The sequence below is a fragment of the Larimichthys crocea genome, chromosome XVII, assembly GCF_000972845.2.
Source record: "Larimichthys crocea isolate SSNF chromosome XVII, L_crocea_2.0, whole genome shotgun sequence".
Classification (NCBI taxonomy): Eukaryota; Metazoa; Chordata; class Actinopteri; family Sciaenidae; genus Larimichthys; species Larimichthys crocea.
In genome coordinates this window covers 18,187,977-18,329,184 of record NC_040027.1, presented here as the reverse complement: position 1 = coordinate 18,329,184, position 141,208 = coordinate 18,187,977, and the positions used below count along the sequence as shown (strand labels likewise).

The following is a 141,208-nucleotide window of genomic DNA, read 5'->3' as shown; positions in this document are numbered from 1 at the left end:
GCCAAATAGGTGAGACTGCACTCCCTGTAGTCAGCATACATGTTGCACAGAGGAATCATGTTGCAACATAGTACTATACTACATTTACTACTTATGTATACTTTGAAGTAAACAACTGAAACAATCTGAAAGATGAAAAATGAATTGTGACCAGTTTTGATAATCAGTAAATCATTAATAAATAAATCTATGTGAAGATTTTGCTATTTTCTTCTTGTCTTATACTGTAAGTGTAATTTTCTGGCATACACGTGCCTCCATCGTGTGTGTGTGTGCGCCTGTTTTGCAGCCCTGTGCACTCCTGCCTGTCAGATGAAATATCATTTAATTTATTATTGCTGTCTGAATAAAATAAGCATTTTGAAGAAGTCATATTTGGTTCCAAGAACTTGTGACCGACATTTTAAAACAAACGTTTGACATTTTATAGACAAAACAATTAATCGATAAGTTGAGTTTCATTTACTATTTTTGCCTCTTACATTGTTTGGGAACAAATTCAGCACTTCAAAGTAAACAAGTAAGTCTTACTATCTTGCAGAAATTTAGCAGAAGTAGGGAACAATTCTAGAAACTTTTAATTTGGAGATGATTTATTATTGAGAATCATATTGCTGCTGAAGTGTATGCAGTTCTCCAGGCAGCCAGTCAGTGGAGCTGTGTACGAATTCTGGAGCAGCACCAGTGCTGCAATGTTTGTTGATCTTCCTCAAAGCTGGTGGATTTACTGCCTACTTTGTACTTTTATACAAAGGTTCAAAATCAGAGATCAGCAGTATTGAGTTACATTCCTGACCTCTCTTTTCTGTCTCCCTCAGAGCCTGTTCAGTGTCAGAAACCTTGTAAGAACGGAGGAGTGTGCGTGGGCCTCAACAGGTGCCGTTGTGCAAAAGGATTTACTGGAAATATCTGTGAAACAGGTTGGTCTGTGTGCGCTCATGTGTGTGTGTGTGTGCGTGGGTGTAAAAGCATTCTTTGCCTTCACTTTGCATTAAGACTCTTGATGTGTCTTGTGTCTACAGCGGTTACCACCCCTTGTGTGCCACCATGTCAACACGGGGCCACCTGCAGTCCTCACAACACCTGTACCTGTCCAGAGGGGACTGCGGGCCTGCGTTGTGAGAGACTGTAAGTATGAAGATCAACAAGTACAGACTCAGCCTGCTCATTACTACACATTATAATGCATTAAATAAATAGTGTACATTTAAAGACGAATTAAAATTATTCTCATGGTTTCCCTGTTTGTGTTTTTGTGTGTCTTAGGACGTGCCCTGTGGTCACCACGGTGGTCAGCATGGCTCGAGCTGTAAGAAAGGCATTCAGGGAGAGTTATATGGACCGTTGTGGACCCTTGGGAGTTCAGCTTTGCACTAAATACAGGTTACATGTTTTCTTATTGCATCCTCTACATCTGGATTGTATGAATGAGGCATCTAGCTGTGTACTTGCTGCATTGTAACCTCTTCGCCTCAACCTCTCCTTCAGTGAGCATGAAGCAGAAAATACAATGCCTGCAAAACATGTGAAAATGCAAAAGGCCCCATCTAGAGCCAGTGTTTAGTTTGTCTGTTCTGGGCTACTGTAGGAGCATTTTGGTTCAACATGGCAGACTCTGTGAAAGAGGACCGCGTCTTTTAAGTAGCTTATCTGCTTATCTGTTTATCACAGCAACTATGTGTGATTGTTTATCAATCTGTACTAACTTACTTAGATTAAACATGCCATAAAAGTATAAATAGTTATTCAGTTTCATAATAAAACACTATGGCATAAACAAATTACATGTGTGTTGGAGTAGCATTTGTGGAATGTAATTTTAATAATTAAAATAATTATAATAAGCTGTGTATGCGTGCTTTGTGCTTGTGTTTCCAGAATAAACCAGGCACGCGTGTACCTGCAGGCCTACAGGGTGGGCTACAAAATCCAGTGTCCGGAGAGGAAGGGAAGATGAATGGTGTTTGTCATGAGGAAAAATCACCCAACAGACAGCATTACAAGGAAACATACAATAACTGAAATGAGATGAGATGTAAGATGTAAAATTATATTGTAAGTGAGTTAGTAAGGTGTTGTTGTTTCACCCATCAAAGAAGCCTCTCTGTTGAAATATAAAAGAGGACATGACTGTATCATAAAGGCTGTTTATTTGATCTGTGACATAATGTATGACAATTATCTTCGAATAGAAACAATTGCTTCATGTTTGTCGTGATTATGTATGGCAGTTGAGTTATTAAATGTTACATTTTTTTGTCTTTTTGTACAGTACAGTTTTGTCACAGTCTGTTAACTGTTCTCAATGATTGTCTAATAATATAATAACTGTCAGTGTAAGGTACTACTGTAAGAGTCCACTTCAAAGTTTCCGAAAAAGAGACACAAACGTTTGATATCTTGGATTTTAAATTGAAATTACCATGTTAAAGACAGGACAAAGCTTATATCATCGTCTCACTACACAATCGTCTTTCTTTATCTACTTGTATTACTTGCAGCTTGTATTGACATAACAGAATTGCAGGGTGTAACTGTGTATCATATTCTTACTGTTTTACAGTCCGGATATTGCCGTCTTTTCCTGCACACAGATGTCCATGACCTTGTTATCTATCAATGGATGTTTGTATGTCAGCATGATTCTGCAAAAATGCAATTATACGACCTTGGTTTTCATGAAATAGATCATGTACTGTTGCAAAAACTTGTTGGACTAGTGAGTAACATAATCTGGCTGTTATGTCTTGAGTCTTGTCTTTCGATCACAAGTTATCATACAAACTGTAACTGTTCGTATTTACAACACAGGTATTACACGCTAAAGCTGAATTGCAAAAATACAAATTTCTACACAATGTTGCTTTAAGGTAAGCAGGAGGCAAAGAATGATTTACAAAAATATCATAACCTAATCATGATTTGGGGCCTGCTTGGAACACAAAACCAATCAAAACAAAAAACTGCAAAGAAACTTTTTCAACAGTTTTAAAGCCTGAAAAGAGATGGGGTGGGGTCTTCAGTGGGGCCAAGCAAAATATTAGTTTGATTCCTTAACCCCAGAAACAACAGAAAAAGTGGGGACAACAGGAAAAGGGGTATTAGCGTGAAGTTGCACACAATTCATATGGCTCTGGTGCCAGAGTGACACCAAAGCGGTAGTCCATCACAGGTTTCACCCCAGGAGGCATTGAGAAGGTGAACTGCTGCATAAAGGACGTGAAGAAGAGGAAGAGCTCCATTTTGGCCAGGCTTTCCCCAAGACAGACCCGCTTACCTGAGACAAAAAAACAAACTGAAACAAACTGAACATTTCTTTAACAAATCATATTGGCTCATAGCTTTATTTAAGACAACAGTAGTATCCATTAGAAATCTTGTCTTGTAATTTAGGACTAGACAAAAGGTCTGCGGTTCACTATAATCATTAGTCAGACCATTCATAAAAGTATTCTCTGGGTCAATGTGCAATCCCCCTCCCAGTGTATTCTGGGACACGCTCCAGGGCTGTATAAACAGGTGAAAACAGTAATCAAACAAGACATTGTGTTGCTCCTCACCAGCAGAGAAAGGGATGAAAGCATTTGGCTTCACAAAGTTTCCATCCTTGTCAAGAAAGTGTCCTGGGTTGAAGATGTGGGGTGTCTCCCATTCGTCCTTGTCAAACAGCACTGAGGTCAAATTGGGAACTACTGCAACTCCCTGGTGATTGGAATCATAATTGTAATTTAGTGAGATGTAACATAGTGACATAAAAATTGCACATACAAGAACTGACCTTTGGGATTGTATAGCCTCTCAGCTCGATTTCCTTGTTGGTAATATGAGGTAGGCTAAGAGGAACTATGTTGCCTATCCTCTGGATTTCGTGGATGACAGCGTCAGTGTAGGGAAGGATTGCACGATCTTCCATGGACGGCTGTCTGGACTGTCCAATCACTCTGTCTATCTCAGCCTGTACCTTTTCTGTGCAACAGGAGGGGAACAAAAAAATGGGAAGAATATTTCATCAACAGTGCAAGGGCTAGTAAAAAGCTCCCTGTGTATATCTTAAGGAGAAGAGATGAAGAACAATCTAACACTGCCACATTAGTGAATAGATAGATCTGTTGACTTGCAATCCAGATGATATAGAGCATTTTTACAGGAAGATAGTTAGTTAGTTACTTAGGAATTGGATGATAATCATCCTTAGTAGTTAGTAGTAGTAGTTACATTGTGTATCTGGGTCAATGAAAATGGGAATTGGTGTTGATTTTTGCACCTACAAAATGAACACACATTGTTGGGTATGAGAATATGAACAAGGAGCTTCACTGGCTTGATCAGTTATCTTACCCTGGATCTCAGGGTACTTTGCCATATAGAGGAAAGCCCAGCGCAGGGTGGTGGATGTTGTCTCAGAGCCGGCCACAAACAGATCCAAGACACTCATAATCAGGCCTTCCTCATCAAAAGTGCTGCTTTCCTGCCCCTTAGTCTGAGAATACATACAAATACATAAGTTAGAATCTGTTAAGTTAAAATGACTCAAATAAGTAGGTCAGTATTATTACTGCCAAGAATATAATCTTTCATTGTGTTAATTTTAAATATAGGTTTCATTGGACCTTGTACATTCAAATCATTACAATGAACATAGGACTATGCTGTTGGAGATTAGGCCTTAAAAGATAGCACTGTAAGGCAGAGGCCATGGCAAAAGTGCATGTGAGGGCAGATAATGTCATGTCATGTCAGTATAGCAGCTAATAGTTCTAAAGGTGCAGAACAAGCAGATAATGGTGTTCAAAGGAACTGAACATAATAATATTCTGGTGCAACACAGCAAAAGCAGTACAAAGCTATATCTAGTACCACTCACATTCTGAATCTCATTTAGGTAGCAGTCGATGTAGTCTCTTGGGTCTGAGGAATCCCAGTTTTGTTTGTGTTGCTTTAGCTCTTCTTTAATGAAGTCCTTAACATATGTCCAGATATTCACTACTGTTTGATGTGGTCCTGGCAAACGTCTCATCAGCACAGGGAATGAGTTGTACAACTGCAGAGTAGAGCAGGTTGGAACAATAATGTATTACTTAAGGCATTTCAGCAAAAGAGTTTCTATTTGTCATGACCAATAACAAGTTTATATTGAAATCCCATTTACAAATGAGCTTTTGTGCATGTTACGCATTTTTCATTGAGAATAACTCTATAAATGATTAACTCTTTCATAATGAGTGATGTATTCCACAACAGTGACACAGCAATAAGATTTCAACAGTAGTTTTAAAATACCGTACTTGAACCCAAATGGAGCCTTCAATCTCAAGACTTTTGCCAAACAACTCCACCAGTCTCTTGAACTTCTCATCGCTGTATTCAAAGCGATGACCAAAAACCAGGAAGCAGATGATGTTAGAGACAACGTTGTTCATGATGAGGTGTGGACCGAATGGCTTACCTTCACAATTAAACAGAAAATTAGGTGTCGACTGTATATCTGTGATTTTTGTATCATTCTAAATGTGTCACTGTGCATTCACTATTCACCTTTAAAGCTCCTGAAGATGTTTGCACAGTGTGTAACTTCCTCCAAGATAACAGGTTCAAGTGACTTCTTTCCAAATCCAAAATATCTGAGGGTTGAAAGTGCAAAACGTCTCTGTTGCTTCCATATGTGCCCATTACTGAAAATTATACCTGATGGGAAAGACATCAAAAGTAGATAAAAAATGAAGTAGCTAGAAAACAGAAAACTGAATGAATAATATTTTACACATCAAGAGACAGTCTGTGTGCAAAATGTTTTTTTTATTGAATGTATATTTTGATACAATGTTTCTTTTCTTTACATTTTTTTCTCAAAAGCGGAAACGTTGCTGTTATTTTATTATGAATTATTAAAATATTTAATTTCGTAACGGCTAAGAAATTAATATATAAAAATAGATGTATTATAATGTGTGAAATATACAGGAATGCTAATATTACTTTTTAATTTCCCTTATTAATTCTATAATTGTATAAGTTAGTAAGATGTGGATCAAAAGAAGCAAACAGTGCAGATGAGAAACAACTCAGTAGAAAAAACATTATTTATATATTTTTCTATTTTTAAGGTATAGTAGTTCATAAGTAGGTCATAGAATCTCACTTATATGTTTTATTATATATTTATAGCAAAAGGTAAAATGTGATAAACTTAACAATATGGCATTGTGTAAAACATCATTCAACAATGCTTTCCTGTAAGAGCATCATAGGAGACACAGGACTGCGACAAGACAGGCTTTGTGTCTGTATGTGTGTTACATCCTCTCACCTAGTCCATAGGTTGTATCCTGCGTTATAGGGAGGTCTGGGCGGTCTGACAGGCCGTCTCCATGATTTACTAGACCTTCTTTAATAACCTTGAACTTGTTCAACACCACTATCCGCTTCTGGCCCAGTCGCAGACTGAAGACATCTCCGTATCTCCCTGCTAACTGTGAAAGTATTCGACAGAGGAGGCAGAGCATGATGTTTCATATAAAAAATTACAGAAAAGTAAATGCTATAAATTGACCTAATGCACTTTAATGGGACTTTTTTTTAAAATCTGTTGATCTACCTGTGTGAAAATTTCATGAGTCCTGTTGTGATCCAGAGTGAATATGCTGCCCACAATAGGGAATGACCAGGGTCCTGGAGGGAAGTTGGCCGGCCGACGGTTCTTAATATAATCTGCAGTGAGGATGAAAATGACCAGAAAAAGCAGCAGACCTTTGACATCCCAATCCATAAAGGATCCAAACACAGAAAAGACTGAATCCATTATGAAGGCAGAGACTTTGTCTAACTGAAGTCTGATTTCCTTGTTCCTCCTTTGAGGCAAAAGCAGAAATAACACACTCTCTCTCTCTGTGAGGGAGAGGCTTGGTGTTATCAGTTAACAGTTGCATACTGATAATACTTGAACCCTGAACCCTTACTAAATTCAGTCCAACACACATTAACTCGGACCAGCGTGAGATCAAGAAGTCCAATAGATGTCGAATCACAGCGTGACTTTATTTCATTTGTCGACATGAGAACATAATCTTAATGGTGATTTGGAGGGAAAATGTATTTGACTGTGATGTGTAACCGAATAAACAAACATAATAATCATATTACTTTGTAACATGAGTGTGAACAATAGCGTTTGAATTGTGTTTTTGAATCGTGTTATAAATGCAAAAACACAATAGGCTTTCATGTATGTGGCCTAGATTTGAGCTAAGATAGATGTTTTGTTTCTGTTAGAAAACACAAAACAACGTTCAAAAACAACAATAACAACAATAATAATAATAATAAAATCTTGTTGTCACTCTAACTCTAACTAATTGTAAATATATGCTTGTTATTGGTTTTGTGGCTGTGTAAATGTCAACTGTATATAGGCTGCAGTGGAGGCAGAAGGCATACTTAATGTTTGCTGGAAAATTACAGAAAATAGTTACAGCAAGGTAAAATTATTCACCATTTGTATTAATCTCTTAATAACTTTAGACAATAAAAATGGAGAGACTTTAGGATAGTACATACATGATAATACAGCCGCACAACAAGAGACAAAACTAAGAACTAAGAAACTAAGCTGATAGACGTGTTCCTTAAAGTTTTATAAAAAATAAACTACAAATAGTGACAAAAGATAAACAAGCAATATTCATAAAAGGCATTAGACCCGAATAATAAAGAAAACAGTGCACCTCCTCTTATACAGGCAGTGCATTTGGAACATATTGTGATATCATGTGTTTATCATTTCAATGCCAGCTGTGTGCGACATGATGGCAGCACAGAGTTTCTTCATGTGTGCCGACAGGAAGTAGACCAACCACCAGACGATTCGAACTTCAAAATAAAAGTACACCAACGTCGGGTGATTTTCACCCACACAATTCTTGTCATGTGATTTTCATTGTGTTGCTTATGTCATTAATGGTATGTTTGTTTCCCTCCTCCCATCTATGTTTTTTTTCAAGAGGCATGCATTCGGGTGATTTTAACCCGAGGTTAGTGATAGAGACACAGGCGCCGCCAGGAATTTTGGGCCCCATGACAAAAAAATCAAATTGGGCCCCCTCTGCACAGCTGTTGTCACCACATCTCTAGGACCCAACTATCCCATCAAAAGCTTTACATAACTCCAATAAAAGGCTTGCAACTGTTGTGCGTCTTGTAGTTCAATAGTAGTACTAGCACAATATTTACTGCTTGTGATTTGTACATGCATGCAAGTCTGCATACATGCAGTGCAGTTCACTATTTGATGCAAGATTAAAAGCCACCATAAAAATGTGCTAAAGGCCATTTTTATTTGACTTTTACTGCCCAAAACATGTAAAAATAAAGAGATAATTAATTTCATTATTATATTTGAAATATATATACTCAATGATGATGGTTTAATAATTTTATATTGGTGTTTACCTATTTTTTGGGGCCCCTGTCAGCCCCTTTTCCCCCCTATATGGCGCCCCTGGATAGAGAGTGCCTTTTTTTGTGCCATCTCCCACAATTGTCTTCACCAGACAAGGCTCACATGTCCCAGGAATGGGTGGACCAAAGAACAAGTCCCCAGCTCCATTTTTTTTGTTAGGAAATTTTTTGTTAAGGATTACCTGATTTTTTTCAATAATTTTGCTGACTTTTTAAAGGGCCCCCTATGGTACCTTTTTAAAAATATATATTTTATGTGATATTGTATATTGGGAAATTAAAGAAGAGTACTTCAATTTGGCATACAGTGTTGTACTTTTACATAAATTGATGAAAACTGTATTTTATCTAGGATATATCAGGTAAACTATACCAGGGGTTTAAAAAGGGTTTTAAAAAAAGCAACTTTTCGTGTGAAAACACTTAGTTGGTGAGTAGAGATCACGTGTTTGGGTATTTCAGGGTCAAAAAACAAATCTGACAGAAGTGAATTGTTTAATATTTACGTTGGCGAACGTGAGATTTATTGTGAAAGTCTTGACGGACCGGAAGCTGTTAGCTGAGCGCTGTGACCTGCTCGTGTCCTCCAGCGGGCGTTTAAGGACAACCAGGAGCGCCAGAAATAAAACCCAAACATGGTTTTCGAGGAGAAGATGATCACGAACGGAGAGCCCGAGGATGTTAGTATCTCTCACAGGTTTAACGCAGCTCTGCCAGGACGGCGACGTTTGTTTGTTTTAGCTCGGAGGCTAGCACAACACGGCTAACTGAAGCTAAATCATCACTTAGCTTAGCATCAGCTAACGGTTAAATTGTTGATTTATTATAATTATTGTTGTTTTTGTTTGTTACAGGAGGAGGAAGAAGAGGAGGAAGAGGAAGACATGGTGGTATGTTCATTGAAGATTCATGGCAGCATCCAAATGTGTTACAGTGAGATTACTTTTGATTACAAAGGACTTTTTATTGAATTATTAGTTGTTACTGAACTGACAAATATGAGAAACATAAAGAGTGTTAAGGTGAAAAGTGTGGACAAGCTGTGGGCCAATATTTAGACCTGTCTGCGTTACCAATAACAAGCAGACATGAGGTCATTTTCAGGCTTTCTCCACTGCCGACCCCTCCCTCAAAGACATGTGATGTGTCTCCACAGAAAAGACACATTAAAGGTTGCCATTGTGTTTAGAGACTGATATATAACAGACATTGATGTATTAGATTAGATCAGATATACTTTATTAATCCCACCACGGGGAAATTTACTTGTTACAGCAGCAGAGGAAAGTGTAGCATACACTACATGATTAGAAAAACACAATAAACAGACAGAAATATCTATAACCTACACAACAAACCAGAAATATCTATAACCTACACAACAAACACAAAAAACAATCAACCTTCAAAACAGACAAGTAATGAGGATAAAAGTGGCATGATAAAAAAGAGTGTTGTAATGTAAAGTGACTATAGTGTGAGAAATATTGCAAAGAAAGTGACCATGATACAAAATAATATTATTGCAAGTGTAGTGACCATAATATAAATAATATTACAAAAGTAAGTGACCATGATATAAATAATAACTGCAAGATATAATTGAAATAAAATAGAAAAAATGCAATGAGACATTGGTATAAACACTGCACGGCCAAGGCTAAAAATGATATAACCACATTCATAAACACTGCACGGCCAAGGCTAAAAATGATATAACCACATTCATTTTCACCAATATTGAGATTACAACTATTATAACTACATTCCTATTCATGTAACAATCTTTGCATCACAGTCGGACTGCTCCACTATTTGTCCCAGCTGCCACTGACTTGCCACAGCAGAGGAGACATCGAAACTCCTGCAGCTACTGCTGGGAGTTTAAAACTGATGAATGTTGTATTAGTCTCAGCAAAAGTATCACGATTCCCTTGATTAATTCCTCATTGTTTTTGAAAGTGAACTATTCTAATCTCCATCAGCAATTTTTATTCTGTGGTGTTGTGCTGCTTCTTCAGTTGTCAATTAGCGGCTTCGCCCAGAGAATATCGGTAAAGCCGCTGACACTCTTCATCGAGAGTCTTCAGTGTTGCTCCTTCTTTCTTTTGCTGCTTCCAATCCCTCGCTGGCAAAAACAGAAACTGTCTCCAAACCGTAGTGAACACCTGCTCCAAAATCACTGGAGGATCGGTCTCCAGCCTCACTCTGTGAGCAGCAGGTTAATAAAAAAGGGCCATAACAGCATGGGGGGATAGTACTCATGATGTTCTGTCTCGGGCGCCTCCACAGGTGCTCTAGCAACCGCTGTAGAGTATTGTTCATTATGGAAGCAAACCGCCTGACAAAAAAATAACTCAAGAACGAGTTTGTGCTCCTTCTGCAGTCTGGCACATATAATAATAATAATAATAATAATAATAATAATAATAATAATAAATGCTTATCTGCCATGTTGGCTATTTCCTTAATTATTTTTAACTTCATGACTTTTTTTTTATGTAACAAGCTCAACATTTTGCTTGTAATTGACTGTGCATGTGTCAGTTTACAGTCTGTTTTTACTCATGTCCAAGATCAAATTCTGTGGATTTGATTTGTACTGTATTGAATAACTTTTATGATGAAACAGAGCTGTTATTGTACGTGTTACAAGACAACAAAGACAGACTGTGTTCCCAATTAACTGCAATTGGCAGTCATCCGTGACTGTAATATAACCTGCAGTTGCTTATAAACAATTTTCAGTTTTATTTGCAATCATAAAGTATACTTGGACTCAAGCGGTTTCCTTTTTACAGGATTTGCCTCATTGGCATTTTCCAACGGGTCTCAGTTAAAGCAAATTCTGACATTTTGAAGACAATGTAAAAAAAAAATAAAGGGGTGGTCGATAGCGTAGTGGTTTACGCGGCCGCCCCGTGTGTAGAGGCCACAGTCCTCGCTGCAGCTGGCCCGCATCGGACAGCCTTTGCTGCGTGTCATTCCCCCCCTTCCTGTCTATCTTCAGCTGTCTTATCGTTAAAGGCATAAAAAGGCTGAAAAAATATATAAAAAATAAAAATAAAAAATTACTCCTCTTTTGCTGAGATATGTTGGCATTAATTTTTGACAGTTCGACTCAAACAAATAATTCTGTCCTTGATAAATTACTTTTATGTTAATCAAGCTTCCTTCCTCAGTCCTTATTAACTCTGACCAAACATCTAAAAATCTTTAAAGGTATTACAGTGTTGAAGAGAAACCAGGTCACTGTGGTTTGGACAAAGTTTCTGGTTTTGACAGTGAGACATGGGAACCAGCAAGTGAGGAAGAAACAATGAATTCTCTCAATAAAGACACTGTAAATACTCAGTGCTGCCAGTCCTGGATGTATTTTTATCTCTTTCTGAGTAAAGCAAGTTATCCCCTCTGAATCGTCCTACACACTGGTACACTTGGTTACCAGTTTACAAATTATGGTAACTTTGGAGGCTGCAGTATTTAATTTATCCTGGTTGATACTAGTGGGACTGGTTGTAACACTGATCATTTGCTGAATGTGTGTCATTCATCATTTCTGCATTATCTGTTAAAGGATCCTCTCGATACGATGCGATCGATGTGTGAAGAGGCGGAGCACTGCGTTCACACTCGGGAGCGTCTGGAGGAGTGCGAGACCAGAGTTGGCTCACGGTCTTCGACGATGGAAGATTGTACTGAGGAGCTGTTTGACTTCCTGCATGCTCGTGACCACTGTGTAAGTGTGACATCTGTCAGCTGCACCAAGCAGAGAGTTTAGAAATATACCCCAAAGGAGCCTTGGTGCATGAATAGTTGACACTGAAAAGCTTTGGAGAACCGTGTGCCACAGGTGTCTGCCACCTGAATATGACATTACCTCGAGGCGTCAGTTTAAAGTAGGATTTGATTCCTATTCTTTTGTCAAGAGGAGATTATTTTATAAATGTAGCTTATAAATGATATAAAGTTGCATGTACTGTTGCATTACTGGAAAAACACTTTTCCACAGTAAGTGAACTGTGTTCAGCATCACTCCACAAGGCTGACAAAGGACCTTCACAGTACTGTACAGTAACTGGCAGCCACATGCAGCTCTGAGCACATTTTCTTCTAATTACAAAAGGTTTTATTTTATTGAAGTACAAATTACTTCGTCCATTTTTTTTTTCCATTTTTCAGACTACTGTGTTGTAAGATTGCCAGAGGTGTCATTCACATCCAGCAGTACAACAACATTAGCAGGGGCACATCGGTGAATTGTTTATGACCTAAACTGTAACTGCGCTATTTTTCTGTCTGAACCTTTTTTTCCCCCCATGTTTATGTGTGAAAGTGTCTAATGGGGATTTTTTTTATCCTGTATTGAGGGAGCGTGCTGCAGCCTTGAAACAGGCTACAAGGTAGTCAACTATCAAAATATGTCCATTGAAAGTGTTCAGATTATTTGCTGGACAACATTATGAAAAGAATGCCACAGAAAAATGAAACGTTTTCTGGTACTGATAATGCCAAGGTCATGGGTTGGATACCCGTACAGGCCAAACAGCCTTTTACAACCAGATTGTGCAGTACCTCGTCGAAACACAAGTTACTTTAACCTGTCTCCAGTTACTTTAACCTGTCTCTTTAACCTGTCTCTCTTTAACCTGTCTCTAGTATGTCATGTTCATTTATACAGCTCACTCCAATACCTCTGTACACGTAATAGAACATTTGCACATATTTTTGTATTTCTATATTCTTTTTTTTTAACTAAAATTTTATGGTATAGTATTTTGTTCTTTGCTTATTGTTTTTCACGTATGCAGTATTGTGAAATCTCCTCCGTGGGCGGAGAGAGTATGTGAAAAGCGTGGGCAGGAATGCCAGTCTTGGCAGGCTTGCTGCAGCCGATTCATCCTCCTCCTGTCTGTCGCCCGTCTCTCTCACTCCTCTTTAATCTGTGGACTTATCTGTTCACTTCGGCTTAGATAAAGACAGCCATTTAAAGTCCTCATCCACATTGTTGAAATGAGCTAAATATTCAGTCACGCCATTGAAAATCTTGTACATAGCACTAAGCTTTCTGTACTTCTACATACAGATTCAATGACAAAGTTGTCACAAAAACATGGTAAAATAAGGTCCAAGTGGAAAAGTGCAGAAGTTACCCTTTAAGTGATATTAATATTAATACTTGCAAATATTTGAGGCTCTTTGATTTGCCTTTACTTTATGCTGTGTTTGCATGAATAAATTTGCTCTTTTCTTCTTTATAGGTGGCGCACAAACTGTTCCATTCAGTCAAATGAAGTCCTCCCTGATGGTTGCACTACCGGCTGACGGCATTCTTCAAATATTGTACCTATGAAGCTAACATGGTTTTAAATACATCCATATGTGGATCTGCTGTATGTTGTAACTTAAAATAAATGTATGCTTTGCTGTATTTGCTCATGTGAGGGGGGGGAAGAAAAGAAAGTATTGAACAAGGTAGTCTGAGTCAACAGTTCATTAAAGTTGGTGGCTTCAAAACCTTAACTCGTGTCACAAGTTTATTTCACGAGTATAACTTTAAATAAAAAGTTTGTGAATGATTCTTGTGGAACTAAACCTGTGATCCCCGTAGATGTAAAAGTTAAATTGTAACTGCATTTTGCCACTGTGTGTGACATTTGCAAACTGTATCATGCACAGATTACAAATTCAACCCGGAAGGAGCCAAGGTTCATACTAACCTTGCCAAGTGTAAACATTTACAGAGGCTTTGGGGAGCTACATTAATATTCCTTTTTGATGTGATCCGTTGATAAATGTGGTATGAAGTGACGCACAGTTCACTTGTGATAGTAAAGAATTGCACATAAAATGTGCAACTGAAGCTTTGATGCTCCTATCTGGTTTTAAAGGCAGCATCTCTACACTTTAAAGGTCCAGTGTGTAAGATGTATGTTAGATATGGAATATAATATATATATATATTCACATTTTACAAACACAGCCATGATGCCACTAAATCCTAAATACTGCAAAAAAAAAAAAAAGGGGGACATATTAAGTTTTATATTTTGTAACCTGACCTGAAATGAGCTCCGGCAATATCTACTTATTGTAACAGCACTTTATTTACACAGTGATTTAATAACTGATTTATGAAAATGAGACACATCCTGTATAGACGTGGCTGTCGGGTGTTTTTGTCATATTTCTTATTCATCATTCAAGATGAGGTGACTCAGTTGAGGCATCACTGACGCCATCTCTCTTGTAGTCCCAAGAGGAGACGCTCTGCTGTCCGTCCCAGCTGGCTCTCATATGCAGCATGGACCATGCGTGTGCAGAAGTTATATTTGATTAAATATCTTAGTGTAGTGCGCAGCAGATATGAGATGCGATTTTTTTTTAAAGTAATATTTATATACTTTTTGAATCCGTGACGAATCTGGTGACCCTGTTTCGGACACAGCGGGTTGCATGCGTACAGGAACCAGTTTCTGTGCAAACCGGATGAGACATCCCCTGATAGATTGACTAAATGTCAAAGAGTTGTTGAGGTCGATTATGAATATCTTATAAGCGCCTTAACTCCGCCTACCTGTTGACTCAGGAACCTAAGACAAGTCTAACAACAGCCTGTTTGTCTCAGCCTGAGTTCGCAGGAGCACAAGAGGAGCCATGGAGCGCATTAAGCTGTTCCTCCAGGGAATGGAGCTCGACAACCGGACTGCCGCACTGTGGACGGGCGCTGCCTGCGCTGTGGGCACCTTTGTGATGCTGGTGCGGAAGATCAGCATCCATCAAAAGACGAAGAAAAAGATTCAAAGAGCCAGAAACCGGAGGACTGAGAGCCTGCAGCGGGCTGAGCAGGCTGTGCTGCAGTACAAGGAAACGGTAACAACACACACACACACACACACACACACACACACTTTCTCTTACCTGATTTTAATCCCGACCTATACACCAGTAATAGTTTGGAAGTTAATATGCACTAACAACATTCTGTCATTTTGCAGTCACTCTTTGACCTGCCACACCCAAAAAATCAACAAATGCAGTTTGGTACATTGCATTGCATTTTATTTTATCATCGAGTAAGCAAAATGAATTCTGCACAACACAGATTAGATCAGACTGACTTTATTGACTCTCACAAAGTACAGCAAAAGTTCAATGCATGTAACCGAGCACCCCATTTAAACACACAGAATGTATAATATAGTGCAAATGGGCAGGTAGCTGCAAATAATGTATATAAATAATACAAGACATGGTCATTTATGCAGCATTAGTAATGTTACTGTATTAGTTACAATGTATTTGACAAGTGACAGACTTCTTAAATCTGCAGAAGCACAGGTCTGGTCAAAGTTAGTAGGTATTTTTCAACGTAAGGTGAGAAACATTTAATATTTAAGAGATGTTTAAATCGATGTAAAGCATAGATTGTAAAATATATGCACCTTCATTAAGGATTGATTTATAGATCATTTGAAAGAGGCTGGAATGTTTAGTGGATGAATTCTGACAGCGTGACCGTAAGAAACAGGCAAGCATTGATGTAAATAATTAATTATAATGTAAACAAATCCAGTGGTGGATGAATTTCTTTTAGCTGCTTCAGTTTCAGCGTCCTAGTACTGTTAGATGCTGGCTTACTGTCACACTGTCACAGCTTACTGGGAACTTCAATAGAACAGAGCCACTGTTATAACGTGATTAGTAGACCTGCTTTTCCTACAATGTCAAGTCAGAGCATCTGCTGTGAGAAAATCCGAGCGATTGGTTGACTGATTTGACAGAAAAGTAATCTGCAACTATTTTGATCATCTTATGTGTTTGTGTGTGTGTGTCTTCTAGCATCCAATGACCAACTCTGCTCTCATTCTGACGCTGTCTCTGTCCGAGTTGACGAAGCAACTGCAGGAAGGTTTGCTGAGCCCTGAGGATGTGTACTACTCTTACATGGAAAAGGTTAAATACCTAACACGACAAAGCTCATATATCACATCCTAACACAGAATAACATCTAAGAGATAACTAATTTGAACCTTCACTGATTTATCTCTTTTGTCTGGGTGCGGAAATTTGCATGTACCCTTGTGTTTTAAACACAGTCAGTTGTTCAATTCATTTGGCTTTCTTGCAGTGTTACAAAATTAATATTTATCCACTTGCAAAGACATTTTTTTTCTTCTTCTTTTCTTACAGACTCTGGATGTAAACAAAAAGCTCAACTGCTGCACTGGGATCTTATTAGAGAGTTTTGACCAGCTAAAAACTGTTGCTTCCAACAAGAAAGGTCTCCTGTATGGTGTTCCAGTTAGCATCAAAGAAAACATCGCATACAAGGTATTTTGTAGTTATGCATTACCTGTATTCTAACAGGATGGCAATTACACTGACAGAATTCCAGGTATATACTGTATAAACTGATGAAACTATTATAGCTTGGTTACTCTATGCCTTAAGTGTGTTCTTGTCTAACACTTTCCTCTTTGTCTGTTTTCATTTTTCAACAAAAGAATCATGACTCTTCTTGCGGTGTGGTTGTGTATTTGGACCAACCTGCCCAGACAGATAGTGTGATTGTTGAAGTTCTGAAGAGACAAGGAGCTATTCCCTTTGTGAAAACTAACTTGCCCCAAGGCCTGTTAAAGTAAATGCTGACACACACAACATGTACAATACCAGTGAATTTATGCAATTACATTTACGAGTGCAAAGGCTGTGATTCTTGTTACTTATCTATTTTTCTTTTATTGTTCTTATCTCCAGTTATGACTGTGGTAACCATATTTATGGGCAGACCGTGAACCCCCACAACCTGCAGAAGACCCCCGGAGGTTCGTCTGGTGGGGAGGGGGCTCTCATTGGGGGAGGAGGCTCCCTGCTCGGTATAGGCAGTGATATAGGGGGAAGTATCCGTATTCCTGCGTCATTCTGTGGTATCTCTGGCTTTAAGCCAACAGCAGGTCGGCTAAGGTGAGTGTCCCTGCTCGTCAGTTTTATGGATGACCATTGTACGGTCATGACACTTTGAAATACATCTTTGCTTTGTTTACATCTTTTGATTTCTTTGTGCTGTGCTCAGTTCACAGGGTATCAGTCCTATTTATCGAGGGCAAAAATCAGGCAGGTTTTTATCATTATTGCCAACATACAGTACTACATGTGTCATCAGAAAAATTTGGTTACTTTTTTTTTATGTGTCTGTAAATCAGTGTTGTCAACTTCTGGACCCATGGCGAAGGATGTGGACAGTCTGGTGCTTTGCATGCAGGCTCTGCTCTGTGACCACATGTTCTCCTTGGACCCCACAGTTCCACCCATACCTTTCAATACACAGGTGTGTTTATTACAAAAGCTTACTGTTGCCTAGCAGCAAGAGAGCTTTAGGGCTGCTGATAGGTGTGTTTCTTTAACTATGTATAGAACAAACCTGACTGCTTCGAGTCTTTGTCCAAGCTAAACCAACTGGCTGCTGGCTATATCAGCTATATATTTTCCACATGTACACGCTTTGTAGGGTAATGTCACAGCAGACATGAATATACAGTCGTCCCTCACTATAACGCGGTTCACTTTTCGCAGACTCGCTGTTTCGTGGATTTTTTTTAGTGTAAATTTGCGTACTTTTTTTTTAGAGCGTACTGTACAGTATGAACGCGCATTGTGTTCTGTGTCCTGATTGGCTAAGGGAGTACTGTACAAAATGCGTGTAAAAAGGTGTATAAAAGTGTGTGGTTAGGGGTTTTACGGTCTTAAAAGATGTATAATAATTGTAAAACTTACTTTGCGGATTTCGTTTATTGCGGGTTATTTTTAGAACGTATCCACCGCGATAAACGAGGGACCACTGTATTTCAGTTGAATCTGAAAAATCTAAAAAGTCTTGTCACATATTCTAAACTGCATTTTCCTTAAGTGCTGCAGGAAATATTTTTTGTAATTGTGTTTCAAAATATTGTCTCCTGTTGTAAATAGCGAGGAAAGTTCAAGTTCAGGTCGGCTTTATTGTCAATACTGCAATATGTACAAGACATACAGAGAATTGAAATTACGTTTCTCTCTGTCCAAACAGTGTGAAGATGTAAAAAAATATATAAAATAAAATATGAAATAAAAATAAAATAAAAATAAAAATGAAAATGAAAATATGAAAAATATATATATATACAATATATACAAGCTAAAAGACATCCGGGAATAGAAAAGTCTGGAGATATAAATAGTATGAACCGTTGAAGCAGAATTATCAATATAAATAGTATGGCAGTATGATATAAATATAAATATAAATAAAGCAGTATGGTAGAATTATAAATTGACAGAATTTCAGTATGAACAGGTCTATAAAAATGAAATATGTAAACAGGTGTACATAGTGCAAATTTGGCCTGGTGCATGAAGCTGTCTCTCAGTCTGCTGGTTCTTGCCCGGATGCTCCTCATTCTCCTCCCGGAAGGCAGGAGGCTGAAGAAGTGGTGGCTGGGGTGGGTTGGGTCGCCCGCAATGCTGAGAGCTTTGCGGGCCAGGCGTGTAATATAAATGTCCTTGAGGGAGGGGAGGGGGCACCGATGATCTTCTCAGCTGATCTCACTATGCGCTGCAGGGTCTTCTTGCAGGCTGCAGTGCCGTACCACACAGTGATGCAGCTGGTCAGGATGCTCCCGGTGGTGCCGTGGTAGAAAGTCTGCAGGATGGGGACTGGAGCTCTGGCTCTTCTTAGTTTGCGGAGGAAGTAGAGGCGCTGCTGGGCTTTCCTGGTCAGTGATGCAGTGTTGCTGCTCCAAGAGAGGTCCTCAGTGATGAGCACACGCAGGAACCTGGTACTGCTCACTCTCTCCACTGCAGCACCATTGATGGTTAGTGGGTGGTGCTGGGTGGGGGCTCTCCGGAAGTCGACAACAATCTCCTTCGTCTTCTCCACGTTCAGAGAGAGATTGTTGTCTCTGCACCACTTGGCCAGTCGGCTCACCTCATCCCTGTAATTTGACTCATCGTTTTTGTTGATGAGCCCCACCACAGTCGTGTCGTCCGCAAACTTGACGAAGACATTGGTGTTGTGTGTCGGTGTGCAGTCGTGGGTCAGCAGGGTGAACAGTAAGGGGCTGAGCACGCATCCTTGGGGCGCCCCTGTGTTCAGCGTGATAGTGCTAGATGCGTTGCTGCCAACCTGAACTGCCTGTGGTCTTCCGGTCAGGAAGTCCAGCAACCAGTTGCGGAGTGAGATGTTTAGTCCTAAGCAGTCCAGTTTTTGTATCAGCTGCTGGGGGATGATGGTGTTGAAAGCTGAACTGAAGTCCAAGAACAGCATTCTCACATATGAGTCCTTGGTGTCCAGGTGAGTGAGAGCTGAGTGGAGAGCGGTGGCGATTGCATCATCAGTGGACTGGTTGGCCCGATATGCAAACTGGTAGGGGTCCAGGGACGGAGGGAGGGTGGATTTGATGTGCTGCATAACTAACCGCTCGAAGCACTTCATGATGATGGGGGTCAGTGCCACGGGGCGGTAGTTGTTGAAGCAGGAGGGAGAGGCCTTCTTTGGAACCGGGATGATGGTGGTGTACTTGAAGCAGGTGGGGACAACAGCTTGGCTCAGGGAGGTGTTGAAGATGTCTGTGAGGACATCTGTGAGCTCCTCTGCACAGTCCTTCAGCACACGACCAGGAATGTTGTCAGGTCCTGCAGCTTTGCGAGTGTTGATCCTGGAGAGGGATCTCCTCACGCTTGCCGGAGACAGGGACAGCACCTGGTCATCTGGAGGGGGTGTTGTCTTCAGTGCAGGGGTGCTGTTGTCAGCTTCAAACCGTCCAAAGAAGTGGTTCAGATCGTTCAGCAGAGTGATGTCACTGTCACAGGTCTGTGGTCGAGGTTTATAGTCCGTGATGGTCTGTAACCCCTGCCACAGGCTCCTTGTGTCTCTGCTGTTGGTAAAGTGGTGGGTTATCCTGCTGCTGTACTGCCTCTTTGCAAGTCTGATGCCACGGGACAGGTTGGCTCTAGCTGATCTCAGACCAGCCTCATCACCTGCTCTGAAAGCAGCTTTCCGGGCTCTCAGTAACCGATGGACTTCCCCTGTCAGCCATGGTTTCTGGTTGGACCGTACCGTGATGGTCTTGGTGTCTGTGACATCATCAGCGCATTTGCTGATGTAGGCAGTAACAGTATCTGAATATTCCTGGATGTTGATTCGATGGTTGTAGGTGGCTGCCTGCTTAAACATGTCCCAGTCTGTAGTGGTAAAGCAGTCCTGGAGTGCTGAGGAGGCACCCTCTGGCCACACCCGTACCTGCTTCTGAACCGGTCTGGTGGCTTTGACCTTTGGCCTGTACGCTGGCATTAGCATAACAGTGATGTGGTCCGAAGCGCCGAGATGGGGGAGGGGTGAGGCCTTGTATGCTCCTCTCAGTGTTGTGTAAGGGAAAGGGAATATGAATGATGAAAACTCCCTTTTGGATTTGCTGCCTGTTGTTTACACCATAACAGTTCACTCTGGGGAAATGTCCTCCACTGTGACAATAATGAGTTGAGTTCAGCTATATAATGTGCAGGGGAAACAAAGGCACATTAATATGCATGTTTGTATTGATTGATCATCATTTGACAGAGGCAGAGAACTGAATATGTGGACACACATTCAAATTCATAAGATATTCCAAAAAATGTGCATCTCACTACTAATCTAACAGACTGAAAATGTCTTGTACTCAGATATACCAGAGCTCCAAACCACTGAGGATTGGTTACCTAGAAAATGATGGCTACACATATCCATCTCCAAGCATGGTCCGAGGCATCAGAGAGGTCAAAGCTCTCTTGGAGCAAGCAGGGCACACTGTAAGACCACGGCACTCACAGACACACACACAAAATGATTTATGGTTACATGAAATATGTCATATGAGCTATGAAGTTGCTTTTTCCTCTCTCTCTCTGTGATTTGCGTCTGTAGCTGGTGCCCTACACTCCTCTGAAGCTGGATCACATTCTCCCTGAACTGATAGTAAAGGCTATCTTAGCAGACGGCGGTACTACCCTGCTTAAAAAACTGTGAGTTGAAGTTCCTGTTTTACGTTGTCAATTATTTAATCAGTGTAATCATCATTGACAGGTGCTTTATTTTTACAAACCCCCTCAAGTTCGGTCAGCGAAACAGGCAGACTATTTTCATGTTTTGATACAGGAAGCTGTTGCAACTCGACTGCACATTGTCAAATCTGTCAAAAGTTTCATATTGGATTAGAGTCCAGGCCTGATAATATCTGTCTTGAAAATGTATATATCTTTGTGAGGTGACCTGCAGTATTGCTACATGAAAGTAGACATTTGCTCCATGTTCATACTTTTTAGGCCACTACTGTAACAGGTTTACATGATTTAATGTTCACGTTATTTTTCTATATTGGCTATAGCTACAGCACCTCTTTTCTATCTGAAGCACTCCATTTTAGATTGAATAAATTATTGCCAAGCAGTTTGACCATTTCCTTTTCCACACATAGCTATATCGTTACCATCAGGGCTGTCTATCAAGTTAATTTATACATACAGCAGCAACACACAAATAAATAAATACATGTTAGTATGGTTTAACTCAGTTAGCTCAGGGCTATAAGTTCTGGTATTTTCTTGAAGACTGGGTTGTACAGCGTATGTAACAATGATACCATAAACCATCTGTTCAAAGGGATTGCATCCCTTTGAACAGATTGTTCTGTTGTCCAATGAATGATCCCTTGTCATTTTTGTCGTAGGGAGGGCGGGCCCTTGCATCCATGTCTCGGTGTACAGGTTTTACCTTACTATTTTCCCAAGTGGTTGAAGAAAACCATCTCATTCATCCTCAAGCCTCTGGTGAGTTCTCTCCTTCTGTGACAGCAATGCTTAAAAACAGACTAATAAAATTAAATTCTCCATAAAGGATGATTTTATACTCCAAGTGTGTTTGATGTGTTTTATGTTGTGCTTGTCTTTTGCAGTCTCCACGTATTTCTGCCGTCTTCAATGCTATCTGTGGTGTTGGGTGAGAAAGTCATTTTGAAGTTGACAGTTTGTGCTTGATGTAATGGTCATACTGATTATTTTCCTGCCTTGCTTTTAGATCTGTTGCAGATCTGTGGAAGCAGCATGCTGATGTTGAGGTACTTGTAGCTGTCATATAATAATGATTGTGCATGTATGATGTATGATTGCATAGAGGTGAAATTAAATTCTCTTGTGTTCTCTTTAGGACTACATCCAGGAAACGGTAGCAGAATGGAGAAGGTGCAACATTGACGTGCTGCTGTGCCCTGTTATCGGACCAGCCTTCAACTTCTTATACTGCGGCAAGCTCACCTGTACGTTACTCTGAACAGCTATGTGTGTGAGATATCTGAAAGGACTTTGTGAATGGTTAGAGAGCGGCACAAGATATAAAAAATCTATCTTTGTCACAGCACTATACATGATCCTACTGATGATTACTGTGCAGAACAGCAACAGTAACAACCTGTTTCTATTTTTTTGTCTTTTCAGCTGCCGTGTCTTACACAATGCTTTACAATCTCCTCAATTTTCCTGCTGGGGTTGTTCCTGTTTCCACGGTAACGGCAGAAGATGAGGAGGAACTCAAGCACTCTAAGGGCATTTATCAGGACCAATGGGAGAAGTTCTTCAAACAGGTAAGAAAAGTGCCAGTGAGAGGTGAGTGATGCCAGATGATATAACACATTTACTTTGTGAGGGTATTTTTTTTTCACAGGTGGTCTTTTTGAGGTTTCTTCCTCACTCCCCTCCAACAGAATGATTCATTCGTGTTACTGCCTTTGTCACTTACGTCAAAGAGTGATTGTTGACCACAAGGGGGCAGCAACGAACATGAATTCTTTAAACTTGTCACTGCGTTCATTAAACTACAGCCTGATGTACCTGCTTATCTAATACACACATAAATTAGTAGTTAGTTGTAGTAAGTTAGTAGAGCTCCAACTACCAGTTATTTAAATTATCATTTAATCAGCTTAACTTTTTAATTTCGCTATTTCTTTGAAGTGAGTTTGCATCTTGTTTTTGTATGCTCTCACTTTTTTTTGCCATTTTGCCTTTAATTTTGTACCTCCCTATGGATGTTCACTTAACTTTTCAGCAGGGAATGTTAACAGTCACTCCACACCGAGGCTGTACTTGCTAGGCGTGTTCAGTAATTTATCCATGATACTAACAAGTCAACTACGTAACACCTTCTGACTCTGGTAGGGGGGGAGGCAACAAGTGTGGCCTTGCCCCTGAACTTTGCTTCCTGTGGATCAACCCCAAACATCAGTAACTTCAGTATAAGGCCATTTTATTGATTTTTTAAAACAGTAGTTCCACAGTTGGTCAGTAGGTGGAGGCAGGAGACTGTGTTGGTTCTTGTTACTGACTATTGTTATTGACTCGAACTCATGTTTGTGTTCAGGCTGTGACCGGAGGCGAGGGTCTGCCTGTGGCAGTGCAGTGTGTCGCCCTGCCATGGCAGGATGAGCTGTGCCTGCGCTTCATGAAGGAGGTGGAAGAGCTGGTCAAACAGAGCAGAAAGTAAGAGCTTGAGGCCACAGGCTAACTTCAGAGGCTTCAGATTAAAATGATTTTGTGGTCTGATATCATTAATGATGCTGCTCTTTTGGGTAGTAATAATTGCACAGAACATAACCACTAAATTAAATAGAAGTGGTTAACAGAATTAGTAAAGGTAGTTGAACCTGAAGATTTTAGCACTTTTGAAACAGTTTTGTTCTAACTCTTTAAAAACTTTTCTGCCTTCATCAAACTTATTTTTTTTAAATCAAGAGTTTAACTGACATTGACAGGCATGTTATGATCTTTAGTTTTAGTTTTTTTAAATTACTTTTCATAATTCAGCACACTGTAGTAGATGTGCATCTTTGCTCTGTTTTAAAAATATTACAATAATTAATAGCATGGTAAGGAATCACGTTTGAGAAGAAAATGAATTAACATGACCATCACCAATGAAGAAAATGTTGAAAATTAGAATTTATCATGAGTACGGAAAATTACTTATTCATGTTTGTCTGGTAACAAGAACAGCTTTCTGTTATATGATTTAAGAATGAAATAAAAATAATTGATTTGATGGAACCGCTGCTGTTATTTGTTTCCACAGTAGAAATGTTGAAATTACTTTTAACAGGTCTCGAACAGGTCAAGACGTGATCCTCTCTCACTTCTCCTCGCCTACTTATTGCGATACATTTTGTGTTGTGCCATCTTTGATGTGATATTTACAGCTTTTAAAATCTGTTATTGTTGAATATTGAATAAAATGAGTTTATAAAGTGTGGTACACACCCTCAAGCAATCCAGCAGAGGGTTAGGGCACAAACCTTTTTCTTTTACCTCCACCTCTTCCCCTCCGTCACTGTGCCACAGATGAACGCAGATCTTTTTCATTCTTATTGTGAGTGATTGTTGCGCCGATGCCATAACAGGAAACAGAAAAGAGATAAAGGAGACTAATGACACATGGCGCCTCCATCTACAAGGCCAGCGCACCATGTCGTCATATTGTGATTACCCCGTGCTATTGTAAATATGTGTTTCTGTTGGGTTTACATAAATTTACATATGTTTTAAAACTCTCCTGGGAAGGAAAACCATTAGGGACAATGTTAACGTTTTCCATTACAATCACCCACGTTCACACTGCTGTCTCATTGAATGGAAATGGCCGTGTGCGTGCGGTAGAGGAAGGAGGGCACATTAGGCGAGGAGGAGAGCTGGAATTGAGAGGTTGTTCTTAGCATTATCTGTGGCACATAGAGAGAGAGTGTGTGGCTCTCACTGTGCCACTCAGTCAGGGAGCATTAAGCTTTAAGAGGCAGTGAAGAGACGCAGGTCTTCAGAGGGAACTTGACATTGTTCATAAATCCCTCAGGATCTGAGACAAGCAATGACAAATATACACATGCACACACACACACACACATATGCACAAAGTCAACCTCAAATTGCCCGTGGTCGTGTGTTTTATATTATACATATTAAAATCTATTTTAAACATTCATATTCTACTTTAAAAACAAAAAAGACATCACAGATGATACAAACAAGAGGTATAGTCCAAAAGAAATAATTAAATAAATACTTAAAAAAAACAACTGGTGATTATCAGAAACTCCATTTAATCCTAATCTGTTTTCATTCAGACAATACACAATGCAAGCATAAAACAATGCATGTGATGTTTGTAAACATGTAATAAAGATGTAAGGTGTCAGACTGTAATGAAAATGTTACTTGGCCAACTTTATACAGCAGCATGAAATTAGTGAGTTTTAGCTAATACAAAAATATATATATAGATATAGATATAAATCCGTCTTCATAAATGAAAAAATAAGTAATGCAAAGCGAGTCATAATGTGAAATCTAAGATAACACGACATCTCTTCTCACTGTTAAAATTTTCTGGATGTTAACACATTATTAAAAATGTCAAACTGTTTCCTGTGGAAAAAAGTCCTATTAAACAAACAACGGGTAGAAGACAAGATGGCAGTCAGCCATTAATTGCACACATTTGTATTGTACATTTAAGAGTGTGTAAATGGTGCATGTGTGCATAAATTAATTAATGTTTGTAATGTAATGTAAACCCTTTGAAATGACTGCTGCTAAAGCAGGTGTCGAGACATTCAGCAAGTTGTGGCACTGAAATTACAGACGAACGCTCAAATCAGATCAAACTTGTCATAATTCATGAACGTGCAAAAGAGAACTTAAGTATGAAAAGTATCGCAAGCGTCTTCAACATCAAATCAGTTGCCTCCTTGAAATGTGATAGTAGGTTAAGAGTAGAATCAGTTTCTGTAATAAAGTTTTATAAATGCCATAATGTAGGCAGGATGCTATGAATAATATTGATCCTGGATTTATCAGAAACTGCATTAAAAGTGAGACGGTATCATGAAAGAGTTCGAGAAGTTAGATGTAAAGGGCATGCGGCCTGTTGAAATCATACAGCGGAAACATCCAACAGCTCTGGCAGGCCAAGGTGCTCTTCTCATGTAACGTCTCATTGATAAGAGCAGCAAACACCTCATTTACAGGAACCTTACACTATAAGATCAGGTACTTTAAAAGCCATCCAAACACATTCAGACCATGCCTGTGTTCCAGCAAGTAAAACACCTTGATATCGCCCCAACTAAACTAGGATGATTCTGTCTTAATGTCCCATTTCAGGGACCAAGGAGCCCATAGTCTTTATGGCTCCGCAGAATTGCAGGTAGTAATGTTTGACACAGCAGGGCTGCTGCCTTTCAGATGATCAAAGTGACAAGTTCAGCCTGCAACCAGAGCCACTTACAGGAGACATCAAGAAGCAGCAAGATTGGCAGCTTTTAGGTCTTTGGTCCATTTCATCAGCCATTACTACCAGCAGAGGCGACATGCTGTGGAGGACTAGTGGGAGGAGGGGAAGGCAGATTAACAGACAGCTGATACAGGTGTATAGGCGGTATCAAACAGCAGCTCTGTCAATGCAGCAGGCTCGAAATTTCTTCAGAAGGGGCTGGGATCCCCAAAGTATGCCCACCGATTTCACTATGACAGGATTAACTGGGAGCTCCGTATGATTTTCTCAGATTCTGTGACTCAACAATTCAGTGATCCACGTTCTATCGGCTTTAAGGCCCCTATCCCAAGTTTCAAAAGCTTACCCTTCGGACAAGGGACACTCTTTCTCCCATATGGTTCCGCTTTCCCTTTTTTGCTGCATTCAGTTGTTCATCAACCCCCACGTCCTCAGCAGCTCTCCCATCCTTCCCTCTCTGCACATCTGCTAGGTTTGAGTTTTCCTTTCTTCCCTGCAGCGCCTTGCTTGGCCCAAGGCCCTTATAGCCAAATTGGTTTACATTGGAGAGATAAATGCTCTGCAAATGCGCTTAAACACGTACAGTAAAAAATGCAGACAGTGCGTGTCAGGATTATCACCCAAGTCAGGGGGAGAAAGGAGAGCGTCTCTGGTAGCACAAAGCTGGGGAGCCAGAGTGAAGCCTGCAGATATAGTCTGTCTCATCCACTTCTCAGGAGAAAGGGAGGAGGATTTTGCATTTGCATGCTAGTCTGTAATTCCTGGCATTATATAACTTGTCGCCAACAATCAAACTCCTGTGGTATTGTGAAAGTATTGTTTCACATGGGTGAGCAAAGTGTGGAGTTACACTCATGGGGGAAGGGGTTTTGGTGGCAACATGGAGACAGCTGCTCCAAGATGCATGGCAGAGACCACCCCATAAGCCTAGTCAAGAACTATTCTGCAACACAGCCTCAGGACCAGACCTACAGAAGGTGCAGCTTAGAACAGAAATGATGCTGCTTGACCATAGACATGGTGATTAAAGATGCTTCTTAACTGCACTATTTATTCATGTATTTCATATTTCAACATGTGGGGTAATGGGAAGTATATTTCATGTATAAAATGTCTGAAAGCATGTGTGCTTGCTTCTGTTTCGCATGGTAAATATTTCACCTGAAACGTGCTTCATGTGCGAACGTCCGGTTTCCATTTTACATTTGACATATCTAAAATTCACATGTATATACATTATGCTGCATAGATTGATAAAAAATGCTAAAAGATACCGAAATTCATGTGTGCTTTTTTTTGTAGTGCCCTGCAGATGGGAAGTAGCTTGATGTTTAACATGGTGCACAGCTTTTTTTTTTTTGCTTGAGATTTTTCTACATGGTCCTGAACAAACACATTTAATGTATAAGGCAATAGTCTATTTCTTTTTTTTTTTACCATCAATAAATCCAATAAAAAAAGAAAAAAGACAAAAAAAAACCCCAGATCATTTGCTCTTACAGAAGACATACATCTTTAAAGATAAGAAAAAACATATATATGTAAACATATATAAAGTAGAAAATATTAATTTAATATATACATATTCTTAAAGTCTAAGTAATCTTCTATGGATTGAACGGGCATTGTGTTTTTGTGAAAATGTCACTCAAACAGGAGGAAATGGTGCATTAGCTGGATCTATTTTCAGCTGTGGATGAATACATATTTGGTGCTCACATGGAAGGAACATGTCAGCAGATGCAACAGTGTAGTTTATTTATGAGATTTATTTTTTATTATCATAGACGGTGTAGGTCTGTGACACAGGGACAATAAAAAATAAATATTACAAGAATATTATATTATTTCAGTAAAATAAGACACATTGATCACAACAGAGATCTGCTGTTATATCCTCAAATGAACGGACAGTGTGACTCCTACTTATCTATCTTAAGTAGTATCATTAGGTGAGAGGTCTCACATTGTGAAGACTTGTAGGGCTTACACAGCCAAACTACAGTAGATCCAGCGTTCTCCCTTCCCACCTGCTGCTGCTTCTGCTGCTGTCGTTCCCTGAGGGACACCAAGCTGCTGTCCCTGTCCACCAGCATCAGTGTAAAACCCCTCCACATGCTCAGCCATGGGGATTTGGGTGTTAAAACTTTCAAGAAAGACCACAGAAAAAAAAGAAAAAAAAAACTTTTTCTCATCCCCACGACCTACCCCTCCCTCCAAATCAACGCCGTCCCCCTCAGACCTCCCAACACAAAGCCCTCAGAGCAAACCCCAGCACAGAAATCATAGCACACCATTCAATCATTGTTTTTTCCCCTCTCTCACCCCTTTTATGGTCCCACTAAAGGTTTTAGCCGGGCAGAGAAGGAGGGCTGTCACTGAGGAAACCTTAGCCCATTGATGAAGTGACAGGAGCTGCCAGAATATGATCCTAATCCTGTTTCTAGCATTCTTTTAGCCTGCTGGCATCGCAATTCCTCCACACATTCTCTGAGCTGTCAACTAGGAAAATCCCTCTAATAGCGCATTGCCCAGATACACATCAAAGAGCTCCTGGAAACCTTCAGCGGCTTAGCTGCCATAGACACACTCACACACACATACTGACACTCACACACACACAAACACAGCATTCCCATTAACTTAAGATCCATATGATTGCTACGAACACGCAAAACCCAGACGTTAATGACAAATTGACCACATATTTATAGAGCATGCCTTTAAAAAAAAACCCAAAGGCGTTTGTACGAATTGTCTTGCAGCCCCAAAATTATTTTTTATGCACTGTAACCTGCCTCCTCTTAAGCCACCCAGCCCTCTCACCTCCCTTTCTCCAGTTAGACAGTGATATAATCTTTATGGTCATGGAGAGAGAAAAGCGGGAAAAGACCAGGAAAAAACAGGTGTCTGAACTTTGCTGACTCCAAGAACCCTTTCAGTCCTATTTTATCTCATTCTATTCTTACTTAATCCATCGATATCCCGACCAAAGGTAATCTTCTTATGGCAAAGCATTCTGTTTCGGTGCAGCCAAACCTCAGCTGACAGGGTGGGGGAAGAGGGGAGCAAAGAGAGAGAGAGAGAGAGAGAGAGAGAGTGAAGGGTGGGTGGGTGGTTGGTGGATTGGAGACTCTTTAGAGCTTGACACTGTGCTTCAGTCATTTCATTTAGGATTTGTTATTCTGCACTGGGTGAACAAGTGGCAGGTTCTCCCGCATGTGGTATGTAAACCTCACCATTGAGGATGCTAGACCTCCTGTGTCTAAATTATTTACGGTTCATCAAGGTGTCTTCAGTGCATGTTAACCAAACTTAAATTTTTACTATAACGGGTTGAATGTAATGTGCGTGGAAATCAAAACTGTTTATTCAGATTCAGTTTTCTGTCACTCCCTTTCGGTGCTGTCAGCTATCCAGAGAGGAGTTAGATCCAGGACACTCTAAACTAATCCCTCTCTTATTGCCAACTTCCTCCCACTCGACAAACTTTGTTTTTGGGTGTATTTTAAGGCCTACTTGTGAGTGGATGTTTGCATGTTGGCTGCATGTCCTGCTACGTGATTATTCCTGGTTTCAAACTTTAGACAGCTTGTCTGGTCTCCTCCTCCTGACTCACCTTTTAACTTACAAACATCAAAAAGATTCAGAAATCTACAAAATGTCTGACAATAGAAAACTGCCATTAAGAAAAAATAAATAAATAAACAAATATAAATGTAGAACTTTTGTACAAGAAAGTGATTTCATGGTGATTTCTTGAGCTTTGGAGAATCACAAAATGAGGTGACACTGAGAACATGAGTCATTTTGTAGGTTTGATTTATTCCCTTGCAATAAACAGATAAATTACTCACATTTTAAACAATTAAGAAATACGTGTCTTGAATCTACAGTGATATAATACATTGAGAATGGGCCAGGGTGTCTCACAAAAAGTGGTGACTCCGTTAAGTTTAGTCTGGCACCCGAGTGAATAAAAATGTCAGCTGGGCTCATATTTATTTGTCCTCGTCCGCAGATACTCCTCTTATTTCTATTCTGCCGTAGGTCCTTTGCTTAAAGCCACAATTGAAGAATAAATTGAACATTTCCTCTCAAATCCTTCACACATAAGGAGACATGGAGTTACTCTTTAGCCAGGCAGATGGAGGCCAACACTGAGGGATATTTACAACGCTCAATGGATACTTGCCGGCAGAGCGGAGTGCTGTAACTTCAAACAAAGAGAATCATGTCATCTACAAAAAAATAAAAAATAATACAATTGAATGGGGGATTATATTGAGCGATCTGAGCTTTAATTCTGATATCTGATGTGACTTCATTCTGTATCTTGCGGCTGTAAGCCATGCTTTAGAGGAGTGCATGCATGCATAGTTCACATTCAGGGGTTGAATTACAGAATATTTTAATATCTTATATCTGTACTGGAATGAGACTGACAGCTCTGCAGTTCAAGACTTCCTGTCCTGACTTTACAGAGGAGGCTGGAATCATAGTGAGCAACTAGTTTTAGTAGACTTGGCTTAGGGTGTTGACCGGGAGGAGTCGGATACAAGCAAAGATCCACAGGCAAAAAGCACACTTTGGTCACAATTGCAGTCCAGGTGGAATTTTTTTTTTCATGAAGTCCTGTTGAGTTCTTGTTATAATCTTATTTTCTGTTTAGTCTATCCAACGCAGATGTTCTTCATGTTCTGGAGTGCTCTCAGGGGTGAGCTGTATGCCCATATGATGACGATGAGGTGAAGGGGTTGTGGTGACAACCCATGACCCCAAACTAAAGTGCCTGCTCTAAAAGTCAGTTTGTGATCTTTTTTGTGTGGCTGAAAAATATGTAATTTTTACTGTTTGTCACACTGCTCTGCTTTTGAAATTGGATTTATTTGAAGTCTTAGAAAAATACTGCAAACAAAACACTGTCAGCCTTTCAGTTAGATGAGATGATACAAGCAAGAATTTGAATTGTTGACACATTTTGAACAGAGGACTTCATCAATTATGACAGCCGTTTGGGTAGCGACCAAAAAGAAAGCTTACGTTTTAATGCTTCTAATGAGTTTTCACATAGGTGCTGACAATGTGAGAGGTCAAGAGGAAGGTGAAGGGGGTGAAGAGGTGTCTTGACGGGGCCCATAATTTATAGGTACGGCCCTGACTAGAGGGCGAACGCATAGATTGAGCAGCTTCAGCTTCAGTTTGGGAGCGTGTCCAATCCCAGCGATGCTGCGTGCTGCTTGGCCCTCAGACGGAGGTTCTCGATGCTTGTTGTCTTGCTGTTGAGGCTTCCAGGGAGGCCGCCTGGTGCTGCCTGCAGCAGGGGGCTGTTCCATACCTGCTGGGCCTGTGACAGGGTCTGGTAGTAGGACTGGCAGGGCAGCGAGCTTAACGGGGACGGCATATTGACGTTCATGCCCAGGTAAGGCAGAGAGGATGGCGTGCTCATGTCAAAGGACGGGTAGTGCACCAGGTTGTTGGTGGCGGCCATGTGCTGCCGAAACTGCTCCTGTAGCCGGAAGAGGCTGAGAGGCGACGAAGCGTAGGAGTTGCTTTGCACCAAACCGCCGGTTGTACTGCTGGAGGACGGCAAGGCGGGGGAGCTCAGGGGTGAGTCTGAGAGACAGGAAGAGCAAAGGGGGACTTTAGTATGTTTACACACATGATGTATGCTTTTGTTAAGTAATCAGTAAAAAATATCTTGTACATGGACGTGATTGGATTATTTAATCGAACATATATGACATGAAATGGTGACAAACTCATTAGACGGCATTATTTTTACCTGATGTGGGACTCAGCCGTTTGCAGGACGGGGAGCTGCTCCTCGGCTGCGCTCCCCCCTCCCCCTGTGTCTCCTCCCTGATCTTAACCCTCATCTCCCCTCTCATTTCGTCCTCCTCTCTGTCAGCATTATCCTCTGCTGCTGACTCGCTGTCCGACGGCTCAGGGGAGGTGACGTTGACTTCCACGCTCATCTCTCCAGGCTGAGGCCTCGCGGCTGCCAGCCTCTCTGTCTCTGAGTGACACGATGAGGAGGAGGAAGGAGGAGGAGGAGTGTGGGCCTCGGGAACCAGGGTTGTGGTGTTGGAGTTGGTGACGTCAGTCTTGGAGTCCTCAGTAGAACCCTCTGCAGCTCCGGATGCCTCCTTCTGCTTCTGAAGCTGCTCCTTCTGCAGACTGCGCTGCTTCTTGCGAAACTTGGCCCGACGGTTCTTGAACCAGACCTGGTGGATGGGTGGATAGACAGATCAGAAACATTAAGCATGTGACTGCCACTATTATAAGCTGACCTTTTAACCTTTAAACCAAGTATCTTGGAGTGCAACATGCAAACAGCACAAGATTCACAGTGAGGGTTTTGTTTTTACCTGAACGCGGGCCTCAGGCAGGTTGGTGCACATGGCCAGACGTTCACGCATCACCACATCAGGGTAGTGAGTCTTCTGGAAAGTTTTCTCCAGGGCCTCCAGCTGCTGGGCGGTGAACGCCGTCCGACTGCGCCGCTGCTTTCGGTGCTGGGAGCCATACCGGGCCTCTAGAATAATGTCTTGAAATGTGCAGCCGTTGAGAAACAAGAAACACGACCAGTTTAATTAAAGGAAGGGTCAAAGGGCATTTAGGCACCCAGAGATTCAACACTGCGCTGAATCTGTGTTAACAAAATAAGCATCTGATTTCTTACCAGCCAGTCTCTCTGCAAGAGTGAGGGCATGAACTGAGGGCCTGTAGTCAGGTGCGTGCTGGGCCTGTTGCGCCGCCTGCTGGTGAAGGTTGTACATGGCGCTCAGTGAGTTCATGGCGTGGAGAGAGTAGCCGTTCACCCCGTAGTGCTGCATGACCGCTGAGTTGTCTGCAGAGAGAAGGACGAGCTGCTGTGAGTGGCATGCCTCTTTAACAAACGTCTGTTTAATAGATGCAGCGCTTTTATTATCGGGACAGACTAATTGTAATGGCAACAGGTTAAAGGGTGCGCTGCAAAAGAAAAATAATTTCTTCATTTTTATCAAATAATAACTGGGCAAAGAGTGACGTAATGATTTCAAAGAGATTAATAATTTAACTGACGTATTATGTAGGAGCATTTTAGGCAGCGTTTAAACTTTTTTTTTAAAAGCTTTAATTTAAAAGTAACATTTATTATAACTGTTTGCTCAAAACAGGAAAATCATGGATAATAACTAAATGAAATTTTAGACAAATTTAGTTTTACTCCAGCATGTCAGTGAGCAGAGGTGTGCAGGAAACAAATCCAGCTGATTCGTTTGTCAGTGAAAAATAACACAATGTGTGTTTAGCACTTTATTCACTTAAATAAAATGTAGCCTAGGCCTGATACAGCAGTTTTGACGTTCAATAATTTTGTTGTAATATGCTCTACTTTTGGCATTATGGCTATATTTTGTACCTTTTATTTTGTAATTTTATTATTTAACATGCTCATATTAAGACACATTTAATCTGTGCTGATAGTCTAATGTGGACAACAACAGTGATAATTTAAAAAAAAACCCTAGCCTGCCTGTATCATATAATAACATCAGTAATACTACTCCTACTCCTCCTCCTACTACTACTACTACTAATAATAATATGTACATGATAATAATAACTGATAAAATATTGATATGACAGGTATAAAAGGCACTTTTTTTTAATGAATGAAATTATTTCTGATATTTTTTAACTATTAGAATAAAATAAATTCTCGTGTTTTTTCCCTTTGTGCGCTCTGCAGGCTGCACTGACAGCAGGTGCGTCCAAATATTTACTTTGCTCCCTGAGAGTCTGACTCGAGTGGGGGGCCGTTTATTTCAATCTGTGGCGGGTCCCAGGTCAGTTTCAGACGCCTGGAGGCTGACGGAGATGTGTGACAGGTCTTCAGGCTCCTGTCTAATGTGGGTGCAAATAGGTCCCAACTATACAAGGCTATTAATTTATCATCAGGCCTGACACGTGAAAGATGGGCCAGCCTGTGCACGCGTGTGTGTGTGTGCGTGTGTGTGTGCGTGTGTGTGTGTGTGTGTGTGTGTGTGTGTGTGTGTGTGTGTGTGTGATCAAAACGTGTGACTAATGCATTTTCTTTTCTTTTCTTTTTTTTTTTTATGTGAGTATTTCATTGCATTATTTTACCAAATCAGCCTCTGGCTGAATTCATGTAATCTGTTCGATTATTATTATTTTTTTTAAATCTGCAGCTTAAGAAAAAAAGAAAGAAAATCAACATATTCATTCAGGACAATGTCACATCGCCTCGGGCTCTGATTTAAGCCTAGGATAATTATGCTAATTACCGTGGATTTATGAGTTAGACAGCATTTACTAAAGATTGCCTTGGGGTCGAAGCTCTTGTGTGCATGGCGTCAATTCAACAGCACTGAGAAACTTTAAGTTTAACACAAGAAAGGGAAACATATATTCAATTAACAGCAAAAACAGCCCGAAAGAACTTCCTTAAAACCTTTAAACAACGTTTAAATGTGCCTAAATAAGAACATATCCAGTGTTATTTACGTATTCTAACTGTGTGTAGCCTCCTGAAATCTGATACTGTCGACTTTTAATCGATTAAGTTGATCAACGCACACTTGAAACTGATCTTGTCCAAGACTTCACTGAGTTTAGAAGACACATGAACTCTGATATCAAACGCAGACATGCAGGTTTAAGACGTAAAGCAACATTTTAAAGTTTTAAAATAAAAAAAACTTCTTACCTTTTCTCTCTCGGAGTGTATCTGAAGTGAAATATCTCCACCAATATTTTCCGTTCAAATCTCAAAAAAAAAAATCCGCAGTCAGATCTTCATTCTTTCATGTCATTTATCTTTTTTTTTTCTTTCTGTTTGTTTGTTTTCATTCACTTTGATATCCTCAAAATATCCCGCTTGCTCCGCTCCGCTCCGCGCTCCGTCCTCCGGCTCGCCTTCTCCGTGGATGTGGGAGGATGCTGAGCTGCCATCTATCGGCCTTTAAAGCGCTCCGGGTGGGGGGTCACCGGGGCGCGCAGACGCTCCTTCTCTGTGCCAATCACGTCGCTTCCTTCCACCACAGCGCCTCCGCCCTCCTCCGTCACAGCTCTCCTCACTTCAGAGGTGATTTGTGCGCATCCGAAGCGCCGACTCTTCAGCCGATGATGTTGTTTTGACAAATTAAATGCATTTTTTAAGATAAAAAAATATTTTGCATGTGAGGATTTTTATGCCACAATTGCCGAATATTATTTCTATTTATTAAGTTGTCGTTATTATTAATAAGGTTTATGTTTTTTTTTTTACTGGAGATGCAGACAGATATCTTAAGACTTTAAAACTGACTTTAAACAAATGCCAGCGTGACAAGATGCATTTTAAGGTGTTCTTAAATATTATTTCTTTTAATATTTAATATCTCAAGTTTTAACTGAAAATGTGTTGCTCAATAGCAGCTAAAACTAAGGTCAAATGTCAGACTGCACAAGTTTTTGCGTCTATTTTTCTTAAATATCTTATATATTAAATTGTTGTTAAGTATTTCAGAAAAATAACTGTTTTAGCCACAGGAGTTTCAAATTAAATGACTACTAAATATTAATATGGTCATTTGCAGGTTATAGGTTAATACTTTTTGGATTGATTTGAATCTGAAACATTACAAATGTCACGAAACTAAAATATGATAAAAAGTAGAGTATATATACAAATATGATCTGCTAATAATTATGATCTTTTTGAAAACTTATTAAATGCTTAAATTCAGCCCAAATCAAGGTAACACGGGTCTTAATTAAATGCAAATGGTAAGTAATGGCCTGTGCTACCATCGTGCAGTGACTTTCAGGTTAATTCCCTTGCTTTAATTTTATTTTCCTCCTGCCTCGGTGTGACTGCATGTTTGGTGGGAACGCAGCTGAGATGGGGAGATGCAGGCTGGGCTTCACTGCTGCCTTCCAGCAGCTCCCCGGCCCCGAGGGATTTAGGTTAGGATTGGGTAGACAAGACGCCATTTCACCCTCCAAAAAATGTCTTAAAATGACTGCTGGTAAGAGGATTAAAACAATAATGCCCCTCTCTTCTTCAAGGTTTTTTTTTTTAAAGAAAAGATTTCTTCTCCCGAAGAAAAACCGTTTAGGCTGGAATTAAGGGCAGCGAAAAGTAGCCTTTTAATGTAAAGCTTGCATATTTTGTTGAATTTCTCCCCGAGAGTGAGAGAGAAAGAGGAAGGTGGTGGCGGTGGGTGGTGGTGGTGGTTGTGTGTGTGTGTGTGTGTGTGTGTGTGTGTGTGTGTGTGGGTGTGTGTGTGGGAGGGTTAAAATCCTAAACTCAATTTGATCTTTGGCCACATTCACTCGCAGAACTTTAGACTCCTGATGGCAGGCTGCCTTAGAAGAAACGGTGGCAGGTTGCTTTTAGAGCTCAAAGTTGACTTTATAATGTAAAACAGGCTCCAGATTTGTTCCTGTTTTAATTAGACATCTTATACAATTGTGACAATCAACAAAATATGAAAGCAACGAAATCAAATGAACGAGTTTAGTGGGCGTTTTCAAGCAACAAGTGGCACCATCTGTGCGTAAAATCTATTTTTTTTGTAAGATAGCAACGATCAATAATAGTAATGATACATTTCTAATGTTTGTTTTTTAAATTCCGATCTTATGTTTTCTTCCTTTTATAGTCAGTATAACTGCATTTGAGCATTCGGGCCTAGAAGAGGGAAAGAAAAAAAATCGGATTAACTTGTGAACCGATGGAAATAAGAACTTAAACTGGAGGTAAATCTGTCCAGTGTCTCTTTGTGGGAACCGTTTCTAAAGCAATTAAAGCGAGAAGGAATTCCTCTCAGCTGCTCTTCCTCAAATCAGCTTTTTTACGGCACTTAATGCGGGCTAATGTCCAGCATGGCAGAGGGCTTTAGTGTGAAGAGGGCCTGCTATTAGAGTGATATTAGGCCAGTGGAGCAGCAGCCCCTCCTCATGTGGACAGCAAAGTCACACTGACTGAGTTTACACAGCTTTTTCATTTTCAGACACTTTTTGCCCAGAAATATACACATGCATGCATATATACATACATATAGGCACAGTTTCAGATTCTCAATGAAGTCTGAATTTAATTTGAGGGCTTAAAGAATAAAAATCAAAAGGCAACATTTAAGTATTCTGGGTTGTTTGCTTGGGAGTCTGCAAACGTGTGTTGTGTTATCCACATAAACTCCGGAGGCATTTGTTTTTTTTATTTATTTATATTATTAAGTTTTAAGGGGAGAAAAATAAGCACATTTTTAAAGTTTAACTAAGTGTTGTGCATTCAGTCATAAAGGAAAGGAAATTTTTACATTTATCTGGACAAAAGTGGACTGGATTATGTTGGATGATTTTAATAAAAAATTGTCACTATGGCTTCAACTAACCATTATTTTTTAGAATTAATTAATCCGCCTGTTTTCTCAATGAAAATATTTTAGAAAAATAGCCACCAACATTTCCTAGATGCCAACAAATATCTTGTTTTGTCAGATCAATAATTCAAAACGAAAAGATAATGATATGGAACGCAGAGAAAAGCAGCAAATCCTCACACTTGATAAGCTGCAACCAGAAAACTTTTGATATTTTTGTTTGAAAAGTGCCTTAAACCGTTAATCAATGATCAGAATTACATAATAATTTTCTGTCAGTCTATAAATGGACCAATTGTTCCAGTTCTCTTGACTTTTAAAAATAAAAAAGTAGCTCCGACTGTTTTATTTAGCAGAAGAGTATCAGTCATAATCATGATGAATGCAGTTTGTAGTTTATGCATCTCTCTCTCTCTTTTTAACATTTTCACACTTCTTCTCCTCCTAATCACCTTCAGGATCTCAGCACCGCTCGCTCCAGGCTAACTTTCCAAAACCCCAAATTCATCTCAGATTTTCATGGATTTCATCGCTGCACTCATTGTTCTCTGCACTCTGGCTGCATTCAAGCCTTATCATGTTAAAGCCTCTTCTCAGATCTGAGTTATCGTCTTTACTCTCAATCATCCTCCCGCCTGCTTTCCTGAATATCAAAACTTTCATCCCTGCATCAGGACTTTGGCTTCCTGAATCAAAGCTCAGCCGAGGAAGCTGCAGCGATTTATAAATCATGTTCAGTTTTTAATCAGGTTTATAACGCATGAATGTTTGTAATTTTACCCCTCAAATGGTTCCTTATATTTCCAAGTGGCATTTTACATCAGATCGAGGAGAAAGTTGATGCCTTCAGCCTTCAGAGCCCATTAACTTTTATCATTAGGTTTTCTTTAACTTCATGAATATATTAGGTTTCAATCCAGCTCCTCTGGCCTGCACATGCTCTTAGTCAAGGTTAGCTTGTGCTCATTTGGGTGAAATTAATCATTTTGATGTATGGTTTAGAATTGACTGCTTCCTTGGGACTTGTGTGACTGGAGTAACAAAGCAACTTGCCATTAGCGCTCCTCCGGCTGTGTATTAGCAGGGCATTCACCTTTAAGACTTTCCTCATATGTGTTGAATATCTGATGGTGAAATGGACGTGTCTCTGGTTGCACAGCCTCTTTTTTTTCTGTACTCAGATATCACTTATTATCGTGTCAAAAGACAAGATCACGCACTCTTACACACATCAAATTGTGCACTCCTCTCAATCGCATGTTCACATGGTTTTCATCAATTAAAGTATTGTAAGACAATACTCTCTATAACCAAAGGAAAACGATGAAGTCTATTTACTTTGGCAACGACACATACATTCCTTGCACTTACACGTCCTGTAAGTAAGGAAACCAGTGCCAAGTTCAAGTTATACAACATTTAGAGAAAACACAGTTAATAAAACAACATGAGTAATCAATATTACTGTAGTTAAAGAGGTATTGATTGATTCTTACTCTTATCGCCATTATAAAATTGGTATGTTGAACAAATTAGCAAACAATAGTCAATTTATGCATCGACCAGGCTTGGAGCGACATTCATTTGGAGTTCTGTTTCTAGCCACCTGACAAATATGAGTCAGATATTTGCTCTTCTTTTTGCTCTGGTTTGGTCTCAACCAACTCCTGAGGAGTTTGCCAACTGTGTCAGTCTGCTGCTGACAACAACACCAATGAGAGTGAACGAAAACAGTCAAGTTGGAGGCGGGAAAAAAACAAAACAATAAGCTGAAAGATGCTAAAATTCTCTGTTCGCTTGCCATTACAAGTGACCCCCTACACATCGCATATAGTCATTTAATAACAAATATACTGGTTGGTCCTATGATATTGCAAGACTCACAATGGACTACCTACCCACAATGCAACTCAACAGGTGACAGGTAATTTTTAAACAACCTATTCTGACTCAAGTGACATCACTGGAGGAAATTGATCAGACTCTGTGGAGCTCCAAAAAAAGCTTTATACTTCTTTTCTCACATAAGCAGACTTTGCTGTGTGAAATTGGCGGAGTGGCCCTTTAAAAATGTATTTTAATCAAGCATTTTGCTGGAAATTGATGTTCAAAGAATATAATAACTGGAACAGAGACACTGCAACTCTCTATACGTGAGGCTGACCACAAGTTGTTTCACTTTCGCTATTGTTTATCCTTCTATGATCCTGTAGACGCAGAACACCATACAGCAGCCAGGGCTGCTCCTCTGAACGGTTTCTCTGGCAGACTTGACATATCGAGGTTGGCAGGTTTGTTTCCTCCCTCTTTCTCAGAGCTGGTCTTTGGTTGTGCCCCTCAGGCTGCGGCCCAGCACAAGGGTTCCTATTGTCAGGGCCTAATCCAGGGGCTACACAGCTTTAGCAACATGGTGGGATAAAAGCCCATCAAACCACTACTTTATGGGGGCAAATCTTTCCTAATCCCTCGCTTTATCTAAACAAAAGGAGAGAAACAAGAGGATAGAAAGAAATTGTGCAGACACAGGGCAAGACCGGGAGCTAAGATGCAAAGAAGTAGTTTCACTGGAGAAGCTAACCATTTTTGACAGGCTTTCACTAAAGGACTGACAAAAAACGGACACCAGGATTTCAAAAAGGGCCGTACAGGGTCTTTTTTTTCTTTTCTAAAGTTAAGCTTTAAGATCCTTAGAGGGATATGTCGAAATTAGTGAGATTAAATTCAAAAACCTTAACTATTAAGAGGACTTGGCAGGGGGCACCTGTCAGTATTGGACGTGATAAAAAAAATTGCTCTTGGTTTACTTGGTTGATGTAAACAAGCGACAACTGTGTGATCTTGAACCTATTCTTTGGTCTTTTCTCAGACTGGGAAAAGGGAGTATGGGAATTTCTCTTTCTCACCTCACACACCGCTTAGACAATCTGCTCTATTACACCGACTGGGTGACCCCGACCTGTGGTCAAACCACATTTACTTTCAAGAAGACTCAGCAAGAATCTGTTTTATTTTATGTGTGGGAATTCTTCAAAAGACACTGAATGACAGCTACAAATGAGGCTGATTCTAAGACTGTAAGATACAGTTCATCTGTGACACTATTGTTTGAACAGACCCTCCTTGTAAATTTGAGGACCCTGTAACTCACTCAGTGTGTGTGTATATATATATACATATATATGTGTGGGTGTATGTGTGTTTCAGGGACAAATCCCCTGACCCCATTTCATGTCTGCTGCCAATTCCAATTTCTATCTTTGCTCTGTGGCAACTCGCTTCGATTCCCTAGTGTCGCATCTGCAAATGACTCTGTGAGTTAGAGGCTCCATTTTCTGCCACAGCCCAAATGCTCCACAAGAGGACCATTTGGAGCCGGGTGGTCAGAGAGCCGAGCAGAGATTGAGAACAAGCCAGTTCGTTCTGGCTCTATGTACATAAACCACCACAGCCGGGGGGCTTTCAGTGTCTCGCTCGCCCTCTCAGGTGTACGAACAGAAACGTGGTGACATACATAATTCACCATCTGACAGTAAATACACTCTCCTCATCCACACACAACAAAGTCCAGGCTTTTGAAATTTAATATACATGATGGAGCACAACATTATTTTATAAGCATTATATTTATTGCTTTTGTTTGACAGCATGCCCCCTGCTGGCCTGTGTTGATGCCCTCTGAATGGGGTAATTAAGAGATAATAGGCTGGGGATACTCGTCAGGGACCAAGTGATTAGTGATTCATTACATGAGCTTAGAATGAGGAAGAAGAAGAAGAGAGGAGGGAAGTGGTTGGGTTTCAGTGGGGGGGCATACTGGAAGAGCCTGACAAATTGCCAATGGATTTATCCAGGGTAATTAACTATCACCCTGGGAAAGGGCTGAGACTGGGACAGTAACCTACAGTAGAGTTATACAGTCATCACACAGACTCTTTTTTCTTTTCTCAGTTCATGGCAGTGAGTGTCTTTAATGTTAATGTTGCTATGTGTGTTCAGGTAAAACAACTCTAAGACTGGTAACAGCTGGAAACAACTGCTAGCCTTTCAGAAGTACCAGAACCCAATATTCGCCACTGATATTTTACATAGTTGAAATCAGCAACTATTTGCCATCAGCAGACACTGTACAGGGAATATGTTATCATGTTGTCAGTGTTTCTCATGTTGCAAACCTTTCCCCTAGAAATTTAATTGATAGAGTTATTACTAGCTTGCAACAGCAAATGTGTTTTTTTATCAATGCAAAAAAGCAACATTTTGAACAAATGTATTTGCCAAATTGAAAATGATCTGTACAACATTTACTGGCAAACACGCAACAGCAAAGAAAACGTTTTCTTCTTTAGTTTCAGGCTCCCCAAACACAAAATGGTTCATTGCTAATGAATGGGGACTTGCCTTTACAACACTTGACTTTCAAGTTCAAAATAATATTGAGTTACAATATGAACTTTGAAAGCCAAACAAGAAGCAGCTGCCAGAAACCACTTAAACACACTAAATTAAGAAGAGTCAAAGAAATATAGTAAGAGAAGTATTACGTCGCAAAATTCAGCAGTATTCCCCTTTAAAAATCTTTGCAAGGCACACACGAATGGCTTCCATCCACGATTTGATTGTCATGATCCTGTAAAGTAGAAAGTCTATATTCCCATCTCCATAGTCCTTCCAAAGCCAGCCTCCCATCCATGAATAATCCTCTCTGGTCCATATCAGCCTCACAAAGCAGAGCACACTTACATGGAGAAGTTGATTTTCTCTGTCTGTTATATCTGATTTGGAAGCACTTAGAAACAGCTCTAAGTCTTTTCGCGATTAAAAGGACGAGAAAAAACTCAGCTGGTGTGATAACCGCTCCCTCCTACACTACCTTCCTCTCAACATCCAACATCTGGCTATTGTTGTTAAATCTGCTTTGAAGCATCTGTAGGTCATCTGGATTCAAACATTTAGAGAATTGAGGCTCATCTTTGGAGCTTAAGTCACTGTTGAGTTGCGCTCCTCTCTTCTTTTGTCTCTCATCAGAATAAAGACCGCTGAACTGAAGCTCTGTTTCTGCTGAATATCTGATAAATGAGCAGCAATAAAGTCAATACAGCATAAATGTGCACAAAAACACCACTGATTATTGGTTACTGAATCAAACTTCCATTCATCCATTATCATCTCTTCAGTTCATAAGTTGTGAGCCTGAATCTTAGAGAGTGCACAGCTCACAGGACCTGTTAAGTCAAGCTCTTCCCCCTTAAGCTCTATTATACAGTGTTTTATGAAATGAACATAAGGGGTTGATTTATTGTTGCTTCATAATCTGGGTTTATGCCTTGTTCTGCAAAAAGCCTTTTTAAGAAGGCTTTGGCTCGCCGTCATGGCAGAGCCACATCCAGCTTTAACCCACTGACTGACCACTGGGACATCACTCCAATATGACCATATAAACACACACAAACATTTTGGTTAAGAAGAGCCAACAGTCTTGATGGGAAATAATTGAACTGATCATTTACAAAAGTTAAGGTGAGGAAGAGGAAAAAACACAGCTTTGGTCTGAAGGAATGGTTAAACTATCTGAGAAGTATATACTTTTAGATCAAGACAACGTGCTGCACACAAGCACCCCATAAATCCACAACTTGTCATTATTCTTCAGTTATATAAAGTGTTAATTCATGAACATTGGAGGACCTGGTAGGAATTTTTTTCCTTAACCCTAAACCCTAACCGGTGCGAGTCGTCGGGCAGCTCGGAGAGAGTCACTGTGAGAGCTTCCTAACCCTAACCAGATGCTTTAGGTCTCTATGCTAAGCTAAGCTAATTGTTATGGAATTTTCTATCCTTAGGTTACACATGGTCACGTGTGGGCCTTGAGGTCCTCGGCAGTATTAATTGTTTGTCTTTGACTAGGTGCCACCATATCTCAACACTGTGGTGGCCGGACTCAAAGAGACCTATTGCTGCCCTCCTAGTCATAATAGATAGCTTGCTGTTGACGTTCCAATCTGCGTATACAGTTGTCCCTCACTATAACACGATTCACCTTTCGCGGTCTCGCTATTTCGCAGATTTTTTTAGTGTAGTTTTGCATGTTTTTTTTTACAGTGTACTGTACAGTATGAACGTGCATTGTGTTCGGCATCCTGATTAACTGTACTGTACAAAATGCGTTCAGAGAAAAGTGTATAAAAGTGTGTGGTTAGGGGTTTTACGGCCTTAAAACATGTATAATAATTGTAAAAAATAAAGCTGATTACTTTGCGGATTTCATCTATTGCGGGTTAGTTTTTAGAACGTATCCCCCATGATAAACGAGGAACCACTGTACAGACATCTGTGTCTCCAGACTAGAATATGCTGACAATAACACATCCATGGGTAAAGGCATTCTCTTTGACTAATTCTGGGGCGTATAGTATTTGGGGTGTGATCTTTGGGTTTAAAGTCTATCCACCATCACGAGTTCATCAGAATGCGAGACCGACTCAGGCACTTCTGATGTACTTTGAGAGTGTCTCTAATTCTCCTTGATCAAGCGTCAATAAATAATACAGCATAAGACATCAGAGGCTCCTGAACACTTTCTTCCCTCCTGACCTCACCATTGACCTTTGACTTCAGCAATTTCTCCACAACACTAATGACCTACTAGCTGTAGCTTTTCATATTCTCAATGGTTAGGGTTAGGGTTAGGGTTAGGGTTAGGGTCTCCTCATCCAACTCTCTGCAAGAAAGTTCCCAAAATATCAAAGTATTTCTTTAACATTTCAGCCTGATTTTTTAAGATAGCCTTTCACATTTCATTAAACCAACTTGGAATGGACGAAGCGTGAATGTGCTTCAATATTAACTACCTTTGTGCAGGAAGATGAATGTGTAACATTTTGTGTCACCGAAATTTCACCTCAGACAAATTACACTTCCCTTAATTATTGTGTGATAACAATAGAGCAGCAAAGTTGATTTATTTTATTGGGTTATACCCGCAGATCAGCAGGTCTGTTCAAAGCCATTTGGCTCTAATTACAGTGAGGTGAAAGCCTCTGCAGAGAATGCCAACCAGTGTGGAAATAAGTGCTTAAGAAATAACTATGTGAGATGGCCTGAAGGCATCGAGCTCTCTGCAGGGACGCAGCGGTTGGCCACTTAACCTGGATACCTGCTCACACAGATCCCACCAATCAGGGACAAATGAAGAACACTTATTGCAATATTGGGGATAAAAAGAAATAGTTCAGGTGAGCAGTTTGGCTAAAAGAAAGCCTGTACACCCACACATGAGCGTCTCCTTTATCACGGCAGGGAAGGAGAAAGAGAAGAATAGAAAGGAGTCTTGCTGGGCCCAACTGGCCATGTAAAGAGTCGGGCCGTCCTGCCTGTCAGATGATGGTTGGCTGGAGGAACTCTGGACTAAGAGCTGCTATTTTCTCATTAGATAATCCCTCCAGCAAACAGCAGCAGCAGGGGGGGGGGCTGCTAAAGAGAGCTAGTGCCGATGGATACGTGTATGTATTTATCTGATCCTAATGAGTGCTGATTAGCTGCCTGCCGAGCTGGAACGTGGGTGATTCTGTAGGATACGATTGTTTTCCTCTCCTAAGGCAAATATGTATTTTAAAAAATACATTTAAATAAAAGGTCTTTGTTTTTTAAATATTGCACGTTCACTCTAAGAAACAACCACATTGCGCTTCATGCTGAGATTGACTGTGGTGGTTTATGTGTGTGTGTTTTTAGTGTGTTTTCCTTGCCTTGGGGGTCCTACCACCACACACACACACACACACACATCTTGCAGAGGAGCCCTTTGGCAGAGATCTGATTCTACATGAATATGAATGAGGAGGTAACACACTGGGGAGAGCCGGGGAATCTGATGACAGTGCAGGAATAGACCAGAGCATCTACGGGGATGTATGACTTCTCAGCCCTGCCACTGATATGATAAAGTGGCTGAATTTGAATATGTGTGCGTGTGGGTGGGTGTGAGGGTGTATGTATGTGTGTGTGTGTGTGTGCCTGGCCTCAGAGTGTGTCCCGTCAGATGGATATGAATAATGTATTGATAGCCAGCCCCCTGTGGTAGTCCATACAATTTCGCCTGTGTGTGCTGTGTTTAGCCTGCCCAGCTGGCCGGGTCACTGGGGATGCACAACACATTATGTCACAGTCCCATGAGAGGTGTGCGTGCATGTTCTCTTTTCTTCATCAATCAACAGAGCAAACTGTTTAACAACAACAATGAGGCAGTTAAGAGGCCCCTCAGTTCATGCCAGAAGTGGTGATAATTACCTAAACATGAAGTTGTCACCCTTCTCCCTCCTCAGCTTTTCCCCTACATCTGCCCCTTTTGATTGTGTGCCGAGTCAAGCGTGACTCACTCACAAGTGAGACAGACAGTAATTGGTGAGATTGATTTTTAAAAGCTTATTCATTTGACCTGCACCCTGTCCATATGGAGCATTTTCATTAAGCCTGATAAATGCCTCAGTAAGTTTCCCATTGCTATCATAATTGTTTCGTTTGCTTTCCCAAAATCCTCTTTTTACACTTTGTGAAATGAATCTAAATTGGCTGTTTTCTGTGCGTTCACTCCTTTCTGCTAAAAAGGGATGATCAAACACGCCTCCTGTCAAATTGTCAGCAGGTCTGTCTGAAGGAGCCAAGTGCCTCACGCAGCCTGTGCTGCCTAAATGCTTTACACACATCATGTGAACAAATAGGAAACCTAATGTCTCCTTATTTACATGTGTACCGCTGGTCGTTGTGAATGAGGTAACAGAATTGTGCTCTATTAAATTGAAAACATTTATTATGTAATCTATGAGACAAAGGCAGGGCAGAGATTCCCATGTGTTCACTTTGGTCACTGATTATTGTGGCTACAACTACAAAATAAGTTTAAAATCTGATTCTGAAGCAGCTCGTGATATAAAAGAAACATTCTTCTTCCATCATATCATTTTTTGTGCACCAGTTGTTAAATATCATGCACAGAGAAAATAAAACATCAGACATCTGCTGTATGTTAAGCATAAACACATCATTGACATATATCACAGCCAAATGTTTTAGCAAACGTACATGTCCTGCAGACATATTACCATTTATTGCAGTCATGTTACTGGACACCTCGCAAATATAAGTATAATATTTAGTCTCTGGTTATCTCTGTTCTGGTGTCCTCAAAGTCCTGAGGGAAATATCTCTTTAGGTGTTAAATGCTCCATTATGTTCACCAGCTTGTTCCTAACTTTGTCTGCTGTTTGGTCAGATACAGTGCACAGTTGGTTTAAAGAGTTATTGGGTTTTTTTTATACTGACAGGAGCAGTGAGATTGAATCAAAACATAAAAAATTGCAGGTTGTAAATCCAAAACAATGAGCTAAAAGACACTAAAACACACTGTATGCCAGTAGCTGAGGGGAGTCAGATGATAATTATTAATTAAGTCTCTTTTGTCTCCACTCACATTCCTTTCACATTACACATACTCATTTAGTTCTTCATCAATATAAAATCTTTATCTGTGGAGAAAGAGTTAGCGTTGTTCTATATTACACATATTTAAATAATTGTGAACATGAATGAATTCTCTCCACAACAATTCAACAAAACCCTTCATGAACAACAGAGTCGGTAGACTCAGACCCAATCCAAACTAAATCAGATGCTGCGGCAAAAACGCAGGTTTTCCCACTCGTTTGAATGGGGAAAGTGCATGACTATGATAGTCTTCGAGTTGTGTCTGGGTTTATTTAAATATACCCAGCTTCTATTTGTGTATCTGGCTCTCAGTTAATGCTGCCAGTGACACTTTGAAGTTTGTGTATGAAAGAGAGGGAGTACTGATAACGAGAAAGTTAAATCAGAGATATATAAAGTTATTTTTTGTTTCGTAGCAGTTCGATTCATCACAAATAAACATACACACCGGTGCACAACCCTGCTAAGATTATCCATAACATCTGATCTGGTCTGAATACGGACTAATGAGATGTGAGGCCCACTGGCACCTTGTTTCTATGACCTGTATGACCTCTGCCCTCCAGAACAGTTAGCCCTTCATTGATTTCAGTTTTTTCCTCAGCTTAAGCGCCAGCTACAATAAACAATAATTTCCCTGGTTTGATAGTGTAAGTGATCCGCTGGGAAGGTTGAGAAAGAGACAAGAGCAAGAGTTATGGCAACATGACAAACTTTAATGTTTCTATTATAGCGGCATTGCATAGATGAGAATTGTGATGTTACGCTAAATTACAGCTCAGTGAAAAAGAGCTGAAAAATGTTAAATGTGGCAGAGTTCTTTATCAGCACTGAGCAGTCTCGCAAAAGCAGACTTGCACTCACATAGCCTTGAAACACAGGAACTAATCCATGATATTGATCAGTGTGTTTCATATTGGCCCCTGTAATCCATCAAGCTAACAGTGTGGGATAGGCCTAATTTATATCATCTGAAAGGTGTAATCAAAGATGAATGAACCCTAGCGTGATAGAAATGTGCGCTGGGTCATAATTTCTACCACTGTGAGTAATGGCAGGAGGGGATAAACACAACAGCCGCTGCAGAAAATAGGTACAACTAAACACGAGGTTTGTTTGTACAACAGAGCAGAGCGTGCTTGTGTGACATCAACATAATCTGAATATAAACTATTATTATTATTATTAAAGACACAATTAAAGCATTACGAATGAATAAATATAAATATAATATTTGATTAAAAAGCATACAATTTGATTTGCAAACTCTTTTGTATTTCTATTAAATGTTTTCGATATATACAGTACTAAAACAGTCTATTTGACTTCACATTAAACACCAATAGCAGTTTCATTCACCTGAGCCAACTTATTAAATCACAAGGCATAATAACACCATTAGGCAAAAATGTATGTAATGACTGTATAGCTACAGCCATCCTTAGCTTTGATGAATTAGTTATGAGTGTTGCTACAAGCTAAAACTTTAACAACAGCTTTATCCATTGTGCAATAGGGGAGCTCACATGTGACAACACGCAGGCTGACCCAGAGGGTGAAAGATGGTGGTGAGGAGCTTCAAGAGTAGCCATGAAGAGGGAGAGAGAGTAGCTGTAAATATATGTGTAAATATATATAAATGTTTCCTTTTAAAAAGCCACTTAAGAACTCCAACCCTTTAAATAAGGCCAGGAATAATCTGTTTCCTTCGTTGCGGTAGATCCAGCAGGGATTTGCAGAAACATTCGGCAGTGACACAGATCTACATAATCATTTTAAGTTTCTACCCGCTCCTTCCAATGATTCTCCTGCTGTCACTTTAGATACCGCTAAAACTGATTTGGGCTCCCTAATCTCCCAGTATTTCTTAGACTTTAAAAATCTCTAATATTATAAGGAGATTATTTCATTTATAATTGATTGAGTGCATTTGCCGGAGTGCCACTTCAAAGTTGCTGAATTAAAGATGCGTTTAAGAAGCCTGGTGCCGGGCGCTGTGAGTCGTAGGGTGGGGTGGGAGGTTGCGTTGGGGGAGAGGATGGTGGAGGGGGTTTGGGAATGGTGGTGGTGGGGGAGGCTTGTGTCTTCTCGGTGGAGCGAGTGCGGCTGATCCATGGAGATTTCTTAAAATGGGCTCATGCAAAGTGCCTCGCTTGGAGAAGGCATCGGAGGACACTAGCCAATGAAGCCACCTCTCTGCAGTAAAGAAGAGGCTCTCGTTACATTTACTTCCTCAGAGATACTGCGACAAGTCCTGTCCATCCTCAGAGTTCCCCTAAGAACACATCTAGAGGATGATTCCCAGGTGAAGTCCGCTCTAACTGTAAGAGACTTTACCCAAATATCTTCCTTTCCACTCAAGTGAAACCACTGTGGACGACCAAAAAGTGTTTCAAAAGCCTTTTTTTTTTAAAGCTCTATCTTTGGATTTCCGGCACACAGGATCCTGAAATCTTCACAGGCCAGGGCTAAGATATGAAGGTCCCTGATTCCTCATCTTTCCCCTTTTTCCACACTGAACCCCAAACCCCATTCAGGACTCAGGCTCTCATCTCCGTATTGGCTTAACAATACCTGCAACTCCTCCCTTTGGACCACTTTGAGGATCTTCATTAAGGCAGAGAGAGAGATAGAGAGTCTTTAAAGAACAGGAAGAAGATATGGCCTATTGGAGAGCTCAGACCTACTGGAGTGCTTAGTTCTGACTAAATGAATCTTGACAGTGAGGAGGATGCTCTCCTCCTGCCCAGTATTGTACCAGGGGACTATATGCCCCCCCCTCCTCCAGAATCTTGCTGCCTTAGATGCTCTGACTCCCCCTCCCCGACCACCACCACCACTATGGCCCAACCAGATCATAATCCTCTTAACGCTCTGCCTTATTAACCACTCATCTAAATGACATGAAAGCAACCAGCTGGAGAGAGGGAAGAAAAAAAAGCAAATTATTTCCCCTGGAATAAAGTCCTGGCCCTTTCACCATACAGTACTTTGTATTTCACATTTGATTATGTGACAAGTGTATCTAAGTCTACTCGGGGCTCAAGAGAAATGTATTTCAGAGCCCATCAGGCACAGCAAATTTAAAAGAGGGTCCAGTGTGCCCTGTGATTGTACACGCACGCACACACACACAGCTAAATTGAATTCCAATTAAGACGACTCCGCAGATGATGAATAAATGGATGATCCATTTGGCTCACTTTTTCAATTGAAGAAACTGTGATCCCTCTTACCCCCAGAGGAATCCACTCATTAGGCTCCATTTTTTGAATTAAGAACTCAGTTTCCATTTACCCATATTTGCCCCCATACCCTTCATCACCACCCTGCCTGTACAACCTGGTGAACCTTTGTAATACTCAATACCACCACCTGTAAATTAATTCTTGGTTCAACCATTTGACCCAGTTTTTGCTCCAGAGGTAATAGAGGTTTGTCCCACTGTGCATTCACAGACCGAGGCTCACGCAGGACTAACCGAGGGAAAATGACTTGTATTCAGGGAGTGGGTTACGCACACACATGCTCTGCTAGGTCTCTGGCCAAGTGTTAAGCTTGACATGCTGCAGGAGCTGGAAGTCAGAGATTCATTGCATTACTTCTCCTTAGAGGAATATAACAATCAATAGTACATCTAAGAATTGTTTGGGCAAATGTTGAGGCAGGCCTAATAAAGAAGCTATTCCAGACATTAAACACATTAAAAACAAGATATTAAAATTCTTTCAATCGTTATTTCAGATTACGTCCAGAACCAAACGACAGACAGACAAGACAAGTTACCAACTAGTGCCAGGAAGTTCAAGTGTTATACTCAGTATATCAGGGTCTGGACAAGTATCAAGTATTTGTGTGGGTATCTAGTGGAAGTAAAGTAAAATGCTGCATTATCCTCTCCAAATATTAAGCTATTAATTATTACTATGATAATGGTGTTGATGTTACATCAGTGTTACTGCAGTGACTAGTAAATAAGCAAAATTTATCAACTTATATATAACAATAATTACCAATAACAGGCAATAAAGTTTAGTCTAATAATTACCCAAAAAGCACCAGCCACATTATCAGCAGTGAGCGCATACAGCAACAATAAACCCTGAGGGGGAAAACGTGTGTCAACAACTGTGCTACTTAAAGCGCAAGCTTTGTCACTTGTTGGACTATTTCCTGGTAGCATTACGTACCAGTGCAGACAGCGTATGAACTGAACTTGGAAAAGTATCAATTTGTTTGGATGGTGAACATGCATGCACAAGTATATTGCTGCTTAAGAGCTGCAGCTTAAGACATTTACCTCAGGAGACCAAAACAAAGGTATAAGAGTAAATATTTACTTCAGATTCAACAGGTCCCAGAACATGTTTGCCTTATTAACTATGTAATATACCAATGCTGTGTTTATAGCTTGTTGCTCAGCCTCCAAGAGGCCAAAAAGATCTATCATTGCAGGTTTGAAACAAGTAATTTATTTCATTTGTCCAACACTTGAATATTGGAGCTGGTGTTTTTCCAACAACTGTCCAGGTTTTAAATTCCTCATATACTTCTGTCTCTCTTAAGCCAGTGTGTGGACTGCATTATCATGGCTGTGACAGAATCTCACACCACGACCATAAATGACTCTGCTGGGTCCAAGTCTGGATCACGGTCCGTGCACAGCCTGGATGAGCGTTCGCATCACGTCACTAATGATCAGTAAGTGATAGCCTCGACTGTTATAAAGTGCACAGAATTAATATGATGCAGACCACGCGTATTGCAGAGTTTTTTCCACAGATGAATTTGAGAGAATAAACACATTTTTAAATAAATATTGTAGCAGACAGAAAACCAGTTTAACAGGCTGTTCTCCTCAGATTTCCTTGGTATCACTTGGACGCTTTTCAGCATGAAATACAGCACTGGTCTGTGTTTGGACCTTCTGCGATAAAATGGAGCTGAAATTTGCCTTTCCTTTTACTCCCCTAAGTAACCACCATACTCCTGTTAAGTTGACTAAAGACACCATGTCCGAGGCTTTGTAAAGTCTGTTTGGTTTCCCCACATCTTGTTTTCTTGTGGTTCCTCAGCACTCTAAGTCCTTTTCAGGGAGTTTATGAGGGCCCGCCTTGTTGAGAGAAAGCCTTGGCTGTGTTTGCTTTGGGAATAGTCTCCTGACAGGGTGCTAAAGGAGCATGTCAGAGCACGGGTCCCAAAGTGTTTGGGTAAAGAGAGCTGCTACCTCTTGCCACTGAGGAATCCGCCCTTCTTCGGTAATCTGTCACACCTCCTTCCAAATAAAATGGCTCAGAGATTTTCACACAAGTCTGTCAGGGTTAATATTTACCCCTGCCCTTTGGTCAGCAGGGGGGATAGAGGCACACAGGGGGCAAGAGAAAGTGGGAGAGTTTGGTTTTTGAAGCAGGGAGTCATCTGTGTGTCCTTACAGCTCTGAGAAGGTGATAAAATACTGACAGAGAACACATTTTATCAGATATTTGTTTGTTATATTGTTTAAGCAATGTGTAAAAAATTCAAGTTGCCGATTATTCCTTAGCCAGGAGCTGTGACTTTATGGAGTCTCCACTGGTTGCATGACCATTAATGAGCTTCAGAGTTTGTTACCTTTCGCCCTGAGCTAGGATTAAGTCTCTAGATTCATATTTAATGTAAAAAGATATACAAGTCAATCTTCTTATCAAACTCTCTGCAAGAGAGTAACTCAAGAACATTTATCAAAATGTCAGACTACTCCTATAAATTGTCATAAATAAATTATTTTCAAGTGAATATAAGTATCTTTTTCATGAAGATGAGCACAAAATTCCCTTATATCAGTTTCTTTTTTTGTGTCTGTCTGTCTGTCTGTCACAGCCCGTCAAACACGTGTGGTGGTGGGTGAACTGGGGGAGTCACTGCAGGAGAATAGAGGAAGGAGCAAGTGGGGCGGAGGGGAGGAGGCGGAGGATTTAGCATGGCCTGTCGGAGGGCTAATTCCTGCGCTGGCGTTGGAGCTCCTCAGCTCCACCGTGGCTCAGATATTCAGATTTGGGCTGGGCTGCAATGTGGGCTCGGAGATACTCTGCAGCCGGCTCCTCCCCCCGCTCTATTCAGGGCCTGCGAGGAGCCTTGGGATGGCGTTAAAAAAGGAGATTAAGTTTCCTCCAGAGAGCAAAGCTCCTTAAGGGGGTATCTGTGTGCCTCTCAGCCGCCTGGTCAGTGAGGGATGCATGAGGGGGGCCTCGCCATGAACTCCACTGAGACAGTGGAGGATGGGGGGTGGGGTGGGGTGACACATAAGAGGCGGGGGTGAGGAACGCAGGGAGGCTGACCTGACTCCCACCCCATGACTGACTCCACCCTAACCCTACCAGCTTAAACGTCAATATAATATCAGATCCACAACGTTGGGTGCCAGCAGAAACAATCTCCCAAAAAATGATAAACAAAGTATCACCTTAGAGGATTTTGCTTTTGTTTGTGTGTATTCTACTATCACATAATGCCATTTAAAAGTATGTCTCAGTGGTTTTGTGAGCATGACCATGCATATGTGCTTTTGAGTGTGTGAGCGAGATACAGCATGTTTGTACACAAGGACAGGTCTCATTCTCGGGGCTTAAAATTGGGCTCCAAACTTAGTGGACGGCTGTTTAACACATGCAAGTGGAAAGAAGTGATGCTGAAACACACAGCATATCTCTCTGTGATCTTCTCTGCCCCTTATGTGAGTAATACTGTCAGTCAGTCATTTGGATTTGGTCAAATGTACTTATTGCACTTCTGGTACTCAATCATTAGGTGGCCATTAAAAAGGCAGACTTATGAATATTATGAATTGGGACCTAATAAGTGAATTGAGTTGAAATCTACCCTTCAAAAGGCTTTGAATCTTTCCTTTGAATCAAAAAGAGCACAGAAGCAGAGAGGGGGGAAAAAAAAACCTTACACATTCCTTTATTTGATTAGCAATACTGATGACGGGGGTTGAATGAGAGTTAAAAAAAAAAAAATTTAATGACTTCTTTAGCTTTGTAGCGCAGCTGAAAAAGCCTTATCTGCTCTATTCAGCAGTGGTCTCTCCTGGGAAGCGAGGATCACTGTGCTGAGGGACTGTCAGGTCCTGCCAATAGCCGTAATGGGCCCTAATTCCACATTAATGCAGTCTAAATGAAGTGTCACAGGAAGATTGATCTGTTGAGGGCGTTGCCTCGATGAAGGTTGTTCTAGTGAGTGGGCGCCTCAGTGGACACCTGGTTACCCTCTGCAAACGCCCCAGGGGCCTCATCTGAAGCCTGCAGAGAGCAACCTGTCAGACTCTACGTACATATGTCTGCATGCACATTCAAAATGTCTTTAATTTTACAAACTGTAACTGAGTCAAAGTGAAAGTGTAATTTTTTATGATTCCTATGAATAAATGCCAGCAGGTAGCCGCCCTGTCTTTAATGTTGTCAGGATCGTCTAGTGTGTGCAAGGCTACTTTTAACGGAGGTACATTTTTCTCCATGTTCTGTTGTCTGACAGGTGCATAGGCCGGATAATTCTGCCAGTGGGAGACTTTGCAGGGAGCTTAAATACTACCAGTCCTCCTTCTGTACATATCTAAAACCCCATTTTACTCCTTTCCATTAGTAATTCTTGTCCACAGAAATGGATTTTACTCACTGTCAAGTTTAAACTGCTACTTTTCCTGTATGTAGAGTATTAGGTTAATCATGCAGTAATTCTAGTTTCTGTGTGCTTATCAAAAATATATGTAGCTGGGCAGCCATTTTTGACATTTTTTGCATCTGTACATTGGAGAACTCAATCAGACAATATACACTACAGTATATAATAAGTACTGAGTAACAGTACATGACGTTTATGATGAAATATTAATAACATTCGGAAGGTATATTCTTTAAAATTGTTACCACGTTAAGACTTCCTGGAAAAGTTTTATTTTATTAAACAGAGTAATCGTAACTTTATCTCCATCCCTCGAGAATCTCTTGCAATCCATTCAGTTCCATAGCCATCCTTCTCAGGATCGTGGGAGGCTGGAGCCGATCCCAGCTGACACTGGGCGAGAGGCGGGGTACACCCTGCACAAGTCGGCAGTTCATCACAGGAGACACAGAGAGACCAGCAAGCATTCACGCTCATATTCACACGTATGGGCAATTTAGAGTAACCTATTAACCTGCCTGTCTTTGGACGGTGGGAATACCCGGAGAGAACCCATGCTGACATGGGGAGAACACGCAAAGTCCAGAAAGGCCAGCTGGCTGGGGTGCTCGAACCTGGGAACCTTCATGCTGTGAGGTGACAGTGAGCGCCTGTAAATAGTTATTTGGTCCAAAATATTATGTTGTCACTTATTTTATTATATTTTATTAAGTCATATTGCATAATAATATACTATTAAAGTGTATCAAAGTTTTAAGGTGTCCAATTTATGATTTCTAAAATTACTTGGACAAAATTAGCCACACTCTAAAGTGCCAGAGTGCAAACGACATTTAGCATTATTTATTTATTTATTGTCATATGTGTGGCAGATTCAAATTTCCACTTGACTGTAAATAAGGCCTATAATATATAACATAAGGCCTTTCTAGGTTCCATTTGATGTTTAAATCACATTCATGCAGTCGTAACATTTAGCCATGAGGCTTACAGCACCGGGCACACTTCCTTCACATCAAACGGTCCTCCACAGTTAATTGGAACTCCATAAATGATATTTCATGAAGTTATGGTTGCAGAGGAGCGTTGCAATGAGCGTGTCAGTTGATGTGTTATATATGTGATTGCACACGTGCAAACATATGCATACTTGATGTGTGAACCTTCAACATTAGAAGCAGCAGGCCTCTGGATGAGCTTCCCAGGTGACCCAGAGGACTGCAGCAAGTGTGTCAGTGTCAGTTTGATTAACTCTAATACCGGGGCTTTTGGCACATGTGGTCAGGTTAATGAAACTCAGTGAGAAGGCACTTTTTCCTGGTTCCCTCCCCACCAGGAAGCTGCGGGTGATGGGATGAGGTTCAGCAATTCGCTCCCTCTCTCCCTCAGCGGCTCCCCCTCTCCACCAACGGGACAGTCTGATACCCTCTTTAGGCACCGAAGCCGTTGAGATGTATTATTGCTCTTCTTGCCTCCACATCCCTCCATCTCTGTCACATCCTGCTGATTTTCACTCAGTCAATTTATATTCTTCTGATGAGATAATCAGTTTGGTTTCGTTAACTAATGGAAACCTATAAATGTAAAGTTTAGGAGATGCTCTTTAACAGGGTCCACATTTTTCTTTTGTGATGAAGAATGATATCTCCTGAAACAATGGTATAAAAACTTAATATATATAATATAATAATATAACATACATGGCACTGATGTACTTCTGAATGGGTTGAATACTGGGAACTTGTGGGAATAGAAATCCAACCAATAGGAATCTTTCTTCAAACACACAACATTTCGTTAAGGTTTTTTCAAGGATTGCCAAGGTTATCATGACACCGCTCTTCAAACCCTCAAAGTGTTTCTCCTTGCTCTCTCTTTCTTAGCTGACACAGAAGTAGGGCACACTGGAGAATGAGAAACACAATTGGGAGGCATCCTGTCGCTTTAAGAGGGGGACCCATCTAATCTCTCCCTATCCACTCAGGCCCTGGATTTATAAATTTCCTGCAATCTCGATTCTCAAAGCCGTCTTGATTTTGAGAGTGTGTGCGTCTGCTTGTGTGGAAAGAAGTGTAGGACTGGCAAGAGGTACTATTGGGGGGTTGTGGTTTGTTTGTGCTGTCCTTTAGAAAAAGAGCTTACGGGTTCAGCAGAAGAAACGCGGGGAGCTAATGTGAAGATTTAGGACTTTCTCCGAGGCTTGGCCTCGTCTAAGCTCTGTTTGCTTGAGCCGTTTGTGGGGTCCTGCTCACACTAAACCCAGATTAATATTCCCCCCATATCCAACCAGCCCAGACACCGTCTCCCGGCCTCGCTGTCCTCCACCCCTCCTCTTTTCCCTGCCTTTTCTGGCCGTGATCGTCTCCCTTCCCTAATCCAAGTCCGCTGCCTCTCATCTTGCTCTTTATCTCGTCTAAGTAAGCACCTTTCTCATGGCTTCTTTCCATGAGGGGGAAGCAGCAGGAGGAGCGTAAATATGTTTTCCTCAAGCCCTCCTCATTGCTCACTGACCTCTGTGAGGTGTTATTATCAGAGTGACTGCTAAGCCCTGAGATTGCTTTTAGCCAGGTTCACCAGGGGAGAGTAAGGCTGGCTTTAATGGCTCTGTATTGGTTTACATGCTACCCAATTAACACATAAAGGATGGGTACTTATTGTATTGAGGAAATATTTCAACCATTATCAGAAAAAGTACCCAAATAAACAGATTCACCTTTTGTTTATCTCTTGAATAGACTTAAAATCTATCTAAGATCTAAAAACTAAATACTTGTTATTAGTTTAACATTTGTTTAACTCAGCTGCCCCGTTGGTTAATATCTTCTTCAACATTTATGCAAATTTCTATGTAAATTTATCCCATATTTCCAGTGATTTCTCAAATTTCCTCTGCTGAAATTGCCACAGGCACAATTACTTTACACAATATAACAAGAACACCTCACAATTTTATGTGAGCCATTGGAGCAACACCTAATATCAGCTTCAAAAATGACCAGAATATTCAATCAACAACTTTCCCACACTCACCACGAAACACAAACACTGTAAACTTTCTACATGTTTTATTTATTGCAGGCCTAATATATTGGATTGCATTACACTGTTGGGTCCACCTATGTAATAAACAAACATATACTTTAAAATTAATCAAACACTTTATCATTTCATATTGATTAACTGTGAGAACAACAGATTTAAAGCCACAGCACATAGACACGTTGCAAGCATCAGGCCAATGCCAACAGAAGACTGCTGTACGTCCCTACTGCTGGTTTCCCAGACTCTGCAAACTCTCTCACAAGATTGTCACTAAAAAGCCTCTTCTTCCTCTTCTCCTTCTCATTCTTTTTTGTGTTTTTTTCCTCCCTTTCTTGTCCCTTTTCTCCCATCTGGATCAAGACTGAGAGAAGAATAACAAATGCATTTTGAGCCGAGAGAAAGGGGGATGAATTTGGCGTGCTAAACAGCCAGGCTAAACCCATTACCTAAGTGTTCTTTATCTTCCCATATGCTTTTGTTGTTTAATCAGCTTTGTATCTCTCCAAATCCTGGATTGAGATAACAAACAAATGGATGAGCTCAACGTGCCGAGCAAGAAAGCCTTTTTGCTGGCAACTTAAATGCCAAAGACTATCCTGGTGCTGAACAGCGGACAGAGCAGAAAACACAAGTGGGTCCGATTCTCAGATTTCTGGACTAGGTCAACTTCCAGTTTTCCCTAAAATGACCTCCTATCACTTCTCCTCATTGTAAAGGAATGGACCCAGAGAGAGACCAAGAGAAAGACAGAGAGAGAGAAAGAGAGAGAGGAAGGGGGAGTAAAGCTGAGGCTCACAGATTTGCAATCTTCAGCCACATTTTCTCTCTGCTTCTTCTACATAAGAAAAGGAGGATTCTAGATTATCTCTGGCACTCAAAGACAGGGAGAGTTGAAGACTCGCTGAATACAGAAAGGACTTCACAGCCAATGAGGTTGTACAACAGTCACAATCATTATCAGATTCACTTTTGGGTGTCTAAAAATATGGTTAGTGTGGTAGTGTTCCTGCTATATACTGTAGGTCTGACCACAAATACAGAAGTTGACAGAAAGTTGACAGAAAATGAAAAGGTGAAAGGTTTAAATTCTGACACATATTGTACGTCTCACTAATTTCTCCTAAATTTATCTTAACGTATTGTGGTTTTAGTTAACTTACTGTTACATACATCATTATATTTACAGTTCATTTTGTGCTTTCAAGATGAGGTTCAGTGTGTGTGCCACTTTCATGACACGCATCATCATGTTTCCATCTGTCATAATTGTCACTCTTTACATCTTCAAGTAAAGATCAGCTCTCTAGAGAACTTAACAAGAAGGAATGCCAGACAACAATCACCTTTAAACCTGCAAAAACTGATTTTTCTTTTAGTTTTCAGGGATTGTGGTAGAGGGGTCACTTGCAACATACAGGAACCTCTTAGGTTGATATGGCAAACAGCTGCCTAGATACAGAACATTATCACACTTACACGTGTGTCGTAGTCAAATCTTCACGTCGATCTACTTTTTTGGGGCTTCTCTAACTCTTGAAGGAAATATTCTGGTTGTTTAACTGCTAAATGCTCCACTATGTTATTGTGTCTGACGTTTGGTGCTTGGCAGATGGTATACAGTGGGTTTTTTAGAGATGTTTTGCTGAAAACAGGCCGAAAACAACGCTGTGAGAGAAGCAAGAATGAATCAAAACAGTAAAGTTGAGGCCAGAAAAACAAAACGATAATCTGAAAAATACAAAAAATCTCAAGAGACGAGAGTAACGCGTGTTATATATAGTACTTATACTTAATTCATGTTATAGAGTTGTATAGAATTGTTAATCTAAAAATATTGATTATAGTTACTCGAAATTGACTGTGTGTGCTCCAGTGTTGTACATTCCATGAGATGGATCTTAATCAATCCTCTATATTTAGCTTTTCTTGCTGAAATAAATAAATTAAAAAACTACAGAACAACAAAAGACTGTTGTTAATTTCAGAATTTGTATCACTATTTTTTGATAACATTTTATGAAATTTAAACAAAAAAATCAGGGTGTAGCAAGTGCACACACTCAGTTTGACTGCGGTATACAGTCATCTTCAGGATTCATCATGCTTTTGAAATCAATTCAACACCACATATCAGAAGCCGCATGACAAATATTGCATCACCTGTCAACGTTTTGAGGGCTCAGAAGTTCCTCGAGTGACACCTAAACTCATCTTTGACAGGAAAAAAAAGCAAACACGCACAGAAACAATTCTTTTCAGACCAGAGAAAGTGATGATAAGAGTGGGTGCAGGCGACCTCAATGTGCATCTCACAGTTGAATTCCCCCAGGGTAGAAGGGCTCATCGCCCCCTCTTGTTCCCCCCATCAGCTATACATACACACACCCCTGCAATACACACTCCGACACACACACACGTACACACACAGTCTGGGAATGCTGGGGAAAATAGCCCTCATTTATTATTGCCACACTCCCTCGTCTCGTCCCCTCGGTTCAACGGGTGCGCCGCCAAAGCACGTCTTCCACCGCCAATGTCACACAATTACCTCTTAACTGCTCAAACAAATAGAGCGACCCAGAGAGTGACATCAAATCAAAACTGTCACAGGTGATTGAGTCTAGTCATCAAGGCGGCCCGCCCGCTACCTGTCAGGAGAGTGAGGGAATGAAAAGAAGAGGGAGAGAAGAGGGAGAATGTGATAGCAGCTTTATAATAGACCCCTAATAATGTATAAACACCCCCTCTCTCTTTTTTTGCTCCACTCATATTAAAGTTGGGCACAGAGTGCACGATGCCCTCCTTTTCAGCCGCTTCGCTCCCTCTCGGGACTCAGGATGGAGAGAAACGGCTGTGAATGGAGTAATGATAGGGAAAATGATAGAGGGGAGATTGAAATTTCCATCCTCTCTGAACCATGCCGGCTCTGCTCCTGAAAAGACATTGGCTGCTAATGGGGTTAGATCACACGCATGAGAGTTTGAGGCCTGAGTGATGTTAGCTGTTGATACTCCAGACACAGATTGAAAGAAACAAAAAAAAATAACACTTGAAGATGAAAACTCCCTTAAGGTTTTGGGCATAGAGTGAGAGTCCCCAGACCCCCGTTTCTAGAAAACAGTTTGGGCTTCACTCTGCACAGGAAATCACAGGTGGATCCAGACAAACAACTGCCGGCGCTTGTGTAGCCGTAAAAACAGAGGACAGATAGGCGAATGGTGCATCAGAGAGAAAAAAAAAACACAACAGAGAAATAAAGAGCGTGAGCAAAGGGTTGAGCAAGAGCAAGCCAAGGGGACATTAGGGACATGATGATGTTGTCAGTGTCTGATGTAAATTGGAGAATGACACAGTCAACAGACATGGCTGGCTGCTCGCCGCGGCAACACGCCGGGGCCGTGACACTGACAAATGGAATATTTCAAAGGACTTAATCAGAGGAAATGGGGTTTGGTCTGCAGGTGACACAAGTCCCGCTCCAGTGCTCACAAAAAGAAAACTGATTGCCTGCCTTGAAACCCCCACCATCTCTCTATTTCTCTGTGTGTCTGTCTGTCTCTGCTGCCTATCGGAGTCTCACTGCTTCGCTGTCCTCACTTGCCTCTGTCACCCCAATACAAGTGGGGGGTTTACCGTGAGCATGTAGTACAATTAGATTCAATCAGAGATAGCCTGTGAAAGCTATGCCAATGCAGATCTATGATATACATTAGATTGTATAGTTCTGCAGAGCTATAGGTCTGTGTAGTTTGCTCTGTAGTCTGTATGAGTGGCTACATTTAAGAAGTAAAAGAAGAATAAAAAAGCATCTCTGTAAGCAGTACTGTTTATCATGTTTGTTAATTAGCACTAAAATACAGCTGAGACTGAAGGGAATGTGATCAGACTTAATTATTGTAGATATGGAAATATTGACCTAATGATCGTGAGCAAGTCACCAAAGTGATTACAAGATAGTGTGAGAGGGAGATGAATGTCTGTAACACATGTGATGGCAATCCATCAAACAGTTGTGGAGAAATTTCACGCAGAGTCTCAAATGTGAACCTCGTGGTGACGCTGGAAGAAAAGTCAAGTGATCAACAAATCCATCATCTAGGAAAATCCATGCCAAATATTGGGTCGGGTCATCAAGTAGATGTTTTATTTCATTGAAGTGAATGACTTGAGGTGAATAATCATAACAAATAGTGAGGCTAAATATTGATAAATCAAGAGATTTCCAAAGCCATTATGATTGATCCTCTGGAGACTAAGAATATCTGCAGATATTTTGATAATCTGTCCAATAATTGTTGATACATTTCAATAACAATCAATAATGTCACTTAGTAGCAGTCGAACAGAGGGTATCAACAAATTCACTAGGCCTCATCCTCTGGGAACCCTGAATGTCTGTATAAAATGATTCATATAAAACTTGATAAATGTGTCTGGAGCAAAGACACCCATCTCTGATAGAGTGATAGATATTAAATAGCCGACTGGATGCTTGCTGCTCTGGACAGGCTGGAATGGCGCCTGAAGTAAAGTCATGCTGCAAGCATGGCTACAACCTGGCTGTGCAGAAGTATTAAAAAGTCAGCACAAAGCCACATATATCGTGGTATGCTGACACATACTTTGTGAGTACAATGCATACACAATAACACTGTGCCCCTCCGCAATTTGCTTTGTACGTCTCACTGCGCCGCGGGTTACCACAGAGACGTAGATCAACAGTGATAGATCTCCATGCTTATAACCTGAGGCGAGGTGGGGGCATCCTGGCTGACACAAGGGAAGGACAACAAGAGGAGGGAAAACAACATTAACAACAACAGATAAGGAGATGGAGACACCTCTGAGAAGAAAGCTACGTTTGTTTAACTTTCTGCAGGATACTTCATTGTCTTAGAGTTCTGGTACAACATGCCAAGCAATACTCTCCTGCTAGTAATTAGCCTTGTTCAAACCTACCACCCAGAAAGTAGCTGCAAAAATACCCCAAAAACTAAAATCCATCTCCTGACTCCTTTGTTTCCAGGACCCGGGCATGGCAGTGCCACCAGAAGTTTCATGTGCGTATGAAATTGGTGATTTGGTGCCTCAAGTCCAGTAGCCCCACGCCTGGTATGAATCACGGCAAGGGGCCGCTGCCCTGTCACAGTGGCTACAGATCAATGATAATTACCACCTTGACATGAGTACGCTTATTACTGAACAGGATCAGGGACAGGGGCCCGAGTTGTGGTGGCCGTAGGGCCCGATCGATACTCCAGGAATAATGGCTCTCTGGGGCCCTAGATTGGACTTTTCCACTAAACAAGCCATTACAGCCGCACGCATGACAGCTTAGGTCTAGATATGCGTCCTAACTCTCCTTCTCCTGGAGGCTTCTCTCTTAGAGCCCGCCTCACTATGGCTCCCATAGGCCTCAGTACTCAATCTTGTCAGGGACTGTTATGGGCAGGCGAGACACATGCCTCTGGCTTTGAGACGTGTTAACCAGAAGTGAGTGATTAGGGGAAGCATGCTGCTACAACACAATATGGTCCTGTGCAACACGCCGGTGAAACGGGCCTTGCAATGTGACCTGATGATTGCCACTGAGCACAGAGATCAAACACAGCTGCACCGGTGTGTGTACACATGAACATACGCGTACACACAAACAGAACGCGCACAAAAGCAAAGCACATCAATGCGTATAAGTGATGCTGATCCGTCTATGGCAGCCCTCATCTTCTTTTCTCTTTGATTTTTACCATTTCCCTCCTCCAGATCCCTTGTTTTTTTCCCTCTCCTTTTTTAATCCGGTCATACCTGTAATCGGGCTCTGCGACAGGAAACTTCAGAGAATCAATTAGTCCTCGCCTCATCCGGGAGCCAAGACGATTCCTCTCGACTTGAGCCGCAAACTCCTTCTATCAGGAGTCATTCTGCCTGCCTAACACCCAGACTCCTCTCTCCTGAGCCCGGATAGGTTTGACTCTAAGCCTCTAAAACGTTGACAACCCAAAGCGCCTTTCTCTCGGCAAGCCCTAACCGCCTGCCTCACCCCGGCCCCTTCTCCTCTTTCTAACCGTCGGTGCTGCTAAATAAAGAACAAGTTGTTTTTCCTCCACAGCAGAACCATGATAACCATGCCACGTTATGGTGGTTCATCCAAACTGTCTGTTTTCAAAAGAATTCAAACTCCATCTTTACACTGAAGCTTGATAAGAGTGGATATGATATGAGAAGCCGGTGACTCCGGGCCTTCCTTTGTCCCGAGGAAAGTTCACCACTGAAGAGGCAGCATTGTGGACGGTGCTGTTTTTAAATGCCACCACATGGCACAAAGGGAAACGCAAACCTGGGACTCTTCTGCTAGCTACAGCAGGCCCTCGAGTGGAGTCTGGAACAAACAGAACATTGAGGGGTCAGATTTAATCCCCCCGCCCCTGCCTTTTGTATTCAGATTAAAGACTAAGGAGGATTTGCAGGAGCCTGGAGTCTCTTGTTAAAAGACTGTGTTCTCCACTTAACCTGCAATTTACCTGTCACTTAAGCCCGCTGCAGCGATCATCCACACCTCTGGTAGTGAAAGGGGCTGTTATTTTTCTTCTTTTTTTTTTCACAACTCAGAAGAAAGGCTTTATGTTCACTTGAGCATAATGAATTCCCTGACAGATGCTGATTAAAGCAGCGGCAGTTTGTGGAAGATACTTAACACTTTAGAAATAAACACGACGGAGATCGCCTCTAATACACACAAACACACACAGACACACACACACACACACACACATATACACAACTACTTCTAATAAACCAGAAATCACTTCCTGACCAGTCGGACTGTTCTGATGAGGTTGAATTTGGTGTGTATTCTCTAGAGTGCCGTGAAAGAGATGCCTGCAGGACACGGAGGCGAAACACATTGTGAAGCTTCTTGACTTGATTTGTATTGCCAACCCTCCTCATCTGCTCTACTGAAAAATCCTGCCATGGAAACCTGACCTTCCTTTTCCCTCCATAACCCTCTCACAGAGGCCAAGCGTGATTCATCTCCCCCAAACTAAGTCGGGGGGGAATGAATGAAACTACTACTACCACCATCATTCTACCGCACCTCATCCATTTCATCCTCTCCTGTGAGTTGTCTTGCTCTCCGCTGGACGGCCATAACGCCCCTCTAAATCTTCCTCCAGAACAGAACTCTCTAGGTCCACAGCAGCAGTAAAGTGGACCATTCGTTTTCACAGCACAGCCAAAAGGAGTAATGGGAGTAATGTTGAGACATTATCAGTCACTCACTGGCTGCCAAAGCTCTATGAGCTGCTCCTGCCCTCCCCTCCTTTTTTTAAAAGCATGTGCAGATGCCCACCAAACAACCGTACAGCTCTTGATGGAGCTTTACACAAGTCCTTGATACGTCCCTTAATCTCCCCTAAACTATCCCACTGGTTTTAACACCCTTACGCATTAGCCTATGTCTTATAACTTACGAGTTTATCGTTATGCGCTAAATTTAGACACCCTTTCTTAAGACTCAAGGCAGCCTGGAAGCTGTGTGCATTCAGCGTGCAAAATTATAAACCTTCCAAAATGTAACAAAGGATGCGAAAATATTCATTGTTTTAGGAATCTGCGCTTTCTGTGACAGATTAAAACAGTTTGGAGGAACAATGATCTGGATGGAAGAGATATTTTTTCGTTTGGCTTGTGTGGACATTCAACTCTTTCAGTAAGCAAAGTGAAGGGCAGGACCAAAAACAAAAGTCACCCATCTGCTGAGACCTTCTTGATTTCTATGTTAAAGAGGATCACTGTCTCGTGTGCTTTTATTTTTAGAACGTCTCCCATCCTTTCACCCCGCCCGCCTCCCCATGTCTCAACCAAGCCTGTTCTTTCTGGTGCCCATGAGAGTTGCCGCCTTTATTCTGGAGGAACCCACCTGTCCGTCTGAACATCGAACCCATCCCCGGTGGGCTTCTGTGTTAAATTCCAAACTTAAAACCCATTACTGAGCTATCAGCCCACTCATAATGCTGTCTAACGACCTCATTTCCCTAAGTGTCAGCCCTGTCAGTCACCAGAGGCCCTGTCAGCTCGACCGCCCATGTCCGAGGGTCCCGGGTGCTCTGAGGCATCAGCGCCACCGCCGCCGCTGCAGCTGCCATGCACCTCGTCTCTGCCTGTCCTCATCAAAAACAGGATAGAACCCTCAATCTCTGAAAATATGTCAAGGCAAAGTGACTGGGGACACAGGGGGTAAGAGACTTTGGAATGAAAGTGCTGGGTATTTCATTTACCATATCCACTCTATTAGTCAGAGCGGCACAGTCAATCAGGGCCCCATTTAGATTCGACGGGAGTCAGGGGAGAGAATTGGGACACGGCAAAATGGCTGACGGTCACGGCGTGGCTATTCCAGCTCAGCCGAAATCAGTTTCAGGAGTTGGCGTGTACAGAATGGATTATTACCATACGGATCCAAAAACGTCACCGCCTGTCCTTGTTAAGTGAGGAGGCAGCACTGAGCATGTGCAGGAAAGTGACGAGAGGGGGCAAGGTTGAGCTGGAGAGGGTCGAAGCTGATTGTGTGTGTTCGTGCGCGCGTGTGTGTGTGTGTGTGTGTGTGTGCTCACTGTCTCCTCCCCAGGTCTCCCAGCGTACCTTTCTGTGAAATGATTTGGTAAATATGGAAAGGGGCCCCTAGGCCACACAGGGCCGGCCCCTCTTTAGGAGTGGATAATTGACTCCTTTTCCTCCTTGATAATTCATTGCTTGCATATGCCAGCTAATACATCAGCTGAATACTGCCCTGGCCTTCATCTCCCTAGACACACACACACATACACACACCATCACCCAGAGGAATGAGTGACTGCGGAGAGGCTGAGCATAAAAAATGGGGATGACAAATGGGAGCACTTCTAGATCTATGAATGAATTATGTCTTCTAAATACCTTGAGCAGAGGCAACTGTCAGCCGCCGTCTATACTAATCTGGGACAAAATATGACCAGCTCCGCATTAAAAAGGAGAGAGCAGGGCTGCTAGAGAATGAGGCGAGAAATGAACGAGCAATCAGGCCATTAAAATGTGGTGTCTGATTCAGCTTTGGTGGACATTTGCACATTTATCATGAGATGGAAATATCCTCCCCCTTTTGTCATTTTAATACGGTCCCGTCCATTGAAATAGATTAGGATTATTCCAACAGGACAGAGATATCATTTGTCTTACAATAGCCGAGTCAGCACTCACAACAGTCATTAGGCATTAGATCAAGCTGGCTACTGTTTAGAAACACTCGTGACTGGATAGAAGGATCAAATTAATGGCACTTTATTTCTAGAGGTGAGATATTAAACGGCTGTTCTACCCAACGACAGAGGTAGGACGGAAAGACAAATGGCTTATACAAGATGCCGGGCCTGTGTATATTAAGTTCAGCGCGCATGAAACACATCGGGTCACTCACCTGGTGATGATTATGCTCACAGAGGGGGTCAAAGACACTATAACCTTGCTATTGTTCTATCTTCTGGTTATCTGGGAATGTAGTGTATTACCTGTGGGAAATGTATTTTTCAGGCAGCGGTTCAGAGACGACCTGGCTGTGGTTCAGGGCCGCAGGAGGATCACTGTATCCCTCTGAAACGCAGTGAGCTGCAGGCAGGAGGAAGCCCAAGGACGGCGCAGTGCGGCCGGGGACAAGCGCAGTTAGAGGCCGTGATGCATTCAAGGTCCACGCACTTTGGATGTGGAGAAAGTTTGGATTAAGACGAAACCAACAAATCATAAACAAGGAAGTGTGCATAATTTTCACTTCTTTAAAATGTCCATCGTGTCACTGACAGTAACATACAGCAGTTAACTCTTTTTATCAACAGAAGATTCATGAGATTGTTTTAAATTCTGTACGATGAAAATTGCCATTCATTTTCCAAACATGTTTTAAGACAGACACATAAAAACTGTTTTTAACAGTGGTGAAAAAAGTATTTAAACCCTTTACTTCAGTCTTTTACTACAAGTAAAAGTCCTGCATTCATAACCTCATTTAAGTATTATCAGTAAAACGTACTCAAAGTATTAAAAGTAAAAAACGACTATTTATTATGCAGAAAAATAATCCCTGTCAGTGTTTTACTATTATTTAGGTTTTTTTTTTTTATCAATGTTACTGCTGATGCTATGCTACATTTTACTGCTGGGGACTGCTGTTAACTTAGACTGCTGAGCTAATTTGGGTAGAATAATCCATATCAATGCATCATGGTCTATAAAATCATTATTTGTAGTGTCAGTGTCCTGTAACAGCAAACAGCCCTGTTTCAGCTTTGCGACGATGCATTGCCTTGATAATTCATTTAAAATATTTTTTTAGCTTAAGAACTAGGAAAAACATTTCAGCCCACTGAAGAACACTTAATTAATAATATATATAATAATATAATATAATTAATTAAGAAAATGATTCAGATACAAAACCACCAAATTTTGCTGGACAACAAGGGTATGAATGAGATGAGATGTAGAAAAGTATAAAGTTGCAAAAAATAACTTAAGGACTTGAATACTTGAGTAAATGAACTTATCTAAATTCTACCACTGTTTGTATGATAATAATAAAAATAATAACAACAACAACAACAATAATAAATGTCTTATACGTTTTTTCCACAGATAAGGTTATTCATTTATTATCATTCTTATTCTATCCTTGCTCCCTCACTGAAAAGAATATGCAGATGTGTAAAATGACTGGGCGTCTAGTCTACTGAAAAGTCCATTCTCAATGTAGCCTACGCACTGGAGGTTTCAAGTTTTCACATCACACTGCTGTAAGCAGCACACTGGACCAGGACTGACTTTTAAACTAGTTGTGATGTCACAAACTCCTCTGGTACACACACACACACACACACACACACACACACACACACACGGCAAACTCAGATTTAAGGTGAACACAAAGACACAGATGAAAGTAAAAAAACAGACTTCTAGTCTCAAGTCTAAATAAAGCACATTTCTGAGTGGAGGGAGGCTCTAATCTGCATTTCATATGATGGATTCTCACAAACTGTATGATGATTCTGAGAACTGTTTCTTAATCTGATAGTTTGGCCTTCGCATTTGCATCAATGAGGGGTAGACTAAATGTTAGAAACATGTCTCAGTATACGCAGCACTAAACTGCAGCCTCTAAAATGACCACACAAAAATAAATAATTGAAAAATAAAATCTTCATGAACGAAGGATTTATTTCAGGACTGCATTAGTTTGAGGCAGGTGTAACTAATAAACTGCAACCGAGAAAAAGTTAAACCTTTGGAGACTGACGTGATTGAATATAATAATAAAAAAATAATCCAAAGTTTAAATAAAAACAAACCTAGTAAATGTTCTTACCTCGAAACGGACACAACCGCCTTCACCTGGCTTGAAAACACCTTGTGAATGGCGAGACTGCCCTCTGGTGACCGGAAACAATATTGTGGGACAGCAAAATTCATGAACGTTTATCAAGAACAACATAATCTGTTAAATTCAGTTAATAAGTCTTTTTTTTATTTATGGAACACATGGAGAATGACATGAATTAAAAAGTAAAATCCAATTAAGGCATTATTAATAGGGAAAATTAGCTGATGTCCTATTGACTATTGACTGAATTCCTTATTTTAAAGCACCAGTCTACAGGATGAATTATTCATTTTTTAAAATTACTTTATAGGATTTTTATTAGTAGTATTACTAATCATGAACACTAACACATCCTGCTGTCTTCTCTACCACAAGGTGGAGTCATCAGCCTGGATGTAGATGATCTCGGTCAATGCAGCTGAATTCTTGTGGGGTCATTTTGTGTTTGAATCAAATGATGAAGCTCCACGAATAACCATTTACTGAACTGTGGTGTTTGATTCATACACGCTCAGTGAACACGTTCCCTTTTTTTAAATGGGAGATATTTGCATGAAAGTAATAGCCTAGGCCGCAGCCTTTTGTGAATCATTCAGCTCTCACTGACACTCGTGTGATTATGAGCCTTTAGCCTCACTATCATTATTACATTTACAAGTCATTACTCTAATGAGTGGGGTGAAATGAAATATAGATAGCCTCGAATTAATATATTATGTATTTATCAATTATCAAAGACAAGTTTCGCTGACAGTAATCAAAATAATCATGTGATAATTAATACAGAGAAAGATGGTGTGGCTCCAGGGTGGTGGAATAGACTGTGACATCTTTACTGGAAACCTGAATCTAACCATTAGTACTCTTTTTTTTTTGCTCTGCCACCACTTAGAGCAGCGTGACTTCATTCTTGTAAAATTCACATTATTCACCACGTGGCCTTTAGACACACCAAGAGTATCTGATTGAATAAAGAGCTGCCATCATCTTGTCTGTGTGTATGAACAGCTATACACATTGAATCCGGTGAAATCACCCACACTGACGTCAACAACAAGCTTATCTTTTTTGTTAGCCATCTTCTGTTGGTCTTCAGAGGTGAGCTTGGACCAGAAACCTACAATGTGGCTTTTGTCACAGCAGAAAGAGAAAAGATTGCTATAGAGGGTCTAAAGCACTGTGAGGAACCGGGGACATGCTTTATTCCAGTTTCCAACAAAGTATTTTTTTCTATGAAAGTTTTCTTTTTGGCTGGAAAACATTTTGAAACTTTCTAAAATGATTCATTCATTCATGAAATATTCAGGTTATCCTTGTTCATGTGGATGTGAAGGATGCAGTACTGGTGCTTGCTTACTTGTGACATATGTATATATCTCTATGTACAATGTAGAATTGCAGAGCCCACCTACACATTCAGCCAATATAGCATTGTCTTGTTCATATATTGTTTTGAATATTTTGATTTTTATCCTCAGTATTCTTATTTTTATTATCTTTCTTCTTATTATTGCAAATTCAGTTTTAGCACAGCCTCAAACTGTCACTCTGAATTTCACTGAACACATTGTTTCAGTGACAAGTAAAATCTTGAGTTCAGTCTTGAATCATGCATGCCCAAACTTTAATCCATTGATCCATTCCATGACTCCTTGAGTATTTCTTTATCATATACTAGAACACTGCATCTATATGTCTGTTACATCTACCAACTGTTGAAATGGCAAAGGTGAGGTATGTTAGATATTAATGGATCAAATTACTTTGTAGGTCAAAACACTGAAAAGTCAAAGTATTTTAGACAGTTATGTTTCATATAATCTCTGTTTTAGATCTGTTCTGGTGACTGTATTTCAATATGAAGCAGATGTGAATTACATGCTCATATATGGTTATTGAAAATCCCCAAAACATTTGAATATGAAACTTTCAGTTACATCAGAGCTGCATTGCAGTGACCTTTAAGCCTGCAGGAGGTAAATGTTAGATATTCAAAAGAAAGAAAACTGCAGCACCTAATCTTGATTTTTCTCTCCCACACCATAAAAAAAGATAATTACGCAAATGAACTGCAATTTTTAAAAATTGCAGCTGCTTTACATATGCAGCAAACAAAAGGGGTGGTTGCCATCTCATTCTCTCAGAGAGACCATCTGTAATTCTTCACCTAGATGCCAAACTGAGGCCTGCTTGCCTTGACCTGTTTCCCCCAGAGGCTGTCTCCAGTGCTGGAGACTGTCTATAGGATTACGATGATCCCAGTGACCCTACTATACCTATGGACAGAGCCAGAGCCAGTCCAGGACAGAGAAGGTCCAGTCAGTTTCTGTGCTCTCTCGTCCAACAGGTTCTCGTGGATCGTGGCTGCTGCTGCGGTCCTGCATGACGTCCAGTACATATATTATTACTGTCATTATTGCTACAATATCTCCATTACAGTTTATAGTTAGTTAATGATTTACTGCTGCTGTGCACCTGTGTCTCTCTATCACAGGTTCCACTGCTACTGTAATCATTTTAACATTCATTGTAATTGTACAATATGTTTGTGTTGATTTGTTCTGTACACGTGACATCTTTTGCACGTCTGTCCATCCTGGGAGAGGGATCCCTCCTCTGTGGCTCTTCCTGAGGTTTCTTCCACCTTTTTTCCCTGTTAAAGGGTTTTTTGTGGGCAAGTTTTTCCTCACTTGAACCGAGGGTCTAAGGACAGAGGGTGTCACTCCCTGTACAGATTATAAAGCCCTCCGAGGCAAATGTACTTTGTGACTTTGGGCTATACAAATAATTGATTTAAACTGCATTTCGTTGTCTAAGTACCTTTGTTACTTTGTTCAATGACAATAAAGTTGAATCGAATCTAATCTAATCTAATCTAATCTAATCTAATCTAATCTAATCTAATCTAATCTAATCTAATCTAATCTAATAATAAAGTTCCTGTTCCTGAATTACCAGATATATTTTCCTCAAAGATCCAGCGTGTACGTTACAGTACATGGTGGCAATAGAATATAATATGCATCACTATCTTTTCATCAGTGTATAATCACCTGAAAATAAGAATCTTCATGTTGTAGCCCAGAATTGACAAACTAAACACTGATGACTCATGACTCACCGCCACCAGTTGTTCTTCTCTCGTATGAAGGAGATAGTGAGCCAGTGTGGTTGCAATCACCAACTGGTCCTTTAAATGAAATTACCACTCAAAGTGTGTGAGACTTTTGTCATTGTAAAAATACAATAACCTGCAGCTCTGCGCTGAATTCATTTCACTGTGCCATCCCTCAGAGCAACATGACCTCATTATTAGTTTAGTAAGGTTGCCAAGACATGTCATCCTCTTTACAGAAACACTACCGGTCATATTTCTCACTCAGTGGATAACTACAGACACCAACATTGCCTGCCTGTTGCCATTCATAAAGCTTGGTCCACACACACACACACACACACACATACACAGATACACAATAGACCACATTAACAGCAGGCAGTGTTCTGTTTATCTTTTCCTGTGGTTGAGTTGTGTGTGCAGGGATCATACTGTGTGTCTTGCTGTGTTTGTGGACAGCAGATGTATAATGGTGAGTAAACAGGGCTGCCGCCCTCTGCCAGCAGCTGTTGGGTCAGATGCCAAGTGATGGGCAACATGTCAGGAAGGAGCTGTTTGCTCGGAGGCCGCTGGCTTTTCTCAGATAACGAATGAGTTATCTTCACAACCTGCGCGCGTTCCTTATGTAGCCTGTTACGTATGTGCGACTGTGCTTTTTTTTATGGTTTCGTTTCTGTGTGTTCTACAGTACACAAAGAGTCTGATCATATAACAAGCACAGTTTCAGCTTTATTTATAAAACAATACAGTACAAATGCCCCGAACATTATGACAATAATAATGGCACTACAACATGACATACACATTCAATCATTTGTTCCTGAACTTGACACAGCTCTGTGGCTCACTCGCTGCAGCTGATTGAAGCGTTTACAAAAGAAATATATTATAACAGTGTGAAAAACTGTGGCTGAGAATGATCAGGCAGGAGCAGCTTTCATGACTCAGAGGCTTGGCTAACACACTCATGGTGACAAGCCCTAACTACAGATGATGAAACTAGAAGTTTTACTCAATAAGACGTATACCAACAGGCACCTGATCCTGAACTTTTTCTGTTCCTGCACAGTGATAAACATCCTGGGACTGAGCAATAAACATTCAACATCATAACACAAAAAATAAGCTACAATTAGAGTTTCACACATTTCAACAACAAGTAAACACTTAAACAGGTTGCAGAAGAAAGTCCATGCTATGTAGAGGAAATGTTCTGAGCAGTCTCCGTGCAGTCAGAGGTCACAGTAGGGTTATCTTCAGGGACACCCGTGTCAGACATCTCTGATATGTGCAGCTCACCGACTCCATCCTGACATCCTGTTGGTGGAGCGTTGTCGATCCCCTGGCTGGAGCTGGACATGTGAGAGGAGGTGGGGGAGTTGGTTGGGCTGAGCTGAACGGCTGTAGTGTCCTGCAGCGTGTGCTCGCTCATCTCCATCTCAAATGCTGCTGTCCCCATCTGGATCAGTCCCCACTTCTCACCTCCTGTAGTCTTGCGGGCTATGTGGGCTGGGGGCCTTCTGCTGACCACGCAGCAGGCTGTGAAGAAGGCCAGAGCTATCAATAAGAGAATAGGTCCGATGATAATGGGGGGGTTGCCGGTGGGGATAAAGTTGCCAAAGGCGAAGGCTCCCACCAGGGTGATGTTGATGCCAGCCAGCATGATGCACAGGCCGCAGGCGCAGCACAGAGCCGGGGAGGGGAGGCTCTGATGCTGCAGGGCGCGGTGCTTGGGGACCTTCTTGGGAGCAGATGGTCTGGAGGTTTTTTCAGGTAGCACCATGTCTCATAGAGAGCTCTGTCAGAGCCAATGATCAGATGACTGACTGGCTGATCACTGAACTCATCACTTCACAGGGAGATGAAGAGGCTGAACAAATGTGAGAAGTTTATGCACTTTCAATGTTTATCTGACATTAAAATTAAACAAAAAAACTCTTTAATTCAAAAGTAACAATTAATTTAACACAGATGACACCAAACATGAATTAAAATCATTAAAATGCATTTAAAGTTATTAGTGATATCTCTGTCATACTAACAAAACATAAATGACTCTACAATTAATACATTTAATCATTTCTTTTGCTGTCTGACTTGCACAAATAAGAAAAAAAGAGAATAACAGAGGAGAAAAAAAACATATTATGTTGTATTTTCAGTGTCACTTACCTCAGATCAGACCCAGGATCCAGTTTGGTGTCCGTCTGCCCATCATGTGTCGCGGGAGCCGAGGAGCTGGAGGTGATCTCTCTCTCTCTCTCCTCCAGCAGGTGAAGGAGCACAGTGAAGTGCAGCTGGTTATTATGTAGAGGGACCGATGGGGGGCGCCAGAGAGCTCTGAAAGAAACGGACCAATCAAATCGAGCGAAGTGAAGTGATGGTTGAAGTTTTCTCACGTGTGTGCTGAACAAAGTAACATCTGATACAGTGAAGCATCTCTGAGGAATGAGTGGGAACACAGGGAGACACAGGATGGATGGGTTGAATGTTGTTTATTTGAATTAATTATTACATTATGATAAAGGTTTGTTAGGTTTTGGGATCTATATTCACATTATCAATAGCTAGATGTTGGACTTTAACTTTAAAATAAGGACACAGCTTCTGTCAGAGGTTTGTTATCTCATCCTTCACCCAGCACAAACCCGTCACTGAGTGAATCGCTTGTTCATATAGAAGATGACACCTTCACTAATAACTCCTAAATGAGAGCAAAGAGGTACATTGTTTAAATGATGACACAGATAATGTAAAGGATCTTTTTTTTATTGAGAACACAGCATACCAATGAAAATCAGCTCTACAGTGAGAGCATTATGCATAGGATCCCATACACATTTCAATGGGGCTCCATAATTGCATTACTGTATCTCATTTGATGCAATTACAAGTGGATGGAGGGGGGTGAAACAAACAAGTCCTTTTTATTATTCATAATGCGGTGAGAGGGCTGTAACGTAGCAAGTGGATGTTGTATCTCTGTCAATTCCTGCCAGCCCATGAAGACCCTTAGTTGCTATAGGGATGGGGTATCCATAGCAACAGTGTGAAATCAGGGGAGTCCTTTAGTGGGCGACACATGGAAGTTAACATGCTTAGATGAAACAGAAGTGATAGACAGGGTCTACAATGAATGAAACAAAGTTTAAGACAGAAAGTCTTAGCGTGGTTAATCCAGTATTCTTTCCATTGGCACATTCAAAACCAAAAATACAAATACTTGTATAAAAATAAATCCTTTCAACCCCAGTATGGAATCCTTCCTACGAAGTGTAGCTATCAACTATTCACAAAACTGCTTTAAGTTTCATCAACCACATACAACCACACAAACAGCATTTCACGTCATTCAGACTGAAAACACTCGCAGATTAAATCAATAAGACAATAAGAAACTAAGCTAAGCTTTTTGGGATGGTGTTCGTACAGTACAAAACGTTCAAAGACGTGGTGCAAAAAAAAAGAAAAGAGCCTGCGGTAATGCTGGACTCCAATGAGGATAAAAAGTTGTTAAAAAGTCCTTTAAAGACAAATATTATTGTAGCCGTCGAATTCACATTGTTGGACCAAACGGATCGTTCTCCCTTTCAGATAAACTGAAATCAAGTGACCTGTTTTAAAGTACATCAGTGCTACAGGTAGCTTGTGTTAAATGCATGAAGTGATCATATAAAAACTATTTGATCCAAGGGTTCTCCTCTAACATCTAAATTGTCCAACATCCATTCACATTCCTGCACTTTCTCTAAGTTTCTACGGATCCTCCACAAGAATGACTAAAGTAAGTAAAATGGAGAAAAGCCCGCTTCCAGAGACGGGCAGTCTCCTCTAAGTGTAGTCCATTCTTAGCATTTAAACCACATACATCCACACACTCCTAAACACATACACTAAACATGCTTAAAAGAGCAAAAAGGAAAAAAAATTAAATAAATGAGAACTCCCTTTCTTCCAGTGACCGAGGAGAAATAAGTAGCATTTAAACAACATGAATTAATTCACAGTTGGATGACAATAACATTTTAAAAATATCAAAAATACCACATTAGGACAGACACAGCTGCAAAACTGTACGGCACCTATGTAATGCTGCGCTGATAATGATATGTACTGATTTAATATCTAATATAAACTGCTGGCATTAAAAGTTGTTTCAGCTGCATTGGGGTCTTTGTAAATTCTATCAACATGGAATAGAAAAAAAAAAAAAACTGTACCATGTAAAGGGTAAAAATAAACCCAAAGCTGTTCTCAAATGAAACGCTCGTTTAAAACAACTCCTGGACAAATCTCAGGAGTTTCAACTATGTTTTCAAATAGGCAGTGGCAGCCGAGGATTAACCGTCCCCTTGGTGCTGAAGCTCTGTCTAGGTGATAAGATTACTGGCCATGGGAAAGAGCTTTAACACCACTACCAGAACAGTCACTTCTGATACTAAGAGCAGGCAGAGGCTAAAATCAGAACAAAATCAAAAAATAAAGACAACGACGACATTTGGGACTTGTACTGGTCCTTCACGCTGCGAGGTCGTCCGATGCTGGCGCGAAATCTCTGGTGCGCAGGGCGTTAGATTGCGCCCGCCTGCGGGCCAGCCTGGAGTTGGAAGGAGGAGAGAGCCTCATGGAGCAAACGATGATCCCAACGTCCTCCTGCTGCTCGTCGTGCTGGGATAGCTGCCGGTTAAAGGCGATGGCTTCTGCTGCAAACTGGGTCAGGTCTTTGGCGCTGCTGTTCCTGGAAGAAGAGAGGAGGCAGAAGAGAATGAATACTTTTACCCATCATACTTACTGTCCTATTGCATTATTGTGACTTGACGTCTCCTACAGATCATTGCAATGTTTAAAGCACCTAGTAAGTCTCAAACACATTAGCCTTGACTTTCTAAGCTGTGTCATACCTCTGCAGAACATGAGGAGTTGGAAGACCTCTCTCTGGAGCATTCTGTAAAAGATGAAAATTAATAATTGACTTAATAATAACAACATTAAAATAGCACTGGGTGAGTGATGAGTGCAAAACAGTTATTCTGGTGCACAGATGTAATAATACCCACCCCCTGCATCCAAGGGTGCTTGAGGACCTGAGCAGCACTGAGGCGCAAGGTTGCATCCCGGACCAACAGCTTGGATATAAGATCTCTGGCCCCATCGGTGATGTGAGCCCAGTCCTTCTCTGGAAATTCATACTTGCCCTGCTGGATGCTCTCAAACAGGTGACTCTGTGGAGAGAACGTCACACGATATCCCGTAAACCTGAAGCACAATGACGACATTCTCCTCGCTGAAGTCTAGTACAGTACTAGAGTGTCTTATAACATCAGGCACACGTCAGTCACTAATTATGGAAGCAATCTTGTGAGGACGACATGCTGCTTCTCCAGTGTTTCCCGAGCCAAGGGATTAAATATAAAATACCAGACTCTGATGATAATCAGGTGACAACAGAGGAAAATAATTCATGTACACCACTACAGATGCAGTCACACATTTTTTTTGTTCCCAGTGGCTTGAAGAATACACGTAAATTAGATATGACCGAGCTAAAAGACACATATAGAACGACTGCTGCTGAGCAACACAGCGTGACTTATTTAAAGCCAATATGCCATCTTGTTTAGTTTACCATATGCAAACTATGTAACTGCAGTCTTTGTGCTTTGACTCCTGCTTGCGTAACAACTTCCCTTTTCTCTTTCCAATAAATCTACAGTGTGTCGTCATTGAAACGGTTATATTTCCAGCATGGTTGTTCGGATCACGTAGAAAGAGTTTTGATCTTTGATGTGGTCAGACAACATGTCATTCAAACACCAGAGCACTAGAAAACATTCATGTTATCACCATTTTGCTTAGAAAATTGCTTAAGTAGGAATTTAACTTCCTGTTGATAAACCTTTTTTTATGCTGCATTAAAGTAACAATTATATCATATGAGAAAATTGGCAGTTTCTCTATATTCCTATAACCCTCATGTTTTTCTGACACCTATATGAACCATCTGCTGTGGTCAATTAGCTTTATCTTATGGTACTAATAGGGGAGCAACAATAATGAAGAACGAAAGAAGAGCATGTTTTTACAGCCGTAGCAGTTGTAAAACATGAAAACATTCATGTAATAACTTCCCCATGAGATAACAGGGGAAGCATTCTTTGTGCTGATAACGCTGCAGGAAGGAAGTGAACTCTTCTGTCAGGTGAGATGAGTCCTGATCGAGCACAGAGAGGCTGGTCTGGTTGAGCTTACCTGGCAGGTTCTGCAGGTTTCTCCCCGGTCCCAGCCGCAGTCTGTGCCACAGTGTCCCGTGAAGGGGGGACTGCCGCTCAGCAGGATGTAGAGGATGACCCCCAGACTCCAAAGGTCGCAACGCTTGTCGTAGAAGGAAGCCTCATCAGTGAACACCTCCACTACTTCCGGAGCCATGTACTCTGCTGATCCACACTGAGAGAAACACACAGTGAAGACTCAGGTAACTGTCATCCATTAGTTTGATTTGAACGTTTGTGTGCATGTGCTATGAATTCAAAACAAGACTTTTACCGGTGTGGTGAGCTCTGGCGTCGTTATAGGTGTACAGGCACTGCTGAGCTTCACTCCACTTCCCAAGTCGAAATCACAGATTTTAACTGGGGACACCTGGGTAGAAAGATAGAGGAAAACCATTATTACGCTCTGTGCCTCCAGGGACAACTAATGTCCTTCTGAAAGCTTCCTGTCCTTTAAAAGTCACTTACCCGATCAGTGTATTCACAAAGGATGTTCTCCAGCTTAAGGTCCCTGTGGGCAATGCCTGCAGAAAAGCACATAGTCACCATGGCGAAATAAAAAGCTATTCTTTAAGGGGTTTGGTAGCCGTATGGACGCTGTCCTACCTTTTGTGTGTAGGAAGTCAAGAGCTTGAGCAATGTCCCTGACCACCTTACTGGCCTCCAGCTCATCAAAGTGCTTTCGGTTCTGGATGTGTGTAAGAATGGAGCCTGGAAGAAGAGAAGACAATTGCTCGTAACAAGCAGTGTGTGTTTACGATGAGTCATCTGGAGAAACTATGTGAGTTATTCTTACCTCCACGCAGCTTTTCAAAGACCAAATAAAAGCAGGAGTTGTCTTCAAAGAACTGGATCAATTCCAAAATGTTCCTGCATTAAATAAATTCCCAGTGATTAAAATCTGTGTCGTTCTACGTTGGTATTAAGTCAGTTAAACATTTCTCATACTAAATGTACTCACTTGTTTCCTTGACACTGGTATAGAGTCTCCACTTCTCGAAACACTCTGCTGCGGCTGTGTCCTGCACTCTTCTCTATGATCTTTGTAAAACAAAACAAAAAAACAGACGAAGAGTTTAGTCGCCTAAATAAAAATTTCATGTCTTAAAACATTTTGAACTGAGTATTATTCTGTTCTGTTTGTCTCCGTAGTAAGACCGAGGATTCCTTTTGTCTGTCTGTTTGTGTTAAGTTAGTTTATCTAAACACTGTGTTGCTGAAGAGCAATGTGTGTTTATGTAAAGACCCTTTAACTGAGTTTAATAACCCTTGCGTGACTCACTTCAAGTATTTGTGCAAATAAAAGTATCTAAAACTATTTCCACAACTTTCTGTGCAAAGCTTCTCCATCAAGTACAAGCCAGGTTTTCCTAAGTAATACACATTTAAATCTTACAATTCGTTAAAACTCACCTTCACAGCATACTCCTGTCCATTCTGCAGACTTATACATCCTTGAACTTTAGCATAAGCGCCCTGACCAAGCACCTCATCAGTTAGTTTGTAAAGATCTGAAGAAAACATGACACACGAGTGAGTGTATTCTTTTATCTCCTGAATCAAATTGACATTTAAATTGTATAATATGTCTCACTAATATCCAGTTTATTACCATCAAAAGTGCCCGTGGAGCTGTCGGTCGCTCTCGTCCTTTTCTTCTTCTTTCTTTTAGCTGCATCTGGGATATTCACTGGCTGGCTTTTCTCTGTTTCTGTAGCAAACACATGAGAATTCGTATGCGAGTTCAAACGGCACAGACTTTGCCAGCGTGTCCCTGTATGCACCATGATCGTCGTACCTGCTGGGCCTTGGGAAAGGTGCTGCCTCTCCTCTGAAGTGACCCCATTCTCCTGAATTCCCCTGCAGCTTTGCCCCACTTGGCCGACAGCCAGGGAGTTACCCTGTAATGGAGAGAAGGAGGCCATGTTTGGAGGTGGAGAGAGAGAGGGAGGGAGGGAAAGCAGCCGGAGAGATCAAATGGTGTACGGTTGATAAAGCACGAGAAGTGATAAGTGATTCTATAACTTTGAAATAAACTCCTCTTCTTTTCTCTACACAAACTGTAGATAAAACCTAATTTTGCAACAAGGGACCCATTGTAATTACACGGTCATAACAAAACTTGCTTATCTTCCCCTGTGGCATCCTGCCAAAAAACACTGGCCTGATGAGAGCACAGGAAAACACAGTGACAGGCCTTATCTCGTCCTGATATTACCAGAAGCGTTCACACAGCCAGTCATAGTGCATGACTCATGGAAAGTGATGAAACTTCTACATCTGTGTGCAGATAACCAGTGAACTTCACTTTTAGAGGGGCAGCTTTATCACATCTAAGCGCAACATGTTTCGGGAAGTCGGAGGTTTTTTGAAATCAATAGTTTATATCCTACCTGGAGAGGGTGCTGGAAGGTCTCTGCCATCATGCTGTACCTCACCATATCTGCCAACTGAGAGCACACGACGCATGTCAGGCATAAATAAACACATTAACAAGTGGTGGAGAAAGGAAATCAAAAAAAGAGAAGTCCATTTCAGCGGTGTGGTCTCTACGAGAGTTTCCTCGTTTTTCACTCGCTAACGTCAAATTTAGGTTGACAGAAAAAGTCCCAGAGAGTTCAAGTCCAGCCTGTTGTTGTAACTTTTCACGAGTCAAAGCTATGCCTCCATAAGTTAATGTGTTAGCATCATTATAACAAGAGTTACATTAAGCTGCTGGTACACATTTAGCTTAGCTTTCAGGCACTAACAATAGCCACGTCGTTACTTAACAACAGCACTGTTGCTATATTAATCTGAGCACCCGTACCAAGAGGTAACAGTGTATAAAATATTCCTCAGACCATCCAGCAGAGCTAGAGTCAGCGTTAGCTGCTTGTGTTATTGTTGTTAGCACCGGGCTAGCTATCGTTTGCCCAAACGATTAACGTTTGAGATTAAAAACCGTTCAGGTTTAGTCAAAACAAACAAAATATATAAATGCAAGAAAGGCTTCTAACCTGGACCCTGTGTCCAAACCAGCCAAATCCCCGCTGTCAAAGGCTCGGACAGCTGATGTAACCATCCATCGCTAGCTGAGCTCCATCAGTCAAGACGGCGAGTGACGCGCAGGGCGGGAAAACGCATAAACAGGCGTTCGCCCCGCCCCCTCACGCACGCTTCCTCCTCCCATTGGTGGAGAATAAGGCTGCCGTTGCTACGTCACTTGGCTGGACTCCCCGCCACACCCCGGTCCACGTAGTGGGGATTTTTTGTGCATGATGATGGTCTGTATTTACACTTGCATTTAGCTGGTTTGGCAGGCTCACGCCACATACCAACAATATTTCATCACTGTTACTTCTTAAGCTTATGGTTCTGTCTTTGTCTGCGCTGGTTTTTGTCATTAAAGTACTTTAAATCCAGCGTTTGTAGCAGATTAATCTTATTAATATGTTGTATTTTCACTTCTGGGACACTGTGTTAGGTTTAATGATAAAAAAAACAAAATCATGACGCAGTGTTTCAAATATTTTTCTGGTGCAGAGCAAACACATTTTTTTAAAAACACTCATCATTTTTTAGGCTGCATTTTTTTTATGTTCAAACTATAAAAACAAGGACATCAAATAAAATAAAAACAAAACAAAACAAAACAAGACTCAACACTGCTTATAAAAAGATCAAACATAAAACATACATGCACAGGAGGAAAGAAAAAGCAAGAGTACAGGAGATGAAGTATTATAAACCAACACAAAGTCCTATAATGATGGCATTAGGCACCATATTGTAAGTAAAAACCTCTGTGAAGGTGCAGTGCCACTGTCTGAAGAAGTGTGTTTAGTTAGCGGACCTTCCCAGTTATGCTTAGAAAACCACTCATACAACTTTATGTCAAAATTGTTCTTTGTTTTGAGTGTTTTGAAGCCGATGATTTCTCACGGGGCTCAGATAACGTCAGAATGTAAACTCCTTTGTCCATGTGGTTTTGTTTAATTGCATATCTTCTCTGTCATCTCTTTCTGCAGGAAAAGAAAACAAAGGACACATCAAATTCACATCATATGCAATGGAGGAGTGCAATCATCCAATATGAAGAACATTAACTGCTCCTATAGGACCAACGACAAAATTAATTGCCTTGTGCACTAAAGGTGGGACAATAAAACACGGTCTGTGTTGCTGTGTGTTGACATAAATGTCTCGTTCCTGTTTCACTTTGCGAGGGGAATTACACAGGCCGGGATTCATAATGATGATAACCAAAGCCTCTTATTGACGCTCGGAGCACCATTCTCCATCTGCTCATGTGTGATGGAGGTCCCTTTGTTGTAAAAAAGCAACAGCTATACAAACTTTGCCTCATTACATGAAGTCAGCAATTCCTCTTATGAGGGTTGTTGCTTCAAACCAAAGCATTTTCTATGAAGCAGTTAATGAGTTTCTGTTATGATGGAAAATTTTATGGAGATTATGATTATCTTTCAGAGAACACAGTTGATGCATCGTATGGCCACAGTAAAGCTGATCACGTTGCCTGTGCAGCAAAATTGTTATAATTTTCTTTGCATGTGGATGGTAAAACACACTGACATGAAGATTTACCTCATCCTCACTGAACATGCTGCACAACAAGGTTATAGATGACAGGGTTCTGCTAGACTGGCAGTTATAAGAGTGATACTGTCTGATCCTGACCCTCACACATCTGTGATCATGCTATTGTCTCACCAGGGGTTCAAGTTCAGAGTGATCAATGAGGTTGAACTCTGAGATGAAGTAGTAGTAGTGTTTGTAGCAAGTATTGATGTGGGCCTCTGCACCCATGCTGCAGATGCTGTCAAAGTGATGGATGTAAACGTGCACAAACACCCTGAAGAGACGGCTCAGGATCTTCTTGCACACCTGATGGAAGTTCTTGGGGAAAGGTACACCTAGTGTGAAGAAAGGAGAAAAGTGTTACAGAAATTAAGAGACCTACACTTGAGAAATCGTTTGATTAGACCTCAGACAAAAAAAAGTAACATTTTCTATAACTCAATATGAAAATAACAGCACCTGTCTTTGAGTACTAGTCAATCTGATTTGCATGATCGCGCAGTAACAAGTGGTAACTCTGGGCACAAACTCTTTTCAGGTACTGGGTTTATAAAAATGGATAAAAGAGAAAAGGTAGGACCTGTAACATAATAATCCATTGCACCTTATTCAAATGTATAACAGCCCAATTTTATGTTGCTCAAGGCCTTGTCAGTCCAAAATTTTCCCTAGGCTTTGTGTGAACTGACAAAAGGCTTTTGTACCTGAAATACTCTCTTTTATATATTTTTAATGTAAAGGCACACAAGAGCCGTGTATCCAATTTCTGTTTCTGTTTTGTGTGATTACCAGCCTATTTGAGAAATTATGATTTAAAAAGAAAAAAAGATCATCCAGATATTTGTGTTTAGGAGTAAAAACAAGGACACAAAGGACACAAATAGGATTACAAATTGGTGTGTGCTTGCTCTATTGTATATGTACCGCTACAATAACCAATAACACAAAAAGTTGTCCAAAAGCTATCAGAAAAGTCCAACTGAATAGCTCTAAGTAACAGATGGCTAAACCATGTTCAAGTGATAGTCATGCATGCTTAAAATGGACAAAATCTACTAATAAAAGACAAAGAAACCAGGCCTAAGCATCACCAGATGCATGATCACAATGTCTGGACTGATGTGTCAGGAAGTATTTCCTTGAAGCTAGCTCATCTACTGGAAGGGGCAAATTAATGAGGGTTGTCCTGTTCGGGACCCTCAGGGATTGTGGACGCACTGGGCAAAAGAAAGGGAAACACCCTGGACAAATTACCAATCTATCACAGGCAGATAACAGATAGACCATTCACACCAAATTTAGAGTTTTAATTTCACCTGACCTGCACGTCTATTGACTGTAGGTGGGGACCAGAGCTCCTTGAGGAATATCTCAACACAGAGAAGTCCCTGACTGGTTCAAACTCATTTTGGTTTCAGTGCTAGCCGCTGAGCTCACTCCTCCATTATGCACAGACTTCTCCCCCCATAATAAATGTTCATTGTCAAATCTGGTGCTGAGATAAAATAACACCCGTTCAATCTCCTCTAAATGTCAGCCTTATTCTTTAATTAACCTCTGCTTGAACTTTGTCATCCTGTTTGAAATGTTAATGAAGGGGAACTGTCACTGTGCTCCTGACACTTCAGCACTGATGAAGTATAACATCAGTGCAGGCAGCAATCAATCATGTATTAGGTTACACACTCAATAATAGTCTGACTCCTTCAGTTGAAGACTCCTCACACACCTACTCTGGTGGGGAAGATGTCTTCATTATTGATGAGCGACTCTATCCAGTCCATCAGCAGGTTCATGTACTTGAGAGCTGGCAGCTTGGTAGGCTTCTTGTAGTCGTCACCGTCCTGCCACCTGTACTCGTACCTCAGCCCCCCAGACATGATGGGACACGTGCGCTCGGTGCAGAACTCGCTCATCGTGCCATAGATCAGGTTGATCCTGTTAAAGAAATCCACCACATGAACAGCAATCCAGTCGCTGATGTTCTCTCCCTCCGGAAGCTGAACCACTTTCCTCAGGTCCAAGCCAGACTTGAGGGAGGCCTGCGCCTTCTTGTAGAGTTCAAAGCGCTGGGTGCCCGGTTCAAACCGCTTCCTCGGTCTGAATGTTTTGTCTTTGCTGAACACTTGTCCAAGACACAACGCCATCGACTCAGTCGTTTCCCCTGAGATAAGGGGAGAATAAGCTCTCCAGAATAATAATTAGTTTCGGGTTGAATAGAGTGTGACCTTCCTGAGGGATGGAACCAGGCTGGTTTCAGCTTGGAAATCAGGTCACGGGAGGTCAGTGTCTGTTGTGTAAAGATTGCAGGGAGCACTTGTTTTCAGATGGCAGGACGTCTCTGTGAAGCAGAATAACAGACATCAGATGGTTATTCCTTTCCTGTCAATCCACTGCTTCGGGTCAGAGTGACCAAAAACTGCCACTGACATCAAAATTGAAGGTATAACTATTAAAACCATACATAACATTGTCACATTGTTTACAAAGGGGTTTTGGGGGGAAAAAAAACAAATCTGCCATTAAGAGAATGCAGTCAAAGTAGCCAAGTCAAACATTTTCAAGAAGTAGAACATTAGAACAGGCCAAAGTACATAGTGCACAGAAGACTGCATGTTTCTCCCAACTATGGCCAAACCAGTGAGCTCATCCCTAATGTGCCATTACTGCCTCCACTGCCCTGTGTGACCAGTATGACCTTATCACAAGACTTTCAGCAGCACCCATTGATAAAAATAGCAATGGTTTTGGTCGGTTGTGGTAAGATTCAGGCCAGCAGAGTCAAGCACAATTGAGAAAATGAATGACATGCTGCGACTCACTAAAGATTTAACAATTCTGCTGTTGGAGGGTATCGTGAGAAAAGTCCACAACACCATGCCCGCATTACTTTTATACAGGGTCGGGTATATAAAAGTTAATGTTATGACAACTAAGTTTGGTGGAGAAACACTGAACATGGCAACTGATGAAAAACACAGACTGTCAGCTAGTTCCTCTTTCGGGGAAATGAGTCTTGGGATGTGAAACACAATTACTGACAGATGATTTTTCTTTCTCCGTTGGCTATTAACCATCTGGCAGATAATACACACTGATCAGGAGCATGACTTCACCGAACTGTTATGATCATAAAACAGAAATGTTAGCAGTAGGTAATTATAGGAAAATAAGGTGGGCTGTTCATTAGAAATAAGCCTGGGTGTGTGAGATAACTGAAAGGGTTACTTTTTATTGTGCTACACTCCACTGTGTTGCGTGTTTCAGTACTGTCACGTGCAGTTTGACACTATAGTCATATTCAAGTGACCATGGTTGCAACATGATACTATATCCGCATTTGTGTCCCATTTTGAACTGCCGGTCAACATTTCCTGTGGCTGTTGACTCAAATTAGCAGAAGTTTCTCTCTCTGCATTATCATCTGTGCTCACAGTATAGACCAAACACTGATACGGCTGTTTGTTGTGACGTTTGCTGAGTGAATATTTCATTCCCACAGACTCCTCTGTGTCTGTTAAGCTTATAGTTTAGCTGGCTTCTGTTCACTCTTATGAATTTGAGGGAAAAAAGTGATGATTTAATAGCATTTGATATATGAGAAGGGTACTTTTTCTTTCCACTAGCTTTTCACAGTCTGCCTGATCTCAGTTCAAAACTCACCACTGGGGGACCATGAATACGTGGTCATAAGATAGCTCTAAATGTGTCCAAAACAAAAGGGCTTCTGAGGAAGGCTCATAGTTATAGTGTTTCATTCAGGGAGACACGGTTTCAGCCAATCATTAAACTTGGACACTCTTAGTCACTGAACACAGTAATGGTTTGTACAAAAAGTGACAGTATATGGGGCAGAGTGACTTTAATTTTGATCACTTTGCATTTCCCTGCATGCCTCAACAGCCTCAGACTGAAGCATGTCTGATCACGCACTATTGGCATGCTTTCATGGTTGTTATGGAATTTGCCTCTGACACTGCAGATATACACAAGTCCTTTTCATACCCAACATATAAATAAGGAAGGGGGAAAAAAAGAAAGCACTGCAAGTCACAGTAACCAGAAACAAAGGAAGAGTCCGGGGGAAATCATAAACAAGAGATTACAGAATGGAAAAAAAGATTTTCTGGACTGTACCTTGCTGAAATCCTGCAGCGGAGGGTCTGGAATGTGGTGGAAAGTTGTGGGAAGTTCAGGGAGGATTCAGGCACCGGACCCCTTGACTTTAAACTCCCTGTGGAGGACAGACCCAGCTGCTCTGTCCCCCCTCCTTTAGCTCTTCTGGATCCACTCTTTCTCTGACGGCCACTAACAGACCAAGAGGCTCCAACTTCACTCAGCAGCACAGACAACAGTAAAGAGAGAAAAAGTTGTTTGGCTTCTCTTCCTGTGGATGATGTCACATCCTGACTTTGTCTAGTGGGCTGCGTGTGTGTGTGTGTGTGCCTGTATGTGGGTGTGTGTATGGAGGACCTATAAATTGAAAGAGTAGAAGGGCTGAAAAAGGTCTTTCCAAACCCCTTTCTCCCCCTCCCTCTTTTCCATTTTTTTTTTCTTTCTTCTTATCCTGCAGGCAGAGCAGCCAGCCCACTTGTCCCACCGAAGCCCAACCCTCTGGTAAAGGTCCTGAGAAAACAACCCCTTCTCTTAAGCCACATATAGGACAGCGGGAGCAGAATGATCCCACAAACATTTCTGGATGTTTGGCAGTCCATGCTGCTCTCTCTTTTTTTTTTTTTTTTGTGAAGTCTCAATAACATATCATTTAAATTCTTGGCCTTTTTAAGATATTGTCATTGAACTCAGAGCTTACCCTTAAATTGAGAAAGTGCTACTCACCAAAAAAAAAATGCTCTTCAAAACATTGACAAAGAATCTGCCTTTAAATTATGAACAAACGAGTCATGTTTGAAACTGTCTATATTCTGATGCCCTTGGGGGCTGAGTGTTATGATAGCAATGATAGCTGCCCTGACTATCCCCTTTGTGTTGAAGGTGAATAGGTGCAACTAAAATGATGAGGGTGTCAATTTCTCTGCTGTGTAACGGCACCCGACCTGCAAAAAGAAGCTGCCTCTTTGTGATATACACCGCCTGACCACTTCATTAGGTATACTTGTACAATCCAATGTGATTCAGCACAATAACTCTAAATTCCACTTTAACAAAGCTTATCATTTTTCTGTTTTAGTTGACACTGTCAGAGTGGTATTCATTTAACTATGTTATGTGTTGAGGTTGTAGTTTGTATATGGTAGTGGTATTTAAAGGTGTTTCTACTATCATGGTCCTCTCATGTATGTAATTGGGAGGCCAAAACATTAGAAACACCTCTATAATTTATTTCATTTTCAAATCAAAGGCAAGTTTTAGGTTCTAATGTTTATGTTTGCTGCAATAGGATGACACAGATTTAGCTTAATGATATTAAATAAGATATAACATTCAGATGTGTGGGGTTGGTAAATAAATGATGACTGCAGTGCAGTCAAAGTAGATTCCTGCTGACAGTTTTTCCCTTCCTTCCCAGGATTAAAACATCAGAACAGGTTTCAGTGTATATCTTTATATCTGAATTTTCCCAAAGTGTCTCATTGAACTGCAGCAGTCAAGTCAGCGTTTGCACTGAGGTGGTGAGAGTCACATTTTTGGAGTCTTCCCTGAGGCAGCAGGTATCCCGAGAGACACATGAGATTTTATTGCCTCTCTGACCTTTGTCACAAGATGTTTGATGTTGCTTAACCAGAAGAATTTTGATCCCACACTCACTGGATTCAAGACGCAGTGTATTTTATGAGGTTAGTACAGATAAAGTTGCCTTATTTTATCACTATTTACGAGGAACAGGTGTTTCATTTAATTACATTTGGTTCCCTGTGCTGGAACATGTAGAGAGATTATTGCTTTATATGTTTGACTACATGAGGAGCCAAAAATGTGCCTGGAAGAGCCCTAACTGCATGATGATATATATATATTTTATCTTTCTATTTGAAATTTTCATAATATGCAAAATACAAATATACAAACTAATCCCTAGTCACCACCACCCACCAGACCTGTACTGCTAGTCATTTTGTGTACTTACACAAAACAAATATAGCAGAGACAAAAAAACATATGTGACAATAGAAGTAAGAGGTTCACATGTATTACAGGGTTACATTTTCTGCTTCCATTTGATCCACAAATGCCAAGAAAGGCTGCCAGGTTGCATTGAATTGAAAATTGACTGCCAGAAGTGATGTAGTTTTGGACATGTCCAAAACATGTGTAATAGAGTTGCAGGAACTTGCTTGCATCTATCGCAAGTAGAGTTTACTCCAGTCTAATTTTGGACAGCCTAACCTTTGACCAGTGAAGTCGATCTTGAATTGTACAACTGTATACATTTGACAAATAGATGACGTGTGAATCCTCCTAATAACTTTCTGCCACCCTGCATCTGGGATCTGTTCATTTAAATCCGCCTCCCATTTGTGTTTGAGATCATCTAAAGTTGACAAAGTTAAATAGATTGAGAAGGCCATATATTTTACCTATAATCTGTTTTAAGTTTTTGCCCAGCTTGAAAATTGAGTCTAACAGCGTTACAGGAGGAGATAAGGGGATGATGATATATTTTATGTATAATATTTATATTTTCTTGTATTTATTATAATATTTTGTTTCCCTGATAAGCCATCATGCAGCATTATCTGTTTTTTTTCTTTATTGTTGGGTAATTTATTCTAATATTTTGTACAGTATTTTTGTAACTGCCTCAGTCTGAAAATGCTTTAGTCCTGGCTCAACCAAGTATTTTGTAACTTTGAAAATTGCTTTCTACTATTAAGTGCTTCAATAATAAGGAAGTAATCTTGAGTTGCAGTAATCCATGTATCCACTTGGGGTCACCATGACTGTTACTATGAATGCTGCCACTTTCTATATTCAGGGTTTCAAGTGCATGGACATCCTTTCTTCAGAGCAGAAATGTTTTAAAATAAAACGAAACATTTTAAAGTCACAGTATTTACAAATTTAACATATAATGTATTTACTGTCATGGTGGTTGTTTTATTTAAATTCTGATTTAATGATTGTTTAGTGCTTATCAATTTGGCATAAAATGTTGGTACAACGCACATAATATACAGAAAGTAGAAACAAAAATGTAGTAAGAGTAACTTGAAGAATACATTACTGAGTATTAGCATGAGTTTACTTGTATTAGTTTGCCAAATTCATTTTTAAAAAAGTAGAAACATTCTGTCTTACAGAGAGAAACAAGTACATGTAGACTAACCCAAGACCACAAATAGGGTTAAATTAGATATTGCATATACAGTCCTACTCAAAAAAACCACAGATGACACACACACACAGGAAACAATGGGTGAAGCACATCATGACAGATTAGCTCTACTCCTGCCCTATGCTCTAGTTTTGCTCTGAGTGCTCGTCATAACCCAGAAATGTGAAAAAGGAGGAAGTGGAACCAGTCAGGCTTCTCACCTTTGATCTTCACTCTGCATAGTACTCTGTCATTAGTCACCTAAACCACGCTGCCTGTCGCAAACACTAAATTTAATGAAACAGTTGTAACGGATGGTCTAAAAGAAGTGGTATACTTGTTTTTTTTAAGTGTACATACATTTTGTCAGTATCTGTAAAAGAGTAAAAGTTAAAGTAGAAAAACATATATTCAAGGCATTTTTCTGATAAATATTTGTAATATTAGGTACTAATATAGTCAAGTCAACTTTATTGTCAATGCTGCATTTCCCTCATATCCCTGGTGCAAACAGCAATAAACATGAAATATAAAATATGAAAAATATATACAAGTTAAAAAGATATCTCAGAAACATATTATAATAATATTTGACTAATATAATAGGATCGGAGACTTTCCAAGCATTTTACTGTCAGTTCAACCTTTAGCCCAAAGATATATTTCAGTGTATTTCTGTGTTGAAATCTGTGCTGTGCTTGCAATTAGTCACAGGTCAATGAGGACTTGCCCTTCCTGGAGGCCTGAGGTTCTGTAGAGTGTGTACTTGTGTAGAGAAGCAAGTGGATAGTTTACTACTTTACAGGTCGAATAGATGACTTATGACCTCACATGCAAGAGCATGTGTCTGTCACATTGTGCTACAGCTTTGCAGACTCTAAACACATCTTTATTTTCTCTCTGTAATCTTTCTGTGTTTTACTATGGGTGAATGTCACCATCAGGACAGTCACGCACAAGATTCAAGGATCCATCCACCTCACTTTAACAGACCATTTCACCACCTCCCAGCTTTCATCACATCCCCTTTTTTTTTAAACCAAAGAAAAAAACATTTAGAACATGACACAGTTCAAACTGACACACCTGAGCAGAGGTATGGTTTATATAGGGGACCAGTGTATGTAAAACATCTTGCTGCTGCTTTGACAGGTATGCACAAGCAGACTCTTATCTTTACTGGGAATCACATTCTGTCATTCATTCATTCATTCATTGATCTTTAACAGTGTTGTACAAATGTCACTTTTTTTTTTTTTTGCTCTAATAGTGTGGCCAGCTGAAAGGTAAAAACCTTGACATTTTATAACGTGAAATACAAAGTTTATTATTGTCGTATCTCTTATCACAACTTATCAGCGTTCAACTGACCTTGAGAGTGTAAAAACCTACTGTTATACCGTTCAGCTCAGAGGAGCATCAGTTGCAATTCATCAGCAACAAATGAATGATTTTTTTTTAATTATTTCTTTATTTTTAATTACTGTTGAAAGGCTTTTGATACATTCAGTTGATTACGTCCATATTAGGCGACCAACTCATAGCAGTGTGGAGATGACTCCACCTTTTTTTTTTTTTTCCAGTTGAAGGGTTGGGTCAGAAGGAAAGATTTAAGCGGAAAGAAAGAGGAAGCAGAGCGAACTTCAGACACGAGTTGGGCGAGATTATCATCCTCCTTTTAACTGCAGGTTTGTTTCAGCTCTAATGCCTACTTTCTTTGCAGGTTCTGTTCTTGTTTTTTGTTTTTTTAAATGCACTTTACCAACAGGTGATGAGTAAATGACGTCGTTATTAATTTCAGGTGTGTTTATTTTTTTTATTTTTTTGGAGAGGAGGGAGGGGGGAGGGTGATGTTAGGGTCGGTCTCGTGCCTATTTTCCGCGCGGCCGTCATATATTAAAGTTTGATTCCTCCAGGTGGTTTAATCTGTCGTTTGTGTTTATATAACTACACTATCATCATGCATATATATAATAAACGCAGCTTTATGGCTGTAGTTTTATTCTTTAGCGATTCACATCCTGTCGCGTGTCACCTCCTGGTGTTATGCATAAATGTGTTTTCCCTGTAAACGTGTTTACAATTTGCATAGAAATGAGCTTAGTTGTTGTGGGCTGTTAATGGTATCGTCCTGTATCTGGCCTCCTCTCATCATTTGCACCTGTGCTGCGGACAAAGAGCTCATTGATAGCCGGACTTGGGCCTACAGTGGGTATTGTTGCTCTGCCCTTTGAAGACGGATGGTAACGTTGACTATCTTTTTTTTTTTTCCTGGTCTGTTTTAGCTGTCAGAAAACACTCTGCTGTGTGTGTATACATGTTTAACAGCTATGCTATATGGTTTATAGCAGATATAGTTTTTAAAAACCCCCAGTAAAATGACTCTAAAGTGAAAGTTAACCTGCTGGCCAAATGTTATAACTGTCTAACGGTTCACTTTCAGCCAGAATGGGCACACCTTGTTTTGAGATATTTGTGACGTGGTCAGTTTAAAATGTGTGTTTGGTGCAGGTAGCTGCAATGAATGTGGTTAGACTGTGAGAGAAGTGTATGTAACTCAACTGCTCTCTGATATATGTAGAAGTCATACAGGAAACTGTTGTCACTTTGGACACAAGTTACAGACGAAGAGAGAGAAGCGTTTATCAGAAAAGACTTTGGGTTGTTGATGATTTTCAACATATCATGCCTCAAAGAGAGAGAGAGAGGAGTCTTCCACAGCATATAGGTTACTTCTTTCTTGCGTATATCTTATTGTTCCGGTAAAACGCAAGAGTTTATCATGAGCATGAGTAAATATGTAGCGGCGTGGCATATCATTAAAAGATGTTGATAATTACTTTGATAATTTTAAGTCACCCACCTCGGTTACTGAATGGCAACAGTATTGGTCCTGTTAATTTCTTCTTTTTTGTGCAAGAAAGACAAAGCCGCTACCAGCCACGCCTCATTTATGCAATTTTACCATGACGAAATATTGTGGTGACACCAAAATCCCAAATTTGTACCACACAAGTATGTGTCATTTAGCATCTAAATATGATCCTGATACAATAGTGCTGCATGTAGAAAAATACACTTTCAGGAAAAAAGTTTAAAAAGATAAATATGCTGCAGCTCCTCTACATGAATATAATCTTTTATGTACTAACTGGTACTCATGGATGCTTTTCTTCTCAGATGATGGTCTCCTAAGGTACATCATGGATCACTAACTGTGTGGACATGTAAACATTAGCCGTAACTAACGCATGTGGGAGTGAAACAAAGGGCCTCAAGGTTATACGCCCAGGTGTATTTGTGATGGCAGTGTAAACACTACAGCAGCATTGTGACTGTTAACACTCCACTACTATCACTTCCATCAGCCTCCAGTGTAAACACCGTCTCTGAAGGACTCGTGTTTTAAGGCGAGCGTAGAGCTGGTAAATGTAGACGCCTCAGATGGTGGACATGACATGGACTGTTTGTTTTTGAGCTGAGCTGGTTGTGTTATGTAACAGTAATACCTCAAACAGTCTTCTCTGTTGGTCACTGAGCAGCAAAGTTGTTTGCTACCTAAAGGAAAATATTTATCCATGCACTGTCAATAGCATCATTGACAACTTTGACAGTTTGACAGCCCCTAAACTTTCAAAGTCTTGAGCAATGATCCCGCTGGGTGTTTAAACATTGGTTTAAAGTGAAGATGGGTTTATGGTGACTGCCTCTGGCAAACTGTCAAACTGACAAACTGTCACATTGTTAGTTGACTTGGGGCTAACTTTGTATTGTAAATTTATTTAAATTTGCCTGTGAGAGGAAAAAAACCCTCCTAAATCTGATCTATCAAACACACAGAGCCTCTCTGATCTCAGTATTCAAGTAGGTTCATGTAAATGAGTAAATGCTGCTTAACACCTACAAGTCTGCAGGCTCCGAATAGCAGTGAGGTTACTGTTTAAACACATCTGAATGTTTGACTTCAGCTCCTTTTTAACACTCCTAGTACTCCTAAAGTTTTAGGAGGTAGTCTGTAATTGTTGCTTTTTAAGTTTGTGTTTCTTCCTGTGGAAGAATAGGGCTGTAACTAATTATTTTTAGTTATTGCTTAATCTGCTGACCATTTTCTGGATTAGTTGTGATAAAATGTCAGGAATTTTGCACGTTGATCAATGTTTCTGGAAGCCAAAGGTGGTGTCCTCGGATGTCTTGTGTTGTCCTCAACTCAAAGATATTTTGTCCTTGGGGAAACCAAAAAAAGAAAACATTCAAAAAATTCAAGATATTTGAAAATGAGTAGGTGAAATCAGAATTTGGATTTTTCTTAAATGACTCAAAGTGATCAATCATAATAGTTGACAACTAACTGTTGTAGCTCTGGGGTTGAGGCTACGATACCTGACATTCAACATCTTGTTTTAAACATTGTAAATTACAATTTTCGTGAATTATATAATAGTTTAGTGCAACAAAACCCAACCAACTCCTCACACACCGGCTTTTTAGTTGACAGAAAGTTATAGAGGAAGAAGTGCGAAGATTAAAAACAGAAGCTGGGATGGCATTGATGGGGTGTGGCCAGAACCCACAGAAACCAGTGTTGCAGTCATTTTTTTTTTTTGTGGCTGTGACTGTTGGATATAGTTCAAGGTTATGATTCATTCCTTAAACAGCTTTCCCAGGAGCAATCACAAACCTAAGCATACAGTATATCAAAACTATCAATTAATCAAGTTAGGAACCAGATAAGTGAGACTTGTATTGATGTCTCACTTTTTGAAATTGAATTGTTCAGTATTAGGGTCCACTAAACGGCAATAACATTTAGCTAACTTGCTCTTGTTAGTGCAAGAATAAGCAGTAAAGTGAGTTTGTGTAGCCAGTGTAAGCACTGGCCTTAATGTCCTTTTCAAAATGTCATGATGGCCTCGCAGATGACTGGTTGTATTTTGACCAGCATGCCAGGAGGGGAAGTGGCTACACGTTTAGGTGTGTTGTAGTTTTACCAGTTACTGTGACTGCTTTGAGGTTTTTGTTTTTAAGTTTGCCCTTCATTTCTTACTTTGACGGTTGGGTAATATGTTTTGATTTTTAATTTGAAGAAATTTCACAAAATAAGATCAGTTACCGGATTTACTGCGGCGTCATCCATTTTTGAAAAATAAGGGCAAAGGTCAGACTGTAACACATTTATTAAAAATCCTAAAAATGTTTAAACTAGCACAGTAGGCCATTGTTTTCCCTCACTGTTTGTCAGTCATAACATTATGTCAACACATTTGATACTCCTAAGCGGAAGTTCTTGTCAGAGTAGCACGGTAGGTATCCTTGACAGACATGTAGTGTGTCATTCCAGACATGGTTAAGTTCTTGCATAATCCCAACCTGTCAGGTCGTACCAGATCCTTTTTTGCACTTGCCCCATTGATCAAGTCTGAAGTTGTTTTGTTGACAAGTTTTAATATGCTCTTCCCTGAGACAAGAGTACACATGTCTCTTTCAGTGGCCACTGGGTGCTCATAAGCAAGTGATGATAGTTGACAGGATATTGTAGCAGTAACATCCTGGCATGTATTCCCTCCAGATTTGCACCATTCCAACAAATGGCATCGTTGGTTTCCTGATTGACAAGCACATTTAATTTGCAGTCTTTTTTTTATCAGGATAATCTTGTGTCAAATAGTCTTATTGTGTAAACAAACCAGCTAACTTTCTTTAGTTTAGCCACCGTTGTAGCAGAAGTTTTACAAGCGTCAGCATTTGGTCTGAGCGTGCAGTTATGGGTTGTTTCAGCAGTGAAGGGCTTAAAGTGTTTCAAGTGATGGCTTGTTTTTGGGTTCGGTTGGAAATTTGCCTCTAATTACCAAACTGGCAGAATACTTTACACAGGACTCCAGTCAGAACTTGTACATTTTTCACAGTCTCTGCCCCCTCAAGAGTATTATTGTTTTGTTTTTTGTAGGTTTGGCTATGAGTAATTCAAACATTATACCATCCCAGTAAATTTCTGCAAAGTCAGAACACTGCTAGATCTAAAAAGAAGTCACCTGGCTGCTGTTTTTTTTGTTTGTACATATTTGTTTAAAAAACAAAAAGCCCCAGGCTGAAAGATGAAAACAAAGCTGAACAGTTAAATGACTACCTAATTTGTCCAGGAGAGTTTACACAATGGCTTTCTGGTTCAACTTTGACCTACATTACTTTTCAAAGTTGTTTGTAATAACTGTGCAAGCAGTAGATCATTCGATAATCTGGCTGTTTGGTTTATTACTTATCTGAACAATAGGGTTCCCAGCAATGACTGTGAGATTTTGGCATAACTGATAAGGAGAAATGATGTCTGAGCCTACAGTATTAAAAAAACAAAAACAAAAAACAAAGTTAAGATAGTGTGAAATTGTGCAAAGTAATGTCGCTTTTTATGTACGGTCTAAATTAACTTTATTTCTAAGCTATTAGAGTTAATCTTTTGCAAAATGATACCTAATCAGTTGCAGCAACTGGTGATTTTATTATAATTCATGTTTATCTATCATATTTTATATCTAAGTGCACGGACCCAGACTGAAGACCATGCAAAATCACTTTCCCCTGTGCTTCCTGCACCTGCAATTGTTTCTCTACAATCTGCATCAGTTTGAGCTCAAGGACGCGACCAACTATTGTTGTCTGTGGAAAGTTCCAGAAATCTGAGTCGCTGGTGGGTGAGATCTCTGGAGGGGGGACATAGAGAGTGAGAGGGTGGGGGCGGGGTGGGTGGGTCACGAAGAGAATGAGATCACTGTTGAACAGTCGACCTTGCCTGAATACTTGCAGGTAGGGGTGATACTGCTCCCCCGCCACCACCTACACTTACACACCCACCTTCACCCAAACACAATGCACCGAAGATGGTAGTATGTCAGCCTGGAGGCAAGTCCGACAACATTCCTGTGCCGTGGGGGGAGAGAGTAACTGTTACTACAACTTGAGCATTGGGTGGCAAGTTTGTTTTCATGGATATTTTAAAATGGATCCATTGTGCTCGTTGTGTTTATCATTAAGTCAGCGGTATTCATTTTCATCATACCACAAATCAGCCATTCTCAGCTGGAAACCAATGAGCACATTCAAATCGATGCAGGTTATGTGCAGTGACTATAAAGATCTACAGTAGATTCATTCATATGAGCAGACGACATTTGTATGAATAAACTTTAGATTTATGGAACCGATGTCACTGTTTTTATATTCAAATGCAGCAAATGATAATGTTGCAGAGAGGCGTACCAACCGGGAGAGTTTGTATGCTGAAGTTATAAGAGCCCAATTGAAGTGAAGGGAGTTACCTAAGGGTATTATAATTTTTCAATTAAACTTAATGAACAGTTTCATAATTAAACATAATTAAATATGTGCATGTAATAGAATTTATGTTAACAGTTTCTAATTGATTACAACTTGGCTTCAGTCAGTTCTTTATTTTAGATCTTTAACTTCCTTTTGATATTTAATTGGCCTGTTGCACAGAAGTAAAAGCAATTTATGTTTCCAATGAGGCAGACGCTGCCAGGTTCACACCCTTTCTCTGCCTCGCCCCGTTGAAGACCCTGCACAGTTCAGACCAGTTTGTGTGTTAAATCCCAGATTGGCACCAATCTGAATTGAAGTATAATGTAACTAAAATAATCCTTGAACATACATTTAACACATTGTAGGGTATATCTACACGTGCACTGTGCGACATGTGTGACAAAACTGCAGAACTGGTCTGAAATAAGATTAGCTTGTGTTTGAATACAAATCGGGTGTGATCTTGACAACGTTATGTCCTGTTATCTAGACTAAGAAGACCTGGCCCGCAGGTGACAGTCAGGGGACTCTGGCAGTGCCTCAGAAACAAATGTCTTTGTTTGCGCTTGAGAGTTTTTCATCTTGCTGGCTTGATTGGAATGTGTCATTGTTTTTTTCCATCTGAGACATTTAACTGATGTAACCTGTTTCGACTTGGCCATCAGTCAGTTGAGGATGCTGTCATTCAAGACTTTCTGCTGACTTGTTTTAAAAGCACAGGACCAGGATATTGTAGAGATATATTTTCTGTATTTGGTTAACAAAACCTGCCAAAAAAAACCCCAACTACTTTATTGTTGCTAGTTCTGAGCAACAAATAACTTAAAATACACAAATCTGCCTCATCCTCTCACTGGCATTTTGGGAGTAGCCTCCGAAAGGCAATTCTTTGACAATACTATCAGATTTTCAGAGCAGAACAATTTGATACTCATCCTTGTACACATTTTTCACATTGCATAGCTTGACCTGAGATTCATACAGTGACAAGGCCTTCGCAACAACGTCACACTCCTCACAACAGTGTGTGATATGCTGATATGACGCTTGTGCTCACTGCTAAAATGCATCTGCCACGCACAGCTCCCTGCATGTTCTCTTCATCTGTTGCATATTGTTACCAAGATCATTAGTGCAGTATTAATCATCTCTACAGTTGGACATTGAAGACTCTTTAAAAAAAATCCAGTAGAGTTAATTTGATGGAGCTTTGTGCATCAACCTGTGAAAACTTCACACCACTGCTAAAGCACGAGCAAAATCTGTTACTGTAGTTTCAGTATTTCTGACCACTTTGACTTTGCAATATATCATCCAACTAAGCCAATTCATTCATTTTACGTGTATATTTTTATTTGCATTTAAATACACTTAACCTACTCAAGCCTTTTACTTAAGTGGCGTTACAATGGGTGACTTTAAATTTGACTGAGTGCCTGTGTCTTGTTTTGGTGTGATGAACTCTTGTTTACTCACACTGACGCTGTCTGAATGAGGAAACATTGAGGCACATGAAACACATGAGGAAGTTATTTCAGCTGCTGGGGAGGAAAGAAACTAATTTTCTAAACATTTATGGCATTTAATTTCTCCTTCTGTCTTCACTGTGTCCCCATGCTTATTTTGTGAGGTGGAGAGGCGTGTAAGTTTCACAGGACAAGATCACTATCATATTTGAAATGACAGTGTCAGCAAGAAAACGATGATCTATTTTGTTGTCGGGTGTGTTTCGGTATTTGGAGGAGGGGCTAAAATGGAGTGCTGCCACCACTTCTACCCACTCCTCAACCCACAGGGACAGAGTGACAGGTTAAACCAGCCCCGTCAATGACATACATTGCATTGCTGCGAAGGGCATATACAGTGACAATATTATTTTAAGATGTCTGTGATTACAACAGCCAAGGACAACTGCTTTTGATAGCAATTATTTTAATTAATTGCTGTGTGCATTTAAGCTAAAGTTTGAGCATAATCTGTCTGTGCAAGGTTGTTTTACTTTGGTGTCAGTGTGCATGAGTGAACGCTGTTTTATAGATTGATAAACATTTGGAGATTAAGGGATTACATTACATTAGTTAAGCCGTAACAATAACCACAACATAGTTACAACAGGAAAAACCTTTTGTAGTTTCATTCATAAATTCTTCACATTTTTGCTATTAAACTGCTTCTAAAATATGAAAATGATCTGTAAGCCGAAGACTTAATGATTGCTATTACCGCAATGTTTTGTTCCTTTTAAATGCATGGGCGTGGCAGTGAGATCAGAAGAAGTAGTTTCTAATTGAGGAGAGTGTAATCTTTCTTACACAACACACTTGGAAAAAAATCTTAAGCATTATTGTCAGTCATGTCTCTTTTTTACACAGCAGTCCCTTTTCTCTGTCATTAGTCATACCATCCAACCCTGAGTAAACATCAGGTTTTTATGCTTCCTAGCTCGACTGTATTTGCCTTTTTTATCTGGTAGGTTATCTGGTTGTACTCCCTGTAGTTGCCATGTATACTTAAATTTGGGAGTATATGAAGCAAGCATGTTCATGTGCATCTGTGGTTTAAAAATTATGCAGATTTGTAAGTGGGAACAGTGTACTAACTTACTTGGTCAGTAAAAACAAAATGATTATAGAAAAGAATTGAAATGTGTCTCCTAACGGAGTCCAGTATTAAAATGGTATTTTATCCATGATATTGATTCTCTCTCTCAACAGCGAGAGAGAAATGCAAATTTTGCTTAATGGGTGTTGGTCGGGTAGAGAGCCAATAAAGGCATAACAATACCTCCCTTCATGATAACAGAGTCTCCACTGATTTCTCGCCTGCTGCCTGTGAATAATATTATCAGCCCACCCCTGAGAGAAAATTTACAGGGCGACTCCAGAGTCGTGTGTTTCAGTGGGTGGAGGGTGTGACTGAGAGAGTAAAGCGAGGAGGAGGAGGAGGGGGGATTCAGACTTGTTGAAGTCAGGGCGGCGGCCTCAAAGTTGCAAGTTATTTCTTCAGTTTTGTAGCGTGGGTTTAAATAGGGGCCATCTCACTCTTACCCCAGTTGTACTCGCTGCTTGCTTACACACAGTGCTGACTCTCTCTCTGTCTCTGTCTCTCTCTCTCTCTCTGGCTCTGCCTCTTCCCCTCCCTCTCCTTCTGTGAGCTAGTTATTCATCCACTGTGTGAGTCAGGGAGGGTGGGGATTTCTGTACCAGACACATTTTGTCAGTTACTTTCTCATTCCTTACCCCATCTCTCTCTCTCTCCCTCTCCCTCTCTCTCTCACTCTCTGTTCCTCTCCCTGCTCTGCTGTTTTCCTCTTTTTGCTGCTGCCCCAGCCTGCCCGCCTGCCCGACCGCCCGCCTGCCTGCCTGCCCGCCCTTGTAGATTACAGAAAGGCTTTGCCGTGCTGTAAAAGAGGAATCTCCTTTGGCATTTGATGATATAAGGGGAAAATTCTAGTCTCAACAAGGTAAGTTGTTCAATGTTATTTAGAAGGTGAACTAACGTGTGTGGGGAGTGTGCCTACCAACTTGTTGAGCTGCTCATTGGTTGGGTTTTTTTTCTTCACAGAACAGGCTTCTGTTCTTTTGGTGTTTTTGAGAATTTATAATCGATAATTTACTTTGTGTTCCTCATGGCTTCCTGGCTGCACATCCTTTTTTTTTTTTTTTTTTTTTTTTTCTCCTCACAGTTTGTTCATCATTAACTCCTATACCTCATGAGGGTGAGCTCCCTTTTTCCATCCCTATGATTCATTGACATGGCTCTCATAGGAAATGTTCCCCCTCCCTTTCCACTGTACTACATCTCTTTGGAAGATGTAAACCAGCCAACTCCTTGTCAAACTTTCCTAACGCTGAATGAGTTTTTGTGTTGGGTTTTTAGTTTGGTCACAAGAATGGACTGATGTCACTAAAGGCTGTAAATCATGAACATTTCTCTCGTGAGGGGAAAGAAGTCATTGTTTAACTGCTGCTCATAAGAGGTCATATGACCAAAGCTAAATTGCTTCACGCTGTTATGGCAGGAGTATAATATTTGGACTCTTCACACAGTTATGGGGAAGTTCCTATCAGTTTGAGGAATTACAAGTATTGCTGATATAGCTGAACAACAATGACCGTTAAACAATTTAGCTGATTTCTAATTTATATTACTGGGCCAAATTCCAAGGTAACACACAAATTTATTGGTCGGGATTAAGAACAGTGTAGGTAGTGTTTGATTTTATTGATATAGAGCTGCAACAATTAGTTGATCCACAGAAAAATAATCAGCAACTAAGTAAGTAGTGGTAACTAGATCCAATCAATGGTAGAGTAAAGCAGTGAGGTACATAAATTACTTTAAGTAGTTGGTCTCTGCCAGTTGATGGCACGTTCTGTGGTTTTACTGAGCTGGATTGGAAGGGGCCTCATTTTCATTTTTCTATGAACTTCTATCTTTATCTGGGATTTAAGGATACAGAAATATTACTTCCTTTTTTTCTTCCTAGTGTTGTCATGATCATAAGACCCTGTCATCCCTGTGACTCAAACAATCAGTTTTATTATTGGTCAGTATTAAAAGGAATCACTGCAAGGGAGTCACATGCTGCAAAAACTGCAAAAAGCAAATCCTATAAATTATGGGGTATGTTTTCTGAATTGTCACCTTGTGTATACAACATAATTTGATTGAACTCGGAAAAGTGGCTCCTGGTCCCATCAAATCTGCTTTCTTGTGTATTCAAGCATAAACTATTGAAATTGAATGCAATACCAACATAACTGAGAATTCTGGCTTTTAAGTCAAACTTAAAATTCCTACTGAAAACAAATTATGAACTCAAATTTAAGCCATGTGTGATGTGGTCAAACTGCCACTATACAATTCAAGGTCTCTGTGTTACAATAACCTAAAGATTATCACTAACATGATCAGATGATCTGATCAATTTAACTGTTCAGAATTTTTCCTCAGAACAAGACAGACCCTACACCACAGACATGATGGTACTCTTGTTGAAATGTGAGGTGCCTGACCAAATGCCTCATCGTCGGTTCAAACACAACCACAGCTTTTTGTGTAAGAGTTTTCCGAAATGTCATGTATCTGATCTGTTATGCAACACCGCCATTTGCACTGTTGGTGATAACACTGAGGCCTGCAAGAAGACAAAAATTCCATTTTAACGTTTTCACCATGTCGGAGGAAGGAAGTTGGTCAGTACTGCCAAGTACAGCTGTCACAAATTGGTCTGGAGTGCTGAACTCTCGCTCACCTGGAAGCTTAACAGGCAGATTGACCAGAAAGATACTGTGTTGACATTGCCTCGTGGGTAACAATTGAAAAACCCTGAGGTGAACAAACTACAGGGCTATCTATGCACACGAAGAATGTTTATCTCTCTCTGTCAGCGATACTATCTGTTTTTACTCTAGATTTGTGCTTAGTTCACTATGACGCAATGAATGCACCATCGTAGATCAAGAGATCAAAGCGACAAATCATTTTTTGAACAAGTTGATTTGGATTGTGCAAAAATGATTAACACTCCGTATGTAGTTGTGTAATTTGGAGTTAGTTTCTAATGACTTTCTCTTCTTTTTTTTTTCTGCAAACATGTGTCCCATATCTGGTTTCCTAATTTTTGTGTTTGCAGGTTTCATTTCCTCTTTTCATATCGTATCCTAATAGACAGCGATTTTAAAAGCCGATACTGAAAGCAAGTTGACATCCTTAAACTTAATTCGAGATCATTGTTAGTAAAATGAATAGCTGTAGTTTACACTTGAAATGTCTTGTTTTTTTTTTCCTGTATCCCTTCTTGCAGTTTTCCTGAGCAGCACCTGCATGATCTCCACTGCCTGCCCTTCATTCCACAGCATGGAATTATTAGCTTTTAATTATATTGGCTTAAGGAGGGCTGATCTTTAGTCCTTAGGCAGTGAAAACTCACAGTATTGTAGATTGTACATCAAACAATAGCTCTCTCTGGGTCGCCTGTGGTGAGAGGCGACCGCACCCTGCATGTCCTCTACTTTGTGAACACACTTTACAGTTTACACTTGATATGCTAAGCTCTTTGTCAACAGCGAAATACGCAGATCTGATGGCAACATTCCTGTGCATACCACATCTCGGGCTGCTTTTCCACTGGCAAAATGCTTTTCTTCATATTTGTAGTTCAGCTGATAGATACAGTTTGCAGTGGCATTTTGCCAGTAAATGTGGCTGCCACATGAGAAGGAACACTTGTTGGTTTAAGAAACTTTTAAGTCTTGATACATTTTTTTTTTTTTTTTTTTTCTTTTATCTTATTTGGAGCAGTTTGTGTGCAGGAGTCAAGCCAGAAGTTAAGTCACATTACCCAAACAGGGAGTACAGTGCCGCCTTACTGTGGGATGAGGGATGCCCTCCCAGTTCTCTGTGGCACCTCCTCTCTAATATCAGACCATGTCTGATGAGTGGTTGGAGCTGAGGCAAAGCATCATGGGATTTTTGTTGGGAGTGTTTGTTTGGTGAAGGATAAGCTGCTCTGTTTCAGTAATTGCATTTCACTCCTGCTGAATAAGTAAATCTCCTCGAAGGTATTTATTGGTCACGGGTGATCAGCAGGAAGACCCAAGTAATGAATAAGACATGTGATTTTTATTTTTTGTCACATGTTTATGTTCTCCACTCCTGAAGGAGATTACTGTTGAATTTTGTTTTGAGGTCTCTGGAAATGTTCACGGTCTCTGACAGGTTTGTTTAAAATCAATTTAAATGGGGGAATGGTATGTTTAAACTGCTTTTACACACCCACAAACACTACATCTGGGTTTTCTGGACATATAAAACTGGACAAAAATATTGTTGAATTGAGATTGTCTCACTCTGACCATGGGAGTGGTGGAAGGATGCTGCTGTGTTTGGCTTTGAGTTTAAACTAATTATGGACTTGTTGGGTTTTTTTTGCAGATAATTGGGTAACAACAACAACACAAATCTACAAACATGTTTCAAGGGATTCGGGAGCTTGGCTCACATGCCATGGATATCTACGACTACCTCGTGGCAGGAACTGGTAAGTGATCTTACCTGACTAAATACAAAAAGATCACACTATTTTAAAGATGTTTTAATGATTTTTTTTTAATTGATTTTTTTATTATCCCTCTAGATCCACGGCTGAAGGATTATCCACTTATGCAGAGTCCTATTCCCATGTCCATAATATTGCTGTGCTATCTGCTCTTTGTACTGTACATCGGACCTCGAATAATGGCCAATCGCAAGCCTTTCCAGCTAAAAGAAGCCATGATAGTCTACAATTTCACGCTAGTGGCACTGTCGGTATACATCGTCTACGAAGTAAGACATTATCATTTAAATCTCCAACATTTACACAATTGCAACATTTTGAATATGTTCAGACAGTGAAGCTCTCTGAATGGACGTATGTGTAGTTTATCTGTATGGATCCCTTTTTTGGAATTGGCTATGGTTACACATTTACACACAGAGTCCCCAGTAAATGACATTATTCTGTTTTTTGTTTTTTTTCAGTTCTTGATGTCTGGGTGGGCCACAACGTATACCTGGCGATGCGATGCAATTGATACGTCTGAAAGTCCTCAAGCATTACGAGTAAGTCCCCTATAACTGCTCTGTCATATTTATTGTGAGGTAAAATAAGTGATGGCTGTGTATTGTTGTTAGCTTACGGTAAAATTTCCAGTCAACTCAGTCTTTATTGTCCTCACCAGATGGTCCAAGTGGCCTGGCTGTTCTGGTTCTCCAAGATTGTTGAACTCATGGATACAGTAAGTTCAGTCCATTTTACCCCTGACAACCTTGACGATCAATTTAATTCACTATATAGCCTGGCTTTAACTAATCATTATCCTTATTTGATCAGATCTTCTTCGTGCTGAGGAAAAAACATGGACAGATCACCTTCCTACACATCTTCCACCACTCCTTCATGCCCTGGACCTGGTGGTGGGGAGTTTCCTATGCCCCTGGTGAGTACTCATTAACCAGATAAATCAAAGGTATCGAAAATGATTATGCAGGAACAATAGCAGGTGGGGTTAATAGTGTTGCTTCTTTATCCTGCAAACCAACCTTGTACCTACTGACCGGTACAATCGGCAACCATTTGGTTTCTGCTTTTGGTTTGTTCAAGAAACTTTATGCAGGCTGCATGTGAAGTAATGAATTCTGTTTAGACATTCGAAAATGATTAACCAAGAGTCTCTGCATAAAACGTCTATGGCCTACCTTAATTTTTCTTGCTAGGTCAGAGGTTCTTTGGTTGCACAGTCGGCCTAATGTTGTTTCTGATTATTCCTCCAGGTGGAATGGGATCTTTCCATGCCATGGTGAACTCTACCGTCCATGTGATCATGTATTTCTACTATGGCCTTGCTGCTGCTGGACCACGTTTCCAGAAGTTCTTGTGGTGGAAGAAATACATGACTGCCATTCAGCTGGTACATAACTACCTATACCTTTTTCTGTTTTTATTATTAATGAGACAATATGACGTTGCTTTAATGTGTCTATTTTGAGCCTTGCCAGACACCAAGACAAATTTCTCTACATTCATTTTTGCTAAGCTAACTCCTGATTTCTTCCCAACAGACCCAGTTTGTCCTTGTATCTCTCCACGCTACCCAGTATTACTTCATGGACAGTTGCGACTACCAGTTCCCCATGATCCTCCACCTCATCTGGATGTACGGAACCTTCTTCTTCGTGCTCTTCTCCAACTTCTGGATCCAGGCTTACGTTAAGGGTAAGCGGTTGCCAAAACATGACATTAAGCAGCAAAATGGCACTGCTGTCTACGCCAATGGCAAACACCAAGAGAATGGCAACAGTATCAACCACGGAGCCACCAATGGCTCTACTCGCCACGAGAACGGCAGCTCTCACATGGGCAAGATGAAGAAGGCCTAGGATATCTGGAAGGAAACGGCCAAAAAGTATGGCCCAGTGAACCTGTTGAAACTACTACGGATTCCAAAGATAATTTTGGCTGTGTTTCTTTTCTGGTTTTTAGTTTTATATGCAAAACATTGGGAAATGACTTGGTCAATGATTTCCACAGTTGGGGTTCAACATTTGGTTGGTTGGCTTGTTCGTTTCTTTTGACTTGACACAATGTATGAAGAGATAATGTTTTTGACCTAAATGTTATCTTCACTGATGTTGCAACAACCTCCTATTTCAGTTTCACACCACCCCGCCTTGCTTTCACCCTGTTTGCCTTCACCTCACTTATCTGACCCCCTGTGGACAGATGACTGTACAGTTTCTATCAAACTTGAAAATACTTTTTGTAAATAGTTTTACAACATCAAAAAAAAAAAAACTAATTGTATTGGTAAGCTTTAGAGTTTCTAAATTTTGTTACACTGTATTTAAAATTTAAAATCCAATAAATTCCATTTAAATTATCTTACTTACATTTTGTGTGCCTGTATTTTGTGTCTGTATTTTGTTAATACCCTGCTGACCTTGCTGAAAAGGTTTTCAGTTATAGTTGTCAAGACTTTGGGGGAAGACCGACATTGTGCAATGTTGCAACAAAAAAAGTATTTGCATTGTTTGCTTGTGCCTCTTGTCTTGGCCATCCCAAGTATGTGGAGCTAGTAGGAGGTAGACAAGAGCCCCATTCTGCTTTGTTTAAAAATATTCAAGCAGAGAGAAGCATCCTGTAGACCGGATCTACACCCACACGCCTCAACCATCAGCTGGTTCATCAGGGTCAAGAAGATGCAGCTTTTCCAGCATGTTTGCTGCAACACGTCATATCACAGCTATAAATGAATCCTTTTAAAGTTGCTTTATGAAACTGATGTTTGTAAATGGAGTGGGCAAAACATTAGAAATGCCTTCTAATATAATAATACAGTTCAACATAACTGCAAACTACAACCTCATAGTTAAATTAATACATTTCTGTTAAGTTAGAATATGACACTTTAGATTTTACAGGTATGCCTCTTAAGGTGGCCATTGAGTGCATATTGTTTGCAAAGTCTGAGCTCAGTACAAGGTTAAAATGGCAGCACTCAATGGGTAAATGAGTGCGTGTTGAGCAGTCCTGGATAAAAGACGGTGAACTAGTTTATTGGTGCAAGTTTAATTCGAGGCTGACGTTACATTTCATGAGCAATCGATTAAAATACATCCAGTATGAAAACATTCTTTAGGCATTCGTTCAGTGTGCATCAAATTGCTACAGATCTACTACATACAGTACTTCAAGTCATTCTCTTTATGTCTTTGCTTTAAGGTTGTGGGGCTGAATCCAGCTCCCACTTTAAAGGTATTTTTCATTATGGAAGTTATGGAACATTGACATGAATGAATATCAAGCTATGAAGTTGCTACTACTGTAGAGTGCAGTACCCTGATCTGATCGTCCATCCTAGGTTTCATGCGTACCCAGATTGTCTGCTGCATGGCAGGGTGAGATCAGAAAACCACTAAGAGTCAGACCACTTCTCTCTACTTGTGAGTGGGTGAGATGAATGCAGACCTTGGATGTGGTCTGGTTCGCCCTTTGAATGCTTTTATTGCGCTGAAACCGATGGCGGCACTGATGAGAAGTGCCAGATACAGAGTTGTGGTCAGGGTTAAAAAGATGAAATAGTCGGGTGTGTGTTGGTTCTAAGTGATGTTCTCCAGGATGTAAAAGATGAGCTCCATCACAATAGGCTCATCTCCCCTCTTGCGCCCCCTGCTATGTATGACGGGAATCAGCACGCTATCCAGGGCGTTGAGGTACTGAGCTGGGAGAGGCTGCCCATTGCTCCCGGCCACAAATCCCACCTGAAATTACAAAACAAACCACTAATTACTGTAGTTTTAATGCAGTCACACCCAAGAGCATGTGTGTCATAAACTTTACAACTATTTGTTTGTGTTATGTTATGGTTAAACAGAAGAAAAGCTCAAACTTTTAGGACTCAATTGGCACCAAAACCCTCAACTGAATCACATGTAGGTAAAGTTCTCAAAATCTTTGTATAGTGTTACCTATTCTGTAGCAAATAATCTAAATATTTCACAGCTAAACTAAGAAGTATAAATGGTAACTTTAGTAACTAAACTGCACATTAGATTGAAAAGGTTGTAATGCAGGCAATACACTCTATATTTAGTCTTTACAGTATGTGCAAACAAAAGTGTGTTGTCTTTTAGGTATCTTGCTATTTCAATATAAACTTAATTTGGATTATTTATAGTTTGTAACTCATTTGGATCAGAGCCAGAGTGCAGCAACTGAAGCTTGGTTTTGCTCTTTTTATAGTTACTGGATGTATATATCAAAAAATTTTTGTAAAAGTTTATATGTCAGTATTTCAAGTGCAACCTTCTTGGCAGCATGTAAATATTGCTTTATAAACCACGACATCTGATGCTTAAGGCCTATTTCAACTTGATATATTACTCAAAAATATATTGTTTTCACTGATACCGAACATCCTTTCTGACCTCTTGAGATTCAAAAGCGACACGTAGCCCCAGTTTGGCCATTCCGTCCTCTTTTAAAAGTTTGAGGTGTGGACACAGTGCCACACAAAAAGCCCGGGCAATCCGCTCTGTTAACCGGTTATGTTCAGCCGAGTCGGTCGCTCCTCCTTTGGGATGATCTCCCCTCTGCAGGAAGAACACCTGCGCAAAACACGTAAAAGACGTAAATGTAAAAGGAGGGGACAGTTCCAGATGTTGTTATTTGAAGTAAACAATCAGATGTACTTCTGTCCAGCGGATGATCTTTCCATTTTCTTTGTATTCTGACTTCTGGAACATCTTCGTACTGATGATGGACTCCATGGATTTCCCATCAATGGGACTTATAACTCTGGGGGACACAAATTAAATTGACACAACACTAGAGAGGGTTATGAGAGGGAGTCACTCCCTACCCAAATGTCTATGTACTGATGATATCTCAATGAAAATTTTCAAACACTTATTCCTTGTGCCTGTTTTATTGTTCTCTTTGAGCACAAAAGCTCTATCCTGAGGCTGCCACATGAAACTTCAAACATGTAGACACACTCACCCCTTGTTCACAGTGCATTTCTCCTCCACCCATTGTACACAAACAAGCTCCTGGCTGTCTGATTGGTCAAGGCGTCCACAGGTGACGGTGTAGTCTTTCATCTCCCGTAGCGACCGGCGCAGCTCCGCCATGGTTTCCACGGTGATCTGCACCATTAGCCCATCTGGGGAGAGGGGACAGCAATACAGGAGAAACACACAAACAGACACCAATGGCCACACACACACAAACAAACACACACACACACGCACACTCACACGCATAAACATGTACACACGCCTAGACAAACAGTCTGTTAGAATGTACACAGACACACACATACAAAGATCAACACATTCTGAATAAACCAGTCTTGAAGCAGGGGTGTTAACATGCACTACTTAAAACAAAGGTAAACAATTAATTTCCTGCAGGCTGAGGTAAACCTGACTCCCCTCTGAGTGAATGTCCTACCTTCTACTATACTGGACTTGGCAAGGTACCCTGCAGACGCTTTCAATGCACTGCTGAATATAAAAAAGCAGGATCCGGTAACTGCAATACAAAAAGAGAGAGAGAGAGAGAGAGAGAGAGAGAGAGAGAGAGAGAAGTCAACTTTAGAAACAAACTGTGGCTTCAATCCTGTTCAAATCTGTCTCCCTTGTCTGTAGTGACAGGGAAAAACAATCATGGAGTGCCATCTGGTGTTCAATAAGGGAAAGTGAACCTGAATTTGGTTGAGAGGGCCGCCTTTGCAAGTCTTTAATTTTCCTCAAATGTAAACTTATCAGCAACATTTATCCATAATTTCTTGTGCTACATAATAAAACATTCAATTTTAGAATAACATTTCATGAGTTTGCACCATGTTTGGCTGCACATTTATCACACTATATACAATGTACAGATGAACAAACGTTCTGCACTACTACTTGATTTACCTAACTTATGTGACATTAAAGGTCCGGCATGTAAGATTTAGTCCTACACACTGGACCTTTAAGTCTAGACTCTGATACCTTGATGTCCCTTCACAGTATGATGTTATGGCCCACCTTTGCGTGGCTGATTGTGGATGCTGATGGCTTGGGTCTGGTACTGGCCATCGTCTCCTTGCACACAGATGAGGTGGGAGTCTGCAGTCTCATTAAAGCACGCTCCAATAGCCAGCACATGCTCATTGGACTTATTCAAAGCCTTCATTAGCTAACATGAGACAAGAAGGCAGAGAGGGAAGGGTGATGATTGATGAAAATACATAAACATTAGCATTAACTCTGTGAGGCATTAAAAGGCTCAGTCTTACCTCATTATACCCGTTGGTCGGTATCTTTATGCAGGTCCTCTGAGCCTCTAGATCCACAGTGAGCCCCGGCACCATTGGTAGGCTGTAACGGTAATTCCTAAAGTCCTGGAACACAATTGGAGGAACAGGTCAACATCACTTTAGGGAAGTAATACACCAATCTTCCTATTACAACACTAAACAAATTGTCACACTTACCACTAACAGTCTCATTATGGTGTGGCCTATTTCCCCAAACAGGGGCTTCCTCAGACGTACGCTGTACAGAGGACATGGATAAACTAGAACGAGAAACAAAGTCAGTGACTGAAGACGAAACCTGCATTGGTATAGGTGCAGCATTTCATATTACAGCTTTATTTACATCTATACTCTGCCCCCAGTCGCAGCATGAGACGCAAGGGAAAGGCTTTGGCCCAGGCCACCTCTGCTCTGTGGACCAGCAGGCCAAAGAGGTAGGGCTGGTTTGGCAGAGGTAGACCTTGAAGGGACTGGAGAGTTGGTCGAATGTACAGGAAGCCAGCATGTTCCTCACTGCCCAGGAAGCTATTGCCAAACAAGGACAGCGACAGATGTTTCACAACCTTTCCTGCAGACATAAAGAGGAAAAGGACACGTAATTATAGCAGAATAAACACTTCTAGGCGGGTGACAAACAGTGTAAGGTAAGCAGTTTTTAAAAATGGGTCCCAAAGTGGGCAAAATTTTATATAACACATCACTACAATGATATAATTACTGCATGTAAGCATCTTACTGTGTGTGTGGCTCTGACCTGTGAGGGTGTCCCTGTACAGCTGGATGAAGTGGCTGAAAATGTCTTTGGGGAAGCTTTTCTCTTCAGGCAAGCACTGCAGCAGCACCACCACCTCCACCTGGCCCACAGCGTGCATACCCTTTGTCGTCACGCACCAGCACTTCCTGTTAACATCTGGCACACAATCAAGGCACAACCTCAGGGGACTACAAGGGCAGTTTCTTCTTTTTCTTTTTTTTTTTTGGAATCACAGTTAGTCATCCTATTGTGGGTCCAAAATAATGACAATGTGTTTTTAAATGTGTCCTTAATAGGTTTTTATTATGAAAAAGAAAACAAAAGGGGCCTTTAGGGAAATATCAGGAGTCCTTCTTTTCATCTAAGCTGACTGGAAGGATGCAACTCTGTTTTGTTTGATTGACAGCAGTTGGCAGAGTGATGGTACTACACCGTAGGGAATGAGAGACAAGTAAACAGAATAGCAGCCAGTGATTTACAGAGCAAGCATGCATGCATGCAGTAGCAGATCAAAACTTTCAATTTTATTTTAGCTGATCTTTAAAGAGAATATGAATTTCAAAATAGATAAGTGCAGTGTAGGAATGTGGATGTATGATCTATAAAAAGGTATAAAAGTGACGCTGTTTATTTGAATTTTTAAATGAGCTACTTTTCTTAATATCCAAAGCTGCATGAATGTATTTGCAGGATCACAGCAGCCCTGTACTTAATCGAAACTTCACAATATGAAGCCAATGTGTAATTTTCTATGCATTTTATCAAGCAGGATGGAAATTTAAAAAAAACAACAAATAAACATACAGTTGACCATCTTGACCATAGCAAGTAGGTTGGCATTGAGGACAAACACCAGCGGCTTGGGCCTGCCGCTCTCCAACTCCTGAATAAGCAACATCTCAGAGGGCTGCTCCTCCACAGTGTAATCTGAAAAAAAAAAAAAAAACATAGACTGCTATTAAACTGTGAACCAGCCCAGCTAAACCAATATATTGCTATATATATTGTATTAATAGCCATTTTCTAAGCCTAGTCCTAAATAAGATGTAGGGACAGATAGCTTTAATTAACGCTGTTATTTTTTGAAACGCCCTTGTTTAATCAGGCAAGACGGGGGCAGATTATCATTTACAGTAACAGCATGAGGGAGTAGTCGGAGGATCAAAACTTAAATACGCTATATGCATGCCTGGCATTACCACAGATTTGTGATGATGTGCTTTAACAGACCTGTGATGTGCAGGGGTTAAGTGCTTTGCTTAATAACGCTTTGATGGTGGTCTATCTAAATTGATTATCTTCCTGTCACAGGTTTTATTTTGTAGGTCGTACCCAAGTGCACCTGCTAATTCCACTTACACTGAGCTATTAGTACAACAGTAGGATGATGTTGAATATGATGGATTTTTATTACTCAGGAGAAATTATAACCGACCAATGCCACATGGACAGCAGCATATAAATCTGTGGGGTTATTTTTGCACCAGCCTGATGTTGGTGGTGTGTGATTTTATCAGGTACCATCAAAAAAAACAAAAAAAACAATGTGCTCTTTAAATTACAGGCTGCAAATGCAATAAAAACACCCGTCAGGAATCACTGATTAAACTTTTATTCAGCGCATGCAAGCTTGAGAGTGTTCATTTAGGCTGTTCAGCATTATTTTGTAATTGCTGCTGTCACTTTAGCTTGTTCTTCCTTTTGTCGTTACCAGATTGACACCTCATGTTCCCTTTTGTTTGTGCCTCTCCTCCTATCTTATACCAGCATGAACAAAGAATCCACAAAATACATCTGCTAGATGTCACCCCCTAAATTGGATGACACCTGTCTTACCTCCTTTGACTCCTGTGGAGGTGAGGATCGGTGGCAGACCCTCCAGGGGGATGAGGTTGGCAGAGCTGCTCACTAAAGCTGTAGTGCCCCAGCCGTAAGGACCACAGGCCTCCTAGAGGAAGAGGTAGGCAGAGGGAGTGGGTCTACTTTTATTTGTCAAATCTATCTCTTACAAACTATCTGATATAAAGAAACCCCTAAAGACAACGCTGAGATTCTGGATTCATTCTCACAAATATGTTCTGTGTTATGTTTTGGGTGATCCTACATTAATATTAGTTCCATGTGGCCGCAAGGCTCTCCTGATCTGTGGTGAACCCACAGGACTTTTAACCGGCCCGCCCAGCGCTCGTCTCATCAGCGGTGAGAAGGCAGGCCCTCTGACTGGTGTGGTTGGAGCAGACTCTGACTGCTTATTGAGGATTTCATCTGCAAACCACACCCTCCTTTTCCCCCTTGGAGGTGTCCCTGAGGAGAAGATGTAAGAATTACTTATTCACATAAAAAAAACAACAACTCTAAACTTTAACAACAAAAAAAACTCACTTTTGATGAGGGTTGAATGACAGGAAATGCAGACTCGTCCCTCTTTGCCATCCAGATGCGTGAGTCTAAACTTCAGATTGGAGCAAAGTGCACAAAAAACCTGACGATACAAACAAGCACACACCACATAAGGAGAGAGAGAGATGTTATCAAGTCACCTGAGAAGATTTATTTTAAATGCTGCACAACATATAAACTTTAAATGCCCCCACCTTCCCACAAGCACGACAGTGGTGCCTCCTCTTAGTAAATGTAAACTTGACCCCACACTTCATGCAGACCTGTGCCTGAGCATCAGGAACCCACACTGGAGCGACCTCCCCAAGGACAGCGCCTCGATCCTTGGACAAGATGCCAACAGGACTCAAATCGGACTCATTGTCAGGATCCACAGGGGATGCTGCGCAGTCCCCCATCGCTCCCTCCTCACTGGCTGCCTGGGCCTTGCTGCTGTCTGTCTCATCTCCTCCATTAGATCTGACTATGTTAAACTGGCTCTGGAGCTCCCTGCCATTTGCCTCCTCGTGTGAGAGAGAAGATCCTGCAGTCGCCTCCGAGCTGCAGGGCTGCTCCAGCCTGCTCTCCTCAAGCTCCTTCTCCTCGATCACAGAGTCCTCCTTTGATGGGAGGACCTGAGGTTTCTTCTCCTCTGCCATCATCTCCTCATCCTCATCCTCCTCCTCCTCCTCTTCAGGCCATGCAGCCTCTGCAGGACTCAGCACCAGGGGGCTGGGAGACTCCCTGAAACAACTTTCACCCCATGTGGAGATGGCGGTCACAGTGCAGCTGCCCTCCTCCAGCTGGGAGGGTGAAGCAGTTTTGGCAGGATGTTCAGATGGTTTCTGCTCACATGGCCCAAAGCTGCTTCTGACGGATGCATCCGTTGAGGTCTTAGACGGAGATTCTGGTCGTATTTGGCCACAGCCCAGACCTGGTTTTGACACGTCCCCATCTTTGAGCACCAGCAGGCAGGGTCTGTTCATCCAGTGGTGCTTGGTGTCCTGGATAGACGGATTGTCTCCTTCATCTGTTGATGATATGATGATATCATAAACACACATACTCACTCTCTTTCTGTCGTGCACACACTTGCACACACTTGCATGCATGCTCTTTGGTAATGACTCCTTAGGTGTAAAAGTGTTCACATGTGCTAAGTGGTCATTCAGCAGCATGAGATAATCCATTTGATGACCCTGAACGAACCTCACAGCTTTCAATCATCACTAAAGGCAGCTTTGACACTCAGGTGCCCTTGAGAGGAGCTGATCACAGAACAGACTGGTTAAGAAGAAGAAGAAGAAGAGGAGGAGGTTTGTTGTGCACTAAATATTGACATGTAACCAATTGGTTTGCTGGTTCTCTTGAGAACAAAAAGTTCAATAGAGGTCTTGTGTTTAATTGGCTCTGCTGATCTACAGATGTTTTTGCTCACACTAAAACCTCTGTGTGTTGGCTCTTTTGTTGTGTGACTTTGGTGAGGGACCAAAGACAAACGAACAAAAGCGCATGGTCATAAAAAAAATAATGAAAACGAGCACACTGACTGCGCGTTTCAATGTAAATATGGCCAATGTGAGATTGAGATTCTCACGTAAAAAAGGTAATTATGTTCTCTGCTCACAGCCAATTACTGTATCAGCATCCTTCCCTCTCATGTCAGTCACGTAATAACCATTAGTGTAATGGTAACGCACGGTTAATGTGTCCATTGCTGCTGTTTCATTGAGCTGTAACACCCAGTGATTCATGAACAGTTATGACTCAGGGACCGGATGAGTAAGAGGATTTAAGCACTGGAAATCATACAGTGGGCGCTGCAACCTCACAGGCTGTGACTGTTTTTGCTGCACTGTGTGATTTGTGGTTTGGCACCAAAATGCAAAAAAAAAAAAAAATTTGATGGAAATGATCTAATCTGGTTAATTAATTTTCTAAGGTTAAACTGCATTGCAGCTCTTTTACAGAAGCCATAAAAATAATAATAAAAAAAACTGAAAAGAAAGGCGGGCGGTGCTGCTCCCGCTGCAGGCTGCAGAGTGAAGATTTCCCCCCCGAAACGGGGCTCCACAGATCCGGCTGGATGGAGCGATCGCTTCCCGGGACAGTGACGCATTCAACACACGTGCAAATGTTTAAATCCGCTCGCAGGCACCGAGGCCGGCGGCAATGCGACACTCACCCCGCATCCCGGTGACATCAGATCCAACAGGACATTTCACCGAGGTGATATTTATTTTAAAAGGAGTTTGCGGACAACGCGTGTATGTACGCAGGCAGTCCTCACACGGGGATGTGACTCTTGCGCACACACACACACACACACATGCGTTTCAGATGATGCGGACTATGCGCGCAGCCAAATGCTGTATCAGCAGATTTCAGTGACAAACACAGACGCGCAGAATTCACCATCTGTAACGCAATGAATGGAGAGTAAAGCCATCCACACCCCATTGAAATCAATGCGTTTCTTACCCTCAGTTATTGCTCCCAGAAGGCTTTCATTCTCGTCATCCCGCGGAGAGAAGAACTTCAGCATTTTTATCCTGTTACATTTGAGTGCCGAGGTTTGGAGGAAAAAAAAACGGGATTCAAGCACCAGTGCCTTGCTCACAAGCGGAGGATGGGATGATTTCGCCTCTCTACCCCCCTTCTCTGTGATCTCCCTCCTCCCCTGTGTCTCTCTGCAGCTCTTTGAAGAAACTCAAGAGGTGTGCAGAAATGTCCCTCCCCAGTTTGCCTGTCTACACAGCCCGCAGGACAGAGTACAGGCCAACACAAGCGCTAGGATGCCAGATATGAAAAGCCTGCCTGCATGCACACTCTGTCATTTCACAGAAAATATCGGCATCGCTGCATTAGGAGATCATTTGCATGCAAAATTATATAGAAAAAATCTTCAGTATTCATAAAATCTTGCCAATGACCACAGCACCATCTAAAAAATGTTAATCACCTTTATTTTGTTTCATAAACAAAAAGTCTTAAGACTTGATTTAATGACCACTGTAATCCTGACCATGACTGACAATGTGGTGAAGGGATTTAACAGTTTACCAGAGGGGAGTAACATTATTATTATTATTTTTTTTTTTAATAAGTGCACAAGCCAGTCTGACTCGGACATCCAGGGGCCATCGTAAAGTAGAAAAGTCTCTGGTTTGTAGGGATAGTGTCTGATACGTCTGGATGACTAGACTTAAAAACAGTGGAGAGGGTTTCTTGTTGCAGTCCAGTCCGTGCGCATGTGAACTTCATGTGTGTCAGTTTGCCTCGTTCTTTGACGCTTCGTCGAAGTTCTCAACCAGATCTGCGGAACAAAACATTTTGGATTATTACGTGGAAAGAAAACAGTTTTGCATGAGACAGTATTTATTTTATTATTCTCCAAAAATATCAAATGCAGATGATAAAATCCTGCATCTGAATCTGTTGACATGCATGAAGACATTTAACTGACTTTTATACATGTAATGGTTCATACCTGGAACATCATCATCCTCTTCCTCAATGTCCTCTGCCTTTGGAGCCTTGCTGTCGAGAGCTGAGATCAAATGCACAAATAAAAAACATATTATAGCAATATATGTCGACAAATCCCACAAAAAGAGCAAACTTGAAATGAATCCTACTAACAAAGTTGGATATATCTTATTCCTCTGGGCTGGGTGACATGTTGCTTTAGCACAAACATGGGCAGTGTAGTTTATTTTAAGTCAATCCACATGCACTGTGCTGCTTCTGTATGTTCTTATTAGAGCACCACACGTACTGACTGATAACACACTCTGTGTTGGTAAGAAAGAACCCCTCGCCCTCCTCTTTTACAGTGACTGTGAAATGTCACAGGTCTAAGAGGTCCAGACACACCCACCTTGCCGGGGGAACTGTTCTGCCAGTTTGCGCAGGCTGCTGAGGCTGTCCGCTCCCAGCTGACTGAGGATGCCGGGAAGCATCTCTGTCAGCTGCTTGGTCTCAGCGTGGCCCGTGATGGCAAAGGTGTTGGCGGACAGCGATGCCTGAACTTTGGGGTTGTTGAAGTGGATCACGGTCCCATCATCCTTTATCATGTTCACCTGAGAGAAGACCACTCGGTTTTTAGTTACAGCTAAATGTGCCATAATCATCTGCGCAAACAGATGAATGTGGGAAAAAGCTGGCAGCAGTTACCATACCAATTTACCTCCTCAATTCCAGCAATATTGTTCACAGCCAACTTCTTTAATGAACTCTGAAGCTTTTTGTCATCAGCTGTTGCAGTTCTGTGTACCACCTTCTTCTTCCTGCGAGCAGATCCCTAAAACCAGAGACGACATGACGTCCTAAATGACAGCAACTCCAAACCAACTATGACTTAAGAGCGACGGCGTTAGGAGAAAAAGCAAAAGGCTTTCAATATAATATGAATTTAACATGTGATTGTGACAGTCGACAGTCATATCCTCCACAGACGACGGACAATTAAGATGTGCTGTAGAAGCAGTAGTCTTTATCATCTCTTGTATTTCCTGTCTTTGTTGTTAAACATCTGAAATGATATCCATTCCTAAGGAATCTGTATTACTGTGCATGCTTCACAAGAAAAGGAACACTGACACATCTGCTGCTTACAAATAAATGTATATTTTAAAAAGACAGTGTCCAATATGTGTACTGTAAAAACTAAAAAGCTGCCTATGGTGTCTCATGGACAAACATTTTTGGTGTTTTGCATCACAATTTCTTGCTCTGTCTTATCAGGTGATATACTGTATACACACACACACACACACCTAGAGCAGTAACAAACTTATCTAAGCTGATCGGCCCAGCAGAATTATTGGTCAAACTCTTTCGTCACTCAATATTTCTCGTTTAAATCCTACAGCTCTTTTTTATTTTGTATTACAATGTTGAGTGATGACTCTTCTTGCAATTTCTTTGCAACAATGTTTTTGAACTTTTGCACAAGTCAACTTTTTACTACTTTTACATTCCTGCACAAAACTGTACATCTCTTTCCACTGAAATAACACATACATATGTTTTATTGTCAATATTCTATTTATGACTTTAGTACTTTCTTTATATTTTTCTACTTACTGTTTGTTATGCACCAAAACCAAAGACAAATCCCTTTTATGTGAGAATTTACTTATTAAACCTGATTCTTTCAAACATTAAAGTTAGATATAATCAACTAAAGGGGGGAACATAAAGCACATTCTGAGACACACTGTATTTATTCTGCTGCATTAAAAATGTATCATCATGCGACCATAACATACTGTGTCAGTTTATTTTCACGCATAACTTTTTGAGTGTCAGAAAACAGTACAAACACAAACGTAGCAACAATTTCCCAAACATGACATTTTCAAAACCAAAAACTGGAACTAGAAAATATTTGGCTTGAAAAATGACATTTTAACTTCTCAACTATTTGTTTCTGCTCTATATAATTTGAATATTCAGTGTCTAAATATTATTATTTTAATATGTTTTGGATTTCAGCTCTAATTATCTGAAAGTGAAACACACAAACACCACACATGTATTGTAAGTTTTTGCTTGTGCATAAATAACATTAAATGCACTGAATCACCTGTGCAGTGAACCACCCTCACCTTTCCCAATCAAAACAATAGGAGCACTTCCTGGCTGACAGCTTACCTTTCCTCCTATCCGGACCTGGGCTTGAAGTTTTGCCAGTTTTTCTTGATTCATGTTCTCGCCTAAAATGTAAGAAAGAAAAAAAAAAAGTATAATAAAAAACAAACATGAATATTTTTGTGTAGTTAGCTGAAGAGAGCTAGCACGCTGCTGTTTGTCGACTGTGAGCTGCAACATGCGAAGAGACACGAGTCAGTTTATCTGACGACAAACAAGAAAATAAAATAAAATAAATAATGTTTCATCTGCGAGGCAAAGCGACGACAAGAGACTAAACAGAGACAGAGACATGATGCAAGAATAACTGAGGCTAGCTTCAAGTTGTCAGCTGTCTGCTTCGCAGCTGCAGACATGAAAACACAAACACAGGCCTGCACACACACACACACACACACACTCTTACACTCTTACACACATACACACACACTCCGCAAACACCGCCACACTCCTTCACGCGTAAATCAACACGTATCATCCCAAACCTGCTCAAATATCCACAGAGACATGCGGCACTGAAAGATGGAGGTTATGAGGAAGAGATTACGTCACACACCACACGGATTTTTTTTATTTTTTTTTATTTTTTTTTACTTTCTTCTTCTTCTTCATTTCCGATCAGCTGGAGGTGATTTGTGCGCCGTGCTGCCACCCACAGGACCCACAGTGTTCCTCCCCTTTTCTCTTTTCTCATTCTTTGTTTTTCTAGTTTTTATTTTCATTTTCATTATTCAACAATACACACACCACCAACCATGCTGATCCTTTTCTGGTTACCAACCTCTACCCCTGTGCTCCTTCATGTACAACTTTAACAGCTACCCTAAATACATTGATTGAAGACATGATGCAAAATAAACCAAAGCAAAAATAGACACAGAAAATGATTCAATACGAGAAATAGATAAAGCAAGCTCTGCCTTAATGCAATATTCTGTTAACAGACAACAAGAATAAGTAACAATCACAAAATAAAATACACACAAAAACAAGAAGAAGCACATCTACATATATATATATTTTTTTACACAATTAACTGAAAACTTGCGTCTCTCCACTACATTACCCATACCCTTTTAGGGGCCCCATTTTGCTTCATATAGATCCAGTCTACCCAGTTGTTTACATGACATTTTTTCAAATGCTGCCACTCGTGCCAACTCCACAGCCCACTCCTGCGGAGACTCTTTTCTCATTCTTGAATGGATCTTTTTTTTTTTCCACCCCAAAACAATGTTTGAAATTAATGAATTTATTCATTAATAATACATTATTCATGTTTTTGGCACAAGTGTCTATAGAGAGCTGCAATAGAGAGTCACAGAGAGATTGATTCACTGGTGCCCAGCGAGTCATCAGTTTGTAAAATCTTAATATTTTTTTTATAAATAATACTAATAATAATAACTTTATTTATATAGCACATGATAAATAGCATATAAGAAATGATAAAAGGAAAATATTAAATAATAAAAGATTTTAAAAAATAGAAATAAAGTGAAGAAATAAAAAATAAAATAAAAATAGACAACGTCACAAAAAGGCAAGGCTGTAAAAATGAGTTTTAAGAAGCGATTTAAAAGAATTCACTGAATTAGCCAGCCTTATCTAGAAAATATAAAGTAAACACCTGTTACCTTACTATGTCTGCAAAAATACTATCGACTAATACTACTCATATAGTACCAGGACTGATACTCTGTGCAATACGCCTGCAAAAAAAAAGAAGAAGAAAAAAAAGGAGAAGATAATGTCCCTTCTTCCTATGCTCTCTGTCTTTATGCTGTATTAACGTGCTAACCTGCATATGACAAGATTAAGTGATGCATGTGAATTTATCAATACACTTGTCATGACATGATGGTGATTCTGAAGAAGCTGTCCTCTCTGGCTCGTCTATATGCCCTCAAAATAGTGCCACAACTACTTTACGTCAGTAAATTTTCATACTTAATGCATCTACAGCATAAGGGTTTTGCCAATAGGTCATTAGTCTACACACAAGGTAATATGTTTACACTTTTTTTTATCTGTTGTGTCTATGAAGTGAGACAGCCCCGTCCTCTGACCTCTGTTACCGTCTCAATCAGAATGGCACCTGCTTTCCTAAAAACAAACATACAGCTGCATTGTATCTCAAAAAGAAGACGTCAGTGTCCCCAAAACAAACTAAGAAATCTCTACAGTTACCTCAAGACATATGTGTGTAACCTCCATCTGTAGCATGCTAGAACAGAAAAGTCCCTCACAGTAAGTGAGGTACAATTTGTTTCTTATTGAACTACTGCAGGTTTGTTTTCATTGCTTCTGGGTTTTGCTTTATTTCTGGTGACTCTTCAGTTTATAGTATATTTAACACATTTCTATACACAAATAAAGGTACTATACTTACATACCCTCAAATCTAAAAAGCTTAGTGTGATACACAAAAGCATTCAGCTATCATTTATGTATAGTACAGCAATCAGTGTCAACAGACAAGTAGAACAAAACAGAGATTTGTATATTAAAAAACATTTCCAGGATTGACTGCCATGGTGAAAAAAACATTGAAACATTTTGACCACTCACATGAAGACAAAACAACTTTTCATTTTGGTGCCGCTGGCCAAATTATTGACACAATAACTGGGTTATGGAGCATGAATTCAGTGTTTTGGGCGAGTTATTATCTTTGCAGATATACAATAGAGTTGTAATATTCACTGAAACAGATATACAATAGAGTTGTAATATTCACTGAAACAGTACATTTCAAAACAATGAGACAAAAGGTTAAAAAAAAGAAGAAAACTGACAATGCATCTAAAAGCTTCCCTTTGAGCATGAAATACTTACCTACGGTAGACTTAAAAGGTGTCTGTAAAACATAAATATTTTTCCTATAAAAGAAACATTAAAGGGAACTTTCATGCTAAAAGATTTTATGGAGAAAAAGGCATGACAAACTCCAAAGAATTGGAATTTATTGATACATTTTTTAAAAAACTGTAAAAGAAAATAATGTAGACTAGATCACACGTGAGTTATTCTCTTTCTTCACTCGGCCTTTAATAAAACGTAGATTTTAACGTGGAATTAAAAACTAAAATTAGTGTTTTTATTAAGTTTACTTTTTATTCATTTAGGTGCCTGCTAATACCTCTAAGTTTATTGGCTCTCCACTTGACTGTTGTCATTTTGTGATCACTTTAACCTGTGAGTGAATGACGGCTTTTAAAGATGTGTGAGCAGTTAAAGTAATTACATCCTCTGAGCAGCAGCAGGAGCTGTGATTAGCCAACACATAACAGCTGGTCTGTGCTACTTTGTTTCATGATGCCCAGTTCAACTTCAAATGTATTAATCAACTCATATTACCTTTATAAAATGTATTGTGATTGATTCATTGTAATTAATATAATTGATTGGAATGGGGTCATTATAATTGATTATAATTGAACAATGAAAAAGTCTAATTATCCCTGTGGCACGCTCTAGACTCCATACAGACAAAGAAATACAAACTTTCACCTTAAAAGAAGGACTTACTCATTAGTATTTTAGTCGCTCCGTGATACTTTTGATTTGTTTTTTCACCTTTGTTAAGCCTAAAGAAAAGTTAAACGAGAGAGACCACATATAACAAAAGCAGAACATTACATTTACAGTAATTACCTCGATAGACGTGTAAGGACAAAAGTATGTTCTATAGTGTGTTTCTGACCGGGGCTACGGCCAGTAACAATAACAAAATAAGACGAAGGCAATCAAACACGTCCAGTAAAAATGCTTAGAAGACGTTATAAGGGCACAAGCTTATAGAAAAGGTGCAATAAAAGAATGACAACTGTGATTATAATACTTTGTGTGCGCTGGGAACATTTTAGACAGATTTTGATGCATAAAATGGAGCTGAAGGAAGTTAATCTCACATTATACAATAGACCACAATGCTGCCAGTTTATTACCGTGATTATTTTACAACTCCAAAAAGAACATGAAAATGAAATTTGCAGCTTAATTCATAGTCCAAATGAGAATGTCTTGTGATAGGTCCAGTAACTTCTCTATTCAAGCAAACTTCTTCACAGCTTCTTCCTCTTTTTCCTCAGGTGATAAAAACACTGTGACCACGGTTCAGGTGATGGGTTTGATCGCAGTGTCAGACAGAGGTAATCTACCGAGGCAGCGGCAGTCAGATGAGCCAACACCTGAGTTGCTGGTCTCCATTGAGCTGCGGAGCATACCGCGCTGCCAGCGGTTTAGGTGATGAAACTTTGGGCTCCAGCAGCTGTGGAACAACATAAACATTTTCCTCAGAACAGCCTTTCTCAGCAGGATGTAAACCCAGGGGTCCAGGATCTGGTTCCATGTGGCCATACGTACCACCATCAGTAGGCTGAAAGACGCAGGCTCGTTTCTGACTCTGGTGCTCAGCAAGATGACATGGATCTGGTGGAGTGAAATAACTGTTTCAGTTATAACTTGGTTTGAAGGGGGGGTGTGTGATCAATAAATATCTTAATACCAGGACTGCTTTGATTTCATGTGAACAGACCGCCACTGTGCCTCTTGTTGACAGTTAACTATTGTTCACAACCTGAGGCGCTCACGTAGCCACCTGGGTACTGGGCCAGGAAAAATTTGTTCATCGAGAACACACAAACAAATAACCTGTTGTATGGATGCAATAGAAGCAGAAGCACTGTTTGATCAGGGTCATTTAAGTTGTTTCATTTATTTAGCAATATATTTTTGTCTGGTTACGTCCACACTCATTTATTTGATCTGAGCAGTACTTTGTAGTTTTTCCTCTTATAGTTTCATGACATTTGTAAATCTGAGTAATAAATAACTTTTGTGTTACCAAATCCACGTTGCTTCCCTCTCTGCTAGAGAGCTGAGTCATACATCATAAATTGGATTTGTACCTGAGGCCTCTCTCACCAAAACAAGAACCAAAACAAGAACCATAGAGATTATCTGCGTTCAAAATAATATTCAAATGATTTACCAGAATTATCTATTCATTCAGCACAAAAGAGCCTGTAAAGCAGTAATTATGTTTTCCAACAGAAGGCTGATGGTGTTCGCCAAGCGTTTTCACATGAATGGCACATTCACTATCCTTTGTATGATGCACAATGATTCAACACACCTGTATTTGCATTATATTTGTGAACTCATAAATAATTAGTTACTTTCTAACTGCAACAGTACTATTTGCTGTGATCCAGTCGCAGTAAGAAAAAAATAAATCATAATAATCAGCACTGTTTTCAAAAACTCAGAAACAGTGTTTTTGCCACAGTCGTGTTTTCTCAACAAACGTGCCAAGCTTTTGTTTTTATTGGACCTTCATTATGTCAAATGATGTGCCTGGTCAAACTCACTGCAAACTTTTCCTCTATGGCACCATGTTTGATACAAAGTGGCCATCAAACAAAAACAGCAGTAGGAAAAAAGTTTCAGCATACTTCTTTCATCATATTGCCAAGATTTGCAGACAAGCGTAAAAATATCTGAGAAATATGATCAGTGTTTCTGTGATGGTGTAGATCACAGTGTGTAGGCTCTTCATGTCATTAATGCATGGTTGTGTACTTCAGCAGAAAAAGGATGAGTAGGTTGGACAGGGTGAAAATGAAAAAGCAGCAGTGTGAAAAACTTAAAAAACAGTCATCTTTTTCTGAGTCATTTTTTTTATCACACATAAATGGATAATAGAGCCTGTCAGGTTTCTGCCTCATTTCAAACCCCATTATACTGTCTCTTGTCACTCACTTTGTACTTATCAGTGTTTAAAATCCACGACAGACAGATTCACAAATAGGAGATGTGGCTGGAAGATCATAAAATACATTTTTTAAATCATATAGCTGAGTTTAACGTCTAATGCAGAGAATTTCTTACCAGTAATGGGCCCCAGCACACGCAGGACACCAACATGATAACCAGCAGTTGGCAGATCATCTCTATGTGGTAGGATGTTCCTCTGCAGTGATGCTTGCGGCGCAATCTGGCCTGCAGCAAAGCGCAGCTTGTCAGTGTATTGCACACTATGGACAGCAGTAGGGCCAGCAGCCCCAGCATAGAGAAAAGCAGAGGCAGGAGCACATCCAGCCAGTCTTTGGGTTCCTCCATATGGAAGAAGCACCAGCTCCTGGAGCTCTGAACCTTGTAGGGCCTCCACAGCAGCAGTGGGAACACTGCCACCAGGGCAGCGAGCAGCCAGGTGAGTCCCAGCAGTCTTTTCATGTGATGGGAAGCAATTGCCGTGGAGTGGAAAATAGGCCTGGTGACGCCAATGCAGCGCTCAACCGCCATGGCACTCCCCAGGAACAAGGGGCTCAGGCCAAAGAACACCATGCACGCACCGAAGATGCTGCACACGATACGGTGAGGGTCAAACATCTCCCATTTCTTGTGTGAGCTGTAGACAAAAAGCACAAGGGAGCCGTTGATGAGGTGACCCAGGAGGTCTGTGACCACCAAGCTGCTGGCAAACAGCAGGAAGGACGCCTTGGACTTGATCCGGATGCGGTTGTAGGATTTGACGAGGATGAAGAGGGCAAGACTGTTGGAGAAGATGCCCACGGTCATGGAGATGATGGACGCGGTGACAGACAGTTCGTTCTGGGTGCAGGTGTCGTTGCTTGGTCTGACCTCTGACCTGCAACCTGTCTCGGAGCTCCCATTGGATGCCATGATTGAAGTGAAATCTGAAGAAGAGGATAAACAGTGGATGATTCATTTGCTCCAACATAGTTGGAATAAAAACCTCAGGCTAGAAAGTTGCTTTAATAAATTTAGTCTGAGGAGAGATTTAATTGAAACGTTCAACCAGCGCCCTTAAAAATAAAAGTATTGAAAGTATTTTACAATACAGCTCACATGGAGTTACCAGCGATGATGATGCATAATTCATATTCACCATGTTTGAACATACAAATGAAGTGCAGTGAACGCAACTTTCATCAGAGAATTAATCCATAAAAATAGAGAATAAAATGAAATACAATCTTGATCAAAAATGTTCGACACTGTCACAGACAGACAAACAATAACTTTTGTTAATGTTCGCTCCTTACCTCAGGTTTGGTCTTCTCTCACACAACTCGCCATAAGTCGACAGCCTCTTCACTCTTTTTAAAGTCTTTTATGGTAGTCAATAAAACAAATCGGCAGTAAATGCCATCGAAACTGCTCTCCTCAGTCCTCCTCCTGTTGAGGCAGCGATGTGTGCAGCTTGTTCCGTCTTCGCCCCGCGATGCGTAAAGTCAGTGGAGGCGGACGAGCTTCAGTCTGCGAAGTATCAAACTCAAACCCACCTTCACATATGTGTCATTCTGCAAAAAATCAGCATAAGTCTGCTCTTTTGTTTTAGTGTTGACACTGGATAATACAAAAACGGAGCGCTGACAAACTGTTTCCAAAATACGCATGCCATTAATACTTGTAATTACGCATCACTGCTACTTTAAAGTTTCTATGTCTGTGGATCATTTTTCTGTAGCTTACATGTCACTGGAAAATATACTATATTAGTTTTACATCACTCTGTTGGAGTGCTGGAACATCCTGCTGCTTGGCAGCAACTTCCCATCATGTCCTCAAAGTACAGGCTGTGTTTGCAAAGGCATGAAATCACCTGCTGGTGACTGAAGTAAACATTAGGAGACACACCAGTGTTATTGCTTTGCTAAGGTTCCTTCTTTTTTTTTATCACCTGAATAATTAATTTTGTAACAATCTTTTAGAAAAACAGTGGATGAAAATATCATCCATCCAACCTAAAGTCACTTCAACATTTTTTTTTTAGATTAAATTACCACCAGACTAAACACATTTTAAAAGATTCTGAGGATCTATGAATGCAATGCTATAATGTGTTATGAAGAACATATCTGAGCCAGACTTGGCTTGGACTGGACAGAGTGCTGTGATGTGGTTTAAAGCATTATCCTCAGTCAACTTATCAGTCACACCTTTTGTGTGTTTTTGATGGATACAGACGTCCACTAAATCCAATATTGTGCTTAAATAAAATGATGGAGACCACCATGATTCATTTGAATAAAAAATTAAGCATGATGGTCCTTTTCTCTATTTGTTGTTGATGGTTTCTTTTCCGGTGGGTATGTATGTATCGATTATGTCAGAAAGAAGTAAAGTGAAAGTTGTTTTTTTTGGAGTGTAGTTCAATTGTCTTCAATTAAAGATAATTTGGCACTGATGTCCAAACAAATGTCATATTTCACAGATAATAAAAATAAATCAAAGTGCTCCAAAAAAGAGAAATGGTCAGGCACTAAACAAAAGACTCTTTAAACTAGATGATGCTTCCTGAGTGTAGCTCAGCAGTAAGCAAACTATTGACTTTTATGAGAGCTGGCAATTTAAGACGGATTAGAGAGGAGCACACATAATTGTGAAGCAGATAACGAGTCAGACCACCTGAGCAGAGCAAACACAGCAATTTAGAGATTCCTTATTAGTCATTACAACAGAGGGAATCTTATGTGAGCCTCATTCTTGAAGTTTTGTTCCATCAAAAACAAACTTTTCTAACTCAATGAAAGGAAGGAAAGAGTTGAGCAGATGGTTAATGAAGCTCAATCGGATGTTCTAATTTGGGGGCTTTGGTCCATTCCAGCATGCACATGTCGTTGCTGTTAAAAGAAACTTGGTCATTTAAAATGTTTTCAATTATTCTTACAAGAGTAGTTCACCAGTTTACCATTACACTCTTATGATATTGTGTCGTGACGGACAGTTAAAAATCAAAATTGATGTAGAACCTTAGATATTATCTTATTCTATTGTGCGCATTCTTCTTCCTTGTCAAAACCCCGACATTACCTACAATGCAACTTAACCACTGACAGCTTGGGCAGAGATTTGGGTGTGTTGTATTAGTGGTGGATAATGTAGCCTCAAGCTGCTAGCCTCAAACAGAGATGACGAGTGGTCTACAAACATCTGGCAAGGTCACTTCTTATTCTTATGGTATGCAGTATAGTCCCCAACATCTGTAATCAGACATTTATGTGTAAAATCCCCTTAAAACCCATTGGATCATCTGAAAAAAAAAAAAAAAAACATGGCTGTTTTTCTTAGTTGACATTTTGGAGATACACAACAGTGTTTTGTGCACAATTGTGCAGATTGCTGATAAGCTGATAACTAACGTGTCTTTGGAAACCATGATATCCCTTTTTCCTTTAGAAGGCTCAAATATAATATTCATCCAAACGATATTCTGAGCTCCATCTCAACATTGCATTTCATTCTTCCCTCCGTGTTTCATCTTCCCCTCGGCTCGGTGTGAAGCAGATGATCTCCAGAGGGTATGTAATTTGTGTTTTTTATTGGCTGCACACATTGTCCACTCCATTAGCTCTCCTGAAATTGTTTTTTGGTTCATTTGTGCTACAGATTCACTTTAATTCTGAAGAGTCTTTCTTCCGACAAAACATGATCATCTGTTTGTGATAGTTGTTAACACAAGTACTTGGTTATAGCGCTTCCTTGGCTATGGAGGGAACTTGCTATCTAGGCAGGGTATGTCTAAGTGATATTTTGTCTGAGAATGGAAGAAGTTTGAGCTTTTAGATGATGATTGTGGGATTACTTTGACTGCTCACAAGGAGCAAATGTTGAACAGAGGGGACAGAAAGTTGTTGGCAAGTAGCAGAGATAATTAACTATTTATTTCTTTAAGTCCCTCAGAGAATTCAGACCTAAGCTTACCATGTCAGCATATTGATTGATGTTGTCTCCTGACGTCAGCCTGGTGCCTGGAACACTTCCACCATGGTGCCAGGCAACCGAGTCAGACAACCTTTAGGTCACAGCTAAAAGCAAACATGACTTTATCCAGAACTTTGTGTGAGGTAACCAAATTTCTCATCATCATATTCTAGCAATAACTATCATTAGGAAACTGTTCCTGAAGTAGTTTTACACACAGTCTCTTTTCTTCTTTTCTGTTTCAACTCACTGCTGCTGTGTATGAATGTAATTTTACAGCACTGCAAACAATAATTGACCTGGGGTTAATATTGAACTAACTGGGGGGTATTTCCTTTACATAAAAGTTAAATTGAAGTTAAGCTTGATAAAACATAAGAGTCATTAATGTCCCAACTACTGCAGCACCCTGAATGTTAATGCTTTATCATGTCTGAAGTTTTGATGAAATGCTGACTTATTTCCATCCTCCAAAACTCAATTTCCTTTATAATTCCCTGCAGAACAGAAGTTGTTTCGTCTTCACTCAAAATTGCTCTTCAGTCTACAGACAGACAGCGACTAAAAATATGTGACAAGAAGTGGAAAACACCCTAATTCACGTGTATATTAATATATATATATATATATATTATAATATATATATATTAATATTATATATATTATATATATATATATATATATCTATATATATTATACATGGATACAAAGGAATAATATAGTGTTTCTTTGGAAATTAAATGTGAGTTTAACTATATTATGTTGCTAATCTTTGCTCATAAACTTACCAACCAACTAACCAGACCAGGTTTTCTCTGCCAATCATCCATCCATCCATCCATCCATCCATCCATCCATCCATCCATCCATCCATCCATCCATCCATCCATCCATCCATCCATCCATCCATCTTCTGTAACTGTTTATCAGGGTCAGGGCCCATCCCAGCTTACTTAGTTGAGTTGTGAGTTCATCACAGGGCACATAGAGACAAACAGCCATTCACACTCACACCTTGGCAATTTAGAGCCACCAATTATTAACTGATTAAGTGGCCCCAAATCTATTGTTGGGATTAAATTTTATATCCTTTTATACTGTTTGTAGATAAATCAAAAACCCACCATTCCTTCCTTAAAACAGCATTTTATAACTCAAAAAGTACAAGTAGGCACATCAATTTCTAAACTGCAGTCAATAAAACTGCCTTTCTTTCTTTAGATGATATCCCATTGGTTTGAGTGATCGCTCCCAGCATTATTCCCTCTCAACAGAAAAGACAAATAAAGTATAAATATAGATATATATATATATATAATATATTCTATATAATATATATATATATATATATAATAAAAACTTTTCATCAAACAAAATGAACTTCTGTGCAACGGAATTCAAAGTATTTTATTTGTCCCTCAAGGGGCAATTTGAGACAAGTGAGTTTGCAACACAAAAACACACAAAATATTTACTCATGCATAAAGACGTAACATCTAAAAAATACAGGAAATGATAATCATAAAGTAAAAAAAAAACAATGAAGGAACACAAACGTTAATTACTGTGGGCAGTCACAAGTGTCGAACACCATGAAGGAACATTATTGATTTTTTTTAATTAATACACCAAGCAAACTGGCACTCTCTTTTACTCAGCTGTTCTCAAGTCTTAAGGCTTCTATTCTTATTCTCCATCATCCATCAGGCAATCTAATATGCATCCTTTAGGGCAGCAGTTTAAAGCTGCCATAAAGGACATGTGTGAGGTCCTATATAATAATCTTATGCGGTATGCCCTTTTGAAGACTTAAGTATTAAGATATACAAGGAATCTCTGTATTTAGCAAATAATATCAGAGCCAAGGTTAACACACCTTGCATTTGTTTCTCAAACCAGCAAATAAAAAATACCTTCAGCAAAACAGGTTTTGTAAAAGTCGATACTCACCCACACACTGCAAAGGATTAACTGCACAATAACATCTGAACTGGCACTAAAATCGAAGCTATCACACACAAGAATTTGTAGGTCTGGATGACCTCAACATTTCTGCCATGAATACTTGAGAGACTGTTTGGTGTGTTTTGGTGATTTCATAACATTTTTAACATCTCCATGATTTTTTTAAATTTCATGTCATTGTTTTTCACACACTTCTGACTATGAGAAATATACAGCATACATTTTACCAAATGCCCTACGAGGAGATGATCCAACAGTTTTCCAAGTACTTATCCAAGTACATAATCTTATGTATGTGGACAGCTACTGAAAGGGCCCCAAAGAAAGAAGTGTCTGTTCTCATTGTGAAAACAGAATATTTTGTCCTCTCACTGTGGCAATAAAAACCTTCTTCCAAGCTTCCTAATGTGGACAAATAGTTGCTAATTATCAGACAAGGTGACACCTGAGGAAATCTTCTTCCAGGTGACATTACACTTTCAAGTGTGGTGTCATAAGCTCCCCCCGCTGTATGTTGTAACGACCGGCAGCGGATTGGTTGGTGACAAGCACAGGCATGGGAGCACAATCACATTCTTTTGTTAGTTGCATCAAATGGGACTGCTGTAATAGACCGACTGCCTCAGTGGGGTTCAGATGGAGCCTGGAGTAGATTGAGCGAGATGGGAAAATAACCCTTAATGCAGGCTTTTTGCCAGCAGCACTGTCGCTTCCTCCTTCGTCTCTCCATCTAATCACAAAAAACTCTCCTGTGCCAAGATTCACAGCTAACAAAAAGTACTCGTCCTCTGCTCTCACTCGTCCTGTCCCCCTCATCATTTCCGTCCTCTGTCTGTCGCCCTGACTAAGTGATGTCTCTGATTTTGTTGGTGTCCTGGGAAACGGAGTTGCAAAACATGTCAAAGCTGTTTATCAAGCCAAGAAGGAACATTTGATGAAAGTGGTCAATAAGGAGAAAGAGTAAATCTTTCAGCCAAGTTGAACACACTTTAGTTTCCTTGCCGTCACCTCCATCACTAAATGTTACCCACCACACTTGGTAGCAACTGAATTTATCAGAGAATAACAAGTGACAATAAGAGAACAGCTGACAGACATCATGGAAAACAAAGAGCAATTGTCTGTGTAATTATTGTATAGACGCACAGAGATTGACCTTTATGACGGCATGAAGCTTAGATAAAAACTGCAGCTGGGCTGCAATAAAGCCGAGATTTGTGGTGACATCAATTATGTTATGATTGAGGCAGGTAGGGATTTGTGGCACAATCCTCTGTTAGAGATTCGTCGAAGGGTTCAGTGTACATCTCACAATAGCTGCACTTGTACTGTCTTATCTTGAGTCTAGTCTACTAAAAGCTTTCTGGTGGTACTGGTTGGTTTCCAAACTGCTAAACCAGCAACATCAGGTCAAGGTTACTCCATTAGTTATCTTTTTGTTCAAGTGCATCACTTGTCCTTTTATTTATTCTCCTGTAGTTGATAACAGTCACATTACAGAAGGCTCAGACATCTAAGAGTAGTACAGGCATGCTTGCAGCTCTGTGTGGCTGCACGGTGATGCTTTGACCATGTATCAATGCTAACATGCTGGTGATGTGTAATATCTACCATGTTTAGTCCTAATTAGCCACTGAGGTTGAATGTCATTAGTTTTGTATATGATCTGAATTTGATTTCATTCCATTGCTGAGAAAACAAAAGTCAGAACAAATCCAGTAAGGGGCTAGGCAGAGAATCATTAAACCGTGAGTCAGGCAGTATCATGTAGGCAGGATAAATGCAGGGAAGCTAAGCAGATGTACACCAAACAATCTAACCAAGAGAGAGGTGGACTGCTGGACTTATCAGGGGAACAGGTTGCAGGTGAGTCAGTGGGCGGAGATGGCGAGGAGGTGGGAATGTTGTGAAGGAGGTAGCGTCTGGACCTGTAATGACTGAGGTAGTATGTCTGGAAAACACAGAGCAGGTAGGTGTATGAATACACAATATATTGCAGGAGTCACGACACATCTCTTGCAAAATTTGTCTCACATAACACAAAACGCTGAAAACGACAAATGTCAACCTTATGGTGGCATTTAAGGAGGATTCAAAGCGGTGGACTGCCAAACCAGCTAAAAAGTTTCCACATAAATAACCCCTCTAACACTGTTTTCTCCTAACCTTCAACATCTGAAAAGCATTCTCTTAAAAACAACAACATTTTGCAATATTGCATCAGTCCTATCACTACATACCTACACAAAGATGTCAGCAGGTAAATATAAAATGTATTAATCAGCTAGCCAGACCGCTGCAGTTTCTCTAATTTAACGTGATCAAAGGGAGCATTTGGGAGCTCTCAGTTCAAGTAAGACAAAGATTCTTTCAGTATTTCGGGCCTGCAAATGTAACTGTACTTGTAATTTTCCTTTGTTTACCTTTAGGGCTTGAGCTGGGCCTGCAAACTTGATGTAACAATTACACTATTAAGTGGAAACAGAGCACTAAGCAGAATTAGTCAGTTTTCTGCGAGGAGCTCGAACATTAAGTCAGAATGACCGCCGGGTTCAGTGATCAGCGAGAAAACATAATGGCCCGCAGAAAAACAAACATGCTGATCCATCATGAGCTGTGTTTAGTGAGGAGCGTCATGGGAACACCTCATACACTGTTTCCCCGTACTGAAGGGAGTGGAGGCACATTCGATCACTTCCCTCAACTTATTGATGAGCAGTAAAAACGTTTCCGACATTTCTGCAGATAGAGCAAATCTGAACAGCATGTTGCAAACAAAGCAACTTTGTGACACCAGATTAAATGAAGTAAATCTTTCCTAGCGATTCTCTACACGCTGGATTTAAGGTGAAAAGATCATCTTACACTCTTGTACAATTCCTTCAGCTTCACAGACACAAAACATGAATAGAATCAAATCTGTGATTTAATAAATAAATAAATATATTTTACCTTGAATATTAAATAGAACAGTGATGTAACGTTACAGTGTACTATACATGCAACATATTTCACACTAAGCAATGCAGCATTAGGCAAGTATATTTAAATGTGGGTTTTATTATGGTGACAATGCCATTTTTCTATTCCTCCAAAGAAGGCACAATTGAAAGGCAGCCAAAAATAGTTTGTTATCTGGCAAATAATGAAGTCAGTATAAAGTTTCCAGCTCGTTTCAGAGTTTCTGATAATGAAAATATCAATAGATATGCAAAAGACTAAATAACAACACGTGTAGAATGTGATATAAATTAAAAACTGAAATTAATTCAGTTAAAGAATTAAAGAGCTGACATTTATGTAATGGAAACAGGGCAAACAAGTTCCTTACTGCAGTGATCTGCAACAAACCAAATGGGTTGTTCATCTGAATTCAATTCAGCAAATCTTTATAGTCCCTGGAGGGCAATTCTGGCGCGACATAAAAAATGTATTGTGTACAGCAATGACAGCAAAGACAGTACAAATAATAGTGGAATGAATAAAAATGTGCAAGTGGTGGAATGTACAATGTGCAACAATAAAAGGGAGAACGATATATATTCTTAAAGGCAGCAATTACCTCAGAGATGAAGGAGCCTTGAGCTCTGGGGCCCCTGAGATGGGTAGGCTAAGATAGAGGTGGCCTTTTTAACCTAGTGTCTATTGCAGAGAGCAAATAGACAGAGCTGGGACACTCATCAGTATTGTAGAGAGCAAATAGACAGAGCTGGGACACTCAATGGCAAAGGTCAAATTACATTTGAGACAATTTAGATTTATTCTGAGATATTACCGGAAACATTTCATTCCATATGTGGTTTTTGTCACATCTGTTAAAAGTTAAAAATTGTTTGACTCAGTTTTCAGAGCAGAATTTAGACATGCAAAACATTTAATGCTGTCTGCCACAGTGTTTATTATTATTATTATTATTCATTATTTTATTAGTCTATGATTTGTGTCTCAGTCATTAGTTTCAAGAATTTTTCCATTTGTTCATTTTGTAAATTATGATCCCGTGTAGAGTCAAATAGATGATAAAGCGTGGTAAGCTTTAGGTCATGGCTAGCTTGTGATTAACGTGTCAGTTTCAGTGAATCTGTCCTGTGCAACACACTCGGCTCATGAAACTCAGATCAAACTGTAAAACTAGGCAGTGTTGATCAAGAATGAAAGAAGATTCTGTTACGGCATTGCCTACTGTTTATATATATTTATATAATAAGTCTGTGTCCAGGCAGGCGGTAATTTCTTCCAGCTTGAAAATATTAAATCAGTCCATCCCAGCTTGCAGTACATCACCCATCAACTGCACGCTCCCGTCCAAATATGGTCATTTCTGACTCCAAAAAACAAAATGGCAATGACCATAATGGCCAAAACTTGAACGGTTGTCCACAAACCAAGCGATGAAATCAGACTAGGTATACAGTTTGGGCTGCAGACTAGTTTGAAAATGAGAACAATGTGGTGGTGTGGAGTTGGACAGAAGTAAACTTACCAGACCTCCATCAATCATGTTTTCTCCATTGGTGGTCACCCCACTTCTCCCCTGTGTTTAATCTGTGTGTTTAAATGTGTTCCACTCCACAAAGATGAACAGTTCCTGAGTCATGCTGAATCTAAGAACAAGATCTTTAGAGAATCACTTGCTGGGAAAGTGAAAATGTCCATCCGCCTAAAACCACGAACAGCAGCCACAGGTTTAAGGGAGAGTGTAGAAACACTGATTCTATAGACAATACTGGGTGACAAAGTATGACTGAGAGTCATTTCCTCCATTATTTCACCTTGCTACAAACAAATGTTACACTTCTTAATATGTCTTTGGGCTTCTGTCGTCTTAAGTATGTAAATATGGTCATATATCCGGTATAATTCTCGATATGCCACAAAGCATATTCATTCCTGGTCCTCCTGGGATGTCCTAGTGACCCATTGGTTTAAGATGCACATTGGATCTTTGTCACATTTCCTGTCCCTCTTTCAAATCAACTGGCAAATAGGTCAAAGGTCAAATATGCCCCCCAAAATATGCAGTAAAATATGCATGAGCAAAAGCATCGCTTTTACGTCCACCTTTTAAGCTCTCATACACACTGTAGCTGTGGTGCTGCAAGAGCAATGCAAGCGATAGAACAAGAAACAGCAAAAAATAATTCATCTTTATTCACATCATGAAGAAAGCAGCAGTGCTATGAAGCTGACAAGGCCAGAGGACACCCTTGAACCATCCAATCTGTTTCTAATCCTTTCACGGTGTTTTAAATTGGATGAGTTCACTCCTACTTGTTACTCCATTTCACATTATTAAACAGCTGCACCTCCACCATATGTTACACTTCTATGATACACAAGAACATAAGATGCTGAGACAAATAAGGCCACCAGGTGTCAGTGCAGACTCATAACACATATCCTGTACTTACATTATAAAAGATTCAATTTAATTGTTTTATTGAAATCTGGCCATAAAGCAGACCGGACTTTGTAAAGGTTTAAATGACTTGACAATAAATCAGAGAGAGCTCTTTCATGACTTCCTATCTCTATGACGATGGTATTTTTGCAGGTTTGCTGATAAATCTCCACATTCCCTTTAAAGCCTGCTATCGCGAGCCTGCAACTCAGCCAGCTTTGTGTCTGAAATGTGTCACATTCAAACCTGGAGATGAAAGTGTGAGCTTATCCTGCGATTTACGGAGGTGTCACAGTTAAACATACAGGGATGTCTCGGCGTATTAAACACCCATGAGCTGGAACATTGGGAATGGAAATGATGGATCTGAGGATTTGGTCGAGATTTATTCTTGGCTGAGAAAAGGCAGTCCTAAAACTACTGCAAACACGCATTAAAACTCCACTGTCTGAGCTGAAATGTTTACAATTAATTAAGGGTTGTATTAATATCTGTATCTGTATATCCTATCTTATAATATCATATTGTGCTGTTCAGTATAAGACTCACAATTCAGTACAATAGTGTGCTAGACAAATTCAAAGAATGTAATGCTGCCATAAGATGTTTAGTCCCATTTAAGTCTACACATGATTGTTTTTGCATCATTGTAAATCACTGAATTAGTTTTGTCTTGTTATGAATGCTGCTGAAAAAAAAACACTAAGAGATCCAACAACATTCGAGAATTTCAAATATACCTCACTGAATACCACGCTGAATGTTATAATGATCTAAAACTGGAAACGATGTGCATATTTATGATGTACAAACCAAATGAAAATGTGTGGTTTTTTTTAGGAATTGTCTCACCTTTGTTACTCTGATATGTTTTAAACCATCACACACTGGAGTTGAACATGAATGGGATGAGAAGATTGATGTCATTTTCACATACAGTAAATGTGTGGCTGAAGCCAGCAGGCGATTAACTCAGCTTAGCATTAAGAGGTGCTAGGTGGCGGACTTTGTTACGTCATCTCATGTTAATATATGAATATACACAAGAAATACACAAAATTCTTATCATAGATGAAGAACCTAAATATGTATAAATTTGCCAAAGGCACGTCAGTATCACTATTTGTCTCCTCAGGTTTCCAAGGTCAGTGAAAATCATGATGTTGCCTTGAGCATGTGTTTAAGACAGAGACAGCAGATTCATTTGCAGACCGGCTTGTCCTTTGAAGCCTTTAAAATCCAACCTTACTACCTGAAGAGCTAGTAATTGGTGTGCAGAGCACAGCAGCACAGAGCTCAGAAGCTGCCAGGGCACTTAGCATGACACCCAAGCACTGCATGGGCTTTTCTCAAAGCACCTGAGAGCGTTACAACATTAAAATTCTACCTCAGTGCATGGCGCTCATAGTAAAGTCTGAATGAACACAGAAGAAGTCAATGCCTTTTTTTTTTTTTTTTGCAGCCCCCTGTGCAAAACAGCACATCCTGAATTCTGCAAAAAGCCTTGCTGCTTCCCTCACCCTGGAGATACGGTTGGATAGCACAGTATAATCCCTTGCTAACAACCAGCTTCTCTCTGTATGCTGAAGAGGCTGTGAGTCAGGATTGGGGAGGTTGCTTTAGACACTTTGATTTAATCATTTGTATCAGTATTACAACAGTGGCTGGCTTGCACTGTGGGGAAATGCCTTTGAGGACTTGTTCTGACATTTGGCTTTAATAACAGGACAAATCATGGCCTAGAGTATCAGACATATTGGCTGTACAGATGGCCCATCTGTTGCAGAGCAAGAGAACAAAATGATATTTTATTAATGCGCCCCTTTAATCTGGACTGGATCTGAAGTCTTGACATGATATGACTTATTTCTGTGAACTTCTAGTTGTGTTTTAAAGATGCATCCCATTCACATTTTTTTATTGTTATAATTGTCAAATGTGTTTCTAACTTGAACAACACTGATTTGAGTGATCACTTGCTCAGATTTTCTTTGATTTTACCATGATGCACATTACTTCAACAAACAAAAAAAACTGATTTACACACTTTATTGTCTAATTGTTATGTTACATTTTTGTACATTTTATTTCCCTAGGTCATGTTCTAAATGCTGTTTAAAGGCATATAAATCTGCTGCAGAAACATTACATTTCTTTAATCTTTTATTACTAATTTGTTTGTCTCAAAAACTCAAAGATAGTGTGTTTCTATTTTACAGAAGAAAGAGAATTTCATGGACAAAACATTTACTCATTCATGGGAATAATGTTACTTCCAGCCATAAACAAAGCAACATACCCAAAATCAATTTATGGGAATATTTGGTGTACCCTCAGAGCATTTTCTACATTGTTAGCTTGGAAGGCTGCCTGTCCTATAATTAAGTCTGGCTTTCCTTCATTGATTTTGTGGAGAATCTATCCTTTCCAGGAACGTCCTAACAGCATAACAACTTTCTATTTCAGGTGCCAATAAGCAATAATACTACATCTACTTTTTGCATGTTTGTATTATTGTTAAATGGTTGTTTTTGTGTTATTTATCTAAACAATTTATTGCAGTATATACTTTTGGCCTACTGCAGTGTGATGGGTTTCTGTCTTTGACAAATAGAGTATAAATGGACCGGTTGCACAGCAGACATTTTGACATATCGTGGCAGGAAGCTCACAGGTGTATTGATGATAGCTACATTCCCCTCAGGGAAGGTTCTGTTATTGTGTGTGCTGGTTCACTGTCACCGTTACTGGGACACTAAATAGAACAGAGCCCTCGTTACTGTTATTAAAGGTCCAGTGTGTAAGATTTATTGGCAGAATATGACAGAAATGTAATACAATATTCACGTTTCATGTTTTCATTAGTGCAATAACCTGAAAATTACAATGTTTTTTTGTTTGTTTTTGTGTTACCTAGGAATGAGCCCTTTTCATTTGCAGAGAGAGGGGGGGGTTCTCCTAAACACCTTGGTAGGATGAGGCAAGCGGTAGTTGGCTGCAAATTATGCAACCTCACTACTAGATGTGGCTAAATCCTGCACACTGGATCTGTGTCAAAATCATAGACAGTATTAAAACAACATGCCATTTTGAAGGTCAGAGTGTGGTGGTTCTGGGCGATGCCATCTTGGTATTCCTGCCTCTGCTGGTGCCCCACTAATCCAAAAATGGGCAAAAACGTGGGTCATGTGTGCAGATGAGGTGGGCAGAAGCCTGGTTGACCAAACGAGCCTCCTAAAACGGCACCCGTCTGTCAATCAAAGCGATCACGCTTCTAATTATGCATAATTTCAAGCCTTAATATAATCTGAACAGGTGAGTTATGTAAAAAATCACCTTCAGTACAGTTGTCATGAACTTGGAAATTAACTATAAAGTCCAAAAATGTTTTTTGTACCAGGCTGTAATGCATGCATGTTTATTTCTGTTGTGAAGTTGGACATGTTAACATAGGGACTGCAATTTTTGGCATCTCCACAATGGTTTAATTTCACAGCCACAGGGGTGGCTGCTTGCTAGTCAAATGTCTTCTGTACAACCAGTCCATAGGCTGAATGTATCAACTTCACCCTAAATATGGGAAGTCTACAACAGTAACTACTACACTTTTCTCTGTGTGTATGATGAATATCATATTACACAA

The 141,208-nt window shown here is 40.4% G+C and overlaps 11 protein-coding genes across 18 annotated transcripts in view; 4 read left to right on the top strand and 7 right to left on the bottom strand.

Moving 5' to 3' along the window:
• The window catches only part of LOC104918451 (neurogenic locus notch homolog protein 1), a 10,976-nt gene extending 8,233 nt beyond the window's left edge, over positions 1-2,743 (top strand). For all 4 annotated transcript variants that reach the window (XM_027290442.1, XM_010730220.3, XM_027290443.1 and 1 more), the window contains 5 exons: positions 1-9; positions 819-920; positions 1,023-1,128; positions 1,267-1,383; positions 1,879-2,743. The exon at positions 1-9 is cut by the window's left edge and continues 87 nt beyond it. In XM_027290442.1, coding sequence (XP_027146243.1) covers positions 1-9; positions 819-920; positions 1,023-1,128; positions 1,267-1,383; positions 1,879-1,957 — 413 coding nt within the window. In that variant the 3' untranslated portion in view covers positions 1,958-2,743. The remainder of the gene's footprint in view (positions 10-818; positions 921-1,022; positions 1,129-1,266; positions 1,384-1,878) is intronic.
• Positions 2,136-6,906, bottom strand: LOC104918450 (cytochrome P450 2J6). The gene is made up of 9 exons (XM_010730219.3): positions 6,596-6,906; positions 6,308-6,470; positions 5,536-5,685; positions 5,286-5,446; positions 4,865-5,041; positions 4,339-4,480; positions 3,779-3,966; positions 3,561-3,702; positions 2,136-3,277 (listed from the first exon to the last, which is right to left on the bottom strand). Exons 1-9 carry the CDS (start codon positions 6,797-6,799, stop codon positions 3,102-3,104), a joined length of 1,503 nt encoding a protein of 500 aa, XP_010728521.3. The 5' UTR covers positions 6,800-6,906; the 3' UTR covers positions 2,136-3,101.
• Positions 6,907-8,974: 2,068 nt separating this feature from the next.
• Positions 8,975-13,977, top strand: uqcrh (ubiquinol-cytochrome c reductase hinge protein). Its single transcript, XM_010730218.3, has 4 exons — positions 8,975-9,134; positions 9,309-9,344; positions 12,032-12,193; positions 13,716-13,977. The coding sequence occupies exons 1-4, from the start codon at positions 9,090-9,092 to the stop codon at positions 13,746-13,748; spliced, it is 276 nt and encodes a 91-aa protein (XP_010728520.1). The 5' UTR covers positions 8,975-9,089; the 3' UTR covers positions 13,749-13,977.
• An 890-nt stretch (positions 13,978-14,867) lies between these two features.
• Positions 14,868-24,556, top strand: faah (fatty acid amide hydrolase). The gene is made up of 15 exons (XM_019279539.2): positions 14,868-15,327; positions 16,297-16,410; positions 16,648-16,788; positions 16,962-17,095; positions 17,215-17,421; positions 17,531-17,571; positions 17,661-17,785; positions 21,154-21,279; positions 21,395-21,492; positions 22,197-22,296; positions 22,422-22,465; positions 22,544-22,583; positions 22,673-22,781; positions 22,960-23,105; positions 23,882-24,556. Exons 1-15 carry the CDS (start codon positions 15,112-15,114, stop codon positions 24,002-24,004), a joined length of 1,764 nt encoding a protein of 587 aa, XP_019135084.2. The 5' UTR covers positions 14,868-15,111; the 3' UTR covers positions 24,005-24,556.
• Positions 24,557-30,617: 6,061 nt separating this feature from the next.
• On the bottom strand, positions 30,618-35,873 carry LOC104918448 (diencephalon/mesencephalon homeobox protein 1-B). The gene is made up of 5 exons (XM_010730216.3): positions 35,517-35,873; positions 33,486-33,653; positions 33,172-33,350; positions 32,586-33,027; positions 30,618-32,416 (listed from the first exon to the last, which is right to left on the bottom strand). The coding sequence occupies exons 2-5, from the start codon at positions 33,637-33,639 to the stop codon at positions 31,998-32,000; spliced, it is 1,194 nt and encodes a 397-aa protein (XP_010728518.3). The 5' UTR covers positions 33,640-33,653; positions 35,517-35,873; the 3' UTR covers positions 30,618-31,997.
• Positions 35,874-75,637: 39,764 nt separating this feature from the next.
• mknk1 (MAPK interacting serine/threonine kinase 1) lies at positions 75,638-82,285 on the bottom strand. The gene is made up of 14 exons (XM_010730215.3): positions 82,153-82,285; positions 81,547-81,603; positions 80,952-81,054; positions 80,766-80,864; positions 80,567-80,664; positions 80,115-80,194; positions 79,950-80,023; positions 79,760-79,864; positions 79,622-79,677; positions 79,428-79,523; positions 79,134-79,328; positions 77,942-78,106; positions 77,786-77,829; positions 75,638-77,622 (listed from the first exon to the last, which is right to left on the bottom strand). The coding sequence occupies exons 2-14, from the start codon at positions 81,592-81,594 to the stop codon at positions 77,403-77,405; spliced, it is 1,383 nt and encodes a 460-aa protein (XP_010728517.1). The 5' UTR covers positions 81,595-81,603; positions 82,153-82,285; the 3' UTR covers positions 75,638-77,402.
• Positions 82,286-82,767: 482 nt separating this feature from the next.
• On the bottom strand, positions 82,768-88,266 carry mob3c (MOB kinase activator 3C). Of its 2 annotated transcripts, XM_010730213.3 has the most exons (4): positions 87,872-88,255; positions 85,464-86,075; positions 83,867-84,069; positions 82,768-83,157 (listed from the first exon to the last, which is right to left on the bottom strand). In XM_010730213.3, the coding sequence occupies exons 2-4, from the start codon at positions 85,879-85,881 to the stop codon at positions 83,128-83,130; spliced, it is 651 nt and encodes a 216-aa protein (XP_010728515.1). In that variant the 5' UTR covers positions 85,882-86,075; positions 87,872-88,255; the 3' UTR covers positions 82,768-83,127. The 2 variants fall into 2 exon arrangements, with proteins under 2 accessions (XP_010728515.1, XP_010728516.1); XM_010730214.3 differs by lacking the exon at positions 82,768-83,157 and having other exon boundaries at positions 83,878-84,069; positions 85,468-86,075; positions 87,872-88,266.
• Positions 88,267-92,580: 4,314 nt separating this feature from the next.
• elovl1b (ELOVL fatty acid elongase 1b) lies at positions 92,581-107,754 on the top strand. Of its 2 annotated transcripts, XM_027290330.1 has the most exons (9): positions 92,581-92,698; positions 101,654-101,787; positions 105,264-105,369; positions 105,466-105,656; positions 105,852-105,932; positions 106,052-106,108; positions 106,204-106,309; positions 106,644-106,780; positions 106,932-107,754. In XM_027290330.1, the coding sequence occupies exons 3-9, from the start codon at positions 105,300-105,302 to the stop codon at positions 107,247-107,249; spliced, it is 960 nt and encodes a 319-aa protein (XP_027146131.1). In that variant the 5' UTR covers positions 92,581-92,698; positions 101,654-101,787; positions 105,264-105,299; the 3' UTR covers positions 107,250-107,754. The 2 variants fall into 2 exon arrangements, with proteins under 2 accessions (XP_027146131.1, XP_010728514.2); XM_010730212.3 differs by lacking the exon at positions 101,654-101,787.
• A 668-nt stretch (positions 107,755-108,422) lies between these two features.
• On the bottom strand, positions 108,423-117,620 carry zfyve9b (zinc finger, FYVE domain containing 9b). 3 transcript variants are annotated; one of them, XM_027290534.1, is made up of 16 exons: positions 117,291-117,620; positions 115,025-115,839; positions 114,813-114,912; positions 114,535-114,734; positions 114,267-114,378; positions 113,235-113,357; positions 112,431-112,586; positions 112,020-112,244; positions 111,854-111,936; positions 111,656-111,760; positions 111,405-111,555; positions 110,824-110,904; positions 110,371-110,662; positions 110,061-110,166; positions 109,797-109,976; positions 108,423-109,130 (listed from the first exon to the last, which is right to left on the bottom strand). In XM_027290534.1, the coding sequence occupies exons 1-16, from the start codon at positions 117,352-117,354 to the stop codon at positions 108,969-108,971; spliced, it is 2,955 nt and encodes a 984-aa protein (XP_027146335.1). In that variant the 5' UTR covers positions 117,355-117,620; the 3' UTR covers positions 108,423-108,968. The 3 variants fall into 3 exon arrangements, with proteins under 3 accessions (XP_027146335.1, XP_027146337.1, XP_027146336.1); XM_027290536.1 differs by having other exon boundaries at positions 110,371-110,533; XM_027290535.1 differs by lacking the exon at positions 117,291-117,620 and adding an exon at positions 116,995-117,252.
• A 138-nt stretch (positions 117,621-117,758) lies between these two features.
• btf3l4 (basic transcription factor 3-like 4) lies at positions 117,759-121,079 on the bottom strand. The gene is made up of 6 exons (XM_019279561.2): positions 120,950-121,079; positions 120,468-120,529; positions 118,999-119,112; positions 118,690-118,891; positions 118,300-118,359; positions 117,759-118,125 (listed from the first exon to the last, which is right to left on the bottom strand). Exons 2-6 carry the CDS (start codon positions 120,519-120,521, stop codon positions 118,079-118,081), a joined length of 477 nt encoding a protein of 158 aa, XP_019135106.1. The 5' UTR covers positions 120,522-120,529; positions 120,950-121,079; the 3' UTR covers positions 117,759-118,078.
• Positions 121,080-124,583: 3,504 nt separating this feature from the next.
• On the bottom strand, positions 124,584-127,579 carry ptgfr (prostaglandin F receptor (FP)). The gene is made up of 3 exons (XM_010730268.3): positions 127,538-127,579; positions 126,360-127,168; positions 124,584-124,898 (listed from the first exon to the last, which is right to left on the bottom strand). The coding sequence occupies exons 2-3, from the start codon at positions 127,152-127,154 to the stop codon at positions 124,584-124,586; spliced, it is 1,110 nt and encodes a 369-aa protein (XP_010728570.3). The 5' UTR covers positions 127,155-127,168; positions 127,538-127,579.
• Between the last annotated feature and the right edge of the window lie 13,629 nt (positions 127,580-141,208).

What these genes read in the sequence shown, in the direction of transcription:
- LOC104918450 (XM_010730219.3), bottom strand. Translation starts at nt 6,799, where the DNA reads ATGGATTCAGTCTTTTCTGTGTTTGGATCCTTTATGGATTGGGATGTC. An exon ending in GGATACAACCTATGGACTAG is followed by an intron (nt 5,686 to 6,307) that starts GTGAGAGGATGT and finishes CTTTCCCATCAG; the next exon opens with GTATAATTTTCAGTAATGGG. An exon ending in AAGGCTCCATTTGGGTTCAA is followed by an intron (nt 5,042 to 5,285) that starts GTACGGTATTTT and finishes TCTACTCTGCAG; the next exon opens with TTGTACAACTCATTCCCTGT.
- uqcrh (XM_010730218.3), top strand. Translation starts at nt 9,090, where the DNA reads ATGGTTTTCGAGGAGAAGATGATCACGAACGGAGAGCCCGAGGAT. An exon ending in CGAACGGAGAGCCCGAGGAT is followed by an intron (nt 9,135 to 9,308) that starts GTTAGTATCTCT and finishes TGTTTGTTACAG; the next exon opens with GAGGAGGAAGAAGAGGAGGA. An exon ending in AGGAAGAGGAAGACATGGTG is followed by an intron (nt 9,345 to 12,031) that starts GTATGTTCATTG and finishes TATCTGTTAAAG; the next exon opens with GATCCTCTCGATACGATGCG.
- faah (XM_019279539.2), top strand. Translation starts at nt 15,112, where the DNA reads ATGGAGCGCATTAAGCTGTTCCTCCAGGGAATGGAGCTCGACAACCGG. An exon ending in ACTACTCTTACATGGAAAAG is followed by an intron (nt 16,411 to 16,647) that starts GTTAAATACCTA and finishes CTTTTCTTACAG; the next exon opens with ACTCTGGATGTAAACAAAAA. An exon ending in TTATCGAGGGCAAAAATCAG is followed by an intron (nt 17,572 to 17,660) that starts GCAGGTTTTTAT and finishes TCTGTAAATCAG; the next exon opens with TGTTGTCAACTTCTGGACCC.
- LOC104918448 (XM_010730216.3), bottom strand. Translation starts at nt 33,639, where the DNA reads ATGCAGCACTACGGGGTGAACGGCTACTCTCTCCACGCCATGAACTCA. An exon ending in TCTTGCAGAGAGACTGGCTG is followed by an intron (nt 33,351 to 33,485) that starts GTAAGAAATCAG and finishes GCACATTTCAAG; the next exon opens with ACATTATTCTAGAGGCCCGG. An exon ending in ACGGCTGAGTCCCACATCAG is followed by an intron (nt 32,417 to 32,585) that starts GTAAAAATAATG and finishes CCTGTCTCTCAG; the next exon opens with ACTCACCCCTGAGCTCCCCC.
- mknk1 (XM_010730215.3), bottom strand. Translation starts at nt 81,594, where the DNA reads ATGGTGAGGTACAGCATGATGGCAGAGACCTTCCAGCACCCTCTCCAG. An exon ending in CCTTTCCCAAGGCCCAGCAG is followed by an intron (nt 80,865 to 80,951) that starts GTACGACGATCA and finishes TGTTTGCTACAG; the next exon opens with AAACAGAGAAAAGCCAGCCA. An exon ending in GACAGGAGTATGCTGTGAAG is followed by an intron (nt 80,195 to 80,566) that starts GTGAGTTTTAAC and finishes TGTTTTACAAAG; the next exon opens with ATCATAGAGAAGAGTGCAGG.
- mob3c (XM_010730213.3), bottom strand. Translation starts at nt 85,881, where the DNA reads ATGGCGTTGTGTCTTGGACAAGTGTTCAGCAAAGACAAAACATTCAGA. An exon ending in CATCTTCCCCACCAGAGTAG is followed by an intron (nt 84,070 to 85,463) that starts GTGTGTGAGGAG and finishes TCTTCACACTAG; the next exon opens with GTGTACCTTTCCCCAAGAAC. An exon ending in ACTCTGAACTTGAACCCCTG is followed by an intron (nt 83,158 to 83,866) that starts GTGAGACAATAG and finishes CTTTTCCTGCAG; the next exon opens with AAAGAGATGACAGAGAAGAT.
- elovl1b (XM_010730212.3), top strand. Translation starts at nt 105,300, where the DNA reads ATGTTTCAAGGGATTCGGGAGCTTGGCTCACATGCCATGGATATCTAC. An exon ending in CTACCTCGTGGCAGGAACTG is followed by an intron (nt 105,370 to 105,465) that starts GTAAGTGATCTT and finishes TTATCCCTCTAG; the next exon opens with ATCCACGGCTGAAGGATTAT. An exon ending in GGGAGTTTCCTATGCCCCTG is followed by an intron (nt 106,310 to 106,643) that starts GTGAGTACTCAT and finishes TTATTCCTCCAG; the next exon opens with GTGGAATGGGATCTTTCCAT.
- zfyve9b (XM_027290534.1), bottom strand. Translation starts at nt 117,354, where the DNA reads ATGCTGAAGTTCTTCTCTCCGCGGGATGACGAGAATGAAAGCCTTCTG. An exon ending in TCTGGGAGCAATAACTGAGG is followed by an intron (nt 115,840 to 117,290) that starts GTAAGAAACGCA and finishes TATCATCAACAG; the next exon opens with ATGAAGGAGACAATCCGTCT. An exon ending in CGACCAACGGGTATAATGAG is followed by an intron (nt 111,556 to 111,655) that starts GTAAGACTGAGC and finishes GTCTCATGTTAG; the next exon opens with CTAATGAAGGCTTTGAATAA.
- btf3l4 (XM_019279561.2), bottom strand. Translation starts at nt 120,521, where the DNA reads ATGAATCAAGAAAAACTGGCAAAACTTCAAGCCCAGGTCCGGATAGGA. An exon ending in AGGTCCGGATAGGAGGAAAG is followed by an intron (nt 119,113 to 120,467) that starts GTAAGCTGTCAG and finishes CTCTGGTTTTAG; the next exon opens with GGATCTGCTCGCAGGAAGAA. An exon ending in AGAGGATGATGATGTTCCAG is followed by an intron (nt 118,126 to 118,299) that starts GTATGAACCATT and finishes TTTGTTCCGCAG; the next exon opens with ATCTGGTTGAGAACTTCGAC.
- ptgfr (XM_010730268.3), bottom strand. Translation starts at nt 127,154, where the DNA reads ATGGCATCCAATGGGAGCTCCGAGACAGGTTGCAGGTCAGAGGTCAGA. An exon ending in TGTGCTGGGGCCCATTACTG is followed by an intron (nt 124,899 to 126,359) that starts GTAAGAAATTCT and finishes TCACTCCACCAG; the next exon opens with ATCCATGTCATCTTGCTGAG.